The sequence below is a fragment of the Onychostoma macrolepis genome, chromosome 21 (genome assembly GCF_012432095.1).
Source record: "Onychostoma macrolepis isolate SWU-2019 chromosome 21, ASM1243209v1, whole genome shotgun sequence".
NCBI classification, from domain to species: Eukaryota; Metazoa; Chordata; class Actinopteri; order Cypriniformes; family Cyprinidae; genus Onychostoma; species Onychostoma macrolepis.
In genome coordinates this window covers 3,076,741-3,189,180 of record NC_081175.1, presented here as the reverse complement: position 1 = coordinate 3,189,180, position 112,440 = coordinate 3,076,741, and the positions used below count along the sequence as shown (strand labels likewise).

General features: G+C 35.6%; 3 protein-coding genes, 1 long non-coding RNA gene and 5 other non-coding genes across 9 annotated transcripts; 1 reads left to right on the top strand and 8 right to left on the bottom strand.

Annotated features, from left to right (window-relative positions):
* Window positions 1-29,197: 29,197 nt before the first annotated feature.
* Window positions 29,198-66,347, top strand: pdlim4 (PDZ and LIM domain 4). The gene is made up of 7 exons (XM_058758176.1): window positions 29,198-29,376; window positions 35,754-35,905; window positions 45,741-45,822; window positions 55,491-55,690; window positions 57,003-57,166; window positions 61,444-61,597; window positions 63,351-66,347. The coding sequence occupies exons 1-7, from the start codon at window positions 29,284-29,286 to the stop codon at window positions 63,553-63,555; spliced, it is 1,050 nt and encodes a 349-aa protein (XP_058614159.1). The 5' UTR covers window positions 29,198-29,283; the 3' UTR covers window positions 63,556-66,347.
* A 3,226-nt stretch (window positions 66,348-69,573) lies between these two features.
* Window positions 69,574-71,080, bottom strand: LOC131528194 (uncharacterized). Its single transcript, XR_009267814.1, has 3 exons — window positions 70,750-71,080; window positions 70,579-70,625; window positions 69,574-69,981 (listed from the first exon to the last, which is right to left on the bottom strand). It is a non-coding gene; the product is annotated as an uncharacterized LOC131528194 (long non-coding RNA).
* A 4,450-nt stretch (window positions 71,081-75,530) lies between these two features.
* Window positions 75,531-87,522, bottom strand: dkc1 (dyskeratosis congenita 1, dyskerin). Its single transcript, XM_058758871.1, has 15 exons — window positions 87,427-87,522; window positions 86,604-86,665; window positions 84,899-84,985; window positions 84,480-84,571; window positions 83,466-83,650; window positions 83,303-83,367; window positions 81,779-81,905; window positions 80,542-80,672; window positions 78,734-78,877; window positions 78,525-78,645; window positions 78,203-78,321; window positions 78,022-78,125; window positions 76,525-76,573; window positions 76,284-76,442; window positions 75,531-75,933 (listed from the first exon to the last, which is right to left on the bottom strand). The coding sequence occupies exons 1-15, from the start codon at window positions 87,440-87,442 to the stop codon at window positions 75,865-75,867; spliced, it is 1,530 nt and encodes a 509-aa protein (XP_058614854.1). The 5' UTR covers window positions 87,443-87,522; the 3' UTR covers window positions 75,531-75,864.
* On the bottom strand, window positions 78,405-78,480 carry LOC131529559 (small nucleolar RNA SNORD83). Its single transcript, XR_009268128.1, has one exon. It is a non-coding gene; the product is annotated as a small nucleolar RNA SNORD83 (small nucleolar RNA).
* LOC131529566 (small nucleolar RNA SNORA36 family) lies at window positions 80,372-80,508 on the bottom strand. Its single transcript, XR_009268135.1, has one exon. It is a non-coding gene; the product is annotated as a small nucleolar RNA SNORA36 family (small nucleolar RNA).
* On the bottom strand, window positions 80,748-80,824 carry LOC131529556 (small nucleolar RNA SNORD83). Its single transcript, XR_009268126.1, has one exon. It is a non-coding gene; the product is annotated as a small nucleolar RNA SNORD83 (small nucleolar RNA).
* Window positions 83,734-83,810, bottom strand: LOC131529558 (small nucleolar RNA SNORD83). The gene has a single exon (XR_009268127.1). It is a non-coding gene; the product is annotated as a small nucleolar RNA SNORD83 (small nucleolar RNA).
* LOC131529569 (small nucleolar RNA SNORD17) lies at window positions 84,647-84,855 on the bottom strand. Its single transcript, XR_009268138.1, has one exon. It is a non-coding gene; the product is annotated as a small nucleolar RNA SNORD17 (small nucleolar RNA).
* A 1,449-nt stretch (window positions 87,523-88,971) lies between the features above and the next one.
* tmlhe (trimethyllysine hydroxylase, epsilon) lies at window positions 88,972-103,011 on the bottom strand. The gene is made up of 8 exons (XM_058758683.1): window positions 102,794-103,011; window positions 102,484-102,649; window positions 101,448-101,624; window positions 98,202-98,481; window positions 95,219-95,338; window positions 93,030-93,266; window positions 92,314-92,452; window positions 88,972-90,149 (listed from the first exon to the last, which is right to left on the bottom strand). The coding sequence occupies exons 1-8, from the start codon at window positions 102,812-102,814 to the stop codon at window positions 90,018-90,020; spliced, it is 1,272 nt and encodes a 423-aa protein (XP_058614666.1). The 5' UTR covers window positions 102,815-103,011; the 3' UTR covers window positions 88,972-90,017.
* Window positions 103,012-112,440: the final 9,429 nt, after the last annotated feature.

The window sequence follows — 112,440 nt, the reverse complement described above, 5'->3', positions numbered from 1 at the left end:
ACTATTCCTTTAAACTGAGAGACTAAATTGAACGTGCATGCATTTACATATTTACACTGCAGGACAATTTAAATAATCCAGTGAAGACAAAAAGATGGTTAAAATAATGCAAAATAAATACTGACCAAGTTCTAAACTCCAAAAAATATGTAGACATATGTTACACAATTTTGCTTCTCAAGTGCATTTATCTTTAAAAGGATAGCTTTTTTTCTGGAAAACATAACACAAATAATGATTAAAGGTATAGTTCACCTGATAATGAAAATTTGGTCATTATTTACTCACCCCCATGTTGTTCCAAACCTGTCTGAGTTCCTTTCCTCAGAAAAGGAGCGGCTGCACTTTCATTCTGCTTAACATAGCTCATTTTCTGCTCCACAAAAGGAGGAACGTCCTACGGTTTTGGAATAACACGATGATGACAGGATTTTCATATTTTGGTGACCTGTCTCTTTTAGAAGATGTCAGGGACTAAGATGCATGCCCTCCCTTACATGCATACACATTTTATTAGAGTCTTGACGTTCATGGATAATATGCATCTACAGCATAATAATAGTGTGGACATCACTAAACGTGTAATTTATGGATGTGGTTTGTGCGAAATTTAAGGCTGTTTCCAGCATGAAGTGTGAAATAGCGGATATTGCGAGAGTTTGGATCACTGTTTTTGCAACAACACAGGGTCTTGTCACTTTTTTGAAGAAGGGGCCCAAACATTATTTTTAACTTTAGAAAGGGGAAACGAGAGAAAGCCATGAAATGGCTTTATATGAAGGGTAGAAATGTCTGAAACATTGTAGAAGCAGCCCCTTCGATTGGGTCCCTCAGGAAACACATTGCACCGGTGGCCCATTGCACAGCCACATCCCAGGGGTCTGTTTCCCATTCCCACTTTCACTTCTGCTTTGTGTCGGACAGGACACACCAAAGCTAGACAGGACTGTTACAAACCACAAATATAACACACCTGTCTTAAAAAACATTTGATTTCCCATGCACACAGTTGGGTTCGTGGTGCAACAATTAGTTGATGCACTGGATTATTGTTGCTGAATGCACATTTGAAGACTAGGACTGAAAAGAATATACCTACTGACAAGAAACAGACAGCATAAAAATGTTGGGTTACACTTTATTTTGATTGTCCACTTTCGTAACTTTACAACGTCATGTTAAAGTTAGAGTATTAGTAGACTGTAAAAAAATAAAATAAAATTTGACATGTAGTTGCAAAGTTACTTATAGTCTGTTGAATGTGTGTTAGGGAACCATCAAACTAAAGTTTGAGCAGATATTAAGCAGACAGTCTAATAATACTCTAATGACTGCTAGTTGGCATGGAGTGGCAAAGTTAATTACAATCAACAGAATGTCGAAAGGAGACTATCAAAATAAAGTGTTACCAAATTATGTGTTATATTGCTATGAGAAGGAGGATTTTAAATTAGAATCAAAATTTAAATTTGATTTTAAATTTAAATTTGAAAATCTTTATATTGACCTTTGAAATGAAAATATTCAATTTAAACTACAAATTTAAAACTTTTGATCTCTTTGCAAAAACAAATAATAAAAACTGAAGTGCTTGGAATCATTGAAACAATAATAAAATTATATATAGAATTACCAGATATATATATATATAGAATTATTTTTGTCAGTTGCATATATAGGAAGAGATATTTGACTTGAGTCGAGAGTTGATTTGAAAATAAATAAATAATGGTACAAGGCACATCTTAAAAATCTAAAAGTTAAAAATCCTTGATTTCTTTTTGCCTTTCACAACTGGACATTAAAAATCTATTCCCTGCAGTCTAATGCCTTTTGGCGATTAAGTGTGTCAAGGTGATTCCTCGGCTATGATTTGTTTTCTTGCTGAAGATGTAATGCGCAATCAGGAACAGGAGGTCTAATTGTACACATCTATCCAAAAACGTTAGTATAGAGGTAAGAATTGACTTACCTTTGGCCGTACAGGGCAGTACGGCAATGAGGAGAGCGATACAGAGCATCCTTCTGTTCGTCTTTGTGACTTTTGGCTGGTAAAAACTGTGGTCTGCTAGTCTGAAACACTACAGGAAAACTGTCTTAGGTGTGATGACACTGTTTACTAAAACCTCATGCATTTTAACTTCCTCTCCAGACTTTTGAACCTTGTGCCCACTAAGAAAGCAACGTTGCTTTTGTCTCAAATCATTTCTTTCTACACATCGGATGTAAGATGGATTTCAATAAAGCATTATTTTGCATTTGTTTAAATTAGCATTCACATTTTATGTAATTAAATAAATACCCCAAATAATTAATGTTTGTTGTCATTAAAAAATATATTGTAACTGTTTTCGAAGCATGGCAGAAGAAATAAGGATAAAAGAGTAAAGAGAATAGATTCTGGGTCTATATATTGCATTTAGCCAAAAACAAACTGAAGGTCTTTTTCAGGTTTTTCAAGCAGGTTCAAGTGGTTACACAGGCAAGTTTAAAGTCAAATTATAATTAAAGATTTAAATTGAAATGAATTTCTTGTAACTCAAAATTTATTAAGTTAATTTGATGAGCTAAAGTAATGAAAAAACATTCGTATCTCAAAGGTTCCACTGATGATTATCTATTATTGTACAATTGTATAATTATATTGTATTTTAATTGCCAGAAAAAAAAATTTGGGGTGTGGGCAATTAAATATTGGTGGGGTGATTTCAAAACACACATTTACATTAATGAACAATAAACATTAATGATCAGAATGAAAACACAAAAGAATGATTTTAAGAGCTACAAAACGGGATGAATCTCAAAGGCATTATTCTGTAATTGTTCAATGTTTTGGAAGACAATGGTTAGTTATAGTGATCATTTCCCCATTAGCTGTAAAATAGAAAAATGTATAGAAAAATTGGCTTATAGAATATTTTTTTAATTGGCTTAATTAAGAAAGTTTTTATATTTTTGTATTACATTCACCTGAATTTATATAACATATTTTAGCTATTCCTAAAATATAGTGAAAATGTACTTTTATTGTATGTTGACAGTATTTTCTGATTTTGGATAGATGAATAGAAATGTATGCAAATTAGCACGTATTTAATTAGATTAGTGCATTTCGCCTGAAATTTAAACATTTCAGAAAACTTTTGCAGTGGGATCTATATCAAATGGGGAAGTTTTATATATAGATTGAAATAAAACTGAAAGAAAGAAAGACAAGCCAAATATAGCCCAAAATCTGCTAGAATGTTAAGGAGTTTAATAATTAGGGCTGGGTATTGACACAAATTTCACTATTCAATTCAATTTCGATTCATCTATTTTAGTACAGTACATGGCAGATTTTCTCAATGAAGAAAAATCTCTCATATTTCTACTCCAATTCGTGTTTTTTGTTTTTTGTTTTATAATCATTTAAATGGTGTCTGTCATAAAAACTTGATGGATTTATTCAAACATAAATTAAATATTGAAGAACAGTAAAAATTGTAATGAATGTTATATGGTGCATAATATATTTCGGAAAATGCTCCTCTCTAGAGTTCATTTTTCTAGCTGACTAACAAGTTTATGATCACCAAATATATTTTTCTAAGGTAAATGTGACGTTATGAGACCTATTGTTTACGAGCTGCTAATTTGATGTCTTTCTGTGGTTGAAACACAGGTTGAGCGATTACATGAGACAGGATACAGATTTCCATCAGTTGTTTTGGTAACACTTTACAATACGGGTGCACAAATATGCATTAAATAATGCTTAACTAATGCACAGATAATCATGAGTTAAAATATAACTCATGATGAACTAAACCATTTATTAATGATTACTGCATCAGCAACTAATGAACATTCGATATGATTCAAAGATTAAGTAATCAATAAATTGTTGTCAGTTAAATGCGTCAAAATAAGTTAAAATAAGTTATTACTACCTAATAACTTATTTTATTAACTAATGAAGTAAATTCATGTGTTAATTACCACATTGGGTCAAATTGAGTGGAGTGCCTCAACAAGTAAAGTCATAACATAATGATACACATGCAAATCATTAGCTGATGATTAATTAAAGCAGACAACTGGAAGTTTAAAGGCATGGCTTTGACCCAATGTGGTAATTAACACATGAATTTACTTCATTAGTTAATAAAATAAGTTATTAGGTAGTTAATATATTATGACGCATTTAACTGATAACAATTTATTGATTACTTACTCTATGAATCATATCGAATGTTCATTTGTTGCTGATGCAGTAATTGTTAATAAATGGTTTAGTTCTTCATGAGTTACACATTAACTCATGATTATCTGTGCATTTGTTAAGCATGAATTAATGCATACTAGTGTCACCGTATTGTAAAGTGCACTGTAAAAAATGTACTGTAGAATTTACAGGATGTTACTGGCAAAAAAGTTGCCAATAAAATCTTGTAAAAATGATGTTAATTGCTGTAAAATGGATTACAGTATAATACTGCAAAGCAAATCACAGTTAATTGCTGTATGTGAAATACAGTAATATGTAGTATTTTTTACAGTAACATTGAATTAAACTTGTAGTTTATATTACAGCAATATTTTGTAATCTCACGAAAGTACAATATTTACCTGGCAACAAAAGTTGCCAATAAAATCCTGTAAATACCCCTAAATCCAAGATGATGTTGTAATAATTTAACAATGAAAATTAAAATTTTAACAGTAAACTGTAAAATACTGATTTAAATGAATTATCATGAGAACTATCTTAATACATTTACAAATGAATAAAAACCAAGTCAAAGATGTTGCAAATTAATATTTATTAAAACTGGCAGAAAGACATTGCAAGGCTTTTACTGGTAAAAATAAAAATGTCAGTCTTTCAACAGTTAAAATCTTATCATAAAAATAACATAGCATCACAAAATAACTACAAATAACTGTTATATCACAAAAAATAAGGTCAATCAACAGAATTTGTATAATTTTGGTTAAAGGATCAAAATAAAATGCTGGAATCAACATTATACCACAAATTCTGTTGTTTGAGCTTATGTTATATTAAATTTAGAATATTCCTGCAAAAGACAATTTAATAAAAACATACTGAAAGTCCATCAACTTTCTGAGATGAGCACACACACATGAGGGTTGTTCCTTTCCACTTGTTTTGCCTCTGTGTATCCTTCTTATGTGTGCTGTTAAGGTTATTTGTTTTGATGTTGAATGTAACATTAGTAAAATCAGAATCAGTCTTGCATTTCGATGCTTCCCTAGTTATTTTTTTTCACTCAAGTTTTAATCAGGCTAACTTGTCTAATCAGGAATGTAAAGATGTATTTCACAAAAATAATTGCCCCGTACAAGCTTTAATGTCGAGTACAGCTACAGTGGCAATAGACACAAATTCTCATTTACATGTTGTTTCTAATTATAGTAAGATGTCATGTCAGTATGGGACAGTTGAACACATAAACAAATGAAATTTCACATATTTTGCTGTTCATCAGTTATTTCGACAGATAGAAGTTAAGGTTACTATGACAATCGTTCACACTGGGCATTACGTTAAAAGTTGGGTAAACACTACTTTAAATGCTCTCAATGAGAAAATTAAACTGCCAAAATGAGAAAAATGCAGCATTTAGCCTAACTATGCTATGATAGCAATTTCCATCTTACTGCACATGCCAAGGCCGCTTGTCTAAATGTGTGATAGCAGGCTATTGTGACATGATATCACTTATACATTAACTTAAATAAATATAAAAGGATGTATTTCTTAAGTAAAATTAAGTGAATTTACCAGGAATTATGAATAAAGCCTCTAATCTTCAATCGTTCTGGCACTGCTCCAGTCGCTGGATTTCAGATTTGAATGATGCGCGCGCAATCCCATAATGCCACACTACAGTAAAGTAGTGTAAAAAGCAGGAGCTACAGTGATAACACCTGCTTCTTGTAAATTAATTACAGTTGACATGGAAATATACAGTTAACAACTGTAAAACCTTATTTGACCCATAATGCATTGCGAATTACAGCTACATCTTGTAAAATCTTTAAACAGTAAAATTCTGTAAAATTTTGCTGTAGAAACTACAGCAATTTTTTACAGTGTGGTACTCTTTCTTTTAACACACCTTTGGATGTTCATTCATGTTTATTTCATGCTGTCACTGGTATTAAAGCGGAGGAGATGATCAGTTCACGTGCGCTTCAGGCTGCTTCTCTTGAACTGAGGAGGTACAGCGATCTGTCACTCCACATTAAACAGCACCAAAATGGTATTTATTGTTTGAATATTGTAATAATTTGACATCTGAGACTTTTAGTTTCATATCAAAAGTAACAAAGCTTATTGTGATTTATTGGATGGGAGATGCGCTTCCGGTCTGTTCATTAAGGGATAGTTCACTCAAAAATTACTCACCCTTGTGTCGTTCCAAACCCTTAAGACCTTCATTCATCTTCAGAGCACAAATTAAGATATTTTTGATGAAATCTGAGAGCTCTCTGCCCCTCAATAGACAGCAAGGGTCGACTACCACGGTCAAGACACAGAAACGTAGTAAGGACATTGTTTAAATAGTCCATGTGACATCAGTGGTCCAATTTTATTAAGCTATATGAGAATACTATTTGTGTGCAAACACAACAGTAATGGTACATCCCTTGCTGTCTATAGAGGGTCAGAGAGCTCTCGGATTTCATCAAAAATATCTTAATTTGTGTTCAGAAGATGAACAAAGGTCTTATGGGTTTGGAACGACATGAGGGTGAGTAATTAATGACAGAATTTTCATTTTTGGGTGAACTATCCCTTTAACTGAAAACAGGCTAGACTACTTGATTCTTGGGATTTAAGAATCGATATCGTTTCATAAATATGACAATCGATTAAAATAGAGAAATGTGTACTTTTACAGAGCCCTATTAATAATAATAAGTGTAATTTATTAAAAGAGAGTTATAGCTGCTATAATATGGACTCCTAAAAGTACTCATTGCAGGCATTTTTGTGATATTTGAGAGCAATTAGATATCAGCAATATGGTCTGGGATATGATTAGGAAGATGACAAAGATCAAGAGCTGCAGTACCTGTTTTATTAGTGGCAATTGGTGGAAAACAGCATGAGAGAGTATTTACATTTATTAATTTGGCAGACACCATGCAATTTTCCAGAGCTAAAAATATTAATAAAACACAAACAAAGATTAGCATACAAGCAAAAGCAGAAGTGAAATGAAGGAAATTAAACAGGAGTTATGCCTTTGTTTATGGTTGTGCATCAGTGGAAGTGCTGGCAGAAGAGATGGATCTTCAGCTGGGTCATGAAGGTTGTGATGGTCTCAGCAGATCGGGTGGAGGTTGGGAGCTTGTTCCACCAAAGAAGAACAGAGAGGGGGGAAGTTTTGGAACTTTGTGCCTCAGGGCCAGTCCTGACCAATTTGGGCCCTATAGGCAAGATTTAAACTGGTGCTCCTTGCATGGCAGCCAATTGACCTATCGGTAAGCCCCGCCCCCCTTAGTTACCGCTGCTTCCCCGGACAAACAAACGGTGAAAACCTTGTCCCACGATGTTGTTGCACAATTTTGGACACAGAAGGCCACCAAATGGGAATTAAATATTCCATGGAGGGATCGATAAAATATTTAAAAATAAATACGGTGGGTAACTCGAATCGAGTGTTTACAGATCACAATACAAGTGGGAGAAGTTTCATATTACGGTCGGTCATCACGATCGCGGATGACAACATGCAGGATCAACACTGTTCATGTATCGCAGGGTACGATTAAATTAATGTACATTTAACCAGTTTAATATGGAGAGGCACTGAAATGTCGACCTTCATTTATGTGTTTTTGACCAACACTGTATAAGACGTGAGAACAGTCCGCTATTTAGGTTGTACGTTAGCATGGACTCACTAACTTTAACGTTAGCTAGTTTTAGCCAGAGATACCTTGCTAAAGCACAAGATAACATTAACGTTCTGCTTGAGCAGATGAAAACTGTGACTTAATGAGTGTATGACAACCAGAAAATGAACGTTTTTGTCTTCATTTGTATTGGGGTTGAATATTTAGGGACATTTTGCTCTGTTTTGTTTGGATTCAGGAAATGTAATAAAATAAATGATATTGCCCATCCTCTCAGGACACCTGGAATCAGTGTTACGAGTACCCCAGGCACATCATTTTTCCATTTTTGAAGCATAAAACCGATGCGAGCTTCGGATCTTCCAGTGTTTCTCTATGGCGCTGAAACCTAAAGATGTCCAAGTTCCGCTCCCAGTGCAACTGATACTCGACTGCCATTGGCTAGTCTGCGTTCAAGGGGAGGGGCTTACCGATAGGTCAATTCCATGAATTCCATGATACCTGAACCAGCTAATCAAGCTCTTCAGAATCACTAGAAACTTCCAGACAGGTGTGTTAGAGCGGGAAGGAGGCCCATCACCCTGGATATGTGCAATACAACTAACCATTGTAACCCAACACCATTGTACTCTCTCTCTTGCTCTCTCTTATGCCAAGTGCTGCGTTTTTCTGGCTGCAAATTCTTGGAAATCAAGCTTCCTTGCTGTTCAGACAGCAGAGCCAGAACATTTTGTCTTTCTTTAGACATTGTTGATTGTAGTAGTTCTTTACTGCAGTAGATTACGCTTACTGAAGTCCTCTCTCTTCACTCACAATGGTCACAAGCAAAGTGCAACATTCTGTGCGAGCTGAAAAACCTGTTTATTTTGGATGTATCAATGTATTTAAGCTAAACTCTGCAGCAGAGTGGACCTCCTTGATTACTGCATCGTTCTTGATGTACCGCAGAAGTAGCACATTCTTCTCTGTGTGGAAAATGTCTGGAGTTGCATCACAGGGAAGTATGAAATATCTTGCGACTTCCCCTTCCTTCAGGATTGTTTCAGAAACTTCCCACATACATCAGTTAAATTCATTCCAATTGGTTTTATTTTTTCCATGGTTTCAATGAATAATGAGTGGCTGTAATTTTTACTTTTGCTGTTATTTTGCTCCACAATGTACATTTAAATGCTTTTGATTTGTTTATATGAGGTTCTCAACCAGTTTCAGTGTGGTGGTTAATTGTCATTGGATTTTAACATTGACAGTCAAATTGCTGAATGACTTGCGTCTTCAGAAAGACTATCTTTGGTCAGGTAGCAGTGTTTCATCTTTTTGGGGGGTTAGGTTTGGAATCTTATATAATACTTTGGTGTCCCTGTGTGTTTTTTTATTTTTTGGTGCTGGTTTCCTCCCTCTTAGGTCAGTTATCAATATTGTTCACAAATCTTACGCTCTTTGTCTCATCCATGGCCGTAACCAGGAAATGAGTGAGATCTGGGTTGGGCTGTTAAGAATTGTGCCAAAATAACAAATAACACCTACAAATGCAACACATTATATACACTACATATAAACTTTAAAAGAGACAGACATGTAGAAGTTTGTGAAAGATGTTTTCTCTGTTTTGGAGGAATGGACATACATTTTTGAACACTTTACAATAGGATCATTTTATTTTTGTTTATTATTCATGCAACAACAGGCTACTTATTATAGTACTTTTCATTAGTAAGCACTGCTATATGATAAGGACACTTTGTCTAGAGCCCTTATGAATGTTTTAGCATGACTTTGTGAAAGGTTAACTACTAAAACTGAATGAAACCGTACAGCCCTCTTCATGGCCAGCGTCTGCATATTTACCATATTTCATTCTGTAACCTGTTTGTTCTACTAGTGTTATTATGCTACTGGTTTTGATAGCGCTGAAACAGTTTCCTTACAGATAATATAATGATAATCATTGCATTTGTGTCCTGTCAGCACAGAGAGCCTATATTCTCTATGGTGTTTTTTTGGATTATTGTCAGTTAAAGTGCCAGCGATGCAGTGTTGCCAAGTATTGCTACGGACCACTAAATACCCAAATGGACACTAAATAACCAAACATTCTAAACTGAATTACACAGCAGACACTCATAGGAGGAGTTCTAAAGTGCTAATTAGTTATTCAGGGAACTTCTGAAATTGACCCAGGTCTGGACCTCACAGCTGGCTACGGCCATGGGCTCATTGTCCTCAGAAGGAGATTTTCTAAAAGACTGTGGTTCATTATACACTGATCAGCCACAACATTAAAACCACTGACAGGTGACATGAATAATGTTGATTATATAGCCGCAATAGCTATGTTTCCATCCAAAATTGCGAATTTAACTTATGCACAATTTGGAATATTGCATAAAACATTTGCAAAAAACAACATTTGAAATGCAAAGCCACATTTTATGATGCGCATGGAGGAATTTATTTGGGAAATGTGTTTCCATCTTCCATTATTCACATGAACTCTTTTTTTTCTGATGCAATGGAAACTTCCAGTAGTAGATATTTCACTTTCTTCATCTATCTTTGTTTTAAGCATCAATTTCACCTATTTTAGATCTCCTTGTAGTGGCTGGAATATGGAGATCTGCCCACAATAGTCTTTGCTGACCCCTTCATTTCTTCATCCTCCATTATATCAGTGTCTCCATCTGCACTCTCTTCCATCATCACTGATGATAGCTTTAAGAAAACAAAGGCTGATTTAAACTCTTCCACTGAGATGATTAGCCAGAAAAACAGCACAAATGTGGCTGAAAATTGCACAGGCGGCATGTGTTAACTGTGTTCTGGAAATGTGGAGAACTCTTTGAGTCTTATGACATCAGTCTTCTTTCCGATAGATAGTGTCACTGAACAGCCTTGATAATAATGTTGGCATAAATATAAATCAGTAATTAAACCAGCATAGGTCTTCTTTCTGTATGAATGCATGCGTTCTCTGTTAAAGGCAGGAACTCCTTGCTGCATCAAGGCCCTGCTGTTAGTTTCCACTTCCTGTATTTTGACGCTGCTGTACTTTGGCAGTTTCAACTGAAACTGCATCAGCCAAAATGGAAGAGGTAGAAAACTGTGTCCATTACTGAGCATTTCGCAAACAGGAAGAGGTGGAGCATCTCTGCCTCCTCCAGACAAGGTGAGCACATAATACAGCACAGCAACACAGTGATACCTCTGACTGCATAGAAATACAAATACACGGGTGCTTTCCTCATGCAACAAAATGCTAATACATAAGGCAAATATTGTCTTTGAGATACTGATTTTGTTTTTTTAAAAAGAATATATTTTAAATATATGCCAAATATTTGTTGTAAACAGTGAAGCTCAATGAAATATATTTTAGAAACAGAAATATATATTTAGTTTCAACCCTCATATACCAAAATATATTTCAAAATGTATTTCAGTGGCAACAATATACATTTTAAATCTCACAGTTGGCTACAATTAGGCTAAATGCAAATGTGGATGGAATAGCTAAGAGATTAATAATGATTTAAGAATGCTTATTTTATAAGATTTATAAGATTATGTATATTGTTTTATTATTATTTATATTATTATATAAACATATTTTATAATTGAATTTGGTGTTATATGCTCATGCGTGTTCTAGATGACAAATAAAGTTTTTCTTCAAATGTGACATACATGAATGTATATTCTTAGATTGAAATATATAATGCAAAATAGATTTTATAGTTATATAGAAATATAGCTATATAGAAATTATATAGAAAGTTATAGAAATAGTTATATTTTTACAATATATTAAAAAATATATGTTATAGAAAGTTATATAGAAATATAGTTATATTTTTACAATATATAGTTTTTTTTTAAAATGCAAAAATATATTGGCTGAAAATATATGTACGCATATATATATTTTTGAAGATATATATATATAATTTAAAAAAAATAATTAATCCAGTCAGTAATCAATACAACTGAGAAATAATAGATCATCAACAATAGCCCCTTTCGCACAGCTTTAGTTCCAGAACTAAAAGTACAGTACTAAAGTACTGGGACGATTTTGCGTGAACTATTCCCCAGTACCATTTAAAGGGTTGCATTCGCACCAACAGTGGGTACTAAGAAGTGACGTAAGCCGGTCGACAGCGACATCATTTGTGCACGGCGTTCAACAACGAAAACAAAGAAGAACAATGTTAACAACAGGAGGATGGAGGACGTTGTGATCGGAGCTGTGTTTTTGTTGTGTCTCACGGGTTTCACAATAATGGACATGGAATGTCGACGTAACTTATATGTCAAGCGATTGAAAGATCGGAAAGGAGTTCAAAAGTGCCTGCACTTCAGCGTCCATCCATCTATCGCTGTTCTCTATTCTTGCGAAATATAAGTTGATGCGATGTTTACACAGTATGTGTTTACACAGTGTTTTAAATCATGGCGGGTGAGGGCGTTTTCGTACGCATTTAGCCAATAGGCGTACACTTTCCTATGGAACTCTTTTAGACCCTACTCTGAAGTAGGAGCTAATTAGTTCCTCCAAACGGAGTTCCGGGAACTGAAACAGTTCCTAGTTCCCGCGGTGCGAACACGCCAAAAAGTGGGTAGTTCCACAATTAGTTTGGGTACTATGAAAAGGTTCCTGCGGTGCGAAAGGGCCTAATAAAATGATTTCTCTTTCTCATAACCCAGAAACAATTATTAATAAACATCAAAACTCAACTCATGAAAAACTGAAGAAACCCAAGTGTCTTCGTGGAGAAGAAGAATTGTTGAATAAAGTTATTTTAGTTTTAATAGTATTAAATAGTATTCTCTTAGCTTCATAAAATTGCAGTTGAACCCCTAATGTCACATGGACTATTTTATTGATGTCCTTACTACATTTCTGTGCCTTGACCGTGGTAGTTCTCTTGCTGTCTATGGGACGGTCAGAGAGCTCTCGGATGTCATCAAAAATACAACCCGAATTCCGTAAATGTTGGGACGTTTTTTAAATTTGAATAAAATGAAAACTAAAAGACTTTCAAATCACATGAGCCAATATTTTATTCACAATAGAACATAGAGAACATAACAAATGTTTAGAAGAAGAAATTTTACACTTTTATGCACTAAATGAGCTCATTTCAAATTTGATGCCTGCTACAGGTCTCAAAAAAGTTGGCACGGGGGCAACAAAGGGCTAAAATATTGGCTCATGTGATTTGAAAGTCTTTTAGTTTTCATTTTATTCAAATTTAAAAAAACGTCCCAACATTTCTGGAATTCGGGTTGTGTCTTAATTTGTGTTCCAAAGATGAACGAAGGTCTTACGGGTTTAGAACGACATGAGGGTGAGTAATTAATGAAAGAATTTTTGGAATCAACATTTTTGGGTGAACTAACCCCTTAATTATATCAGCATATTTCCCTCGCTGCTAATACAATAACAAAAAATCACAAAACAAATTTGAGAATTAAGGTGAAGTGATATAAAGAAATATTTTCTTGCCAGACTAACAGCAGATGTTTAAGTACACAGATATTGCAAAAAGGTATTTCTTTAGCCAATAATTGTCATGTTTAACAAGCATATCAACAAACTTGCTAATGTGCCTATAATTTTCTTCACGTGGAATTCCAAATTACACAAATCGCTCAGATTTCTGCAGTATGCCAATATGAAGTCATGAACGATACTTTAAAATAATAGTTTATCATCTTCCCTTAATTGACCATGGTTTTATTATAGTAAAAGTGTAGTAACCATGTTTTTTTGCCTATTGACTACTATTTGAATAACCACAGTTTCACTACAAATAGCATGGTTAAACTATGGTCAGTGTAGTAAAACCATGGTTAATTTGTGGTTACCATGGTTTAACTATAGTAACCATGGTTATTTGGTTTTATTTGTAGTAAAACAAATATGTTTTCAGCCCAACAATCTTTTAAAATAAAAAAGCCACAGCTATCAGACAGATACAGCATCTTTTTGTTATTGAAGAACTTTTGTTCCATTGCACAACATTTTTGCATTTTCATCAATGCCAGCAGCTCTTGGCCGCTTGCCCATTGAAACTAAGCAGGGTTGAGTCTGGCCAGTACCTGGATGGGAGACCTCCTGAGAAAACCATGTTGCCAGCAGCTCACCATGTGGTCTTTTTTGGGTCCTATAGCCACAGTTTCACACTTTCCCAAAGGGTTTTGTCCGTCATCATGGCCTCTACTGGTTGATGTCACTGGTGCTGGTTGAGGAGATTTACACTTTCAATGTAAAGTGCTTTGAGCGTTGAGAGAAGTGTCATATAAATGTAATGAATTGTAGCTCCATGTTTGTAAAGGTGACATCTATGGGCCTTCCTCGTAATTATTTGTATTAAGGCATGAAGAAATGAATTATTGTTGGCCTGGCAGATTCTTTGGAACAAGTTTCTGAAACTGAGAACAACACAGAGTTTTACAATTGGAGAGGAACAATGAATACTGAAGTGGAAGTTAAGCTCTGCTCCAAAAATGGGAATTTGCTGTGAACTTCATCTGTTCTTCATCAGTTCATTCAGCAAAATTCTTGACATTTTTATTCAGTAAGTTATTGAGTTTTGATGTTTAAAAAATGGTTTGTAATATAACACATTCATTGTGTTTTCATTGTAACAAGCATAATTGCTTATATATATATATATATATATATATATATATATACATATATTTGGGTCATTCCACGAAATCGGTGCCTTTTCCACTTGGAAAAAGTAAAAAATTAAATAAATTTAAATCAACATTTTTTTTAAATATCCATGAAATGAAGACACCTTAAAATGAAAAGAAATTGTTTGTGCCATCTCAGGCTATGTCATTTATTATTTTATGACAATTTTTTTACCTCATGTTTTGGTATTTTTGTCAACCCTGTTACCGACACAAGTGTTACTAGATACTATAGTTTCATTAGAACTGTGTGATAGTTTTCACATATATGAGCAGCATTTTAGTCCCTCTTTTCACTGGGATTGTTTCAAATTTTGTATTTTTAAAAATATTTTTATATATGTCATTCAGATGACCAAAAACATCCTAATTTTATAGGGTGACCACATGTCAATTAAGAAAATATATATATTTTATAAGAGAGATATTAAAAAAAGGGCTTTGTCCAAAATAAAATATAGTTAAAGTTACAATGGAAAAACCTGGAAGGCTGTATCAAATATAATTTTTACAATTTTTATTAAATTAATGACAGTAACAGGATTGACGTCATAGTCACAGGACTGACCAGAGTAACAGGGATGACAGGACACACATTCTTCAGCACACTGCACATATTTGTTTACATAATGCTCTAAAATTTTACCATTTTAAATTGCATTATATTGTTTTGCACTTACTTGGAATAGTTGTATGACAATATTAAACATTAAATTTTTCAGTTAAAGTCAGTTCATTGTTGATTTAGCACATTACATTTCTAAGAGATCTAATGTTTTAAGGGTATTGTAATTAGAGAACGTGTTCCATCTGTTCAAATCTGATTTCATGTGATTGTGTATTTAAATTATGCTTGAATATTCCCAAACACTATGACAGTGCGATCTCTGTGTGAGATATGTGATTGTTGTCATATTTCTATAAAAATCTAAAATACATGTTTGTATTAAAGTAGAATGGATGATAAATACGCCTTTCGTATGGGATTAAATAGGAAGCACTTTGAGTGTCCTGTATTTATATTCATATAAAAGCAACAGAACTGAAATTATATCACATTTATTAGCAGAACAGCACATGAGTGAGAATAACGCGATATCCGCCTTTGATCTCGTATGTATCTGTTCCACTTCGAGAGGTCAGAACTGTCCGTCTTGACTGCGCTTATTTCACTCCTTCCCTCACTGCAGCCGCCTACATTTCAGGCGAGGCGCATCTCAAACAAGCCTAACAGCTGTCATTGTGTTAGTGCACTACTGAGCCACATAATGTGTTTTCTTTAACCGATTTCTGAGGGAAACAGCATGAAACATTGCGCGTTCGTTCATATTCTACATCTGCTTAACTGTCCATTTAGTTCGCATAATCATCAATCAAGTGTATTCTGAGATCTGAGGTCTTATATCACTGTATTAGTTCACTGCTACGCATCGTTGGGGAATCCTGGAGTGTGACGTATGCGGGGAACCCCATTACATTATATTACAGCACAGCGTCACACAAGCCATGATACAGAGTTACAGAAACTAAACAACCGAAAGCAATATATGTCTTCCTCAGATGTAATGTTAGTTCTGTACTTCAGCCTTGGGTAAAAGAGCATTATAATCTCCTTTGTGGTAGAGAAAGCTGCTTATATGTAGGCTACGGGAAACAGTGAAGATGTTGAATTAAACATACACACAATCAGCGTTTCCACATGTTTATACTGGCCCCGATAATCAAAACTTCTAGCGCTAGCTCCATTTCTGCAAATCAGTTTTTGTAAACGAGTGACTTGATCCACATATGGCCTTCATCAACAGCCGCTTGCGCCACCAGCTGGTGAGCGGCTGACAGCAGCTGGAGATCATGCATTGGTGCTCTACTGCTATTCCTGAGGTTCCCGGATGTACAACGTTGAATTTTCTGCTGAATTTTAACCACTAAATTTGTGGCAGCAAATTTGGAAAGTGAAATAAAATGACTGAAATTTGCCTGTCGAATATTATACATCGTATTTTTAAACAGATTGAATATTTTGGAAGTGAATTCTGGAAGGTGAATATGAATTATTGAATTTTTAATTATGAAAATGTGTGTGAAATATTTTGGATTGAAATATTCACAGCTTAAATAAACAACTATGTTAAATTTCAGGACCTAAAAATGCAAGCCCTGGAAATACAAGGCATTAAAATGCAAGCACTGTTAATTTCAATGCATCTTTTTTTTCGATTTGTGGAATTCAGCATGCTTTATGTTTCAAAAACTATTGTCATTATTCTGCTTCCATAGTCTTACCTTAGACCCGCCCTGAGTGAGCTGAGAGCTGTCCACCATCGTGTCGACTCCGGTGCAGCGGAAGACAAGATGTCTCCGATTAAGCGATTGAGGTGTTTTGTTGTTGGATGCAATAATGAACATAGCAGTCGTCATTTACTCCCGACATCTGAGCCGCTGAAGACACAGAGGATTAAAGTTACTTTCGTTTTTGAAGGGAATGCGCCGATCCCCGATCTGCCTAAATGCGTTTATGTTCACACGAATCATTCATGATCCAGCTTCATCTACAGAAGTAGTGAGTGTAAGGGTTTTTTATGAATCTTTGCAAATCGCCTTTCTTAATAATGTGCTACTTCAGCCTGTGTTATACTTTTGTATGAGCAATCCGGACACGTACACGGACAGCGCGGACGCGGACTGCTTGTATTTATACTACTGAAAGTGTACCCTGCATGCGCAATTGGTGCTTTTGTAGCCTGCTGACCGCACATACTTGTCCGGGAGGCACGCGGATATCCACGCAGAGCCTCCGCGCACACCCTCCGATGAGATTTTTACGTCACGCATACCCTAGCACCCTCGCGCACACGGAAAGCATAACACAGGCTTTAGCAAGACTTTTACAGACTGAAGTTTACAGTCTGCTCGTCACCCCACGGAAGAGAGGGGCGGGGTCAGCAGAGCTCATTAGCATTTAAAGCATCATGGACTAGAATGGCTTGCTAAAAACAGAGCTGATTTTGACAGGGTAAAAAGGGTGTTTTTACACTACCATTGAGAAATTTTAACCAAAGTATGTTATAGACTTTTCATTAAGACCCTAAAGAATCATATCAACTTGTGGAAAATAGGCATCCGATGACCCCTTTAAACATGTTTGCATTTTACACAGACACTCTTTACAAACAGGGTAAAAACCTAATCTATGTCATCCCTGTTACCCAAATGACAATTTCAAACTAATTTGCTAATTTCTAGCTAATAGTCAAGTTCACAAAAGCACGTTGTACACTTTGAAATGATTTTACTTGTAGATATTAATTATATTAAATGTAATAAATAATTGTTTAAATTTACATTTTAAAAATGGTAACAGTATTGACAATGCATGATACAGATGCACACTTAAAATGCACACTTACGCCAAAAACATTGCTTAACAATGAGACTATATTTTAAACAATATGCAAATGTGATTTTTATATCATTTTGCAAATTAAAAGTTCTGCTGAAAAAGAAAAATCATAATGAGGGACAGGCCAAAAACCTTACCCTTATCGTCATAAATGCTATTTGAATTTTCTAAAGTAATATTTAACTGCCTTTATGTAATATTGGTGAAAGAATACATAGTATTATTATGTTTTTAAATTGCAAATTTATTTTTTGTTATATTAAATCTATGTTTGATTATTTCTTGTGGACGCAAAAGGCACCGATTTCATGGAATGACCCATTTATAGGGTTTTAAAAAGTCTTAATTCGCCTTCCACAATTAAGGCCTTAAAAGGTCTTGAATCATTGCTAATACAAGATGTTTAAGGACCATATTGATGAATTATGTTCCATTCTGTTTATTCCTTAAATTTTCATTTCTTAGTCTTAAAAATGCCTTACAAAAAAATCTTACATTTACCTTTGTCAAACCGCAGAGAAAAGGGCTACACTTTGACAGATAATACTGTATATCCATCTGTTTGTGTCTATTAAAATCATAATGTCTAGAGATGAAGTTTGTTTAAAAAAAAAAAATTAGGTGTTGCTATAGCATAGCATAAATAACATTGATGTATTAGAACCATAAATTTACATGTTGTGATGTCTAGGACTGAAGTTGGTTGAAAGGTGTGACAAAGAAAAGTCGCAATATACTGTATGTGCTTCTTATATTTTAAGTAAAAGTTGCACAGTGTTGGCAGTCAGTTTTGAACAAACAAACAATGAATTAATAAACAAATAAATAAAAATAAGAGTGAAACAATACATAAAATGCATATAGTGATCAAGGCATATTATGTTAGGCTATTTGGACACTTTCTGGTCATTCAATCTGTCCAGGAATATGTCCATAGTAACTAAAATGAGTAACACCTGCGGTTAATCTGGGTAACAATCCAAGACCAAAATGTAAAGTCCAGGTTCTGTGGACAGGAGAACTAACCTCAGATGTTGCTGAGGATCTTGTTGATTTGAGCTCATCCCTTACTGCTGTTTGAAAATAAGAGCGATAAGATTAATAAGGGTCTGTTTATTTTTGTTTAGTTCACATAAATAGATGTCCACTAGATGTCACACTGCACTCAGACAACACTGAGTCCATCCACAAGTTCCAAAGTGATAACCCAAAAATGATAGTGCCATAAACTGAATCCTACAGTTCCTGTGGCAAAACTGATTATAAGTTTTCTTCTAAAACAGGTGTTTTTTCAGTGTGAAATTCAAAACAAACGCTTAGGTCGCAGTTACTGTATGTTGAAGATAGGCTGTTCAATTCATTTACTGATAAGCTGTTTTCTGACTGAAGCAGTTATTTATTTGTTTATTTATTTATTATTTATTTTATTTGTTTATTAATTCATTTATTTTTGACAAGAGCATTTGAAAGTTAAAAATCCCATCAAAACATATCCACTAACAGAGAGCTTACATTAAAGAATATCCCATTATTCAGTAGCAGTCTTCTGCTCATAAGTTGCAGAATATGCAAAATATTAATCATTTTAATAAAATAAGAGGGATCATAAACATTTAATGTTATTTTTAGTACTGTCCTGAATAAGCTTTTTCACAAAACAGATGTTTACCCACACTCCACAAGACAAAATGACTGAATTTATAAAAAATTTCCCAAAAACCCTTGAATCGTTACCTGGCTGATGTTTTCATGTTTTGTGATAGTTGTTCATGAGTCCCTTGTTTGACCTAAGCAGTTAAACCGCATATTTCACACCTTTCCAACAATGACTGTATGAGTTTGAGATTCATCTTTTCACATTAAGGACGATTGAGGGACTCATACTCGACTATTACAAAAAGTGAAAACATTTACTGATGCTCAAGAAGGAAACGGGGGTGTAAACTTTTGAACAAGATGACGTGTACATTTTTCTTAATTTGTTTAAAGATTTTTTATTTTTTTTTTTTTTTAGTACTGCCCCTCAGAAAATTGTCTGCATTTTTCCTTCAAGAATATTATGGAAAAGTGTGGTTGTTAAAAATAAAATGAAGAGGAAAACCAAGTCCTATGTTTGGTGGATGGAGGAGTTTGTGTTACATTCCTTATTAGTACTCCAAAGAATTCTAAAGTATTTAAATTAAGTTACAAAACTTCTGTAATCTAATGAAATACGTTACAAATGACTTTTTAAAGCATGTATTTTGAAATCTGTACATGCATTTTTATGATCTCTATGAAAGTTCCATATAGGTATAAATGTTTATTATTGTCACCATTTTTTTTATCTTGATGTTTTTATTGGATATTTTTAGAACATGAGAAGTCATAGAATCAAATACCAAAAGTTTTTGAACATTGAGAGATGACACACTTCGGTATTACATATTCAAATTTAGATTTAAAATGATTTTCAAAATGTTGGGTTTGGGTTATCACAATAATGGACAGTAGAATATGTTGTGTCTGAGTTTCTGTGAGAGCCACACACTGCGGTGAACTGCTGGACAATCACCATCTTGTCTGCGCGTTCATTTGTCCAGAGTAAAGTTTTTCCAGATGTATAAATGCTTCCAGACGAATGCGATACTCTGGGGTTTATGACTTGTTAGTCGTGCACAAGCAAGGGGCCGTAAGGTCACAGACTGTTGAACAGACAAAACGACTGATAAAGGACTCGGAGGACTGTTTCTTTGTTTCCTTCAGTCTGGCCACAGTCAGCCAAACACAGAGATCTCAAAGTGCAAGATTTCTAGAGACATTAGAAACATTATTTGGATCCTAATTTATTTAATAGAGCACTTTTATCTATTTGAATCCATTTCGTTAGTCTAACAAATCATATACATGCATCACAGGGGAAATCTGTTATTGCTGACATTATTTTCAGAGCCTACATCATTTCCATGATCTTAATGAAACAGTTCACCCAAAAATTAAAGTTCTGTTATCATTTACTCAACCTCATGTTGTTCCAAACCTGTACGATTGCCTTTCTTCTGTTGAACACAAATAAAAGATACTGAAGAATGTTGGTAACCACTGAATTGCTGGTAGCCATTGACTTTCATAGTACGAAAAAATACTATGGAGGTCAATGGCTACCGTCATCTGTTTGGTTACCATCATTCTTCAGAATATCTTCTTTTCTGTTGACGGTAGCCATTGAATTCCATAGTATAGTGTTTTTTTTCCCCATAATATGGAAGTCAGTGGCTACTGTCAACATTTTTTTTAAATATCTTCTTTTGTGTTTAGCAGAAGAAAGAAACTCTTACCGGTTTGGTACAACATGAGGGTGAGTAGATGTCAGAATTTTCATTTTTGTTTGAACTATGCCTTTACGTGATGAACTCTGTGTGGAGGAAATGTCAGACTCCTTCGTTTTGCTAAGGCTAATTGCAGGACTACTGTAGCATCGAAGTCGAATTATATTTTCACAATGATAATTAAACATGCTTCCTTAGTGTTTAATAAGAAATCAGAAGATGAATTCGCTAATTCAAGTCACTGTGCAGCCTTTTATGTCTATTTACATCAAAATATTTTGATTAACGCTGTTGTTCGTCACTATGTTTTGGCCTAATTATGCATTTTTTTGTGCTGTCAACATAAGAAAAGAATGCTATCTAGGTTCAGAGGGAAACGTGACTCGTGACCTGCTCCATGTGAAAAAAGACTTCCTGCATGTGTTCAAGTCATCAGGAGTCAGTGTGCAGATGTTGAAGTTCTTCAGAGGGCAGCTAGAATGAAACGCACAGCAGAGCCCTCATCCTCTGTGCATTCATTCTTACAAAGTTGGTCATTTAAGCCCAAACACCCTGTGCTGTATATGTCTATACAGATCTATCCAGTTCTAGCATGCTATAAACAATAAACATTATTAGTCCTGTCTGAATAATAATAAGTAAGTAGAGCAGAACATCTAATCCGGTTTGCATGGAACAGCGCAAACATTTATCTCATTTTTGGTTAGCAATGAAATGACTGCCTGAAAAGTCCAAATTTGAAGTGTAAAAGTTCAGTATTCTCAGGTGTAATGAGCACAAAGGCAACTCAAGTGATTATAATGGCGCATCTGAAATGACAAAAAAGTTTAACTCAGGACATGTGAGCTGCAAAAGTGTGAGGAAAAGCAATACAGACATCACCTAGAAGACATTATAAAGGGAAAGAACCATGACATTCGGTTATTTTTAATGCTACAAAAAGTTTTTTTTTTTTTTTTATTAGGAATTGCTCAGTGTTATATTCATAGAGTTCAATGCAATGAAAAAATGCCAATGTTTGACCATTTGGCATTCGGTTATTTCTTTTGCTGCAAAAATCTGTGGTTTTGTTTGATTTAAATTTAGGAATTGCTCATTGTTGTATTCAAAAACTCACATGGAATTAAACAATGGCAATGTTTGAACAACCTAAAATTGATCCTAAAATATATTTGGAAACAATATCCAAAAGTTAAAATCTGAAAGCAAAAACTTAAAAACATGTTTCGTAATGATGTATAAGTCTATGTTCATATTTGTGACATGTTTGGTTAAAAGTACTGTTGTATGCAAAATATGTTTTGTTCCCAATAACAATAATAATAATAATAATAACTTCTTAGCTTCTGCAGCAGCCCCTGTAGATTTCCCAGAAAAATCCAATGTCTTAGAGTAGCAAAATACTAGAGTATTAACCAAATAAGAAGAAACCTTTTCAATTCTGACTATATGGCCCATATTGACCTTGAATGTTAGTGTTAGTTTCACGTTGCCAGATTTCAGCATTAAGTCAGATCTGGTTTGCAACTTATCCTGGCCAAAAAAATTAAAAATAAATGCCCACTTGGACAGGAAATATCTCTGAAAAAAACCAATGACAATTTCTTTAGGTGTGGGTTTAGTTAGATTTCCCTGTACAATATTACATTGGATGGTCAGTGCAGGACTGAGGGCATTCGTGTGGTACTACGTTAGTAAAACCTTAACTTAAAACAAGACGTGATGTTTGCATTTCTGTTCACTCTTAAAGTAGCACAGGGGATTGTTCTAACAAGATGCCTCAAGCTTATCCTGGCCAAACAAACCAAAGAATAGGCCAATGAAAACAACACAAATGCCAGAAAACAAACAAACCCCCTGATTTGGGCCACACAATGGCCTTGGTAAAGAAGATGGATCACTTTATAGTCTGTGTACAGCAGTATACAAATCTAAGGGTTCTTTTGTCATACATTTTATGACCTTCATCTGTTGACTTGTTGAGATGTTGCAATAGCACCACAAAACAAACCTCAAGAGGGTGATTGGGATGGAGTTTATGTGTCCTGCTTATTATACGGCTACTTGGCAAATGAGTAAACGTGAAACAGACATGAAACATTCATTTGATACTGTATAATTATGTATGTGACCCTGGACCACAAAACCAGTCGATAAGTGTCAATTTTTCGAAATTGAGATTTATACATCGTCTGAAAGCTGAATAAATAAGCTTTCCAATTGTTATGATTGGACAATATTTGGCTGAGACACAACTATTTGAAAATCTGGAATCTGAGGGTGCAAAAAAATCTAAATATTGAGAAAATCGCCTTTAAAGTTGTCCAAATGAAGTTCTTAGCAATGCATATTACTAATCAAAAATGAAGTTTTGATATGTTTATGGTAGGAAATTTACAAAATATGTTCATGGAACATGATCTTTACTTAATATCCTAATGATTTTTTGCATAAAAGAAAAAACAATAATTTTGACCCATACAATGTATTTTTGGCTATTGCTACAAATATACCCCAGAGACTTAAGACTGGTTTTGTGCTCCAGGGTCATATATCAGTTATACGGCTAAGCCATTGTAGGGCTGTGCGATTCGGTAACACTTTAGTTTAGAGACCAATTCTCACTATTAGCTAGTTGCTTATTAGCATGCCTATTAATAACATATTAGCTGTTTATTAGTACTTATAAAGCACATATAACATAAACTTACTAACAACTACCTTACTAACTATTAATAAGCAGCAAATTAGGAGTTTGTTGAGGCAGAAGTCGTAGTTAATGGTTTCTTAATAGCAACAACTGGACTTTAAAATAAAGTGTGACCTGTGATTCATTGTATTTTAGCTTCAGCTATTTTGGCTTCCAACAATTATGCAAGCACTATAATCAAGATAAAACGATTCATGCACCAAACTGCATCCAAATCAGTCAAATTATGTAATGTGACTGCCACAAAAAATGCAATCTAGTGTGTGATGTGCTTGATATTAAAAAGAGTTAAAGAGATTAAATATATTTAGATTAAATTATATTAAATATATTTATTCAGTTTTAAAGTGACAGCAGCCTAATATACTTGCTGCAAAAGAACAAGAAAAAATCACTCACTGCTCTTGACTGAATAACTTTAGTAGCTTTAATAAGACTAAATGTGTATTTAATTCATACAATGAAAACTATGGAGTGTTTTATTTTTACATTTAGTAGGCTTTTAACGGAATACTGTACTGTTAGATTGACTCACATGAAATAAAATTTAAAGCATTGTTTATTTTATTTGTATTTTGTCTATTGTATTTGCTCTATTCTTTGTCATTTTATAAATTTTTATTTTATTAATGACTTTTTACTTGTCTTAAGTAATTGTTCCTTGTTTTACATTACACTTACATTAGTTAGCCTAGCATTAATCTCCGCTATGGCAACTGGCGTGTGTGTGTGTGTATAAGATACACATAACTGGTGAGCATGCGTGACCAAAATTAAAAAAAAAATGATGGGTTCATACCACTCATTTGCATACTGACATGGTTAACAGCTGTTCATACACAATCACCGGTATAGATCGACTAACTGTAATACTGTATAAGATTTCAATTCAAACTGAAAGCATAAATCTAGGCTACTGTATGCGCTGCCGTTTTGCAAAACTGTGACATTTCATTTCATTCACTGACATGCAACCAGCCAGAATAAAAGCTTGAAAACATAAAAATACAATCCAAATTCCAGAAATGAAAACTAAAAGACTTTCAGATCACATGAGCCAATATTTTATTCACACCAGAACATAGAGAACATAACAAATGTTTAAACTGAGAAATCTTACACTTTTATCCACTAAATGAGCTCATTACAAATTTGATGCCTGCAACAGGTCTCAAAAAAGTTGGCACGGGGGCAACAAAGGGCTGAAAAAGCAAGAAATCTTGCAGAGATTCAGCTGGGAGAACATCTAGCAACTAATTAAGTTAATTGACATCAGGTCTGTGACATGATTAGCTATAAAAGGGATGTCTTAGAGAGGCAGAGTCTCTCAGAAGTGAAGATGGGCAGAGGCTCTCCAATCTGTGAAAGAGTGCGTAAAAAGATTGTGGAATACTTTAAAAACAACGTTCCTCAACATTTCCGGAATTCGGGTTGTAATAAATAATCAAATATATTATGAAAAAAAAAATCGTAAAAACATATGAACATAAGCATTGTTTTTATTTCGAGTTGTGTGTGAAAAAGCTATTGTTAATTTGAAAGAACTGTTGTTAATTTTGTTGCAACACAGAATTTACTAAGTACTGTATGTATTAACAAGCTTGGTCTTGTGTTGACTCGACTTTGCCCTCGGCTAGAACACTTATAAGCTCTCTATTGTGAAGCTGAATGTCAGTGTAAAGTCACATCCATTTAACAGGGAGTGGAATAATAATGGGCATGACATCATTTGTGCGGTAATGATTAATACAGTGCCTATGATTTCAGCAATGTTTAGGTAAGAAGCTACAAAGTTTCTCTGTATTTTTAATGTTCTTAATAAACTTTAATGTATCTAATGTTGACCTTTTTTTAAAGCACAGTCATAAATGGTCAATGATAAAAGTTAATGTTATTTCAAAGGTGAGGGTGCAGAATTATATACTCTCATTGGTAGCTGAAAACCAAATCAAACTGGCCAAAACATGACTTCAGCAGAAATCTGCAGAAGCGTCCTGCAGATTCAGACCTTGACCTGACAAAGAAGTCATGGTTTGTAAGCATTTATGACTGTTCTGGTTAATCTTAAACCTTTGATCCAATACCCTCTTTTCCCATGCCAGGTTCTTCTCTTTTCCATATGTTTGTATGCGTTTGTCTATGATTCTGATGCAGACCATCATCTCCACAAGTTTTTTTTTTGTTTTTACGCCTGTATATTTTCATAAGCCAATGAAATAAAGTAAATAAAATAAGAAGCTGCAGTGGACAGTTCAGCAGTTCAGTTCAGTCTATTTTACAGATTATTATTTATTTTAAATGTTCTAAATTGCAACTTCATCATTACAAATGTGTAATTATAAATATATTTAAAACAATAAAATTACATTAAAGCATATTTTAATTTACTATAAATGCTTGTCAGTATATTTGGCATTACACTTTACACAACAGATGTAATTATGAAAAAATTAGATATTTGACTTCTGCCTACACTCTTAGAAATAAAGGTTCTTTATTGAAATGTATGGTTCCATGAAGATCCTTTAAACAGAACTTGAACCTTTCTATTCCACAGAAGGTCCTGTAGTGGAAAAAAAATGTTCTTTAGTTCTTCAGACTAAGGAAAACCTGCTTTGTAACCTTTATTTTTAAGAGTGTAAAGGTCATTGCACACCGAGTCAGAAATTTTTGCGTGCGTTTTTCAGTTTTTTCGTATTCCTCATCCTTTCCTATCAAATGCATGCTACAGATGCGAAAACGCAGAAAATCGAACCTGATCCGAATTTTGTTATGACGGACGAAAGTTTCGGAGGCAGTGTGTAAACGTGAGCATTGAGGTCGTATTTATTTTTTAACGTGCGGAAATTTCAGACTAAAATCAGTGTGCAATGACCTTAAGTGGGTCAAAAAGCATCTATTTGCATTACGAATTTAAACTGTAATACATTTTCATTTAATTGTAAATAACATGCAATGAAGTGTCCGAAAACAATCTGTTCACACTCCAGAATCGTCACACTTTAGTTTAGGGACCAATTCTCACTATAACTAACTATTATGATTTTTTTCCCCCCACAATAAAATCCTAATTTGCTGCTTATTTATGGTTACGGTAGTTGTTAAGTTTATGTAGGATTAAGGGATCTATAATATGATCAGGCAAGGCATTAATATGTGCTTTATGAGTAGGCCTACTAATAAACAGCCAATATGCTAGTAATATGAATGCTAATAAACAACCAGTTAATAGTAAGAATGGCTCCCTAAACTAAAGTGTTACCATATTTTTCAAGTTTATTAAGTATTCGTTTTAATAGTATGCTAAAGTATACTTCTGCTTCACAAGGGTTCCCATGCCAGAAGGCACTTTCAACTTTCTTCCATTCTGAAGGCTAATGTAAGTCAAAACGGAGACAAGATTCAGTCTAAAGTCAAAGAAAGTTTCACATGCAGTGAGCATGAGGTCGGAAGAATCAACCAATGAAAAGCCCAAGGCTGTTTGTCATAGAGTATTATTCACGTGCTCTGCGTATGTGACACACATCAACTCCTTTTTTAACTCACAACACTATTAAGTATTAAACAGGACCATCTGTCAAACACACGTTTGTTATTCATGAAAAGTCAAAATGCTTTACTTCAATTTCGAAGAATAGATACATATTATATTGTTTTTCTATGTAAAGCCTTTGAATAGCCCCTACATTTGATATTTCCCTATTCCACGCGGCTCTCCCTACATGTGATAAAGCACATATACTCCTACTGTACTCAGAAGTTGGACATGATCGCACATCACGTCATCTACAAATACATCTGCTACTAATATTCCATATAGCATTTTGCTAACAACATGAATAAAACAGTCTAATTTTCTCCAATATGTTCATTGCCTTGAGGAATTGGTTAGGAAATCTATATTACAAAATCTCATACCGTAAAGCAAATTATTAATTTGGACTTTCTGCCAATTAGATGGTTGTTTGGAAAAACAATTTGCTGAAGAGTTGAGGTCAAGGAAAAGTGTCGACTTTAGCTTTATGTTTGCAATGTTGAAACTGGTGAAAAAGGTGAGGATTATGCATGTGGGGTTTGGCTGCTTTACCAAACTAATGAGACTTTTTTTTTTTTCTCAAGTTAGATTGCTCATGTTGGTTAAATGTGCTGTGATTCATTCATATGAGCACTGCTGACCATTTAGTTTGTCTGATTTACAAATATGGAGTACAAGTCAAAGTGTGGCCTATGCCACACAAAATGGGAAAAAAGGAAAAAAAAGGTACATAATGTGTTTTCCTCCTATAAACCTTATGCATCAGAGAAACCAGTGTGAAGCCATCTTTAGAATTTTGACTTCCTTGTTTGTGGTAGCTCATAGCAGATGTCATAACAATGTCATTCATAAATTCATACGAGCTTACCTTCAGGCTGTGAAAACACAAACGGAAGACAGAAGACAACATGCGCAGCGCTGAAAGGGGCGGAGCTACACTTATAAACAATTCAATTCATTTTTTTTTTTATGTGAAGATCATTTAAAAAATCTAATAAAAACATTTTGTGGAATCTTCATGGAACCACAGATGCCATTTTAAGAGTGCCACTAAAAAGCAATTGAGCTGTTTCGTTGTGAGATAAATAAACCCAATTGGGTTTTAAATCAGTCTTTCTCGCTCTAAAAAGTTTTCATGTTGTGTTAATTTGCATATGCACTGAATGAATTGTGTGTTCTGTAGAGCCTATAGAGAAGAAAATTTGATTTGTTCTTAATTTATTTGTTATGTTTGGGAAATATCACATGCATAAATGGGCAAAAAGTACACCTGGCTTGGTGCAATTTAAGTTTGAGCTTTGTCAAGTATTTTAAAGCATTGGAGGGTGTAAGGAATGCAAAGGCCAAAAAGACTAGGATTGCTGTTAAGCCTTGAAATTTTATCCTTTTTTAGGATTCTTATATTTATTTTGTAATTAGAGATGCAATACCCTTCTTCATTTTTGTGTTGTTTATTTAGCATTTTTTGTTTTGTTTATTACTATATTTGTAATATTTTTATTGATGTCTTGCTGTTATTATTTTTTACACATGTTGTATTACTAGATAACGTTTTTTTTTTTTTTTAGGTTTTTTTCCAGTGTTCTGTAGCAGTGGGCGGGTTGTGAAGTCGTGTGGTTGTCATAGCGGCGCTGTTCCTCCTCTGAAGCGCTGTTGTTGCTCCTCCTCGCTCGTCGGCGCTAGTTTTATTTAAAGAGTGAATGAGGAGAGCGCAGTTTTTCTGCTGTGGATACTGTTTGAATCAAATATGTCTCACACTGTGACTCTCACCGGTCCCTCGCCGTGGGGTTTTCGTCTGGTGGGCGGACGGGACTTCAGCACACCGCTCACTATTTCAAGAGTACGTCTTTTCTTATTCTTCTCTTTTTTAATGATGAACTTTTTTCACAGTGCAACGGAGGCGAGGGCCTCTTTACACCCGGCGTGCTGTTTCACTGTAAAGATGTTACATGGAATTTTTGGTTTACGTTTTCTTAAGATAGAACTCTTTTTTCGTTTTGCGTTGTATGTTGTGTCTGTTACAGTAGCAAGATAGTGACAGTCTTTGCATTTGCGTTCCACTTTGTAACGAAAATATTTAAATTTCACATGATTTCGCTGTGTCAAGCAAACATATTGGTCAGAAGTTGCTCTTTTATGCTCGTTAAACTTAATGGAGTTCTCTTACAATTTGGGCTCAGTCGAGAGATTGAGGAGTTGAGAGATTTAGGAGAAAAATGACTTAAAGGGAAAGTTCACCCAAAAGTGAAAATGATGACTGCATCCTTTACTCACTGTAAATCTGTTCCAAACCTGTACCTTCTGCTGAGCACTTCAGAAGATATTGTGAAGAAAGATAATAACCAAACAGCTGACGGTAGCCATTGACTTCCATAGTATAATATTGCATCAACTTTTTAGTTACCCACTTTCTTCAAGATATCATCTTTTGTGTTCAAAAAACAGGTTTGGAACAACATGAAGATGAGTAAATTTTAGGGCAGATTGTCACTTTATGACGATGTCTATTAGAAACATTTAAGATATTTCAGAGATCTCCTCTGTGATTTTCACATTTCTTTGGGCACTGACTTCGATGCTTCTCAAATGAATGAAAAGCTGAATCATGCTCGACAAACCCTATCATTTACTGCACATTTGCGGTCAGTAAATGCTTGTGCCAGAAGAAATCTTATTCAGCTGCCTTCCACTTACATTGCCTTGGAAAAGCGGCAGCTGGTTTTCACCAATTAATATTTACAGCCAGCCAGGGCTTTATCTGTGGTATGAAGTGGTCGAGGATGTTTAGTCTACTCCATCCATCTATCAATCCAGTGGATGAATGGATGGAGTGGATGCAGGTACAGTTTTCTAGCTGTTTATTAGAGCTGATAAAAATCCAGATCCAGATCCTATACAAATAAAATAACCCCTAGCCAGAATAAGAACCTTGCGTTGAATGCTTTTGATGTTGTGCAGGCCAAAGAAATATCTGTAACTTGTAAAGATAGCAGCTTGATCGCACTGAAAGCTGGTGAAAGGCTCATCAGCACCACAGGCTTGAGCATGAAACTGGTAGAGGCTCGGCTTCGGATATTTCGCATTCACGTCCTATGAAGGTTTCCATCTGGCACTGGGGATAGATTTCCCAGTAAATGCTGAGATTAATAGGTCAGCCACAGGTTTTGTTTGGGAAAGTGTCTGTTAGGGTTGCAGATGTTAAGTTGTCCGTTGGCAAAATAGCCATTTTTCCAGAATCAGAATGGAAAACCTCCAAATGGAAAAGAGGTAACGGTTTAAACACAACCCAAGATGCAATTTTAGTAAAAAGAGTGTCTGATTCGGATAAAGTGGCAGATGCATTGGTGATATGGAGACGCTGTGTTGAAATCTTCAGTTACACTAGCCATAGGGTCTCTCCACAACCTTGTTGTCAAATGCTTTCGCTTCTGGGCTAATGGGTTGAACATTTGGTGTTTTCCTGGTGAATGTGAGAGTGGTGAGGTAAAAGCTGACTGAATCACTGCCAAGCGCAATACATAACAAATTGTCAGCACTTGTCCAGACTGACAAACGTGGCCATCCATTCACAGCCCCGTGTCACACAGAAGGCAGAATGCTTTCACTACATAATTACTGAAAAGATCTGAATCTCGTTTTCATTCCGGTGATCAATTTACATTTGTCCGAACCGGTTAAGCATGCACCGTTTTATAAACATATTTACTCTGTTAATCTTCAGTGTCTGGCTGGCTCCCTTGGGGATTTCACAAGGCTAATTTATTGCATCCAGGGCCTTCCTCTTGTTATTGCTCTGTAAGGGCATGCAGTAATGCTGGCACGCTGCAGCTCATTGTCCACAGGCGTTCAGCTCTGCATTCATAGCACAGCCACATTCCAGGAAGCCATGTGACATTATTCAAAATGAGATTAAGTAGCAAATAGGAGATTTTCAAGCGCAGGACTCATCAAAGTTCACAATTGTTCAGCCTCATGGGCGTCTTGCCAAGCTGTTAAAGTTGAGTGTCTGTTCAAATGCTCTATACAATTGAAAAAGAAAATGGGTCGTTGCTCTATTCTGACAGGGTCATGGACGGTAGGGAAAAACACAATGCTTAAATTCCAAGGATTGCCTAATCAAATGATGCTTGCCCAAAAAAACAGTATGTGAATTCATCTGATGCTAGGTAGAAGCTAGGCAGATGCCAGCACTGACAGGTTGCGTGACATGCCCCCATCCTTAAAAAACAATGCAAAATAACAAACATTCAAGAAAATATGTTCCAGTTTACAATGAACACGGGTTCAGTTGCAACAAAGGTAAACATGATTTGTGCTGACCACAGTGAAAGCATAATTCACTGTTGCACGGTAAGCATATTTCGGGAATTTGTTGGGACTAAAGATCTGGATCCTGAAGCTAAACCGGTTTAGAACAGTGGCTCTATACTAAATTGTTTTTTTGGAATTTTGTGTCATAAGAATTTGTGAGTAATAACTGATTTTTCTCTATTGAGTTTATCACAAATGTAAAGCGTTTGGTCTGGAAGGATACAAAAATAAGCAGTTATACAGTTGTAAACCGCTTATGACATTGTGGCACTGGGTACATTGAAACCAACATTTTTGACTCTTTATATCCAATTTTCAGTGAGTGTTCAGTGAACAATTTTAAGGGATATAAAGCACATATTTTTATTTTGACAACTAACCCAGCCTTTCTCTTCATCATTCTCTCTACATTGTCAAGTTCTGATAATGTAGGCCTATTTCCAATGTTTTTCTCTGTAAAGCTTAGCTTTATTTTTGGCCAAAACACACTTAAGTTTTCTTAGATCAGTGTGAAAAATTTGTCTTCACACTCTCAGAAAAAAAGGTACAAAAACTGTAACTCTGTGGTGGTGCTTTTTCAATAGATACACTTTTGTACCTTAGATATGATCCTTTAGGTCTGAATTTGTACCTTTTGAAAAGGTCCCGCCCTAGTGACAGCTTTTTTTTTTCTGAGAGTGCACAAACTCTCCAGTGAGTTCACATCACATAAATTGCCCTCTGTAACTAGTCATTTTCTGAGCAGGCTAAACCAAGATGTTTCAAGATGAAACACCATGTATGACTCGGGACAGTCACACACATGGCAATGAAGCTTGTTAAATGGGATGAATTAGCCTTATTAGTAGGTCAGGAGCTTCTGTTTACAAAATATTTAGGGTTGTGCATATGTGCTTGGCTTATTATAGGCAGTTTGCTGATATAGTCATGTAGTTAATGACTTTTAGTTAGACTAAATCCCACTGTAATAACAACAGCCCTCAGTGCTTAAGTCAAGTGTTCTGTACTTAGGAACAATTTCAGGCAACTTCCTGGCTTTTCATCAAAAGTGGTCTTTTGTACGACATTTAGAGGTCTCTGAGTACTTCAACTTCATTGTATCTACAGTGTGTTGTTATAGTGGATCTTTAACAATAGTGACTGTATCTCTCTATCAAAGATTTTTAGATTAATTGTAATTATTTTTACTAGGGCTGGGCGATATGGCCAAAATATTATCAATTGTTTTTGGTTTTTTTTCATTTCATGCAATATCAATACCTTTAATGGGAAAAGAAATGTTTTCCACGTGTTTGGTAGACCTTGAGAATGAATGTGAAGATAATTAGTTATCTAAGAGCTCCCTTTTAATTTAGGGCCCCATAAAATCTTTTTTTTCCACTAAATTCTGTCTTCCATTTTATTTTAGTTTCCTGGATACAATGGTGCCTAATTAAAAAAAAAAAAAAAAAAAAAAAACTTTAACAATTTAACCAATCTTTTAAAATGTAATGAAATTAAAATACAATTTACAACAAATTATTGCATTTTTATTTTTTGTCAAATAAAATGTACTGTGTAGCTATATAAAATAATGAAAAAATACCTTGGTTGTATGATATTCCTTAAATTATTATTATTATTTGAAAATTACTTTTAGTATAGAATAGTAATATATTTCTGTCATAAATTCCTCAAGTTAAACCAGACTTTTATTTTGACAGTTTGTCATGAAGGTCTTTCAGTTTTACTTTGTTTCAGTGTGGCAGTTTTTCTCAGATGAAACGGTTAGCCTATTAGTTACAAGCACTGACTGTTGTTGCATTTATTTCTGCTGTTAGATTAATCCGTGTCAAGTAAAAATGTCATCGTTATCAACATAAATTACAGAAGCAATTAACCCTTTACTGTACATTAGAATGTTTTTGATACCTGATGTCTACATCCATCCATTTTTCAAACCACTTGTCATTGTGGTTGGTGATTTCTAAAGCTCTATATAGGAGTTTTATTGTGAAACACTTCTTTCAACATAGTAGAGTGTAGATTTATAATATAGTCCCATATAACAGTTCCTTACTAACATAAACAGGCTATCTAATGGCTATTTGCATTTCATCACTAATATTAAGTATATTTTGATCCAGAGGTCAATGGTGGCTGCTGTAAAATCACATGACCAGTTTAATCCCTTGAACTGAACAGATAACTGATTTTAGTTTGTGAGATCTCCAAGCCAGGCAGGATGTGTGATCAGGGTGAGTTAGACGATATAATTACTGAAAATTGTTGTCATGTGTAGAGAACACAATTTTTTTTCACAAAAAGGGTGTAGAGAACCCTTTTTTTTTTTTTTTGAAGGAATTCAGCCATTGTTTACTGTAATTGTTTGAAGTACTTTTAAAAAGGGATATTATGGTTCTTGCTTCTCATGAAAACTTTGCCATTAAACCATGTCTAGATAAATATTTCTCCATAAAATCAAAAGAAAAAAACGTAGTTTCAATTAGCTAATATTTTTATAGCAAAGATCTTTGGCTTTATGATGTTCCTTTTATGACTTCATTATTTCCTTTTCTATTGTCAGAAAAAGAAAAAAATATCTCATTACTGTAAAAGAAAAAAATCCAACATAGGCTGATTAGGCTCATTGGAAAAACTTACCTCTACTTACAATTCACCGCAGGTTTCAGCTGAAATGACCACTAGTGGCAGTAAAACATCAACAACTTTTAATCCTTTCCACACGAAATTATGATTGAAGGGGCAGATTATTGCTTAATGAAGACTTTTTCCTTACACGGTACTCTTATAACCTCAGAACACTTTTAGTGTAAAATATAGTGCAGGGGACCCACATTTTTTTGTCAGCAGATCTCCTTATACATAAAATATTTACTTGATATATCCCCTGGGATTTTAGGTTAATATTTTAATAATTTAATGACACATTGAGGTCTCTGATAACAGTTAATGGGCACATGCCATGCAAGTTAACAGATACAATATTTAATATTTTTTAGCAAGTTTTGTTATTATTTTATAAAATATTTAAATAAAATTAGTAGTAGTAGTAATTTAAAAAAAGGCAGAAATGTTACTGTTGTAAACTACAGTTGTACTGCAAAATAAAAATTAAATATTTGATAATAATTACAACTATTTTATTTTACACTACAATACTAATGTTTATGTCTAAAATTTCAAATGTTCAATCCCTCAAGCTTATAACATTTCAAATCCTTGAGCTTTTATTTTGGCACTGTCCATAAAAATATTGAAAATTATGCATGAATCATGTAAATAAAAAGCCAAGGTCATTGGTTTCATTCCCAGGTAATGCATAATAAGTTTACACAGTACTTACAGTAATTGTACTGATCGTTGTATTAAATTTAATTAATGCTAGTTTTAATAATAAATAATGTTTTGACAAGATGTTTTTAATTGCTTTATTAAGTCGTAGTGATAAATTAGTTTTCTTTTCACATTGCAATAACAATATTGTGATCTATTTATTTAGGCTATTTATGTATTTATTTGTTAGCATAATAATGAGAATTTATGGGGAAATTACGCAAAAAAATTATTAGATTTTTGGGAAATGAATCAGACGTTTCTATAAGATTTACACTGTGTAATGAACTGAATTTTGACGTGCAAGGTCTTGCTCATAGGGTCAAAAAAGCAAACTAATTAGAGCTACAGTGACTATGGAGCTGCCTCATAAACATAGATTCATCACATTGAATAGTCATTACATTTCACATTAGTCAAGTGAGTGACTGATCATCTGTCATTGGTCTAGTTGTCGGCTTTGTCTCACTGATGATTTCCAGTCAGTCGGTAATAGTATCTTGCAGGCGCTGTAGTGTTTGTCTTGGGTGTGGTGCTTCTTTAACTTTTCTTTTGTTTGTCTTTTGTTAGATAACACCTGCGAGTAAAGCAGCGCTGGGCGATTTGTGCCCTGGAGACACCATCCTAGCCATCAATGGAGAAAGCACAGACACCATGACACACATGGAGGCTCAGAACCGCATTAAAGCCTGCACAGATCAGCTCGTGTTGGCCATCAGCAGGTAAATTTGCCTTACTGTCCATACATTCACATGGAGGTACTGTACAAGAGCTGTCACTGGGGCGGTACCAATTTAAAGGACTTTTGTGCTTTATTAACCCCCGTGTATATTAGTACCTGAAGTGTACATCTTAGTACCTTTTGAAAAGGTACCTCCATAGTGACAGCTTTTGTATTACTCACCCTCATGTTGGTCCAAACCTGTAAGACAACTTCAGAACACAAATCCGAGAGTTTTCTGACTCTCCATAGACGGCAAGGGAACTACTAATCTTAGGTGGCTAAGATTGACCCGGAAGAGAAGAAATTGTTGAATAAAGTCGTTATTTTTGAATGAGACTACTGATATAAACATCTAGTTTTTTATATGTACAATAAGGAAATTAATTGCAACATAAAGGGGAAGACGGCAGATGAAAGTAAACGGTAAATAAATGACTTTTGAGTGATTCGTTACTAAAGTGTGCAGCAAATACGCTAAACATGGAAGCTTGAACATATGGTATATGATAAAAGACAATCCTTTTCACACTAACAGAATTTTTGTGTGCGAGTGTGAGATTCACCCAGAGGCATCATATGCTACATCTTGCCATATTTGGTGTGTGTTCTCAGAGCGAGCTGCTCTTGTTATTTGGAAAAGCCCTGAACTCTTGGTAGACCTGCTCATATATCATCTTTCGACATTAAGTGGTACATTCACATAGGAGTAGTAAATTTATTTAAGGATTCTCTGGGTTTTTTATGCTCTGCATTCGACTGGGAACTTTAGAGACTCCTTTAGTTTTCCTCCACAGCTGATCACGTTTCAAAACCTTCAGCCTAGCTTTTTTTCACACCAGTAAATCTACATGACTAGAGTAACAACAGAATTCCACATTTTGTCAACATCTGATCTCTGCTGTCTTTGTAGGTGTTTTTTATGGCCTGCGTCGATGGCCCTGTGAAGGTCACGTGACAGCATTGTAAATGTAAAAACAAGGCCCCCTGTATCTATTGGTATGTGACCTTTAGCATATGCCAATGAGTCATTTGTATTAGTCTGTGCTTTTGAAATGAGTTGTGCTCTGGCACGATAAGCACTGTTTCATTCCAGTGTGCATGGATGTACTGGAGCAGGGCGGGGAGACTGATTACAGACTGCAGATTCTGGAAATACTTAAAATATGCCACCCAGAATCATATTGAATCATATTCTTCTTGAGACTTTGTATTGAACATATATATTAAAATAAAAAACAATAAAGAGACATATTATGCAAATTTGTGGAAACTGTTATAGAACTACAGATGGAAGAAATAAAGCAAATCATATGTTATTAGTTGCTGGTACAGTTGAGAGATGCATAGATGAAAAATTGAAAAAATGAGTGACACATTATAAATAAGCCAATTCAGGTGTAGCCAAAGAATGTGCTTCCTCTTCAAAAAACAAAGCTTCTGTAACTTCTAGCAGGTTCTTCCAGTTAAATCAAATGTGCATGTCAGTTTAGATTCAAGAATAAGATTTAAGATTTGGGAGAAATCATTCCTGGATTATTCTCAGTAAACTGTCATTTGTGCCAAAGGGAAGTTTTTATTTTTACTGTCAAGAAATCATATTTTCCCACCAGGGTTACAACTGCCATATACCACCGTACATGTGCCCCCCACATTTAGAGTACAGGTCAACAAATGTGAGTTGTTCAATGGTTGGTTGTTAAACTACTACCTATAATGCTAAAATGTGGTAAAGTATCAACAGTTCTTATAATAATTAGCCCTTGTGTTATTTTAGCCCTGTCACAGCAAGACTGGAATTTTAAATAACTGATTACACTGTGGTAGTATTTCAATCAGTGTTGGAGGTAACACATTAAAAGTAATGCGAGTTATGTAATCAGATTACTTTTTTCAAGTAACTAGTAAAGTAACACCTTACTTTTAAATTTACAAAGACATAATCTAAATTAGTTTTTCAAATAAGCAATGCAAGTTTGTTTTCCCATTTATTCCCTGTGTTGAGAGAAATTGTGAGTGAGGTGCAGAGGCAGAAACTCTTCCTTCACTTTTGGTGTGAAAGGGCCTTTACTGTTGCTAAAAATATAACTTTTGGGGTTTTTAAAAAAACAAAACAAATAAGCATGCCCAGCCCAGGTGCCAAAAAAGTAATGCAAAACTAAAGTAATGCATTGCTTTCCATAAAAAAGTATTGCGATTAGTTACTTTTATATGGAGTAATGCAATATTCTAATGCATTGCTTTTAAAAGTAACTTTCCCCAATATTGATTATAATATTACGTTTTGGTGTGCCTTGTAATAAATCACAGGTTATCATTCAAAATGTACATGGTTAAGCATCATGGTATGAACTTCTGCATAAAATAGCTGGCAACATTGTGAACTAGTAAATATCTTCCTATTAGCTACAGTCATGCAGTCTTGCTTTTTATTTGTGCTGGTGCTGATGAAATGGGGACATGTAAATAATATTCATATGAAAAAAATAAATCTTTGAAAAAGTTTAACAGCACATACTAAACAGTCACATATTTGAAATAATGTGATTAAATTTAATCAGTGTGACATGCACCACATACACACGGCTCTGTTTATAATAATTACCACTATAATAAGTTCAATTTTTTAAGTAATTGATTTATGCCACATGATGTTTGCTTTAGCGTATTTGTTCAGCCATAAATTCTGAAACAGATGAATTTGTTGTCCAAACATGTCAGTGTTTGAGGAATGAGGCTGGAAATAACACGCGTATGCTGACAGTGTAAAATTAGAGCATCGCATTACAGCCAAAATGACCAGGAAAGCATGGGATTCTGAAGTAGAAGAGCATCCAGTACTTACATAAACATATTTGGTCACTGACTAAAGCAAATCCAGAAACCATTGTCTGGATGAGGTCATATATTCAAGCTTTTTTTGTTTTCAAGTGTCATGGTATGATTGATCTCTCAGTGATGCAGGTTAGTAAAGGTCATGACACACCAAGCTTATGGCCTGCATCTGGGCCAAAAAGTTGCTCTTGAACACGTTGCAAAGACTACACCTTACGGCCAACTTACATGCGAGGACTCCATGTGTAAGATAACTCTCCAGACCTGCAGGTGGCAGTAGTCTGTATTCAGCATTCAAAAAACTAAAGCTAGAACTGCAGATATACCATTTTGAATATGAATCATAACCAAATAGTTGTTGGTCACTTCACTTTCTTCATTCCAGATTGTCATGTCATTATGAAAATATTTATTAAAATATGAATATATGAAATAATAATAGAAATAAAAATGTAACAAAAGTACATGTACTAAAAAAAAGTAATAAAATTGAATAAAGAAAATATCTAATTTAACTACTTGATTTTGATCAAAAGTGAATTGAGAGTACAAGTATGCACAATGTATGTACATAATCTATATTTGTAATATTTCAGGGTTGGGAAAAAATGTTGTTTCTATTCTCCTGTATCTTTATCCTTTTGTTATTATAAAAGTTCAATAAACAGATTAAGCAAAAAATAAAAATAAAGAAAAGAAAAGAAAATATCAAATTTAACTAAATAAAATGCAAAAATAAAATCTAATTCATAATATATAACCAGCTTGGTATTGTTACAATGTCAGTAGCAGTGTTGGGGAAAGATATTTTAAAAGTAATGCATTACAATGTTGCGTTACTTTAATTAATAAGCCTCGGCCTGAAGGAAGTGTCTCTGCCTCTGCACTTACTCCCAATTTCTCTCAACATGTGAACAGGAGAGCTGTCAGTCAATAAATGGGAAAACAAAATAACTTGTGTTACTTATTTGAAAAATATATTTGCAAATATAAAAGTAATGTTACTTTACTAGTTACTTGGAAAAAGTAATCTGATTACGTAACTGATTGTGTTACTTGTAACGCAATACCCTCTAATACTGATCAGTTGTATACAGTATGTAAATGAAAAATGTGTAAAAAAAAAAATTCTGTTAACATAACCCAGATATCCCTCAGCAAAAGGGCTTTGTGAAAACTACAGATCATACTTCCGGATTTTTGTCTCCCCATTCACGAACAGTCGGATCGAGCCCACACTGTAAAAAAAAAAAAGAAAAAAAAGTTAAGCGAACTTAAAAAAAAAAAATTTTTTTACCAGCTTCAGCAGATTTTTGAGTTTGCTCAACTTATTTTTGTGGGAAATTCTCAAATTTTTGTTGTATAAACTTAAAACAACAAGTTGAGAAAACTCAAAAATCTGCTGAAGCTGGTTGCCTTAAAATTTTAAGTTGGCTCAACTTTTCTTTTTTTTTTTTTGTACAGTGCAGTGTATTATGGGTGTTGAAGTTTTTTAAATTTTTAGTTAAACAGGAACAGCCTCTTTTCTCAGATTTCTCTAGTCATTATATTTTTTTAAATAATTTTTCTACTGTATAGACAGCCAATGTATTGTAAAAACCAGTGTTGCCAGTGATGAATTTCCCCTTTAACGCCCTTCATTCTTGTGTTTCTGACTGCAACGCTTACTGGTGCCATGTCTGGTTACTGGATGTACCGGATGTGTTCCCGCTTGACCTCTTGAGTCAGCGCTGGACAAAAAGGTCTAACGTTCATTCAAACGCACCCTGGCGTATCCTTGAGCCGCTGTGAAGGCAGAGAACAGCTGCTGGGAATCTCTCCGTATCTCCCTAGCCTTCTCCTTCCTCTTTAAGGAAAGAAAGTTGCAGTCTGGAAAAGGCGGAGAGTGTGGATGAGAAAGATTTGTTTCCACAAGTCATGAAGCTGTCGGAAAGAGCCTGCTGGGCCAGCAACTTAAAGCCGAGTGAGTCATAAGACCTGGGTCATGAAAGTGCAGGGGAGCGGAGAAAATAAAAAGAGGAATTAAGGCACAGAGAAAACAGGGCAGGACTTAGTGCTTCGTGGACAATGACGCACGAATGAAGAATTGTGTGTGGATTTGAAAGCTTAGAGGAGGAAACAAAGAGAAGGAAGAGCTACGTTTGCCGTTCCTTGACAGTTGAAAAGGGAAATGGATCGGGTGATGTCATTGACGAGAAGCACTCGTTAGTGTTTGAAATGAAAATATAGTTCAGAATTTTGTTTTGAAACTTGTTTTGCTGTTGGTTAAACAAACAGGACGTCCCGACCAAAGACACACTGGTGGTTGAGCCAAAAGTTGACATGTTAGGACATCCTGCATGGGGGAGGGGTGGGGGCATTTTCTTTTTTTTTAGCAGCCTTGTATTATGATACTTTTTTCCAAGAATCACAAATGTTTTATTAATATGATACTAGAGCAGGAATGGACTCTGTCCTCTAGGTTTGATCTCCATCCCTTAATAAACGTGGCCAGTCCCGTGAAGCCGGTTTAGTTGGGTTTTAGGGTTATATTATGAGTAAGAGATTGCAAAGTGAAACTGGAACAATCAGCTGTCAGCAATGTGACACATCTCTGATGCAATGAAGTTACTCCCCAGTTTCTCTCGCTCCAAATTAGCAGTTTACAACAAAAGAGCTTTCAAGATGAAGCAATGCTTATTTATTATACCCTCAGTCCATTACACATGAGCAATTATAGTTAAACAATTAATATTGGGCGTTTAGTTGAAATGCATTTAAATGAGATATTATGTAAGATAAATAACCTTTAGGCTCAATATGTAAATATTTGAAGAGTTTATTTGCAAAAACCGATAAAAAAAAATATATATTTTGTTATCATGTTTTTATTGTGTTAGCTGTATTTTTTTTTAAATATTTTTACTTAATCAAAATAACCCAACTGCAGTTTGATTGAGATTAATTGGAATGCACAATGAAAAAATAATTTCTAAAAATTGTTAAAAACGGAGTTCATTTTTAACTTCATTTATAGACTTCTTGTGAGAGATTCATTTTCTGCTGAAAATTACATGATTGTTATAAAAAAATATGAATTTGTACATTTACAAGGCAGGAAAAAACACCACGGCTGCCATAAAAATTGGAGAATGTTATATTGTATATTATCTGACTATTAATGCAGGAGAATGAACTGAATTTATTCACTTAATAATTTCTATAGGTTCACAAGAAGCTTAACTGTTCATGTGAGTTTAGCAGTTGTAAAAGCTTTTTTATATATTCTAGATAAATGTATTTATATTAATTTACATGCAAAGTTGAATATTAACTTTCAAAATATAATTGCTTATGTGTAATGCATTAAAGATGTAATGGTAACGCTTTACAATAATGTTATATTTGTTAACCATATTGAATGTATTAACTTGCAATAAGCAATACATTGTTTCAGTGTTTATTAATCTTTGTTAACATTAGTTACAGTAGTGGCCAAAATTATTAGAACACTTGGCATATTTAAGAGGTTTCAGTTGTTTTTGTTGAATTGTCCATTACAATACCCATAAAATGAACTATTGCCAGAACTTCCTGCGACAGAAGGAATCTGCTGAACATTGAAAATGATGGACTGGCTCCTCAAAGTCCAGACCTCAACCCCATCCAGCAAATTTGGGGAAATATATTGACACTATGCCAGAGAGATGTGCTGCTGTAATTGCTGAAAAAGGTGGACATATCAAATATTAAAATTAAAAAGTGGATAAAAACCGTACGACTCACTTCATCTGATAATTGTTGTGCTCAGAGCAACCATCTGCATGTTTCATGAACAGTATGAAATGAAGAATTTTTTGGAGGAAAAAATCCATTAAAGGTCCATTAAATATCATTACCAGATACAACTTTTGATTTTAATAATGTATATGTAAATGTTGGAATCAACATGAACTAAGTAAGATTAATAAATGCTTAAATGTTAATATAGTTAACTAATGTTAACAAATGAAACCTTTGTGAACTGCTTTCATTTGGGGTGAGACCTCTAAAGAATAAAATGGATTTATGGTATTCGCTGTCTCCTGCTTTTGACAGCACATCTTATCATTGTTGCTAGTGAAGAACAAAATGTCTCCAGTACTAAGTGAAAAGACGAGACAAATGAGAGTCGCTGTGTTTACACTCTTCAGAAAGTCATAGTTGACTGTGACGCATTTAACTGAGATCAGAGGAAACATTTTACCATGTAAAAAAAAAAAAGAAAGAAATAAAAAGAACAGACTCCTAAAATGCAACATAAGAATAATTCCGTTCCTGTTTCAATGAATGAGGCCCAAACAACTTGAAATAAATTAATAGTGCTCAGATACAAATGCATACACAATACAAATGTAAATAAGTGTCTGTTTTGTATTACTGGGGCATAGCAAAGTACCAAATGCTCACTGATCATACCGCAAGGGTCTTATGAAGAATGACATGACAAATTGGAAACTGTATTTGAACAGTTCATCGCTGTGTTTTCTGGAAACATCTGTGCATTAGTCACCTTCCTGAAAATGGAAATGAAACAAAGCAGCAAAGCCAAAGCAAACCCTCTACTATTGCAACTCAGTTACTCATTCAAGGAATCAAGGAATCAGAAGGAAAATATGATAAACAGGAACATTTTATTTTAACAACAGGGTTGAGACACCCACTTATAACATGAGCTAATGGGATGACCTGATTCTTTTTCTCTTTTTTTTTTTGTATTTCTACTGTATATAGTACTTTTGAGCTGCTAATCTCACTCTAAACCTAACCCTAACACTATTTCTTAGAAGTATATACTATATAAAGAAAAATGCAAACAAATCATGGTGATTACACCTATGTTTATTGCTAAAAAGCAGTGCCAAAGTAGTCCAAATAAACAATGTGAAAAGTAATGGTTAAAAAATTACATAAATGTTATTCATTTTAAGGTTTTGAAGTGTAGTCTGGTTTAACATTATGCAATTATTTTATGACATTTCATTCTGTTCTGCCAATTTGTAATAATTTCGAATTATTATGAAGTAAATGATTCATCAGTGTTAAACAAATGCGAATGAAAACAAATACAATAGAATCAAATGAATTCACACATAATGATTTATAAACATGTTTGTGTCTATAAAGTCAAGAATTTACGTGTTAGATGGCGTCAATCATTTTATTGTCTATGCAAACATAAGTAAATGTGCATGTGGTAGAACCACACTTTGAGTAAAATACATAAATACTCATGAAATCACGTTGCGAAAAATCTCATTTGTCCCCATGAGGAGGTCAGTGCGTGTCTCAGAGTCGTGCTGATAGAAGACAGATTTTGAACAGCCTCCCGATGCATAATTATGTGCCACATTCTGAATTCTAAATTACTTGATAGATTATAATGGAGAAAGAGTGGAAACAAAATGGTACATTGTGTGCGTCATTTCTGCCCACTGCAACTGCCTCTCTCATTTTCCTCTCATTCCCAAACACACAATACTTCACGTTGTTGATGTACTAAGAGTATGACACTTTATTTGCCACGTGTCTCGTGTGAATTTTCTAATGTTTCCAAATGTAGCAGGCCAGAAATTGCTAGTAAATTTCACTAATAATTGTGAAGAAATTGCAGTTTTCAATTTCAACAATTTTGGTAAGACATTAAATTAAATTTAAATTAAATTTCTTGTAAAACGTACTCCAATAATCTTGGAAATGTATTTTTATGGTGTAGTGTGACACATATACACTATATCATGATATTACATTTTTTTTTTTTTTTTTTTTAATCCAGTAAAATAAATACTTTTACAATGAAAAATACATGATTATATTTTCAGTGTTTTTTTTGTTGTTTTTTGTTGTTTTTTTTTATTTGATGAACACAAACCAAAAGGTATTCATCACAAGTAAATGATCTGTATCAGTACAAAAATCATAAAAAAAAATAAAAATAAAAAAAGACTCAAAACAGTAAAATTAACATTAAAAAACAGATGGTTCCAAGTTTGAAACTTGGAAAACATATGTTCAATGTTAAAAAATAAAATAGACGGTATACCCACACCTGTGACCGCTTTTCAGTTCAATTCCGTATTAATTTGGAAAGTTGAGACATTACTTGGCAACCCAAAATACTTAGTGTTCTTTTGCCGCACTCATTTCGGAGGTTGAGTCATCGAGGCAGACTCATTTAAGAAAAGCAACCGTTAGACTGCAAAGTAAGAAAGAAATAACAGTGTTTTACACCTCACAAGGAGTAACAGTCCATTTTATTATGGTTACTTTTCTTAAATAGGACATCCTTGATGATGTACACAGACCTCCGGAGGATGCAGCCTCCGCAGCTTTTGTCTTGAGTTTTCCTGCTCTGTTTACAGCACGGGTAAATGATTTGAAGCTTTCCTGCCCAATATATATATTTCCTGGTAAATAGAATACAACAATTTCTCTGCTGGTTTCTGTACTGTCATACCACCCAGCCCTAAATACAACAAAAAAGTGATCCATTTGAAAGCGTCTTTATTCGAGTGGCTTTCATATGGAAAACATCCTTTAATCAGTCACATCCAGATGACCCTAAGTCACTTTGACATTCATTTCTAAGCCATTGCCTCACCCTGCCACATCCAAGCCAACTCAGAAGGGGGTGCATTCATGCTCCAGTGATGAAGTTTCCATTATGGGAGGGATGGAGGGAGGGACCACAGAGGTTTCTTTGTTGCTCAGATCTGCGTATGGCTGTGTACATGTAGGTGTAAGTGGAGAGGGGGCAGAGGAAAACCGCCGTCTTTGTTCGTCCATTTGGTCTAAAGATGCTCAATATCCCTTTAGTTTTACCATTTAACTTGACCATCATGCTGTTTGAGATTTTCATGACAAGCAAGCACATTGATCATTTGATATCAGTCAGGAATGTTATCTGTTATAGATAAACAGGCAGACTGTTTTCACTCATGTATGTATATGGCTTCACTCTCCTCACTGCTTTTGTCTTTTAGATCTGGAAAGGTTTGGTCTCCAATTGGAATAGAAGAAAACAAGACGAGTCCGTACACCGGCACACTGGAGTCTGAGTCACAGGTATAAAGGCTGGTGGCATAATCTAATGTATAATGGGATGCTTTCAAAAATTACATTTTAATTCAAGGCGTTTAGCAGATGCTTCTCTGCAGTGAATGGTTGTGAGCATGTGTCTTGACCATTCGTAGGAATATAAACAACTTCACAATGCTGAATTGAGTCTTTAAATCTTAAAAAAAATAATAATAACATTACAAAAGCCGCCTTCAAAATTCTGAGGAACAGTTGATGTCAAATATATTTATGTTTCGCCTTCTGATCTGTTTTGTTTGGAAGCTTGTTTCAGAAAAACAGGCTTCCATACAATTCGGTCTCTAATAAACATGTTATAATGTCACTCACTTAATAAATAAATATGATAACAGAAAAATCAGGCTATTATTTTAACAATTCATTTTTAAAGGAGGTCAAATTCTGAGTTCCAAGTAAAAAAGTCTGAATTTTTAGTTAAAAAGTCACAATAACCTCTGACTAATAATGGTACCTTCATGCATGGTAAAAGCTTAAGGCATGATATTTACATTTTGGTATAATTTTTTGCTGATAGCCATTGACTTCCATAGTATTTTTTTCCATGCTATGGAAGTCAATGGCTACCAGAAACTGTTTGGTTACCAGCATTCTTTGAAATATCTTCTTTTGTGTTCAACAGAAGAAAGAAGCTCATACGGGTTTGGAACGGCATGAGTTTCATTTTTGGGTCAACTTATCCTACAATATTGCTTTTAAATTCATGATGCTAAAGCTTTCTTTCTACTCGGTCATGTCATGAAAAATAGCGAATGTCAGATATTTTGTGGTAAACGAGACAGATGGTCTGAAATGGTTTTTGGCCCTGTCATTGGAATCGGTTGGGCATTGCACAAATCTTCAGTAAAATCACATTCACATTTGGCGGCTGTATGTCATAACGTCTATAAAGTGTGTTTCAGTGATTTCCAGAGCAGATGTGTGCCTCATGCTGAGATGTAAGTCATTGTGGCGTTTGCCATGGCCACTGGAAAGTATGAATGTTGAAAATCTGTAAGAATAGTGATAGAACAAGTCACGTCATTTCCAATGGAAGTAGACGCAGCCAAGCATGTGGTAGAGCCAAAGAATTTTTCAGAGGCTGTATTTTAACCCAGACTGTGTATGTCAGAGCATAACTGAGGTATTGTTTCATTGCTCGGAATTCTTGTTACCTCAGAGTTGTAATATGAGACGGAATTTCTTTTATGAATGGAACAAAATTGCCCATTGCCCGTGATTCGCCGGGCTTTTAAGGCCCTCTTTTATAGCCCCCTTTTTTCTTTTTTTTTTTTTTAGTAAATACATAACATTATTATTATTATTTTGAGTCAGAATTGGGTTTAATTCTTAGTGCTTACCTTTTTTATTCAAACCAATATCAAATGTGACCCTGGAGCACACAACATAAAGTCATAAGTAGCACGGATATGTTAGTAGCAATAGCCAACAATACACTGTCAATTTTTTTTATGACAAAAATCATTAGGATGTTAAGTAAAGATCATGTTCCATGAAGATATTTTGTAAATTTCCTACCATAAATATATCAAAACTTAATTTTTGATTAGTAATATGCATAGCTAAGAACTTAATTTGGACAACTTTAAAGGAGATTTTCTCAATATTTAGATTTTTTTGCACCCTCAGATTCCAGATTTTCAAATAGTTGTATCTCAGCCAAATATTGTTCTATTCTAACAGACAATACATCAATGGAAAGATTATTGATTCATTCAAACAACTAATGACTGGTTTTGTGGTCCAGGGTCACAAATATTTATCACTCACTCAAGTTACACTTAGAGTCAGTTTGGAATTAATTAGATTTTTAATGTTATTTAAATAAAGTCTCTTATGATCATCAAGGATGCATTTATTTGATCAAAAATACAGTAAAAACAAAAATGTTGTGAAATATTATTACAGTTTGATCATTCTAATACTGTATATTAAGTTGGTGCTCACTTATTATCAGTTATCATTGGTGCTCAATTATTAATAATGGATTTTATTATCAATGATGGATACTTTTTAAAGAATCCATCATCATATAAATTTCAAAAGAACAGCATTTATTTGAAACGGAAATCATTTTGTAACATGTCTTTACTGTCAGTTTTGATTCATTTACTGCATCCTTGAATAAAAGTATTGATTTCTTTCTTCTTTTTTAAACTTACTTATCCTAAATCTTTAATTGGTAATGTGTCACAGTTTCCACAAAAATATTAAGCAGCAACATCTGTTTTCATCATTGATAATAATAAGAACCATAAATGACCACCAATGATCATTTGTAATAATTGATATTTGACAATAATATTAATATTAAAATTATGAATATGAACCAGCTCAGATATTTTCAACATTAATCACTGATAATAATCAGAAATGTTTCTTGAGCAGTAAATCGGTATATTAGAATGATTTCTGAAGGATCATGTGACACTGAAGACTGGAGTAATGATGCTGAAAATTCAGCTTTGATCACAGAAATCAATTACATTTTACAATATATTCACATAAAAAACTGTGCGTGTGTGTAAACTAAATATATCTCAAATATCTCGCAATGTTTGGTGCATTTTGTGTACTGTAATCTATTTTTTTAATCTTAAATTTTAATTTTTGAATGTATCTTTAATTGTTTGCTCTGTATTATGTGTTGGTGAGGTTATGTTATGCTGGGAGTGTTTTTTTAGTCTGTCAACAGAAGCCATATGGTTTCCATCAGGTCCTCCCTTCAACTTCTGTATCTCCCTTGCAGTGCTCAGGTCGATATCAACCTCCATAAATCAGGGGTCATTTCCCCACAGCAAGCCTTAATTAATAAAAGTAGGCTTGGGGTTCTTTTAGATTTATTCAGTTCATTACTAGCAGTTTGCGGCAGTAGCAGGGTGCTTTAGATGGTTCTGAATGTTCTGGCTCTGTGGGCAGTCACCCAGAACCAAAGGGCATGCTGGGATAGCATTGTAAAACAGGTCAGTGAAACCTGATGATGGTCAGGATTTATGAGCAGACACAAAAACTCCTCATAAATAATTCCCTGGTCTTTCTGTGTTTCTGCTGGGCCTTCACTGACAAGTATGAGAAAACTAGCTTTACCCTGCAAAGTTGACTTTAGGAAAGTCATTGCTGTCCGTTTAAATCTCACAAAAACATGTCCAGGTCATATTTTGTTCAAAAAGAAAAACAAGCAATTAAATTAGGCATTTTTTTGTTATAATACATATATTTCGCCCCTTGTTAGGACACAGTACCTCATTTTTGAGTTCAATATTTTCTGTAGATATGTGGTAGTTGCATTAATAAATTAAATGCAGTACCACAAATACTGCTAATGGTTAGTAACAGTTTACAAGAAGGTTTCATTTGTTAACAGTTAACTGCATTAGTTAAGACAAACTAACAATGAAAAATACTTCTAAAGCATTTATTAATCTCAGTTAATGTTTATTTCAATGTTTATTTAGTTCATTTCTTAATACATTATTCAAATCAAAAGTTGTACGGGCATTTTTATTAACAAGAGTAATAAATATTGTAGCAAATGTAATTCTCTAACTGTAAGGCTCTAATGAACTAATGGGACCTTGTGTTTTTTATTTATTTATTTTTTATTGCATTGCATTGTATTGCTTTGGAGTAATTTAAATTGTATTAAAGTAAAAGTAAATTGCATTAATAAAAAAATAAAATAAATAATAATAATAATATATATATATATATATATATATATATATATATATATATATATATATATATATATATATATATATATATATATAAATTCTTATTTCTTTAATAATACTTTTTTTTTTTTTTTTTACATTTTTTAATTTGTAAACCTTTTATGGGCCGATAACTCGGGTGAGGTTGGTTAGATCTGAAGAGCCACACTGTTTTTAAACTAGTTGTCTGAAAAGGTTGTCATGTAATATTTCCTCTCAAGTCGTGATAAACGTGGCCTGAGTTTGTTTCGATTGCTCCTATTTCAGTGCTCCTCTACATTCACTGTACTGCAGAATAGGTTAAATATATCAATTTAATGAGACAAACGTCTTATCCAGATTTATTAAATAACAAAAATGTAAGCTTATATAGTGGAATATTTATGGTTAAAAAGGTACAGAGGTACAAATGAATGGTTTTCAGTGTTAGACTACAAAACTGGCACTTTTATAAGCTATACACCAGATGTGTAGACTAGTAAATCTGCCATTTTTATTGCAGTTACACCCTTTTGTGGCAGACATGTGAAGTAAAGGAGTGTACATCAACACAGAGGTCCTTAACGGCTAGGTTTTAACAACAAAATTATTTCTGCCAAACTTTTTCTCTATAGAAATGCCTCTGGATGCTGCTTCCTCAACAGGGCTGTAAACATTATCTATAGCAGGACTAGCAGTCTGTTTGTTGGTCTTGTTCAATTTATGTTCCCAGAGGTTTTCAGTCTCAGTGTTTCCTTCCCAGTAAAAGTCAGAACAGTCTACATTGGTCTGAATTGTTATTGTTTTCAAATATTAACATATTTATATGCTTTAGATAACCATAATGTTTCTGTTCAGTTCAGTGTTAATCAGCTTGTGGCAGAATCATTGTCCAAATACTGTAAAACAAACAGCATTTATAATTATAAAATAGCAAATGTTTAAATATGATGATAAAGAATCTGCTGTTCAGGTCTAACCAGTCTTGCCTGTTTCAAAACCACAGTCTATAAATTTGTGGCGTCTGATCTAATTTGAACTACTTTGCGAAGTTTGATTTTTGTGAGGTTTTGTATCCATATTGCCTTCATGATTTTCCAAGATTTTCAAAGGTTCCATATATATGCTAAAATATATTTTCTACCAATATATTTTTGTTTTATAGTTTAAAAATGTAAATATATTTTTTAAACCATTTAAAAATGTATATTTTACCCTCATAAATATATTTAAAAGTATTTCCATATTTGTTAAAGTATATTTCAAAATACATTTATGCATATATTTTCTACCACTATACATTGTTTTAGTCTAGAAATATGAATTTTTAAAAGCATTTAAAATATATATTTTTCCCTCTATATATTTAAGTCCAAGTAAATGCATTCACTTATGTCATATTTGAAGAAAATCTTTATTTGTTGTCTGTAAGATGTGTGAACATATAACACTTAATCCAGCAGACTATTCCATCACACATTTGCATTTAGCCTAAATGTAGGTTATTGCAAGATTGGAAATGTATTTTCTTGCCCCTGAAATACATTTTGAAATATATTTTGGTATGTGATGGTTGGAACTAAATATTTTCAATTTCAAAAATAGATTTAATTTATAAATAAACTTTTTTTATGTGATGATATGAGTTCCATGATAAAATGGGTTGGATGCAGCCTTATCATATTTCTAGTTGAGCAGAATTTGATTTGAGGATTTCTGGCGTTCCACAAGTGTCAGGATCTTACCTCATCCTCGTGTTACTCATATCTGTATCACAAATATGTTTCTCTATGTTTTCTGAACCCAGTTTTTAATGGTCTTCTAAGATAAAAGAGCTTGATATACTATGACGACATCCTCCTCAATAAGAGCAAGACAACTTTCCACTTTGTGGATGAAACTAAAATTTATTAAGATGAACATGCAAAACAACTCATTCTGAACTTCTGGATCTTTCTGATGTTAACTTAACGAATGCATTAGCAAGTTTATTTTTATCCCTGATCATCTCAGTCTGATCTTATTAAAGCATTCATACTGTCACAATTGCCTACGGAGCTGAGCAAGGAACGAGGAGCAAATACAAGTCACAGTCTTTTAATCCTGCCAACGCAGGATACACAGGGCAGACAGGAACACATGTAGCACAATGGACGATAGAGACCTGTCAAACACTAACTGAAGGACTGGGGCTTTTAAACACAGGATAATTGGGGAAGAAGATGAGACACACCTGGAATCAAGTTAACAATCAACACGAGGGAGAAACTGGGTCACAGGGAACACATGGGGAGCAAAACACAACAAACAGACCACAATCCTGACACATACGCATAGAAATAGTCTCGTACATTGTTTTAAATGAGCAGCTGAGAACAGCTGGCTTCTGTCCACTCAAAATGAGAAATGCAATTTTCATACTGACTTATTGCCTTTGGAACATTTTGTACCGTAATACAGAGGGATGTGAGATCTTTTCATTGTCAACAGAAAGCAGAACCTCTTCCTGAAAGAGATGAAAATGTGGTTTGCAGACGAATCTTTCTGCCCCCTGCTGTGGAGCTGAAAGACGGAGCACTGCTTAGATGCCACAGTTTGACTCTTGTGAACGTTTATTCACCCAAAAATGAGAATTCTGTCATTATTTATTCATCTTCATGTTGTTCCAAACCCAGATACTGTTATTTTTTTGTAAAACACAGTAGGATAAGTCATGCATTTTGGAATAGACTCTAAAGAGTTCTTGTTTTATTATCGTCTGTTTGTTAATGATGGTCCAGAGATGGAGCCGCACCAATCACTAGAACAGCAGGCTACAAATACCTCATTTTTAAAAACGGTACACTACCAGTCAAATGCTTGGAATAATCAAGATTTTTTAATTTTATGAAAGAAGTCTTTTCTGCTCACCAAGGCTGCATTTATTTGACCAAAAATACAGTAAAGCAGTACTATTGTGATATATTGTTACAATATTGTTACATAATATTGTTACAATTTAAAATGACTGTTTTCTATGTACATATGCTATTAATATTTATAAGATGATTTTTTAATATGGTATTATATACAGCAAACATGTATGTCAACAATACATATTTTATGTATGCAATGGATAAAAGCGCCTGCTAAATGAATAGCTGTAAATGTAAATGTATACAAAAATCTGTATGTTTATGTTTTTGTAATATTTTAAATACATGTCCATCTTTCTGTCTAAGTGCTTTACGTGCACGATGTACATGTGCATGGTGTATACACATCATGTGCATGTCTTAAAATGTATTACAGATATCTTGAAAATACATATTTCTATAGGCTAGAGATATATGTAAAAAAAATATATATTTATTTCTATTTCTAATAGATTTCATATATGTTTAATTCATATGGCAATGTAGTTCATATATGGAAATTTAATATATGTAAATATTACAAAAAAAAATTAAAATGTAGACAAATTTGCTACCACTCCTTCAGACTTTTCACCAGAATTTATTATTGCTTGTTTGAATTTGACGTAGATTAACTGGCCTGGTATTTCTGGCATGCAGAGTTTTGAATTTGGCAGCCATTCATACTGAGAAAAAGTTTCTTCTTTTCTCAGAATTAGTCTTCAAATATGCTACTTCAGACAAACTGTTTACCAAAAAAAAGCATCTCTACTCCGTCTGCAAACAACAACACAAATATGAATGCTGATGTCATAAAATGTCTGCTATAGCTTGTACTCAAGCATTGCGTTGACCAGAGGTGAGTGTATGATGGGAATTTGTGTGCAACTGTCAATATTTACATATTTGTAAGTAAGCTGTTTATTGGGTGCAAGTCAGATCTGTAAACTTGTCAAAGGCTGTTTTACTGTTCCAGTCATGGATCGTGCTGGACTTGTACACAATTCGGTTTGGATGTAACGATTCACTCAACTCACAATGAGATACGATTCACAATACTGGTTTCACGTTATGAATTTATCATGATTTTTTTAACAAAATCAAAATTTAAGAAAAATTATAAATGAAAAAGTGTCGAAATGCTGCACGTTTCTTTGTGAAATTGAAATATATTTTGTCAAATAACAAAAATTTTAAATCAAATAAATTTATAAATGAATAGTACAAATAAAATAAATATTTTCATATAAACATAGGCTTTGCCTATGCTCTTTCCAAGCTTGGATTTATTTATTTAAGAAATTTCAGCATGTCCACATTTTCCATCAGAAAATGGACCTAGTATAGAAAATGCATTTAAAGCAACTTTAGCTTTGCGCAATTATGCTACATAAAAGCACACAGGCTGAATGAGATGCAAATTCACTTTCTGACAGCAGGTGGCACTTATGGAACAGCAGCGATATAGTGTTTCCTCGATTACCGCCGTAAACAAAGCAGCACTGCACTGAGAAACGCTATTTTAATATGCATTATACAGAGACAAAATGAAAGAAAATACCATCTAAACTCTTCTGAAGACAGTCAGTTCTCCTCAGAGACACATTCATATAAACCCCCACACCCAATCTGTTTAACATCTCAACCGGCTTGAATCATCACATTTTCATCGATTTTCAATCAACTCAGGGAGCATCGTCACCAGTGTTGGGTGTAACGCGTTGCTGTAATTAAATTATTTATCCACTGGAAAAAGTAAAGTAAGGGATTACTGTTCATTTTTAGGTAATTTAATTACAGTTACTTATAAAGTACTTGCATTACATACAGTAAATAATTAAACAGTTCTGAAATCAATATTGAATCTAAATTTACCGTCTAAAGATAAAATTGAATGCAGTGTCTTTAACCCTCTGCGCGCCGGTGCGTTCACTTTCAGTTTTTCCTGATTCACAGAGAAACCTTAAATACTCAGATACAGATAAGACTAAAATCAATCGAATCTAAAAACTACTTTTATTTGTGTACATTGACAATAATAACAAAACACTGTGCTTTTGTAAAATAAACAAAACAAACAGGGTGCGCTTTCTGCCGTCTAGGTCTCTGTGAGCAACTTTCTATGCATCACAAACTCAGTGAATACTTGACACAGAGACATGAGAAATATGTCTATAGAAAGCTTGAAGTGTCTACCTTTAAATTAACAAATTCAAATCGTAAACGAATATTCCTGATTATATAATCCGTATGAAAGCGAGGGTACAGTCTTTCCCGTATCTGAGCTCATTATATGCAGTCACCTGCACGCAAACGCCCTCACCTTGATACAAAAAAAATTGATAAAAAAAAAAAAAATCAAGATTAATCTAATTTTCATCGATTTTGAAAGAAGACCTGCTATGAGGAATAAGCCGGAATTTACCTCAGAAAACAGCGCGATCTGACACGGCTTTATTCAGAGGAGATCGTTTCTGTAACTTATTCTTACCTATATTAGTTAACATGTTATTTTTACATAAACCTGCACGGATTTTACTAGTTGGGCTTTTCCTGAACATCTTGCCAAATTGAAATGTATTGTTTAACTTTTATTAAGATTTTCTAGAGTATTCTAGAGTATAGAGTATTTCTATTTGTTAACCAAAGAAGGTTACATTTTATATATATATATATATATATATATATATATAAGTATTACAGTTATTTTAAAGCTAAAAGGCTAAACTATTCTATGTTTGACTCAAAATGAAAGAATAAAGAGTTTAATTTCTATTGTCTATGCTTTAAGGTTTATAAGGATTTTAAAATGTAGCCTAATTAGAGATTTGAATAATTAGTTACTCAATAAGTAACTTTCAGACAGAGTAATATTGATGTAATTAGTAATAGTAATTAATTACTTTTTGAAAGTAACTTACCCAACACTGATTGTCACATCCATACAATTCAGACAGGGTTTGCTTTTAGTAAAACAGTGAATAAGATCATTTGCTTTGGTATTTTGACATTTTTGGAATTCAAATCCCTTTTTTTTTTTTTTTTCCCACAGACCTTTCGACCAATCAGCAGCGGCTATAGCCCCACTCCCATGAGTCCATCCCCCAAGAGTCCCATCACAGGCTCTGTGCCCTACAATAACGGCAACTCCAGACCTACATACAACAATCCAGCAGGCCTGTATTCACACAATAACGGAAATGGTGCCCTACCGAAGCAGATGGCAGGCCTCAGCCTGGGCTCCCCTCACAGGTGTGCCATTTCACAGCTTTTCACACATGCACTGGAATAAAGCATTTTTATTTGGAATAACAATTAGACAAAGCACGCTAGGTAAATTAGGTCAGTTCTGATTTCACATGAACCGTACACCGCTAACTTCTAGCCAGCACAAACCACACTGCTCTTGCAACGGCCAGAAACTGATATTTATGATCCTCACAAGGCTGTGATTTATCAAGGAAGCAATTTTGAGCATCTTTCCCATGTTGGAAATCTACAGCGCAAGTCCTGTCTACACAACAATAAACACTTCAGACTGTAAGATATTACAGCTCTTCATGCCTATTGTTATGAAAAAACGAGTTCATGTTAGAACTGGATAGTGAGTGAAGAGTCTTCAGGGAACATCTGCTGCACTGATATTTGCAAAACATCCTTGAGTTTTCTGAAGCACTAGAGTATTTGTATGTTAGATAAGGGTGATAGAGAAGCATTTGGTTGCTTGTAAATCGCACTGTTTACTCTGAAGATGACAAATCCACTGTTTATGAATTCCTCCTGCACTTAAGGTAGAAGTTGTCATAACACTGATCACTCTCTTGGAAACTTCCAACAGGAAAATCCTGCTGTGTACTTGGAAAAAAAACCTCAGTACCTTCAAAGGTCTTAATGCATACTCATTCATCATTATTAGGGTGATTCTTGTTAAACTTGTAAAATGAATATTAGTTTCAGAAATATGCTGTGCTCAAGATCAAGCACTTGAAGTGTGTTAATTATAACTTTTAGCTATTGTTATTTATTGATTTCTGTAATTGTATCAGTTCATTAAGACAAACTAAAATTCATCAGATCTGTTGATAATAGATTAATTGATAATTGATTGTGCTGTTATTTTCAAATTATAAAGCGTGTCATTTCTGGGAGTAACATCAGGGAAATTACTTTTAAAGGAATATTTCAAAAGTCCTAACAGGTGGAACGTGATACCAGAAATATTTCTTCATGCCAGAAATAACTCCTTGAACCCAAAAGTAGTAAAACTATTTGTAAGTCACTTCTATTTTCACATAATTGTGATATTGTTATAAAAAAAAGTAATAAATATGATTTCCAACTTAAACAATTGCAAGTTTAGTACAGTATGCAGCTTTACTGTGTTTAAACGTTTGACTGGTAGATTTTTAACAAATGTGTTGAGAATTTTTAAACCAATTACATTGGCTTCCATTCCTTATAAATAGCTTGATGCACTGAGAAAGTCTTTAGCTCACTATGAAAACATATGGCAATAGCAGATGTTTCTGGAAGAGAAAGAGATCTGGATGTGTTTTCCTCTCAGTTTCAGTCCTGAACTGCCAGTGAATTCATCAGGCAACCCCAACGGTTTCGACACACAGTCAGACGTCTACAGGATGCTTCAGGACTATGAGGAACCTGTGTCAGCTCCCAAACAATCTGGCTCCTTCAAATACCTGCAGGGAATCCTGGAAGCTGAGGATGGGGGTCAGTTTTACTTTTTTTTTACTTCTCTCTCAAAACGTATATTGAAATTGTTATTTACTGGTAATATCCTATATTGTCTTTTTTCTGAGTATGCGATTTTAAAAATGGATATATCTTTTTTTTTTTTTCTGTAGTTTTATCAGTTGTACCTTTAAGTCTAAATAACTTGCATTTTTCTACTCATGTGAAATAAATTAATATTTGCACTTCCAAATATTCAAACATTAATAAACATTCTGCTAGAAAGAATGTCATACAGGTTTAGAACAACATGAGGGTAAATAGTAACAGAATTATTTAATTATAATTTAGTTCCTTTGAAGAATTTGGGTTTCTGATATTAGAATTACAAGGATTTTTTGTAGCTTCTTTGGATTTTTATTTTTTATTTTTATTTTTTGGACTGATCATAGTAAACTGAAAACTTTTAATTCAAAAGTCCAAACATCTCTCTAAAGTATGGGCCGTTCATGAGTGAAATCTCAAATTGACTGAATGGTGTTAAGCCCTGTATATCTGCATTTAATTGTAAATAGTCTTTGCAATTTGTCCATCTATATCAAAAGTGAAAATGTTGTCCAACGTGGCACTTAGTTGGAACATTTGGGTCCAGATTTACTAGCAGTTTGCACCAGCACAAGACCTTTTTGGGCGGTTAAAAACTGCTGTCGGGATTTACTAAAGACATTAGCGAAAAAGCATGGACTGAAGTTTTTTGCAGCTGACCTTGTTACATATGCATTGGTAGGGGTTTCCCTTTGAGGCACAACATTTATGGGAGGAGAGGATTTAAATGCATGCAATCTGATTTACAGTTGTCAGTTTACTGGTATTTGCACCATTATTTAACCCCCCCAAAAAAGCTTTTTCTTTACACATTTTGTGGCTGTGTTGTTAGTAGATTACCTGCACCTGATTGTCATTGGCTCTGCTTGTTTGTGTTGCTCTTGGTAGATTGCATTGGTTATTATGGAAATGACCTGGCTGCATCTGTGTTCATTTGAGCATTGTCAGTAAATCAACCGCAGAACTTTCCACTCCCATCTGTGTCTTAATGTGTCTTATGCTAATTTATTCTGTTTAGTAAATCTGGCTCTTAATATTTAATATACATTTATGTGGAGCAGGATTTTGAAACAGTGAGATTGAACAGTGGTCAGTGCTGCAGAAACAGAAATGATTCGGTGTCTTAAAAACCGCGCTCATGTGCAAGACGTTGCAGAAGACGTGAAACACGAGCGCAGTGGTCACACACCGCGTTTACATGGAAAAACAATGGAAAAGTAGCGCATTGGAATGGAATAATGCGTTCTGTGTGAACAGCCCCTACAGATTCCACTTAGGGTGAGAGCAGTAAATTAGGTAAAACAGATACTGTATTTATAACTAATGAAATTAGAGAAATGTATGTATAGAAAGGTTTATGCAGTGAATTCACATAAATCTACATGAACTTTTCACATCAGTATGAGCAAAGGGAATAATAGTAACTGTGATGCAGCATTTTATCACAATGCTTTGCTATTTGCTTGTTAAATGCTACACTATTTTGAAATTGTGATCTGGATTTTTTTGGGGCCAGATCACTCTGTAGTGTCTTGCAGGCTAAAAAGCCCCAAAAATGCTGTTCTTTATGTCATATAATCCCAGAAATGTGTTTTGTCTAAGCCTGATCCCGTAGGGAGGCTCTTAGACTGCGCTATACTTAAACATTGTGTTCTCTCGCACACTGAATTAAAGCCCCGTGGAGCCACAGGGCTCAGAGATCAAGTGTTTAAGTGTGTAATTAGTGGTATTCGTTGACAGGTTTGGAGTTGTAACCTGTCCCTGCAGTCATTGGGAATAACGCAGAGTTAATGATCTCACTTTGGCACAGCAACAGTCAGATGACGGAGGCGGGCACCGTTGTTAACGTTTATCCGTCAGATTTTTCTCTGATGTTTCCTCATCCAGCAGCAGGGTGGTTTTCTCCACTGAGCTCATGCTACGCCGGCCCTGGTTTTAGGCTTGGCTTGAAACGGAGAAGATAGGAGGAGGCCTTGGCAGCTGTGCTCCATACTTGGCCATATGGTTCGGCCCCAGCCGTGCCCTGAAGCTAACACACACCCGCGATTTTCAGCTACATCTGCACGGAGAATAGCATCTGACCTGGGACTGAAGTGTGAAGGACATTAATTTCCGGCCATCTCTTGTTCCAGGGACAGCTGCTGAGCGCACATTTTGAGTTACTTCTCACTTTTTAAAGCAATAGTTCACCCAGAAATGAGAATTGTTCAAAAATATTAGCTGAAGAGCGAATTTGTATGTGAATTAATGGAACAGCATATTTGGGGACAGTGTTGGGGAAAGTTCCTTTTAAAAGTAATGCCTTACAATATTGTGTTACTCTCTAAAAAAGTAACTAATTGCATTACTTAGTATCTTTTTATGGAAAGTAATGTGTTAGGGGTGTGAATCGGCACTGGTTTCACGATTCAATTCGATTACGACTATCATGTCAACGATTCGATTCAATTCGATATCACGATGCATCACGATGATTTCAAATTTATTTTGTGCATTTTTATTAAATTATATAAGCAGGCTACTTTTTAAAATAATTATGTTACCTAATTAATATATAACTAATTAATTATTGTTAAGAATTCAAAATAAATATAGCTTCAAAACATACAAGCAAATATAAAGTAATATAGGGGGAAAAGACAATTACAAGTGATAAAGAAAAAGCACTTTCAATATCTGGGAGGGCTTTAAGTATTGAAAGTTTACAGATAATCATAGTTATGCGTTTTTCTTTTTTAATCAGCATTATGCCATTTGATTATTACTGATGAGATTATAGACACTGGCAGCTTTAATAGACTGCATTCACACTAATGATCTATTTCCACATAGCCTATCAGATGTTTTGTCCTGTTCTGAAAACATAACTGTTTACATCAATTTCGTATCATAAAAGTAGATGCAAGTGCATTTCAAGAGACGAAGTTAGTGGAGAAAGGAAGAATAGGAACAATAAACTTCAGTAGTCCAGTAATGCACCTTATTTTGCAACGCGGAAGTATGTTTTTGTTTTTTATTGAATGTGTGAGACTAACAAATCTTCCGCTATAGATAAATAATCAGAAGAATAACAGAGAGCAGTAAATGTTTGCACTATGAACCAGTGCATTTATGATTATGATAATGAAATAAAATAATATGAACAGATATCATATCAAACAGCATAACAAACTGATTTTGTACAGATAAAGTAACAGAAAGTGAATCGCACCGGAATATTTTTACCGTTCATTTTATATGAATTGCACTGTATTTCTACATTCCTGCATCAAAATTTCTCACCGGCTTTTTAACAAATTGCACAACCTCCACTGCTCTGTTATTGAAGAAATATAACAGCCAACTTGTGACCTGATAACCGATTGCATTACAGCCTTGACAGTCAATCACTGTTTGCGGATGCCAAAGAAATGAGAAGTGTCATATGGTGAAACCAACCTGTTGCAAAATTGTCCATAACTTTTCATACAGTATGAAACTCAAAAATAGATTGTTTAATACCAAACATGTTGAAGATTAGTCAGCAGACTAAGAGTTGATTCATTAAGCTGGTTCCATCCGTTCAAAACAACCGTCAAAATACCCGCCCATAGCTGCTGATTGACATGCCTGCCATAGCGTGTCATTTGCATCTGCTCTGTTGTTTGTATCATCAGTGCTTCATCAGCTGAGTGTTTAGTTATATTAAATCATGACTATGAAAGTATCGACTACGAAAATGAAATACTAAACACAGTTCATATTTCCTTAAAGTTTATGCTGCCCCATTATGAGGAAATTGAATTTGAGTGTTTGAATTTTGAACTCATACATCTGTGACTTCTTTAAAGGGGTCCTATCATGCATTTAGTTTGTGATGTTGCTGTTTGAGAATAAATAAAGATCTGCAAGGTTACAAAGTCCACTCAAAACAGAAAACACTAAACCAGGGGTCACCAGACTCGGTCCTGGAGGGCCGGTGTCCTGCAGAGTTTAGCTCCACACCTGAACCAGCTAATCAAGGTCTTACTAGGTACACAGGCAGGTGTGTTGAGGCAAGTTGGAGCTAAACTCTGCAGGACACCGGACCTCCAGAATCAAGTTTGGTGAGCCAAGAACTACAACAAACGGCTTGTTCCATTCTCAGATCCTGTCTTAGTAGAATAGTTGATTACTTGCTGTATGAGCATATAATATTCTGTGCACTTGACTTGAGTTTATTTTCCTTGCAGGGGTCTCACCTGTGGACAGACATGGGGTCAGAGGCGTGCGTTCCCCTGTCAAATCCCCCGTGCCAAAGCTGGGCAGCCCCATTACGGCTCCTCTGGCGCCCATCTCCGGCTTACAGAAGCTGCCGCAGTGCACACGCTGCGCAAACGGCATTGTGTAAGTGTGACGTTGTTGAAATGCATAGCACTATTTGCCGAGAAAAGCCCCCAAATGAACATTTAGTAAGACATTAAATAGTATTGCATAGACCTAGCAAATGACTTTGGAAGCCAATGTGTTTGTTTCCATATCTTTGAACACAAGCCTGCAAGCTTTAACTTGCTATTAATGAAAGACTTTAACAATAGCGGCACGTTCATCGAGTGTGTAATTGCTAATGAAGCCGGACCTGCTGCAGCATGTGTTCTTCCCGCTGCACAGGTGATCCAGATATTACTGTAAGTCACTCTACCGCTGTTGGCACTTTCCCACAGTTCCCAATAAAAATGAGTTAACAGTGAGGTCATATGATAAGGAAGTTCCACAGAAGAGTAAAACAATGTGTCCATTGTAAATGCTGCTGACAGATATTATAGCTTTCAAATATAGAACTGTTCATTGAGATTAATGAGGAAGTGGATTTCAAAAAAATAAATAAAAAATGTTCTGAGAACATTTTTTCTTTAAGTTCTAACATGTTCTCTGGACATACAAAATGTCCAGGTTTGGAAATGTTTTAGAAACATTTAAGTGAACTTTAAGAGAATGTTACATTTTCAATTTTTGCAACATTATGGGAATGTTACTTTAGAATGAGCTCTAAACATTCTAAAACAAATAGTAACATTAAAAAAAAAAAAAAAAATTTTTAGAACATCATTAAAGACCAGATGCCTTTGAACGAACGTTGCATTAACGTTACTGCACAAACATTTGTTCACAACGTGCGGGAGAAGCTAGTGATATGGATTCAATCAGCCGTCAGGTTCACATAACAGACATTTGTCCAGGACAGTAGCGTTCTGTTTCTGTTTTATGTCTAAATTGTGTCAGATTAGCCAGGAATTTACTGTTTACTCTGTTACTGAACAAACGTTATCTGGCTATAATCCTGCTTTAGAAATTGTTGCCGTTTGCCATATTATCATACTAGCCTTTTTGAACGAGTCTATCCATAGAGGTCTGTAGTACTGGAATAGTTGTTAAAGAAAATATAGTCAAACATTTCTGCAGATGAACATACACTGAAAAACGTTAAGTACATTTTTATATTGGTCTAACTGAAAATCACGGTTTAAATCAATTTTGTTCAGTTCGTCTAAAAGCAAATAACACTTCCTCAGAAAAATGAAAAGAAACCAGTTTTGTTGCTGATGTATATTTTAAAAAGAAATCACAGTAAGCTTGTTTAAAGTTGTCTTTATTTATACTAGGTAAACTAAATTAAATAAAAAATAAATTATAATGAGCACTTTCATATTATAGCTATTTCTTGTGTCTAAAGCAAGTATAAGTATATTTTCTATAACTTTTTTTTACTTTGTATGGATGTTTTTGAAAAAGAAATATGTTTGATTCAATATTTTGAAATCAAAATGTATGGTTTAAACCAAAACAATTATAATTTGAGAAAAACTAGTACATTAGAATTTTTTTTATAAGTTGGCCCAAAGTATTAGTGTACAATACTACTTGAGAGGATGCACAGTATTTTTTAGTTCACTATAGCAATCAAATTGAACAATGTTCATTTTTTGTATTAATTTGTTTCTTAAAAAGAACCTTTTTACATTGAAAACATCATATTTGAAAACTTTGTAAGGAAAATATACTCGGAATGAAACATTTATAAAGCATAAACACTTAGAAGTGTTTATAAGATTAAAATCCCAGAGCATTAAGGTATAATAAGTGACGTGTCTTATCACAGGGGAACCATCGTGAAGGCCAGAGACAAGCTCTATCATCCCGACTGCTTCATGTGTGACGACTGCGGGCTGAATCTAAAGCAGAGAGGATACTTCTTCATCGATGAGAATCTGTATTGCGAGACGCACGCCAAGGCCCGTGTGCAGCCTCCTGAGGGCTACGACGTGGTGGCCGTGTATCCCAACTCCAAAGTGGAACTGGTCTAAGCACGCACACACTCGTTAACCCAAACACACTCACACACACAGGTTTTCCTTGAGGATTCAGCTTGGCGAAGTGGAAATGAGAATAACAAACTGAAATTTCTTTTTCAGTCCCTGCTCAACTTTAACCTGGACTCTGTAGTTTGTTAACCTGCAGTTCACCTCGTGCTGAAATCGAGCAGCACTTATTCCTAGGTTAGACAGCCTTCCTAACATTCGTACAGAGCAGTTTGGTGTTGCTTTAAAGAGGAAAGTTTGAAACGCAAGATAACAGAATAGACAAAACGACATGTTCCAGAAGAACATCTGTTCACCTAAATTCCAGTGGCACACCAGCGATTTATTTTTCTGAAAGCTGTGGTGAACTGAGGTGCTCGAAAAGACCACGAAGAATGTCTCGAGCCATGCGGAAAATGGAAATGGTATTCATTTATTCAGAATGTTTGGGACGGTGTGTTTATTCTTTGGCTAAGAAGCCAAGACGTGTGTTGTTTTTTTCCGATGATCTAGCTTCCATCACCAAACCCAACTTTATCTTTGCCGTAAACCGACGAAAATGAGACTGCATTAGGAAAACTGCATTTGATTGGCTCTGAGCAAATTTATGCTATATGCATGTTGTACGTGAATGTGATTTGACACCTAATGACAATTTTCTGTAAGTTTCTGTCGCAAATATGCATTGCATTCTCAGAAGAAACGTCTACGGGCTGTTTTCTCGTTCACATCAGCTATCATCATGATGAAGCAACCATTAGAAGAGAATATTGCTAAATCAGACCACACACACCAGCATCTTTTATCTATTTAGGATGTTTTCTGTCATAAAGCTAGCTAGCTGAAAACATTTCTAGATAACACCTCCTTGAGTACTGATGTTCGTTACTGCCCCCGTAACGCAAAAACACACGTTATGCACAATAGCGTCACATGGTCCAAATGTGTTGGCCGAGCAATTCTGACTGCGTTTGCATATTTGCGTACAGTATGTGATTTAAACTAGATTTATTTCGATGGCTTGGATGACTTCATGTAAAACGAAACCAGAATAGTAAAGTAGATATACTTTTTTTGGCTTTTCATTAAGTGGTGAGGCTTTTGTAAATTCTGTAAAAAATGAGAAATGTTTGTTTTTCTAGTTTCTTATGAATGATATATATGTGTGGGTTTTAAAAACATGTAACACATAACTCTACTTTGTTGTACTAAGGACCTTCTGTAAATAATTTGAATGCTAACAGATCATCTTTCAACAGAAAACAGTTACTTAGTCATTTTAGTGTAATAATGTGTCATTCCAACCCCTTCTGACTTTCTTCTGTGGAACACAAATGAATAATGCTCATAGTGTACAGATGCAGTTAAGCTACTAAAAAGCAGCATGAAAGTATTATAAAAATAGTCTGTATGACTTGTGTGCTGCAGTGCAAGTTCTCTGAAGCCATACGATAAAATTGTGTGCAAAAGACCAAAATTGAAGTCATTATTGTGTTGCAGGTCAGTTTGACTCATATTGCTTTTTCAAAACCGCTTGATAATCACACTGGTTTAACTATTTATTTCTTCTTAAAATTCTGCGACTGTTTCTCATTTACAGTCATGAATGTGTATGCAAAGTTTCAACGCACATATTTTTTTTTTTTTATAAAATTAGCCAAAAATCAACCATTTGGAAAACAGCAAATAGTTTCGTTTTTTCACAAGGCTTTGAGAATCTGACATAACAAAAGAGCAGATGCTATTTACAATAAGTACAAATAATATTAGATACAATTTATACTTAGTTGTCATGATTTGAATCTCGGTGTGCACATTTTTTGAGTCTATTCAGCTATTTTGTTTTTTTTAAATATGGGGTCAAATTGACCCCTAGCACGAGAGAAATAACAAAATAGAAATAAACGGAGATTAATACATTTATCATATTTTGCATTTTTCAGTCTCTGACAAGCTACAGTAGAGGTTTTCTGTTTTTACATGAATCATTGTTTTTCAGAGTGTCGATTTTTGTAAAATTGCATGAAAACCAGTGGTGCGGGGGGTCAAGTTGACTCCAACACAAATATAGTACCCAAAATGTGTCTTTGCGTCTAAAAACATTCACGAACGGTTTTTAAAAAAGTGCAGTACAGAATGCCTCCTTTGTGACATAAAACACTTGCCATGCCAGCTTGCTACTGCAACAAAAGCTGGCGACGCTTGCCCCGCCTCCAGTGTCTTCTCATTGGTCCACTGTTTTGGATTTTTATTTAATTTTTTTTTTTTTTTTTTTTTGACAATTTTTTTTATTCGTCTTAAAACTGCAGTGCTCATGTGCTAGACGCGAGCACAACGGTCATACGCGACCATGTAGCGACATGTTTACATTGTTCATTGAAAATGTTTCCTCCGCTATAGCTCTCAAATATCTTCCATGAAATCAAGACACATTGCTGGTTCTCACATGAAGACTTTGATTAGCTAATTCAGGTGTGTTTAATTAGGACAGGAGCCAAACTCTGCAGGTTTGGACACCCCTGTACTAAACAGCTCCACGGAGGAAAGCCATGCAAGTTTGGAATCACATTAAACCGAGCAACAGATTGTGTTACATTTGTTCACGTGTGAAAGAAAAAGAAATACGCAGGTTTGTTTTGAGCAGAATGCTGACTGAGTCTGTGTCTGCGCCTCCCAGAGCTCCTGTGGATGCGTTTCCATACTATTGCCAAATAACCATTTGTCACAACAAGCCTGTATACTTTTGCTTATCAGACACACTCTGCATAAGTGGCCAACATTAAAATCCTCCACTTTCACTGCAGTTGGCTTGTTTTTCAAAGCACTTCGTGCAGGCATAAGTTTCCGTGGTTTGAATGAGCATGTTTTCTTGAAGAAATTTCACCCAGCTGAGAGGTTTGCATGTAAAATGAGAGGGGTTTGTGTTTTCAGCTGTCAAGGTCAAACTGCACTTCTGATGCATGGCTCTCGTTCAGTGGCCTCTCCATAATCAGAAGCAGAACTAGTTGCTTTTCACATTCCATTACTACTTTTTCTCTATCCCTCACCATCTCCAACCACAACGAGGGCTGTTGCAGTTCCTACATGTGAAATAAAATGACTCAGTCTAAAATGCGCAGTGGTTAATATTGTGGCAAACCCTCAGACTCTCCGTCACTTTTGCCAAGCTTGACTCAGTGAATGCTTCAGGTCGGGTCATGCTAAAAAATATTGTGGAGCATGTTGGTACTTCATACTGAGGCGTTTTCTTCTCAAAACTTTGTGGTTAAGGGTGTAACAATAAGTGAAATGAACTGGGATTATAGATTATAGGTTTCTGCTAACGAATGAGATTTCTCCTGCTGTGTTGATGTAGGGCCCCGTATTTATAGCTTGTATACATTTTAACACTTTTATTACACTCACATTTGACAAATAATTTAAAACTGTTAAACAAATATAATCTTTAAAGCATTGACTCTTAATGCAATCTTCATTTGTGGGCCACATCTTGATATGGTCAAAAGTGACCGAAGCTTTGAAATATAACTTTTTTTCAGGAAAGTCAGTCTAACATATTTTTGTCAATAATATTTGTCATTATTATTTAGAATTTTGGGGAGATTTTATGATACTATGTCATATTTATAAAATTTTACCATTATTTTTTTCGTATTCTTTCGCATTTCCCATTCATTTCCTATGTTGGTCTTTTTTTTCTTTTCTTTTTTTTTACCAAGTTCATCACATTCCAATGAAGCAAAAATAACATTTTTAAATTCCATTTATTTCCCATGTCCGTCATTTTTGACCATGAACGTGTTACTTTTTATTTTTTGACCCTTTAACATGTCCAAATTATGCCCATGATTTTTTGGTGTATTCACATAGCTAATGCAACAAAAGTTACCAAGTATCATTTCATTCCGATGAAGCTAAATAAAAATAGTGTAATATGCAAAATGTTAAATTTTTCAGTCAAAAGTGACTGTAGAGGACCAGAGGATTTTAAGGCTAAAATATCCAACTGTGAGTCAATAGCCATGTCTTAAAACTCTGTAAATAGTCCTGTGGTTGCTTAGCTAGATAAACAAATAATATTTAAGAACATCTCTTTAGATAATTTCGTTCTTCTTCTTCAATATAATGTTCATGAACGCAGCCCCTGACTTCTTAAGCACCAGGAAGACAAAGTACGCTAGTGAACAGCATGATCAGCACCTTCCGTGAGACTAGCATCAAACCAGCATGGAAATTTATGGTCATTTCAGCGGGGTCACTAGTTTTGAAACGTCGGAAAGATCCGCTGGGAGATCCAGAGGCATGCATACAGAAGCAGATCTCTCTTGTGCTGAGTCAGAGCCTGCTGGCAGCACACTTCTCAAGACCAAGTTTGGACAAAACTGCAGAAGGCAGATGTGGAGGGCTGGGATGGAGTATGGTTTAGATTAAGAGCAGAAAAATGGAAGCAGATATCTGAAGCTCTTCCTTTGCAACATAGCTAAAAATAAACCAAAAGCCTTGTGTATTGTAAAAACCATCAGCAATCGTTATACAACCATCAGAAGGTGTCTCCAAAAACTCCTGAAGGCCATTCCACTTCCGTGCCAAGACTCTACAACAACTAGTCAGGAATTACGAGCGTATACCAGAACATTTCATAGGCCACAAATATGCTTAATAATGTGTTCTGGCAAGTAATATAATAGTAACTGCAATAGTCTTCAGTAGAATTGATCATACAAGACAAGAAGCAAACAGGATTTGATGAGAAAGTAAACCAGGATGTCGGTATAAAGAGTATTTCCTAGCTTGGAAAAGTTAACAGGGAAAAGCAAAAGCCATTTAACTGTTTCATTATTCATTTTAACAACTGGTACCTGACATATCTGTAAATCCAGCGCAGTGATCTCTATTTGATCATTTTTACAAAATCTTTTCCACAACGAATGACTGGAAATCACTGACATTTGAAAAGATTGGGAACCTCTTCTGAAACAGCCAAAGGCACAATGATTGAGTCTTTCTTTACTGTATTAGTGTGTTACAAAATGGCAAACATATAGCAGAACAAACCGCAGTGTAATTAGCGGTTTCACAGAATCCAATATACAGCGGCTTCTCAAAACAGTTCGTATGAAGTCATCGTCTTACTACACAAAGTTCCCAAAGTGTGCTAAATGAGGTCATTAGAGGCAATAGAAGGGAAACCCCTGCTCTCCCAAGCTATAATAAAAACAATAAATGTTCTCTCATGTATAGCCAGAATAACCACTTGGAAACCCGGGTTGCCAAATGCACGGTTTCCCTGCAGAACTTTTAAACTCGGTTTTTGTTTCACAGGCTGCATGAATTTTTTTTATCGAAATGTTTGCATGAACATGCACGCTTCACAGTGTATGGTTTTGCACATAGAGGGACTGTGTGTGTGTGCTTTGAGAAAGTGTAGGGTTTTGTTCTGTTCAAATAGTAAATGGAGGGCCACACAGTGAAGTCTCAGACGTCACGCCCACGAACCGCTGGCTGAATGTCTGACGCACAACACACAAAATGACAAACACTCAAGGAGTTTCAGCCATAATCTGATTTGGATGAATTCTAAAGGATTTCCGGGAGACGTGTGTCGTGTTCCACCTGGAAACACAGTTGTTGTGACTCCAAAACCACTTACGGAAGAAGAAAGTTGTCGTGTTTATAACTGTGACATAGATCATTTATCAGAATCAACTAAATGCTGGATTTTCAAAATATGTGAAATTCACAGCCCCATCGTTGCATGACATTCTTGAATAACTGATTAGTTGCACGTCGGTCTGTCATTGCAGGGATATCAACTTTACATTTTCATGCCCCTAAACACGGCGCTGAACCAAACAAACTGTGATTTGCGGCTTCACTTGTCTGTCAGATGGTCAGTGAAGGTTGCAAAGGAAAATGTTAAAAAAAGTGATTAATAAACTGATAAAACAAGAGGCTTATTTCTCTCTAGAACTGAAGTATGGTTAATGTTTCCAGGTCTTTTTAATGTGGCACACAGGTGTAATATGTTAATGGAGGAATCACCCCACTTCTCATTCATTCCTATGGGATCCGTAAACGGCGATTGAGTGTCGCACAACTGTGACTGAAACTCAATGACGTCGAGGCTGTAATGTGATTGGTTATTAAGACAGACGTGATCCAAGTTAACCGTTACACTTTCTCCAATACTAAGTAATACAGACCCTCTCATCTCCCAATAGTAAGATCATCTCTGTCTCTGGGAGCTGCTGCTGGTGGGATCTTTTAGCATGAACTTGACAGGGAGCTCTGGGTGACTCCATTATAAAAATATGACTGGATGATGCAATGTTTAACTAACTTAACTAATACTAAAAGTTTCCCAGAATGCAAAAACTACCACCTCAAGCCGGATGCAAGGCTAACGCTTTTCACCATGACCTACAGGGGAACCTGAAACACAATTACAAGTTGTAAAAATTAGACACATTATTCATAAACATGTTTTGTATTACAGGTACGGCTGCATTATTTAAAACATAATACATATACACCTAAAATAATATGTGACCCTGGACCACAAAACCAGTCATAAGTGTCAATTTTTTCGAAATTGAGAGTTATACATCATCTGAAAGCTGAATAAATAGCTTTCCGTTGATGTATGGTTTGTTAGGATCGGACAATATTTGTCTGAGATACAACTATTTGAAAATCTGGAATCTGAGGGTGCAAAAAAATCTAAATATTGAGAAAATCACCTTTAAAGTTGTCCAAATGAAGTTCTTAGCTATGCATATTACTAATCAAAAATTAAGTTTTGATATATTTACAGTAGTAAATTCACTAAATATCTTCACGGAACATGATCTTTACTTAATATCCTAATGATTTTTGTCATAAAAGAAAAATCTATAACTTTGACCCATACAGTGTATTTTTGGCTATTGCTACAAATATACCCCAGCGACTTAAGACGGGTTTTCTGGTCCAGGGTCACATATATGGTCGAACGTGTGTTATATTTTGGTGTTATGACAGTAAACTCACCCTCGATCCTTGAGATCTTCTCACGGTTCAGCTTTCTCAGCTGAAATCTTGAAATATTAAATGTCTGTTTTAGCTGTATAAAACATTTCTCACGTTGTGAAAAGGTCTACTTAGTTTTAAGTGATTATGAGTTTGGTTTTTATATTATGTGTAAATGATTAAGAGACGTACTTCTTGATGAGAAACAAGAGGAAAAAAAAGAGGCCAACCTCAAAAGCCTGCTCTTTTTCTGCCTCTTCTTCTTGGTTTTCTCTCCTCTGTCTCCTCAGGGTTGCCAGGTCTGGTAGCACAACTAGTCCATTGGCCAATCAAAAATAGCCCAGAGACCTTATTCCAAATACAAAAACTCAAAATATGCAATTGCCATAAGGCAGAGGCCCTCCTTCACAATACTGTTAAAGGGATAGTTCACCCAAAAATGAAAATTCTGTCATTAATTAATGGTATAGTATAATATAGTAGTAGTCATGCTATATTAGCCGAACCCTGTGTCTCCTTTCTCTCCTGCTCGCCTCCGTCAGTAACCACAGGCGTCTCTTCAGGACGAGGATGGAGCGCCGCCGTGTGGTCGATGGGTGTCAGTGTTGTACGAGAAATTACCCCGTTTACACACTCGCTTCTCTACGAGGTCGCTGTCCCATAATCAACTCGTTAAAACGCTATAAACAACTGTAAATATACACGATAAACACCGTTGACACACACACGCAATCATAGGGGCTCAAACAGCTGAGAGTAGGATTATTATTATTGTAATTATTATCATTACACACTAAGATAAGCTAATTTAGAGATTTATTTTAACAAACATTTAACAGCGTGCTTATAGGGATTGTTCTGTCAAACAGTTGCTGGTAGCCATTCCATAGTATATTTTTCCACATAGAGAAGCATACAGGTTTTGAATAACATCCCTGCAAACACACGACGTAACAGTTACGTAACGTATTGGTAATTTCATGATTTACCGATTGACAACGTAACTACGACGTCGTTAATTGCCATCAAATTACCAACTCACAACGTTGTCAGTACGTTTTTAGCTAACGTTACCTCAGCTGTGTCTGACAAAAGAATTCGTTTTTCTGAGGTGAGTCTTACAATTTATAACAAATAAATAGGTTTCTAAATGTTTAAAATAAAGTTCTTGAACTTTTGGAAAGACGCTAAAACCCCCTTTTTTATTATTATTATTATTGTTATGTATAGTACTGGTGGCGTTGAGAGTTACTATGGCAACCGCGGACACATCACCTGTTGGAAAAGAGAGGACGCGTCTCACATTTCTCTCCGTTTCTCGTCAGTTATACCAAAACAAGTATAACAACTGCGTCAGATTAGTTAAGTAACATTACCCACAGTCTTCTTTAAGTACTTTTGTTAATATTTATACCTCTGTGATTATGGTATCTTTCCTTAATTATCTGAAATGTCTGCTAGCAAATGTTACGCTAGCATAGCTAGCATATATCTGTTTATATTGATGCTGAGCACCGAACGTCCTGAATGCTTTCATTCATATTTAGCTGTATATCCTATGTTTTTATTAATAATTTGAGTGTATTTTACTGTTCATACTTGTGTGTTTTTCAAAACAAATGAACTGAATTCATTTCGAGTCTGTATTCATCATTCACAGCTGTTGGAACAGCCTTTACATTAGTTTAGGCATATGAGAACATAAATTAGGTTTAACTACTGCATGTCCGTCCATAGAAAATAAATAATTATAAAAAATTACCACTGATTACCAGCACACAACTATTGATCCACGACGTCCCAGTTACTTACTGGCACCGTCACAAAGTTACGTTGTGGCGACGTATTCGCACCTTTCACTTTGCCACGTAACTTTGGTCACCAGATTACGTAACAGTTACATAATGTTGTTAGCTGGGATAATAAGAGGGGGTAAATGATGACAGAATAGTGTTTTATGTGTGAATTATCCTTTTAACTGTTCATATATAAGTGCTGTCAAACGATTAATCGCATCCAAAATAACAGTTTTTGTTTACATGTTTTTGTTTTGTGTACTGTGTATATTATGTACATATAAATACAAACACATGCAGGTGTGTATTTTGAAAATATTTACATGTATATACATTTATACTCTTATATTTTATATTATAATTTAATATATAAACATAACATATTTCTTAAATATATACATGCATATTTGTATTTATACATACACAATTAATATACACAGTATACATATTATGTAAAGAAAAACATTTATTTTGAATGCGATTAATCGTTTGACAGCACGCATATATATAACACACACACTGAACAAAATTATAAACGCAACACTTTTGTTACACAAAAGGCCTATTTCTCTCAAATATTGTTCACAAATCTGTCTAAATCTGTGTTAGTGAGCACCTCTCCTTTGCCGAGATACTCCATCCACCTCACAGGTGTGGCATATCAAGATGCTGATTAGACAGCATGATTATTGCACAGGTGTACCTTAGGCTGGCCACAATAAAAGGCCACTCTAAAATGTGCAGTTTTATCACACAGCACAATGCCACAGATGTTGCAAGTTTTGAGGGAGCGTGCAATTGGCATGCTGACTGCAGGAATGTCCACCAGAGCTGTTGCCCGTGAACTGAATGTTCGTTTCTCTACCATAAGCCGTCTCCAAAGGCGTTTCAGAGAATTTGGCAGTACATCCAACCGGCCTCACGACCGCAGACCACGTGTAACCACACCAGCCCAGGACCTCCACATCCAGCATCTTCACCTCCAAGATCGTCTGAGACCAGCCACCCGGACAGCTGCTGCAACCATCGGTTTGCATAACCAAAGAATTTCTGCACAAACTGTCAAAAACTGTTTCAGGGAAGCTCATCTGCATGCTCATTGTCCTCATCGGGGTCTCGAGTCTCGACCTGACTGCAGTTCGACGTCGTAACCGACTCGAGTGGGCAAATGCTCACATTCGATGGCGTCTGGCACTTTAGAGAGGAGTTTTCTTCACGGATGAATCCTGGTTTTCACTGTACAGGGCAGATGGCAGACGTGTATGGCGTCGTGTGGGTGAGCTGTTTGCTGATGTCAACGTTGTGGATCGAGTGGCCCATGGTGGCGGTGGGGTAATGGTATGAGCAGGCGTATGTTATGGACAACGAACACAGGTGCATTTTATTGATGGCATTTTGAATGCACAGAGATACCGTGACGAGATCCTGAGGCCCATTGTTGTGCCATTCATCCACGACCATCACCTCATGTTGCATGATAATGCACGGCCCCATGTTGCAAGGATCTGTACACAATTCCTGGAAGCTGAAAACATCCCAGTTCTTGCGTGGCCAGCATACTCACTGGACATGTCACCCATTGAGCATGTTTGGCATGCTCTGGATCGGAATATACGACAGCGTGTTCCAGTTCCTGCCAATATCCAGCAACTTCGCACAGTCATTGAAGAGGAGTGGACCAACATTCCACAGGCCACAATCAACAACCTGATCAACTCTATGCAAAGGAGATGTGTTGCACTGCGTGAGGCAAATGGTGGTCACACCAGATACTGACTGGTTTTCGAACCCCCCCCCCCAATACAGTAAAGCTGCACATTTTAGAGTGGCCTTTTATTGTGGCCAGCCTAAGGCACACCTGTGCAAAAATAATGCCGTCTAATCAGAATCTTGATATGCCACACCTGTGAGGTGGATGGAGTATCTCGGCAAAGGAGAAGTGCTAAAAACACAAGATTTGTGAACAATATGTGAGAGAAATAGGCCTTTTGTGTACATAGAAAAAGTCTTAGATCTTTGAGTTCAGCTCATGAAAAATGGGGGCAAAAACAAGTGTTGCGTTTATAATTTTGTTCAGTGTGTATATATGTAAGACACTCAACAGAACACGTATGATCTTCACATTCACTAGGTGGTAAAAAAAGCAACTCCGAAAAGTGTTGTTACTTGTTAGAAAAGCTCTAGCATCATACACTTGCAGATGCCACATGGTTAAAATGATAAACAAAAACAGCTACAGCTCATTTCTTTGCGGATTATTTTAATTAAGATGAAAAGTAGGCATCTTAATGCTTGTTATATTAGATGGACCTTTGTCAGGACGTATAAATATCTGCAGAATACTGCTGTCGTTCATTCTCTTTTTCAACTGAACAATAATCATTCAAGAAAGTCTATTCATGCTAACAAAAGTCAAGTGGAAAGAAAAAGCAGGAAGCTGTTTCCAGTTCTATCGGTTTGAAGCAGAATTCTATGAGGTCCAACACACACAGGCCTACGACTATTTATGAAATGCTTTCAGTTCTCCTCAGTGAAGGCGATATCTAGTTCAGTACAACTCCTTTCAAACAATAAAGAAGAGTAAAGCCCTCAAATACTCAACAGAAATGACTACAAGAAGTAGAATACTTCTAACAGCTTCATCTGATTTGCTCCTTAAAAATCAGTAGTGATAGTGTTGCTTAAACTGCAGAGTGTGTGTGTGTGTAATATAACTTGCTTGGTTCAATGCAATAAATTATTTTCTGTGATGCAGATGACTATGTTGCAGACCTAAGGTTAGGAGAAAGAGCCCACTGATTATCAGTGACAACGGATATTTATACAGCAGACCGCATTAAATGCATAAAGACCTGATTGATTTACAAGCCATCAGAATTTTATCTTACTTCTCAGCCATATAAATATCAGAAACTCCACCAGATGGCAGGTTATTCCTCATTTTGGGCCTCTGAATAAAATTTAAGTTTTTTTTTCCCTTCCTCAAATATGATCTCCCTACTTTCCTGTATCTATCCTACTATATGAGAATATATTTATATTTTTGGGGGGGAAATAAAGCTATGAATTCTTTATTACTGAAATGGAAATGAAGAAACCGAAAACTAAACAGATTCAGTAAAACAAGACTGCAAACCCTGCAGCAACGTGTATAAATGAATGGGTCCCGGCAACCACTGAAGGAATTGAGGCTTTTTTTTTTTTTTTTGTAAAAAGTCAGTCATGTTTCATTTGATTACAGGATTACAATTTCTGTATTTACAATAATAATAAAAAAAAAAAAACTCCATTCAAATACATGAATAAACCCAGGCAACATGGGTTTCATTTGGACAATATAAAAAAAAAAAAAAAAATCTTAACCGCAACCATTTACAGGCAAACTCATGGCCTTTGACCGACCTGCCGTCCACTACGACACTGAACACTGACACGACTGACAGGTGGCTGAGGATGGAAGAAAGTTTCCATTGGACAAGTCTACTGGTGCAATAATATCATGAGTCTCTGTTCATTCTGAGCCATCCTCGGCATTCTTAGACTTTTTCTTCTTTTTCTTCTTCTTTGCGCTCTCCGTAACCTGTGTGTGAAAGAGTACATTCAGAATTAGTGCTATCAATCAAACAATTTAAAAAAAAACATTTCTGTAATAAATCACAATCAATTCCCTATTAATACATTTATAGTGTTATAATTTCAGTCAATCTCAAAGTGAACATAGAAACAACACGGTATATTTTAAATGTGTTAATTGACATCTTTTTACGAAGTAGCCTATTATTAATGAAGGCCAGTATCATTGATATCAATACTGCTACTGATGTCTCTTAAGTGCATTTTTCCCCTCAATTTATGTAAATTATAGCCATTAAACACTGCAGTATAACAGTCATTTTTAACATTTAACAGGCTTTGAAAAAAATGACTCGCCTCAGTTTCTTCCTCCGCTGGAGCCTCAGCCTCTTCTGCTAGCTTCAACTTCATTTCTTTCTTCTTTCTCTTCTTCTCCTTCTTGATTTCTTCTTCCGTCTTTGTGTCCTTAGCAGCAGCCGCCGCGTCACTTTCACTTCCGCTCTCATCTCGTTTCCTCTAGAATAACCCAGAGAAATTGTGTTAATTCAATACCAATATGAAAAAGTGCAAATGTATCCATGTGCTCCAGAAATCATACCTTTGATGGCGTCTGAGCAGCCTCAGCACTCTTTCTCACCTTGGGTGTGCTAGGAGAGGAAAAACGAAAAATGAGTTTAGTTCCAAACCCATGCAGCTCACGAGTCTGCAGGAAGCATGTGAGGGTCTGTCCACAGAGCTCAGTGGCGGTCAGGCACGCTGCAGACAGCACTGTCCTGGGCTCAGGGTTTCGCTTTAGCAGACAGACTCCCTCTAGGGTCACAGCAGACCAAAAAGGGATAACAGTCTGCAGAAACAGCAATATTTTTTTTCCCTGATATTTAGGCATTTTTCCTTAATGGGAGATTAGTTTTGGAATATTTGGTCCACTGATGATTAATGGTGTGTTCACATCAATTGCACTTAATTTAATAAGCGCTTTATCATACGTGTAATGCAATTGCTTGACATGTACGTTAAGCTTGATGCTAAGAAACAGGCAAACTCAGTCACTAGGGTTGCCAGGTCACTTTATAAGAAGCAACTTTGGGCTCATAGATTTAGGAAGTCATGGATTGCGTTTTTTTTGGGTTTATTTCTAGGGCTATCGATTTAACGCATTAATCTGATGCAATCAATTATGGGGAATAAAATGCATTCAAATTAATGCATCCACCTCAACCCAGACCTGTACGTCATCTTACAATCGACGCAGATGCTGATAAACATCAAGGACGATGAACGCAGTTATACGACCCCTTAAAATTCAAAATATGACAGCAAAAATGCTCCTATATGGGTTTGTCTTATATTAAGAACATATGATATAGTTTAGCAAGAGTGCTGTTGTTTTACTGAAATACCTACATGACTGCAAAAGTGGTTTTATACAATTCAAATGAACTCCGAGTTTTATTTTTGACAATATTGACATGAGTCAATGATTCAGTGACTTGTTCATAAAGACACTTGCTTGGTTTCTGAACGAATCAGTCTTTTCAACATTTACTGTGTTATATCGATATTAAAAAATAAATGCCACTTCAGATGCAGCTTCTGAAAATGTTATGGCCACAATGTAGCCATAAAAGTGTACTTTTAAAGCTACTTTTTGAAATATCTACTCAATGTTAAGACGATAATGACTTTAAAATGATTTTGTTTGGCAACCATAGGACTAACTGCATAACTGAGTTTACGTTATTTAGTGTGTGATGTTTCTCTGTGGAGTCAGAGGCAACAAATGCTCCGTTTTCCATCAAAATGGAGCTGTAATGTGTGTCATGCATGTATTTAAAGACTACATTACTGACCGTAACACATCCTACCAGTCTATTTTGACACCGGAAATAATTTGATCATGTCATTACAAGATTCTTTTGATGCAACAGGAAGAAATTCTTCAATTTCGTCAAAACAATGACATTTGCAAAGCTGATAAGACTTGATTTGAAAATGCACAATTTATGTGTCCTATTGTTTTTGTTGCTGCTGTTGTGTTGAAAATAAAGATTTGTGATCTTCATCAGTAAAACATTAAATATCGGCTCAGATGTACCTGTAGTCTACGTAGCTCTCTTTCCAGTCTGCAGGGGTGCTGCCATTCGGTTTGCCATGTTTGTCTAGAAGTCCTTTTTGTATCATCATTTTCTTCTGACTGGCCTGAAATGCACAAGTTTTTAAAATACAAACACAAAATTTCACCAATTAGCAGCGTGATTTCTCTGAACGTGTCCCACCTTCGGTCCAAGGCCCCATTTGCGCGGATACGTGTCTCGCTCCATAATGACCCTCTTGATTTTGGCCACAACACCGTGGTCACACGTGGATATGACGGCTGTGGTCATCAGGGCAACCGCTGAGGAAAAAAAAAAAAACAACTCAAATCTGCAAAGAGACACGTGGCGGCAGTTACTCGGAGCAGATGCCAGTATCTCACACAGCCATCAGTCTTGGGTGATAGATAGATGGTCATCTTTGCAGCAATGCTCATGCAATCTATATCACATCATGTGGCTTAAAACGGCGCATGCTGGGGCTGAAAGATATGTTAACATTTACCTGTACAAATGCCTTCTCCTTTCGCAGTTATAATGACTATGTCTTGATTCACTTCAATACCATCTTCATACCGCAGAACGCCTGGTAGCATGATCTTAGCGCCGTAACATATAGCGTTCACCTGTTACACAAAAAGCCTCATTAGACCGGCCGACTGATTTCAAAACTGGTCTGGAACGTTGGATTCCATGATGAACAAGTTTTCATACAGCGCTGTCCTTCATGACGATCCTTTTGTGGGAGATGAGGAGTTTTTCCAGAGGGTAGATCACTCTCCTCAGGTAAGTCTCATCTTTGTTGTGGTCAAACTGCCACTGGGCATCCAACACATCATGCATGGTCACCAGGTTATCCTTGGAGAAACAAACACTGTTATCAGCCAATGAAAACGCTTTTAATGTGGCCTTGATCCTTCAAACGTCTTGCAACAGATGAATTTAGAGTTTCTGATGCAAACATTTGAACTTTTGCATTTTATGCAAGTAAACATTGTATTGGTTCATGCAATGCATGTACTGTATTGACCCGAATATAAGACTAGGTTTTTTTCTTAGAAACGCATCTGAAAAAAAAAAAAAAAAAAAAGAAAACCCGCGGTCGTCTTATATTCGGTGTCTAGACTTTGACATGTCAGTAATACACCCACAACAATAGGTGGAGCCAAATACGCATAAAACAAGTGTGCCAAGAAATACGTAATGTATGCGTGTTTTGTAATGTTAGAACATCGTGAGTGAAAACACAAGAAAAAGAAAAGCTTACAGCGGCACGAGTCGTGACTGTCATGTTAGCCTGATGGGACCAAACTTCCTCTGTAAGTGATTTTCAAACATAAGACAGTGCCCAGATTTGAAGACTACAATAAAATTTCACTTCTACTGTTAATGACATTTTGGTAGGCTACTATGAGATGGATAGCCCAATTGTTGCATAATTCAGATGGGGTACCTGTTATTTTTATGGTTTATCAAAGAGTGTATATTTTAACCTTAAGTGGTGGGCCCACTTGCCAATACAGGTTTTAAACAGTAATATCTTAGTCTGAACCTAAAGCAATCCTGACAAACCATGTATCGTTTGAAATCTTAAAGACTCTATTTTTCATATTTGACTGATTTCTGAAGTATTTTACAGAGCAACTGTAATTTATTAGTTTGTAAGAAGAGTACTCCGAGTCAGAGAGCGAGTTCTGACCTTTACTTCGAAATAGTGATACATATATAAAATCATGAAAAAAAAAAAAAACAGTAAAAAAGATAAAATAAAATCAAAAGTGTTCAAAAGATAACATTCATTCTACTTTGAGGGGAAAAAAAAGGTCTAGAACTGTTTCGAATATGAAGAAAAAACAATAGGTTCTCAATTTGATGCAGCGTGACCTATAACGTACGTCCAGGGTTCTTGTTGCATGTCTTTTGTGTTTTTAGAAGTTGAATTGAAATCAAATACTGCCATTCTACCCTTAATACTTCTGAATGTGAAGTCTACGTCATAAATAATTGAGTAAAGTATGGAAAAACATGTTTCAGATCACTCAAACAATATATGGAAGTGAAGGCGCCCTTATATGGTTCCTAAGGGGCTTTGATGGTCATCTAGTGGAAAAGCCTGGTACTACGCCCCAACAAAATTTCACTGAAAGCTCATACCTCTACAATAATCTGCCAAGTGTCCTCTTTAAAAAGAGACCAACCTTAAGTCTCTGCTCCAAAGCATTCAAAATTTATAACCATTTAAGTTGGAAATGTCATTAAGGCCTATACTCAAAGTGGAACCGACAGTTAACAGGTTAAACTGTGATTGGTGGTACATTTTACCAATATTCACCATACTTTCAAAACAAAGTTTAATGTAGGCTGAAGTTTGATAGAGGTGGTCAAAGCATAACCACTTCATGTTTCTATTGTCATTCAGCCATTTTCTATACCAAAGATTAATTACCAGAACCAGGAGAAAGCCCAGAACTGAACTCAACACTTTGGTTCTGCAGACTTTGGCGAGAGAGTTAACGACGTACCTTTTCACCCATCACACCGGAGCGCACCCGCCGCAGCTCCTGCATCTGACCGCCGACTCCTAGCAGCAGACCCAGATGAACGCACAGAGTCCGGATGTATGTGCCCGCTTCACAGCTCACCCAGAAAATACCTGCACACCATACGCGAGCGTACAATTACTCTCAATCTTGCACTTTTCAAACAAACAGTCATTGCAGGGCAAGAAAGCCATCAGTCATGGGTGATAGATAACAGGTCATCTTTGCACAGAGTGCTAATGCAATCTACATCACATCATGTGGCTTCAAAATAAGAGTCACCATCTAAATGCATTCACAATAGGGCTGGGTGATACGACTAAAAACAATCACAATATTTTCCCGATATTTACTTATGAACAGTGTCCGGGAAAGTTACTTTTAAAAGTAATGCATTACAATTTTGCATTACTCCATAATTTTTTAAAAAGTAACCAATTGCGTTACTTACATTTTATGCATTAAATTACTTTTGCATTTGTCACCTAGGCTGGTCTTGCTTATTTGTTTTTTTAATGAACAAAACTAAAGATATTTTTGGTAACTGTAAAGACCTTTTACTTATTTGAGAATGTAAGTCAGGCACTTTGTTGTTCATTTAAAAGTAATGAGTTACTTCACTAGTTACTTGAAAAAAGTAATCGGATTACATAACTCGCAAAACTTGTAATGCATTACCCTTATACTTTTATTACGAGGAAGGGAATGTTTTCCACTTGTTTGTTAGACCTTGAGAATGAATGCAAGCTATTTTACAACAAGACACTGCATTTTTATTTTTTGCTGCACAACATAACCGTATAAGTTAAAATGGATGAAAAACTAGCTTGTATATTTATTTTTGCATATACTTATACCTTTCTGCAATTGTAACTTTCTGTAAAAATTTAAGCCGAACTTTTGGCGGTTTGAGGTGGAAAATTTGAGTTTTTGACCGCACTTTAGGTTTTTAATCAAACAAAACTGTATAAAGCTGGAGCAGCTCTGGAGATGAAGTTCACATATTCATGTTGTTATACATTTCAGTGACCCTGAAATCACCGAGCGTCATGCGTGTTTACTGCTCCATTTACTTTACTGTGGGATTAGCTGTTAGATGAAACCAAAGTAAAAATGTCCATAGATTAATCGACAAATTTTTATCACCCAGCCTTCATTTTGTAAAAAGTAAATAATAGAAATAAGGTCCAGATTTCATGTCGACTTCAATTAAACCTACCTAATCGTCTCTCTGCATCATATTCAAGAAGTTTGCTCTCATAGATGGTTCGCACTCGCAGCTGGCGCTTCACAGCGGCGATGAGCGGAGGCCTCTGGAACAGGGCTCCTGTCAAACACTCCAGAGCCTGCAGAGAGAAGCACAAACACTCAGAAGCTCTCTCTCAGACGCCCTGTAGCCGTTTACAGTCACACGGTGGTCCGTGTGTACGTGTTCAGGTGTGTCAGCTCTTCTTTGGTGAAACCAGGCCCTCCAAACCTGCATGATCCTCCAGACCAGCGGCTGCAGAAGAACACCGCAGCAGAGAGCAGGAGACCAGAGAGAGAGGAGGCCCGGAGACACTCAGAGAATGGATAAAACACGATCATCATCTCACGCACAACAGCGAACCGCCGCACTAACAACCTACACTATCTGCTGAATGACACATACAATCAAATATTGTGTTCAATACAAATTAAGACTCAAACGACAGCATTTGCAGCATATTGTTGATTACCACAAATAAGAACTCACTGGTTTATTTTTTTTTTTGCCATATTGGGTGTGATGAACTTTTTAATTTGACTGAATGATTGCTGATGCAGCTGTTTAAACTGATGGCATGCAAATGTTTGTGACAATGCAACAATTTTTTCTTCTTTTTTATAAAGTAAAATGTAACTTGGCCAAAAATTAATATGGTTTTCCTATTTTTGAAGTACAGGAAGTGCTCAAATCTTTCGTGTTTCTTCAATCTTATTTTAATATTCATCTGATTAACAAATGTCTTGCATGCATTTGTTTTAATGGTTGTGTTTGACTCGTTCCACCTATCCAGAACCATTATTTATCCTTTTCAAATCTAAGGAGAGAACCAGATTTGTTTTTAACCCAATAAAACCTAGTTTCAAACTTGTTTATTTGTTTATCTCGCAATCATCATTGGACTGCACTGTATTATGTTTTTAATCAAACTATGCACTTAATATTTTTGGCCATACAAATAACAGCACCTGCACTAAACTTGAGCCTCTGAATAAAACTGATTCCTCACGTATAGGATCCATATTCTCACTAAATCATACTATATGAGCCTTAAAAGCCTCATGTATCGAAAAAATGCATATGCAAATGTTTTAGATTTTGTCTAAAAGCTCAATAAACCTTTGATTTTCTGTCTATTTCATATTGCAGGCTTTACTTGGTTAAAGGGCCAGTCAAAATTAATTGTGGTACCCAACATCACGGGACAAGCGCTGTTGACTGAGCGAAGAACATCCCTTTGTCACAATTCTGCACATTTACATCAGCTTGCTATAACATTTTTATTACATAATAAAAGCTCATGCAAATGGATTCTTTAAGGACTCTGGCAATTAATAAATGAATGTTTTTTGGTCCAATTTCTTAACATACAAAAGTACCTTTCTTTAGAAACAAAGAAAATTTAGAAAAAAAAAAAGATTTCTAACATCACAGAGTACATAAAGTCACTCCGCCAAACTCGACTACTTGTTTAAAGCAGAACACAATCCTACTTACCCTCGCTAGCTGGTGTTCGTTCTCTAGTGCATTGTGCAGCCGTACTATGCCCACATACTCTTTGCCTAAAAGCAATGGCACAAGAGTAGTAAGGAGAGGCCACTAATTTTACTGTGTGTGAACATATCAAACTCTTGATCTGGCAGCGTTACGGCGGACCCACCTGCGCTCTGCTGAGATTTGACCAGTCGTGTAGCTCGCTCCACACACACGATCAAGCAGCCCGTGACTTTGGGGTCAAGAGTGCCACTGTGGCCTGTTTTCTCCACACGAAGAATTCTCTTGATCCAAGCGACGACTTCATGGGAAGAGGGGTTTGCAGGTTTGTCCAGATTAATGAAACCAGTCCTGGGCGGATGGATTAAAAAAAAATAAAATTTAAAACATTTGTAGGAACTCATGGTGCAAATCATAAGCTTGCATTTTTGAGAAACCATCAGTCATGGGTGATAGATAGCAGGTCATCTTTGCACAGAGTGCTAATGCAATCTACATCACATCATGTGGCTTTGTGTCATGACTAATACTTTAGGGATGTAACAATTCACTCAACTCGCGATACTTCTCACGATATGATCTTCTCACGATTTTAACAATTACATTTAAGCCAAATTATAAATGAAAAGGTGTCCTTTTATTTCTCAGATAAAATGCTGCACATATCTTTGAGAAAATGAAACAAACAAAACTCAGAATGGTCTGACTTTAGCTTAGTGAAACTATACTACATAAAACATCCGAACAAAAAACCAGCAGGTGGACTGAATGAGATGCAAATTCACTCTCTGACAGCAGGTGGCGCTTATGAAACAGCAAAGATATAGTGTTTCCTTGATTACCGCTGTAAGCAGCACTGCACTTAAAAACACTGCTTTAACATGCATCATACAGAGAAAAGATGAAAGAAAATCTAAACCAGGCGTCTCAAACTCGATGATCAATGATCAAGACCTTGATTAGCTGGATCAGGTGTTTGATTAAGGTTGGAGCCAAACTGTGGCCCTCCAGGAACTGAGACCAGTGATCTAAACTCTCCTGAAGACGGTCTGTTCTCCTCACAGATACACTCATATAAACCCCCATCACGAATCGTTTAACAGCTCAACCGACTTGAATCAGCGCATTATCGATTTTCAATCGTTACATCCCTATAACTCATCAATCCAGGATTTCCTACCTGACATAATCATGTATGTTCCTCTTGAGTGGATTCGAGCCGTGTGGCAGGGGAGTGTAATGAGCCGTCCTGATGTTGAGCTTATCGAAGTTCTGTAGAGGAGCAGGTTTATAGGTCACAACAAGAACAAAGCAGTAACAACTATATCAAAACCAAAGTTTGCATGTGTGATCAGACACGTCTATTCGTCTTTGTCAGAACCGGTCTGACCCTCGCACCAGCGCATCGGATCCTGCCACGGTCGACCCAATAGAACATTGGAGCAGCCGAGCAGAACCAGACTGCTGTAACCCTGCGGCCCAGAACGAACCGCAAGGCCGCTGAGGGACAGAACCAGCAGCGCTCAGCGAATGGATAAACACGTTCATCACGCCACACGTGAGCTCGGCAAGAGGAACTGTGGGTAAACAGACACCGACCTTCAGCAGTAACGGCCATTGAGACGTGTCCAAGCTTGCGACCTTAGATTCAGGTTTGATGAGGAAGTCTCCGCTTTCTTGAATGTCCTGATGGCAACAATTTTAAAAAGTGTGTTAGGAAGCTAAAATGACCAACATCTAGATTGAAATCAGGTGGTGTTGTCATAATACCAATATTCAGTACTACAATATTATGTACAAGTCATCAATTCTTGACACCAAAACAAAAATGAATTGTTGAAACACGCAACAGATTGGTCTATTCAGTGGTCAAATACAGGGTTTCTGCAGGTTTAGGATGATACAATTTTACAAAAATGTGTCTCACTGCAAAATTGGATGTTCTCCCTCAGTATTTGTCTTGTTGACCAGTGAAAATGTCTCAAGGTTCTCAAACCAAGATACATTTATTTTAAAATAACACAAAATGATGTAAATCTCGTTTTCTGTGAAACTAATCTGAATTAAGTGAATTTATGATTTTTATTTTTTTTTTTTAAATCTGCCAACGGACTCAGAAAAATCAACTAAATTTAAAAGGGAAAGTTTTAGCGACCGATATTTGTTCATGTTTTAAGTATAAATTCACATTTTGTTCTCTCTCTCAAAACAAGATTTCATATCTTCATTTTGCATTAAGGAAATCAAGTACATTAAGACAAGGTATTAAAATCAAAACAAAAATAATGAGGAAAATTTTTTGCAACATGCAACAATGCATGACTTTACAAATTTATGACTGCATTTGTAACCTTCAATCCGTTGAGCACCATTTAAGTCCACTATATGGAGAGAAATATTCAACCCTCTACATTGCGAGTAAATCACTCGTATATGCGGACTAAATGACGACTAATATTAGCCACTGGCTATTAATAAATTCTCAGATTTTACTCGCCAGTGTGCGAGTTGGAGGCTAAATATAGCACATGAAGAATTGAAGCGCTACATGTAGACGATATTCTTTGTTGTATTTTCCCGTCAAAACAGCAGCGTTCCTTTTGGAATTCTTCAGCTTTTAAGAACTGTCGGGTTCTCCGGTAGTGGGCGGAGCTAAAGCACAAATGACAATCTCATTGGCTGGCGCTCACCTATCATCTTCCCTGTTTTGATTTCAGCGAATAAATTCGAGCGAACGCAGACAACCTGATTAATATTCATGAATCCAGCAGCTCATTAATCCTTAGTGCATTTTATATTGTTCTTTTTAATAGAATTCTTATCATCATTGTTAGTTTTTTCCTTTTTTTACAGAAACACTGAATGACCAAAAAAGCACCACCACCAGTCCTAAGTTCAGTTAAAATGACTAATATGCATTCATACATGGTTAACAAGATTTAATTCTAATTACTAAAGTTGTATCATTAAATAATAGGCCTGCTTGATTATATTATAATGCTTGACTGACTGATGTTAAGAGTATACTTTCAGAGAGAGAGAGAGAGACATATATACACACATACTATATCAGTCTGGCGGATAAGCTAAAAAGTTCACTAGCCAATGGCGATTCAATTGCCAAGGTGTCTGTAGAAGGTTAAATATTGTAATATTTTCCTCAAAAAAGTTAATTTCTTTGCAACTGAAGACATGAATATCTTGGATGACATGGGGGAGAGTAAATTATCAGGTAACTTATTCTAGAAGTGGAGGACAAGTTTCATAAACGTGCATGCATAATTTTTTTTTTTAAAAGCATTACCCCAATTTCTCCTTCTGAGAACGTCTTCTTCGTCTTTTTCTTCTCTTTCTTAGCTGATCCAACTGAGGACAAAATAAATCACCGTTACAAATCATTTTATCATGAATATTAATTTATGAGAAGCTCAGCTGAGTTTAACTGCACACATGTCTGGCTGTAGTTAGCAGTAGCTGCGGAACCACGTGGCGCGTGCGGCCAGCACGTGGAGTCTGACTGATCCACCAAAAGAGTTTAACCTCGCTTTATTAACGTTAAATTGCATTAAACCACCGTCACTACAGATCACGTTCAGCTACGTTACAGTTACGAGAAGCAAAGTAAAACAGGATCACTTATAACGTACGTGTTAAGTGACAATGATTTTCAGAAACTGATCATTTAAACCAGCTGCTAAGTTCTGATCCCTTATTGCATTATGTATTACGACTATTTTTTAACATTTTAATATGGCATGATATCAGGCGTCCACGCAAGCAGCGAGATATATTTCCTTAATACTAGCCAACTAATAACAGGTTATTCGTGTTGAGAAAATAAGCTTAGATTTCCTACTACTGCTAATAATACTAATATCAGTAAGACACATTACTTAAATTAGATCCATAAGCACAAATCTAGCATTTCTAAATGCACAAGGGAATCTCTTAACACTACCATTTGCATGGTGTAAGTTGAGAACTCATCTTTTGATCGATTTACTTTTACACTTCTGAAGCGCATCATACTTGTGAATAAAACGAAGCAAAACATTTTGAGTTAAATTTTAAGCAACGTTACAGAAATCGTAACAAAAATAACGCAAACGTGTAAAACATGATCTTACTTTCTGTGTCCGCCATCTTCACTGCTGCGCGCTTCAAAGGACGGCAGCACGTGTGACTGAGCGCGCATGCGCATTTCTCTGCAGAGCTCAGATCTCGGGATGTGAAGTATCGCGATATCACAGCACGTTATCCCACGGGACGAGAAAATCTCCCTTTGCTCTGCCTTTTCAAAATAAAAACATTTTTACTCCACAAATCTAAAACATAAACGTGTCCACAACTCCCTCATTAACAGATGCGCACAAAACGTTCATATTCAACATAATACAATGTCACAGATCACTATTGTCGTCTTGTTTATCAACTTCAAAACTGTTTAAATCTCACAAATGTTAATCTTCAGATTAAATGAGTTCAGAAAGCAAGAAAAGCATAGCCATTAAACGTGTCGAGAGATGGTCAAATGAAATAAATAAATAAGATTCAGTGCTGGGTAGATTACTTACAAATTATAGTCTTTTACTGATTCCAAATTAAATTAGGTCTACAGAAATTTTAGTAATGTAATCCATTACACATTTTAGGTAATATAATCAGACTACTTTTTTAAATAACTTTTAGATTACTAGTTTTAGACTGGTTTTTCACATTGATATAAATAGGATAATTTTGTACCATTGATATAAAAATACAAAGAGAAAGAAAATATATTCCATTCTTTATTAACAACGTGAAGTGCATTAAACGTTGTCAAGATTTCTTAAACAGGGGTTCATGAAGAAACGGCGAGAGGTTTGTGTTAAATAAAAGCCAATAATTAATTAAATCATAAAAATGAATCATTTTATAAGAGACACAAATAACAACCAAAATAAAACATGCATGTGTTACTTCATTTTTAACATTACTTTAAATTCTCAGGAGTACCTCAAATAGCACTTTGGCTAACAAAAACAAAACAAAAAACAGTTTGTGAATCCCTGCGTTATGTAAATAAAAAAATAACTTGAATTTGTGCATTTTAATGTTTATAGGACTAAAGCCTTCCAAAGACAAAGACTTTGTTGTCAATAAAAAATGAACTGTAGTCTGATTACGAGTATTTTAAAATGTAATATACTCCAATGACAAGTAATCTTTGGAATCTGATTACATTATCCAGATTACATGCAATCAGTTACTACCCAGCACTGGTTATGATACATATGTCTATGAAATGCGTCAATGCGTTCCAAAATTACGTTTACATTTACATTGATTCACGCAGTATTCATTTAGCAGAAGATTTTATCCAAAACAACTTAAAAATGACGAAATTCACATGCAATTTTTTGTTCAAGTAACCTAGAGTAGAACACAAGCTAGAAAAGATGTTCTGGGAAATAATATGATTAAAAATCAATAACTAAATGAAAACAGATCTTAAAATGTGAATTGCATTGACTGTTCCACTACCTCCTGCACTCATGTATACTTTGTATTTATTGTGTGCATTTTTATTTATTATATACATTGTGTAGTGTTCACAAACAGTAAGTTATTCATCTGAACCAAAATGAATATAAATCAAAAAGTGTTAAGACTAAAATCAACAAGACGAAAAATGCAAGGTGATGAATTTATTTTCTAGAGGTAACATTGGTATTTTTGTGCATACATTCATTTGAGAATTTTATAGAGGATACAAGATGTTAAAATGCTACAGATTCAAAAAAATAAACCTCGCAAAGATTAATGCAATACAGCGAATACATTTAAACTTTGTGAGATCTTTTCCATCATCTCAACAGTGATATGGGAATGCATGGTTAAGGCACAAACCCATTGAAATACCCAGCATTGACAACCAATTTAAAGGAATGGTTCACCGTATCACTTTAATTTGAGAATTGTTATTGTGAACTATAAACGGACACAAAAACAACAACTTCTTGCCTGTGTCACACATGATCTTCACAACATGCATGTCACACAAGCTCGACCAATGCCAACATTTGTAGTTCAAAAGTATATAATGCTTTATTTTTTTCTGAAACTGACTGATCATTTCACTGGAGAGGACTTTTGTTTGTCAGCTAGGGTCATGTGGATCACTTTGAATCTGCCTAGATATGGATTTCAGTCCATTGAAAATGGTCTACAATGAGCGCCATTCAAAATCCTGTCGTGTTTAACTCTAGAACTTTCATTTCTCTTCAGCTGAAGTAAGAAAGACCGATACACCATGGATTGCCTGGGGGTGAGTGAATAATCAGGACATTATTGTTTTTGTGTGAACTACTTCCTTTGCGAAACAAAGGATCTTCTGATTTAATCTTTTAGTCGGTCTCTGAACAAAAACCTTAAAATCAGACATTATACCATAAACCCTTTTGAAATAAGTGCCTTTTCACCCCATATTCTCTTGAGTTAATGCATGTCCTGACCATATCATTTCAATTAAACTATTACTACCATCTGGTTTTCTGTGGAAACAAATCGTTATGGATCAAAAGATGCATCCTCTACAACAAACTCATTAAGATCATCAAATCTTTCAAACAAAGAGCTGAGTTGATAAGTAATACTGTTGTGATCCTGTGCGGTGCTAGAACTTGAGAAATCAAGGTGTTTTTGGTAAATGATGGCTGGATAGTGTAGCATTAGGCGCTCAGACCTGGAGACCCAGAGAGCGAGCTGTGTTCAGCACATCGTCACGCGTCAGATAACATCCACACAGCTGCCGCAGGCCGGTGAACGACTCTCTGCCATGCAGAACGCGCCAGTTATCGATGAACAGGACCTTGGAGAAAACAACAGCAGGTATGTTTACATGCACTGATTTTCAGCAACATGACTAAATCCAGTCTGATTCTGACAGTTCTGTTTAGATGCAGCATAAACTATCCGATTCATATGCATTACATCTATTCTGAACAAAATTTCAGTCACTGCATTCAGAAATGCGGAAAGCCATTGAGAAACACACAGGAGCCACCATTTTTGCTTTGATGACATATCATGAAACAACATTGAGGCTTTTTTTTTTTTTTTTTTTAGAAAACATGTGACCCAGGACCACAAAACCAGTCATAAGGGTCAATTTTTTTTAAATTAAGATCTATATATCATCTGAAACCTGAATAAATCAGCTTTCCATTGATGTATGGTTTGTTAGGATCAGACTTGTTATCTGGTAGAGATACAACTATTTGAAAATCTGGAATCTGAGGGTGCAGAAAAAAAAATCTAAATATTGAGAAAATCACCTTTAAAGTGGTCCAAATTAATTCTTAGCAATGCATATTACTAATCAAATTAAGTTGTGATATTTATGGTAGGGAATTTACAAAATATGTTCATGGGACATGATCTTTACTTAATATCCTAATGATTTAGGACCCATACAATGTATTGTTGGCTATAGCTACAAATAAACCCGTGCTACTCATGACTGGTTTTGTGCTCCAGGGTCACATGTGGAGGTAATATTCACTCTTCTCCACACATATAAAAATATACTGTATGCTTCAGGGCACTGAATTGATTGAGAAGGATTCATCTGATTGAGAAAGTAGTCAAATTTAAAGGTTTATATGGCAAAAAAAATCTGATACACTAATCATGATGTACACCACCCCAAAATTGAATTTTCATTTTCCGGTCCAACTGAATCAAACTTGATTTTTAGGTTGCATATAAATGTAGGTAGTCTGAATTAATACATGATAACTTTTTCCACATCAGATGAGATAAGTCTCGTGAAGAAATGTCTGGAAAATCATACTGCACCCATTAAAAGTTTTTTTTGTGGATTTTTTTGACAAGATCTTTAAAAAGTTTTAATGTGTTTGAGTATAATATTTAATTTGTATTAGTGCTGTCAAACGATTAATCGCATCCAAAATAAAAGTTTGTTTACATAATATATGAGTGCGTATATTTGTGTACTTATCAATAAATATAATAAATAAAGTACAATAAAAAAAATTACATGTATATTTATATTCATATAATATATAAAACATTTTTCTTAAATCTATACGTGCATGTATATATACACAGTACACATACATATATTATGTAAACAAACTTATTTTGGATGCGATTAAATCGCGATTAATCATTTGACAGCACTCATTTTTATACGTCAGGCTTTTGAGGCTCATATAGTATAATATCATGAGAATACAGAGCTAATAGTCAAAAAGGGGGGAAAAATCATGTCAATTTTATTCTGAGACCCAAACTGACCACAAATATGCAATTTAGTGCAGATGCTTTATATGGACAAAAAGTGATGAAATTCTGATGCTCGTCATTTAAACCAATTACCTCACTCTAGATCTCCAATAACATGTCTTAGTAAGATGAGATTTAAATGCTTAGTTTGATGATCAAAACATATAATGCAATGCAATACAATGATGATTGAGAGATGAACAAATAACAGTTCCTCAAAAGCCTGACGATCAGATTTGAGACTCACTGATTTTTCTAATAAATGTCTGGATAATCAAGTAAAGCCAAGCTGCTTCAGTAAGCGTTCATCTTGAAATATTACTAGCAATATCAAAGTTATTCTAATGTTTAAGATTTCACAGCAAAAAAGACACGTGAAGCTCGAGCTGAAGGTGGACGTTTGTACAGTTATACTAAAAGATCTATTACTTGTTAAAAAAAGTATAAACTACCAATCAGACGACAGAAGGCATGGAGTATGTTCAGGTTGATAATTTAAAGGCCTTAGAAATTTGTGTATCAAATGTGACAGTTCAGTCTCCATTTAAATTTTCAAAACTGGAATACAAAAAAGACATTACCATTCTACTTCAGGCATGCACTTTGCAATGTGTTTATCTCTCAATGTCAAATGCAAAAAAAAAAAAAAAGGCTTTGTTTTCCCAGGCATGCTTTCAGACCCATTTCTTGGGTTTCACAAACATCAGTGGAGATGTACCACATACCTTGCCTGGTTTGAGTTTGACCCAGAGCTTGTTGTCTGGTCTCCTGAGTTCAGTGGTGAGCTGCCTGTGAGCCGTGTACCAGCGCCGCACCACATCATGAGGGACCGTGTTAATAACAGAACGGTCATAGTTGTTATACCTGCAAAACAAGAACACACAACTCAAACAAAACGCAGTTTATTAATATCATTAGGAAATTCATTTCCTTTAATAACTTAGCCCTCATTGCATTCAGTTCAGTTCTGACCTTTCAAGTACAGGAAAAAATGCAATCAAAATGCACTTTTCTTTTCAGATTTCTATTTTTTTTAAAAAGGCGATTTAACCATTTAAACTAAATTGTTACACCTTTCGTATTTGGGTCAGTTTTGATCTGGAAGTAAAAATGTAGCTTTATACATGAAATACAGATTTTGTGTGTGTGTGTGTCTGTGTTACACCCATTAGTTCGATTTGTCTAAAATTACTAATATAAAATGCATTTTTCTCGTATCTCTCACACTTTTAGGAATGAATTTTGTTGGTAAATGTAAATATGCACCCACAGAGACACTATAAACTGATTATATATGTAACTGCCATACACTACATCTAATGAACTACAGCTGAAAAGGGTGTCTGGCAGAAGTTCCAAAAAAATGAAAACAGGACCGTTTTGGTGCAAAAAACATGTTGTAAGGGAAAATGAATGACGTGTGCAGGAAAAGGTCCCTTACCGAATCATGTACACCTCGTTGTTCCACGGATAGACGTTGAGCACGGGGCCGATGCCGATCATGTGGTTGCGGTACTCACTCAGTTTCTCCACATACTCGTGTTTGATCGGCACATGGGAAAGCAGCTCAAAGTTGTCGGGCGTTTGCTGGAGCACTGTGTCAGCGGCGTGGAAACCGTCCACCAGCAGGGTTCTGCCCCCCGTTCCTTCATGTCTCAGACAGTGAAACACCTGGATGCTTATGGAGCAAAACAAGATATTAAAACCATATTCACCATTATACATGAACGTTGTGTTACTCATTTCAGTTCACCAGTGCTGGGTAGTAACTGATTACATAATCAGATGCCAAAAAACAGTACTTGTGAGTATATTACATTCTAAAATGCGATTAAAGTTACGTTTTATGGATTACATGATTACCTGGAAGACTTTGGGCATGAAATATCATTGTTTTCACCTTTCTTAATGTTTGTCAAACGTTTTTGCCAGCCAAACCAGTTAAAAATAAATTTACTTAATTTCTCTGAGGAAGTTAATGTGACCCTGGAGCACAAAACCAGTCTTAAGTCGCTGAGGTATATTTGTAGCAATAGCCAAAAATACATTGTATGGGTCAAAATTATACATTTTTCTTTTATGCCAAAAATCATTAGGATATTAAGTAAAGATCATGTTCCATGAAGATATTTTGTAAATTTCTTACCTTAAATATCAAAACTTAATTTTTGATTAGTAATATGCATTGCTAAGAATTCATTTGGACAACTTTAAAGGTGATTTTCTCAATATTTTGATTTTTTGGCACCCTCAGATTCCAGATTTTCAAATAGTTAAGACAAATATTGTCCGATCCTAACAAACCATACATCAATGGAAAGCTCATTTATTCAGCTTTCAGATGATGTATAAATCGCAATTTCGAAAAGTTGACACTTAAGACTGGTTTTGTGGTCCAGGGTCACATATTTCAAATAATTTTACATCCTATTCACGTTTAGTTCTCTGATGTTGGTTAAAGGTCACAATGACATGCAGGTAAACAAATAAAATATTTATATTTTCAGTGTTTAATTTGACATTTTTATGATTTTAATTAATTGTTAGCTTTTTAACAACTCAAACCCATTGCAGTTCTTACATTAAGCCCAGTCTGGGAAATCCTGTTGTAATGTAATATTTAATGCATTTTATGATGTTTATATAAACTTTTTTTTTTTATTTCTCTTTGCTTTTTTTAATACCAATATGGTACATTTAATGGTACTTTAAAAACAATCAGTAATGGACTACAATCTACCCAGCTCTGCAGTTCACTCAGAGGAATAAATGAACCTAGCTATGCTTGTCTGTAATAAAACACGTCGCCTTATTTGAAAAAAATGAAAATCCTGATGTCAAAAGTTACCACCGCTCATCTTGCAAAAGCATTTCATGTGGAAGTTTGATCAAAAAATACATATTTACATAGAGCTGGCAAATTAAAGTCGGCACGAAATGCAAATGTGTATAATTGTGAAATCTTATTGTTGCGAGATCTTATTGTGATAAATGCTCAGTAGCATAAATTTGCGGCCATATTTGCAATTATGTTCGATGTTGCTAATGGCGCAGAAATTACATGCTTTTTTATTCAACAGAATAATGCATCCCTAATGTCATACTATACAAAGATCAATACAAAGCTTTTTGTTAAGTGTCTTCTAACCATTTTGCAAATGACATTAAGCTTGTTTTTATTTCTACTTCTTGACATAACTAAATCAGATATCAGAAATAAATAATTGTGTCTTTTACTATCACAATACTTATGTGCTGCAAGTCTAACATTTCACTGAGTAGCTGTTACAAGATGAACAATTTGTGGAAAACAAAACATTAAGATAAACATTAAGCTGATAATAAGTACTGTAGTGTTGCTGGGTTTTCATCTTTAGAGACTGGTATTGACTTATGAGTAGGAAAAAAAAATTCAATAAATAAATACAGATCTGTCAAATCTCCTCTAACTTGTTTTCTAAGGTTATTCCAGTGGTCATTAGATGATTTAAGCTCTTATAACAGAACAGAGAGGATGTGGATTTGACTCCCTGCCGACTGACCGAGCATGCACTACGGAAACCTGATCTGACAGACAGACATTTGGCCTTTCGTGGCTAATTGAAGCCTAACTTTGATTTTCCCGTTTACCCGCAGGGTTCTTGAAAGTATGACGTGTCGGTGTGGCAGTCCAGCGCCAGCTTTGTGTAGGCTGTATCTCCACGAGAAAAATCTGAAGTGAAGTTCCACATTCGCCCATACATGGTCTCCCTGGAAACAAAGAATTGCTTAATCTTAATTAGGATGAACTATTATTGCGACCATTTTCAAAATCAATCATCAAAATCTCCGGAAAAAAGGAATGACATGGTTCTCAAGGGTAGCATGACATGCATGTCACAAGGATTTAGGATAGCTCAATGAATTTAATACTTATAAAAGTTTATGGTGACGCAGATAGCAGACAATAAACTGGGTGCAAGGCATATGTGTGTGCGCAAAAGTCTGAAAGCTGTCTCAAGAGTGCATTAACTAACATGTTTGTTTAGTTGCTTAAATAAAGTCTATGCTTTATACACTGTAAAAAGTGATAAGTTGACTTGACTTAAAAATTGAGGAAACCCATTGCCGTAAAATTAAATAATTTTTTTTTTTTTTTTTAAAGTTAAGTGAACTTAATTCAGGATTAACGGGTTTCCTCAATTTTTTTAAGTTAAGTAAACATCACTTTTTAAAGTGTACAGAGAAATATCATATATTATAGACTTCACTTACCATTTCTCCTGTATTCATTCATTCTTTAAGCAAACATTTGCCTGTATGGTGATTTGACTGTCTGGTGTGCAACCTGTTTTAGTCTTGTTTGGAGTATCTGTAGTATTATAAAACTGTCAGTTTTTATAAATGCTTTAATTTTAATGTCATTTATCAGATCACATTCATTTTTCTTGACTATCAAGCAGCAACAATCTTCTCTTTGTCTAAATGCAACACTAAAAATGGAAGACGAACTTTATTTTGTCAGACCAGTAGCAGAGAGAACCTAAAGTGCCCATATTATGCCAATTCAAGTTCATAATTTTATTTCGGGGTTCTGTTAGAGTAAATTTACATGATTTGAGGTTCAAAGAGGCACTATTTTTCTCATATTGTACATTGCTAGAGCACCTCTTTTCACTCACTGTCTTAAAACACTTAGTTCCAGTCTCATCTTGAAAAGCCCAGTCTGCTGTGATTGGTCAACTGCTTAGCGCATATATATATATATATATATATATATATATATATATATAGCCTCTTGACATTACTGAGGCTTCATAAGCAGCTGTAAACAGTATTATATGTTTGGTAACTTTGGCATCGCTATTATAAATCCATTCATGTTTCTTTTTTTCCCCCCCTCAAAAAAAAAAAAAAAAAAAGGGAAACTTGTTGCTTTAAAATTAAGTAAATAATTTTTTTAAAAAGTTAAGTGAACTTATCACTTATTACAGTGTAGAGGTTCACTTCAATCTACAGTAGACAGTTTATTATAACGCGAGTTTTCACTCAGTCACTGATTATAAAGGAAGTGCTCTTTGCTCACTTTCAGTTTTATTTATTTATTTATTTTCACACTGCAAAGTTTCTATACTGAAATGCAGGACTGAATCTGAAGTTGAGATGTTTGATAACTGTAAAAACAGATGGGATGAAAAAAAAAATCTGTGGATTAAGTTTTGCAATTTAATGCATTTCTTTGTTTTTAATTTTATTACAAATTTTTAATTAGATTTTTAATGCTTAGTTTAACATTATTTGAAGGCTACATGTTAATGTGTGATTTACTTACTAATTAACAGCATTATTAATAAAGCAAATTACACTTAATGTTTTATTTTCAAATAAATTTTTAAAAAAATACGTTTTTGCTATGGCACTGAAATTGGTGGTATTGGTACGGATTGCTGAAACTTTGGTAACGTGACAACACCAACGGGCATTAAGCAAATGTACAGTGACGTGGCTTTCATCTGGACAAATGGCATGGACTTTATGCTTTGTATCTTTGCACATCAGTAACATATTACACTAAAATTTAGTGACTAAAGGAAAGGTAAAAAAAAAAAAGCATAATAGGTGCCCCTTATAAGGAAAGAAGAGAATGGACACCGCTGGATAAATTAGCTCATTAGTCACTAGCAGTGCAAAAATAATTCCTGTGTCTGAGTTCTTGACCTGGCACAAACCCTGATTTGAGGAACAATGAATTTTTCCTTGTCGTACATTTAAGTAGCAGTGGCACTAAAGCAGCAGATTTTTGAAAAGCAATAGTGAAGTCACTGCTGTAATTTACTCAACCTCAGGTCACGCCAAAACCTGTATATTTCTTCTGTGGACTGCAGCACTACAGAAGTTGTTTTTCTACATGTCCCAGATGTGTCACAATTAGGTCCTGCACATTGTGTTCTGATTAGGTTAGGTCTGGTTTTGTTCCCGTGCCATGTGTTCCCTGACCTAGTTTCCTAGTGTGTGACAGTTTGTTCCCTTAATTACCGATGTTGTTCACCTGTTGTTTTATTAGCTTACTCCGTTCTCACGGTTACTGAAGCCCTGTTTCCCCTCAATTCCTTTGAACTTTTTCTTCAACATGGAAGTAAGCCTATGGGCAAGACTTCCGGTTCATTAGCCGCTGTAGGGAAATAACGAGAATAACAACGTGCAGTAAACTGTTTGCACCAGTGTTCATAATTAAGATAATACACTAAAATAATATGGCAAGACACACCAATTTTCAATATCAAGCAGCAAAATGAGCCGTTTTGTACAGCTAAAAATATCTGGGCGTGGATGAGACCGGAAGCCTGACTCATAGCCATGCCGCTCTTACAGGGAAGAAAAGGTGGATTGTCATTCATCACGTGCTTCTGTACAAACTCCGAAACGTTTCTGCCATAACGCAATTAAATTGCATTATAAAACCAGCATATGTGACTTGTATACAATATTCCTAGTTATTTGTGGTTTTTACAAAAGCAAGCATTGGATGACATGAAGTTGAGTAAATGACAAAAAATCTATAATATTAAACTATCAAAGCAAGTTTGAATGATTTAATTGACTTATTTCAGAGGCATTAGACACTAGCCCTGACCTGATGAGGCTCACTCTTTGGGCTGCTATTTCAGTAGCTTCTTGGGTTGGTGGGACGTCTTCGACGAAGGCAATTCCGTAAAGCAGCAAGTTGTTGAGGAAGTTCTTCAGCTCCTCGTCGCAGCTCATGAACTTGTCCCAACTGGCAGAGGGCACCTTAGCGCTGGAGTAGATGTCTGCGCTCCACAGGATACGAGATTGCATGGCACTCCGCTTCTGGCCCTCGTAGCTGTTCTGGGCCAGCCATGTTAGGTTGTACCGTGTGATGTGACCATCTGGCCCTGGAGGGGATCACAAACACCGTGGAAATGACTTCATTAGGAGATCACTGTGATCAGTGAGTAAACATGTATTCGGTAATGTGATATATCATGATAATGCATGATGTTGTTATCTTGGGCACTTCAAAATACCGTGAATAGTTAACTATTACAAATTATTCACATTGTTTGAATGCATTTTAAGAATACTTTTCCCATCAACTGGTTCAAATGCACAACTACGGAGCCCCGCACATGACATGCAGGGGAAAAAATAAAATAGGCTAAATCGTGTGCACGATTCATTATTTTTTCTTGCATGTCATGTGCGAGGTTCTGCTGTACGCTGTATCAAAGATGCATGCACACTCTGATGTAAACAAGCCCAACATGGATGAGAAGCGCATGGCAGAACGCGTGAAAGAAAATACACATTCACTGTCTGACAGCAGGTGGCGCTGATAGAACAGCAGAATTTTTTTTGCAACTTCTCTCAATATCATGATAAAAGCTTTAACAATTATCGCAACATGAAATTTTGATACCGTCACACGCCTATCAATGAGTCAAGATTTCATCTGTGGATATCTGCAGTACAAGCTCAATCAACTAAAATTAATGGAATACAGTGAGGCACAAATGGGGACAATATGTAATTAGTTTCAATAGTATACCCAACACCATAAATGTGAGAAAACAATTCTGTGTAAAGTTACATCCAATTTTACAACTTCATTGCCACTGCATCAACAAGACTATAAACCCTGAAACCCTAAAGTAGTTAAAAATGCTGATTTAAAAAGCTTTATAGCACCAAAAATACACATTTTCACAGTAATTTTTACAGAGGTTAGGTGAGAAAAAACACAGACTTGACTGGATTAAAGTACACAAGAAAACTAGTCCTGTCCAAATAGGGCTTTAAAGGGTGATTTTCTGAAAAGCTGCTTTAAAACAATTTGTGAAAAGTGCTACACAAGTAAAAATGGTAAGGGAGCAATTCTCACTATTGCTTATTAGCATGCATATCACTAGCATACTGTCTGTTTATTAGTACTTAAAGAACATTAATGTTTTATTCTGCACAATCATATTTTATATCTCTTAATCCACCCCATACCTAAACTAACAACTACCTCACTAACTAATAATAAACTGCAAATTAAGAGTTTGAGGCAAAAGTCATAGTAATACTTAGTTAATAGTGAGAATTGCTCCCTAAACTAAAGTGTGACCACAAAAATGATTTGACAAGAAATTAAATGTTTAATGCAACAGCTATTGTACAAGTTTTTCTTTGGTATAATGTTAGATGAATTGTACACAGTAATATTAAGATTATACAAGTGTTTTAAGAAAGTAAACTGGGCCCAGCTTAAAAAAGGGAAATTGCAATACTGATAAAAAGCTAATGTCAGGGCAGTTACACCAAATATTTCACCAGTCGACTGACAATCAATCGTGGGCCAAAGAAACAGACACAAAAGTCCTGAGAAAGTGTGGAATGCTGTTACTATGTAACCGACTGTTATAATGTAATGCTGCCTGTAAAGTGAATCTCACAGTAAGAGTCAAAGGTTTGTCTGTCTTTCTCACAGAGTTTTATATTTACTTAGGAAAGAGATATCCATCTTTGTTTGGGAAGAGCGTTAAACTTATCTTAGCACACTAGGACCACAATCTCTGAGGAGAGGACTGAAACATGAAGACACAATTAAAAGTCGGCTTATCTTCCAATCCCAACATTAAGCAATCTTGCAGAAAAGTGTGAACGTTATGTAAAGGTGACAAGCGTTCAGTGATTTCAATCAATTCTGAAAGGATGTTTACCAGGAAATGAGGAACTGGGAATAAATAAACATGTGCCAACCCATCACACAAGTCAGACAAGAAAATTATATAAAAAAAAAAAAAACTAATGTAAATCTCAACTAAAAAAAAAAAAAAAAAAAAAGACTAAAATGAACGGCGCATCTAATTTCAAAGGCTGCACATCTGTAGTAAACATTGCATTTCAAAGAAAGTATGAGATTACAGTCATTGATGCCTCACAAGGAATGACAGTCCATTTAATAATGGCTACTTTATTAAAGTGATGACATATGCAGCCGACAAACAAGGAGGGTGCGGCCTTCGAACAATTATTATTTTGAAAGGCCTTCCTTACTGTTAACATCACCTCATAATTATCATGCCCATCAAGCTGCAAAAACAACAACAAAAATGGAACTAATCCATATTTGTCAGTAAAGACATACAGTGGTGTGAAAAAGTGTTGGCCCCCCTTCCTGATTTTTAAATGTTTTGCATATTTGTCACACTTAAAAGATTCAGATCAAACTAATTTTAATATTACACAAAGATAATGCAAGTAAATACAAAATGCAGTTTTTAAATGATTTCATTTATTAAAGGAAAAAAGCTGTCTAAGCCTTCCTGGCCCTACATGAAAAATTAATTGCCCCTCCCCCCTCCCCCCTCCCCTTGGATTTTGTTTTCCCTTCATAAAAAAAAAAAAAAAAACTTCATTTAAAAACTGCATGTTGTGTTTACTTGTGTTATCTTGGATTAATATTTAAATTTGTTTGATGATCTGAAACATTAAAGTGTGACAAACATGTTAAAAAATAAAAAAATCAGAAAGGAGGCCAACACTTTTTCACACCACTGTACATGGCATCATATCAGACCTGGAGAAAATTAATCAGAATTTTGGCATACGATTAGGATTATCAGTGCATATGAACAAAATTTTGACCTGTTCCCTATGCATATGAGCTACTGTTATGAAAATAGTCGCAGAAAAATAGACAAAATAACTAAAGAATGACTACAGGCTACTTTTATGGTGGTTTTCAGTTGGTTTTTGAGCTTGGGGGTGAGGAAATAACAGCAGAATGTTTCCCTGGCACATTTTTAGTGGTACTACTGAATTGAAGTGATTCTGATTTTCAGTGAAACTGGATCAAGCCTTGTTCTGCACTTACATGTGAGGTAGAGATTGTTCTCATCCGATCTGCTCTTCGAAGGCCTGGTGTTCAGTTCAATGCTGGCAGTGTCCAGGTTACGCTGGTTTGTTTTTGAGTTGTAGCATGAAGCGGATCGGCAGTGGTCTCTCAGCCAAACGTAGTCAAAGTGCATTACAAGACCACCATAGCTGAGCTCTGCAGAAACACATGAATTCAGTAAACTTGATTAAAAGCATTCTTTTTTTTTTATGGCATGCAATTTAATATAATTCTGCAATGATGCACAGTGTAAATAATGTGGATATAGAAGTTTAGTGAATTGAATAAATGGAGCATAAAATAATCATGCCATCATGAAATTGTATTACATAAATCGACATATCTGTTCTCAAGATATCTTTATCAGCCATTAAATAAAAAAACATCATTTTTGATCTAAAACACCTTGTTTGATCCAGTGTTATTTTAGTGCCATCAATACTGTTACAAGCCATGGTCTAGGTCAGAGTGTAACATAAATAACACAACCACGTTATCTTGTTCGTTTTCAAAGCAATTGTATCCGTTTTTCTCTCTTGATGTATACAAAAGCAATGTATTCAAAACAAAAGAACTCAGAATCAAAATCTCAGGGGTGAGCGAATGCCAAAATAAACAAACAAACTAACTTCCCCACAAACGAGCTACCCTCCCTACGTATTATAGTTCCTGTTCATATTTTGAATTAGATTTTATTTGTATATTTTCTGCTTTTTTTTTTTTAATTTTAGTTAGCATTACGGTTGGCCGAGAGAGCTTAACGCGCTGCAACTTCACAAAACACATGCAAACAGAAAAAGCACCAGCCAATCAAGAAAACACCTTCATCAGTTCGACAGCAGGTGCTGCAAATGACCTGGTTTGATTGATCACTGTCTCTATTTATAATTATTCGTTTAAGAATGATACACAAAATGATCCTTGGCAGTTCCACACATTTCAAAACTCTGCCTATAATAACTTGTAAATATTCATTTATTTAGAATTCAGCTGTCTGGAAATGCAAGTCTCTCACCCAGGCAGTCAGGCAGCAGCTGATACTTGCATGCAGATGAATGGGCTACAGTGCGCTGTAACGTTAATCTCGTGCTCTGAGAACTGGCTCCCAAACACTCCAAACCTTGTTTCAAGTGCACATATCCACTCAGTCTGGTCAACAATCTTATCAAAGCCATGGTGACCTGCAAAGAGAGAAGCACCCGTGCACATAACGCATTGATCACCAACACATGCAAACATGCCAAATAGCCTCATACTGGATAAGACTACAGACGGTAACAACGTAATGAATATAGTTTATCGGTGCATGCATGCATGTTACTTACTGCGCACGAGCCGACTCTCATGCGAGACGGATCCGAAACTTCAAACTCGCGCGTGCGGTGGTGACAATCGTGAAACCGGTGATCTCCAACTCACGGCTGTTTCTTAACAAGCTGCCATATATACTCGTTAGCATTAATCATTAAACTTGAACTTCATCCCCGCCATGACCATGAGGTGTCCACGCAAGCGATCAAATCCTCCGAGCCTACTATGTTGAAGACTTGCTACTTAATATTCATGAGCCACAGCTGTGCCATTGGACGCTACCGAGCAACGTCAGCATCACGTAATTAATATTAAAGTCTTCACCAAAGCCTTCACCACATCGGCTTTATTCATATTAATAAATCAAGCCAAGCCTTTACCATAGTAGGATTAAGTTGTAGCGGTTTTTGTTCAATAAAAAAATATGTGTGTATATTCTTACATTTATTTTCCGGGTTAAAGGCTTATTGAACGCCATTTACTTTACACTATCGACATTACTTACAACAACTATATTTATTTTATAACATTAACATTTTATACATTTTCATAGCACTTCAAAAATAATTGTACAGTAATAATCATCTGTAAATAAATTTAAATAAAAGCCATTTTCACATTTCCTCTTGTTACTAGTTAGTTTATTTATATAATTATTTACTTAAGTATAGGCCTATTTGTTCATTAAATACTAGTACTTTTACATTTCTCGGTAGATAGTGGACTAGAAAGCACTAGGTCTTTTCTTAATGACAAATAAAATTTGTTAAATATTAAGAATAAAATATCCCGAACTCAACAGCTGGGTACTAGTAATATTTCCAGAAAACTTTAATACCATAATATACTATATAATAATAATAAAAAATAAATAAAAATAAATTACGCATAAGATTAACAACTCTCTCTCTCTCTCTCTCTCTCTCACTCACTCACTCACTCTTAAAGAGGAAGTATCAATTTTACAGCCAGCTACTGACACCTGGTGGTATAAATCTAATATTGCAGAATGAACAAGCAGCATAGAAAATGCTGTGAATGCTGTGTGCAAAGAAATAAAAAAAATAAATGAAATGGTGTTTGTTTTGATGTAAACTCTATTATTTGGTTCTTTTTTTATATTACTGTATATGGCAAAGTGAAATTTAAATGTATGTGTTTGCGCTTTAAATACCCTAATATATAAATGAATTATTTTGATAATAATTTATAATCAATTATTATAAATTGATTATTATTTTCTTATGCTATAGTACCTTTAAATGCATTATGATTAAAAGTTATGCTACACTATACAAAACACGCTGGTTTTGTTTTGTTTGTTTGTTTTTCTAAAAAGGAGAAGATAAGGTTATATATGTTATGAAAATGTTAGGTTAGATATGCTATGAAAAGTGCACTTTAACAAGATTTTCTTTTGTCTTGAAGCCCTATTAAAGTACAATTTACTTTAAATGTAATTATCACAAAAATAGTTATGTTTCCAAGAACATAGGCACGTAATTAACTGAAAAAAGGCTATATATAGTGTACTTCATTTGGGACACAACTATTGAGATGCACTCTAAAAAAAATAATTCAGGGGACCTGTTACCACAACTTGGATGTAAGTTAAAAAAAATAATAATTTACTCACATATTTATTGTGATTGTCTGAAGATTAAAAATATAAAAACATTCAAAATAAACAAATAATAGGTGTTGGGTTGACACTACACCTTTTGGATCGCTTATTCTGCTGATTCTTCAGTCTTCGGCAGCCGCCCTGTACATCCCTGATCAAGCCTTTTCTGTTGCTGCACCTTAATTATGGAATGCACTTTCTCTTATTAACTGTCACAGTTTCCTATCTTTGTAGAAATTGCCTACACACAGTGAGATGATTAGCATTTTATTGTATTGATTAATTGATTTGTTGTTGTTGTTTTATTGTATTAGAGAATTTTTCTTTGTATTTTATTTGTTCGGTCGTCACGGAATGGAACGCACAGGATTGTGGGACATCAAAGGCAGTGAAGGACACATCTATGCTGCCTTCAATATTCGATCAGAAGAGGAGACAGAAAGTGAAGCAGAGCGAAAAAACACAGGGCGGCAATCAATCGCTGTGAAAATGACATAAAAGTTATAATAGACAAATTAAATGTGAATTTTATTTTTTTTACATTATTCCTAATTATTTCCATTATTTCAAGCTTTAGTATTTGTATAGGCTTTATATTTTAGGCTGTTTCAATACTGTAATTAACATTTCATTTAATTTTACCTGCGAAGCAGTTTTGTTATTTAAATTATATATTTTAATATTAAAATATTTGTATTTGTTAATTAACGTTTCCTAAGAGTAAAGAACATTTTCCAAGCATTTTCAAGACTGGCTCTGTGTCTATTATTAGGCCCTGGACCAAAAAACAGTCTTAAGTCGCTGGGGTATATTTGTAGCAATAGCCAAACTGTATGGGTCAAAATTATAGATTTTTCTTTTATGCCAAAAATCATTAGGATATTAAGTAAAGATCATATTCCACGAAGATATTTGGTAAATTTACTACTGTAAATATATCAAAACGTCGTTTTTGATTAGTAATATGCATTGCTAAGAATTCATTTGGACAACTTTAAAGGCGATTTTCTCAATATTTAGATTTTTTTGCACCCTCAGATTCCAGATTTTCAATAGTTGTATCTCAGACAAATATTGTCCTACCCTAACAATTACATACATCAATGGAAAGCTTATTTATTCAGCTTTCAGATGATGTATAAATCTCAATTTCGAAAAATGTACACTTAAGACTGGTTTTGTGGTCCAGGGTCACAATTGTAAGGATGAAAGAACCTCAGATACTTTGATCTCCTGAGAAACAGACAATACAAACATGCACGGGCGTCTTCGAGACACCCCACAGAGTCCCTTCTGTCCATTTGTTTCTTCTTAAAGCCCTAAATCCTTCCTTCTACTCAGTCTGCTCAGAATGGTCAATAGTAGATTGTAATGTTCTACATGAATGCAAGTGATATTCACAGTCATGTTTGGTATCATTTGAATTGTCTCAGGACAATGGTCTCATTCTTATAAGAAGTAAACTAAAAGGTAATACAGATCCTAAGAGTTTAGAGATATTTTGCACACTGTAGAGGTGTAGTCAGTTCCCAGTGCCTTTCATGCAAATTACCTTCTATCCCAAAAGGTGATAACTCTACTTGATCAAATTCCAATTGTTAGTTCCTGTCTCCATTTCGGGGGGTGTTTATCTTGGTCAGAGTACTTAAGGAAAACTTGCAAGAAGATCAGGGCCTTCTGTAGCCGGAATGAGCCCATAGGATCAAGTGTTTACACACTTCATACTATGTATTTTTCTCAAGTCAGGTATGCTTACTCTTAGATTCATCTTTGAGATTTTGATGTTTTGTATTGATTTCGCTTAATACATATTTACCTGACTGATAATAAATTGTTACATTTGAATTTATTCATACTTACTCTGAAATTATTTTCTCAAGTAGATTAAGTGAAGGCGTATGTTACCGCAAATCTGTGTCCAGGGTTATTACATACTAAATCTCGGGTTAGATGGAGCATGGGGCACATCAAGTGAGATTATAGATTTCTGACTAACTGCTTGACTTTAGTTAAGTTGTTATACAGTTGCATTAACTATGGGGGGCATACTTCATAGTACTAGCCATAACCTCTGGTTATTGTTTCAGCTTTAATTAAGTTGTACGTAGTTATATTAACTGTCAGGGGCTAGGTATATGGTACTAGCATAACCTCTGATTATTGTTTGAGCTTTATTCAAGTTGTACTTAGTTATTTCTAACTACTGGGGGCTAGATAAAATACTATTGAAATACTAACATATTTCATAGTACTAGCATAACCTCTGATTATTGTTTGAGCTTTAACTAAGTTGTTGCATGGGTGACTGTAGGGGGCCAAACAGAACCACTATTTAAATAATGGTAAGCATGGGCGACCTATTAAATAGTTAGTCATAACCTCTGACTAATGATCAGACTGGAGAGTTTGTGATCGTGGGGTACACATACATCGGCCGGCGTGATACACCCTGAGCAACATAGATTTCTAATGAACGAGTAAATATAAAGTAAAGAATTAACTACACTTTATAAAAAAAATAAAATAAAAAAGTTGAGCGAACTTAAAAAAAAAAAAAACATTTTTACCAGCTTCAGCAGATTTTTGAGTTTGCTCAACTTATTTTTGTGGGAGATTCTCAAATTTTTGTTGTATAAACTTAAAACGACAAGTTGAGAAAACTCAAAAATCTGCTGAAGCTGGTTGCCTTAAAATTTTAAGTTGGCTCAACTTTTTTTTTTTTACAGAGTAGAATAATCAAATGTCAGAAGAATAATAGGAATAATTAGGGACAGACAAATGACCAATTTACCTTTCAACCTAAGTTCAAGGTCATAATAAAATGGAGTCAGATTTGAATTTAACCTGAATTTAATAACTTTGTGCGCTGAAAAGACCGAGCACGCAGGAAACCTTCCCCCCCGATTGGATACCATCCTTGGACCAAATTCGTGGACCTTACATGATACTATTTTTTTTAAATAACTTTTAAATTGTTCATTTAAATTATTATTGTCCCTGCCTGGTAGTATTGTAAAAAGTAGCAGTGGCTCAGACAGATTTTATTATCATCTCTGTTTAAAAAGATGTAATCTAATCCTGTTTACGTGAAATAAACTTGCTCCTGCTTATAAGCTTTAAAGAATCTAACAATCCTGGATCACGACTGACATATCATCAACAGTAAAATCTAGATAACTGAGTAGTATCCCCGTGGTGAACGTGATCAACATCCATGTTGATCTTGGAACAACATTCCAATCAACCAATCAGAATTGAGGAATAAGTTTACAGGAAATGTCATTTTTAGCCTTTCAACTACAGTTGGGTGCTTCTACACCCTTGTTATTCAACCTTTTCCCTCTGATTTTAGGGATAAATTATGGATAGAGTTAGGTTTAGGGGTAGGCATAGGGTTAGGTCTATATTTTTGGACAATAATGTTGATCCAGGAACATGTCTTACTTGGCAAAATCACAGTGACCTGAAGAACGTGACCCAGGAAAGACGCAGCCTCTGTAGAGCCCAGGATAGGCCTAGAGTTCAGCCTTCAAATTGAAAAACACCTGATTAAACTGTGGTCACACTAACTGTAGAGACGGTCTAAAATCACTAATATCATGCTGGAAGCAAAATCTAATAGGTAGCATTTTTCGCTGTCAAATTATGCTATCTGTTTTAATGGGAGGTTGCAAAATCTGACAGGGGTGCGTTACCCGTACAAAAACAAAACTCGCTGATTAAGGCTGGCCGCACACTAGACCATCATTGAGCCTGTCCTGTGCTCTTCAATAACTGTCTGGTTTGACTCAGCTACAAAATCAGACATCAGAACACTACAGAGGACGATTCAGACTGCTGAAAGGATTATTGGTGCTCCCCTGCCCACCCCTCAAGAACTGAATACATCCAGAGTGAGGAAAAGGGCTGAGTAAATCACTTTGGATCCCTCACATCCAAGCCATCTCCTTTTTGAACCTTTGCCTTCTGGTCGGCACTACGAGGCACTGAACACCAGGACAGCCAGGCACAAGAAAAGTTTCTTCCCCCAGGGAATCATGAACAATTAGATGCTCTCCCCATTGGGCAATAAAGATATGTGAAATACCACTTATATTTATTTGAGATATTTATTACTCCCTCCTTCAAGGACTACGTGGAGTGGGTGCAGGTATCCTGTGGATCGCCCCTGACCATCTGTTCCGCTGACACGAATGACATCAGCCCCACTCCTGACCCAGAGCCCAGCCAAGAATCACCCCGATGCGCAAAGCATCAGCCAGAGCCCATCGTGATTGAAAAGAGGAGCGACAGAGCTGAGGATCGCCCCGGAGCCAGAGCCTCAACCGACATCTGACCAGGTGCATGAGCCGGCTACTAAGCCACAGTGCGGAGGATGCCACAGTGGCGTGCGAGGGCACGGAGAAAAGCCACTGCAACACTGCTGAGGTTGGACTTTAATTAATTATATTTGGACATGCCCATTCTTCTCCTGCCTTCTTCTGAACTGTCAGTCTGCCCTGAACTGTCTGTCCTGTCACGACCACGAAGGTCATTCCTCTATCCGCTGCGCTCCCTGTGATGGGAGTTGCTATATTTGGTCCAAGAAAACCCTGCCTGTCATGATTTCCCACTCAGCTTCCCTCTCCTGCCTCCTCTACTGTGTCCTCTGCCATCTCCTGTCGCACTGCAGCTGCATCTTACTAGTCCCTCAGCTCATCCTCAGCCTTCCATCTGTGGAGCAGATTTGCTGCGGGCCTGTCAGTCTCCAGCTCCATCGAGGTTGGAGGATCCCAGTCTCCGCCGCCAACCTCCGAGACCCAGACTCTGCCTCGGCCCGTACACCCAGCAGCTCCACCTTGGCTCCTAGCTCCCTCGTCTCCACTGTGGTCCGTCAGTCCACCAGCTCCACTGGGCTCCCTTGTCCCTCTGGCTCCACCTTCGTCGGCCATCAACTTGCACTCGCCTCAGGACTACACTCCTCTGACTTCGCCTCAGCCCTCTGTCCCTCTGGTTCCATTGGGCTCCTCCCTCCGGCTCTACTTTGGCCTTCCTGAGCCATCAGCTCTGCCCTGGCCCTCTGGATCCTCCCCATCTCCCTGGCCTGCGGCTCTCCGTGTCCTGCTGTCGGTCACCCCCTGGTGTCATCAGCCCTTCCTCCACCATGGATCCTCCCTCCATACACTCCACCATGGGCTGCCTTCATGGCTTTGGTCTGGGTCCTGCCTGCCTGCTCCTGGCTCCTTCCACCGTCTGCGCCTCCCTGGTCTCTTCTGTCTCATCCCTGGCTCATTCCACCGTCATCTCCACCCTGGTCTCTGTTAGTTGCCCTCATGCCGGTTGTCTGTCCTCCTCCTGAACCTCCACCAGTTTTCTCTGCTGGCTGTCTGCCCTTCGCCATCCCTCCGCTATCTCTTGTCCCTTCTTTCTCTGTGGCGCGAGGTCGCGCCTTCTGGGAGGGGGGCGAATTGTCACAGTATGGAGCTTGTTGTTGTGTTTCCCTGACCTAGTTTCCTGTCTGTGTCTGATTGTGTTATTCTATTCAGGTGTGTCTCGTCATTATCCTAGTTTGGTCTGTGTATTTTATGCTGCCTTCACGTGCTATCGGAAATTAACTATTTCCCACTTATGAAGTCGTGATTACGAGCTTGTCGTATTCAAGTGCTTTAATGTCGGAAAGAATAAATGGTAGCATCCCATTGGTTGACACTCATAAACATTCACCGCGCTATACATGCAGTTCGCTGACAATTCTGGAATTTCGGTCAAATACATGCTTATTTCACTGCTTATAAAACATACAATATGCTTTGCATGATCATTCATATCTAGCCTATAAATACACTACTTTAGCGACAAGACAAAGGGATGTAGTTGTTGTGAGAACAGCATTGACAGCAGCAATGGTTGTCCCCTCCACCATGTTTAAAGTTTATGACCCGCCAACTTGGAAGCTCGGGTATCAAAATTATTTCCGAATTTCCCAGTAGTAAATACGACTTGAGAGGCCGTTCACGTCCAATTTCCGATTAGGAAACTCGTATTTACGATAATTCCGATAGTACGTGAAGGCAGCATAAGATGCTCCCTTTCTGTTGATGTTTTCTCAGGTCTCGTCAATGTTACGTGTGTCTCCAGCCTTCCCTTGTGTGGATTACCTTTCCGCGGATTAAAGACTAACTTCTTCGTATTTTTGCATGTTCTTCTACACAGCACCCTGAGAAGTATATGTTGTCTTTTTTTTCTTCATTTACTTACAGCGGAATACAAAAGAAACATGAAAATAAATCAGGAGGAAAATAATGCAGTGGGCTGAAAAGAGCTGTTCTATAGGATTAACTGTAGCACAGTTTTATGATTTAAAATGATTTGTTGCAGTCCTTTTGAGTGGAACTTCCCCAAACCAGAAGAGCCTCCCATAATTTAAAACCCAGGCTTGTTAGGAAAAGTAAAATAATGCATGTAAACATAGTGAGTGGAGCCGCCATGGCACTGAAGTGAACTACATTCTGAGATTACCTCAGCTTGAAGGAAACAGGTATAGCATATATAATTACATACATAATATATTTAATTACTTTCAAAACAGCCTTCACTCTGGATGTGTACCCTATGATGCCTTAAAATCCCTTCTTACATAACCTGCTTACTGCAGTTTGAAATAGTGTGTAATTGCACCCCCTCTGTGTGAGGGAATAATTTTAGCTAACCCATGCTTTACTTGGCAGTGCACTCCCTGTCTGTGACTGTTGTTATGAGGAAGTCCCTGCAGCTCATTGGCTCTGCCATCGAACTCATCACTGCCAAGTTGAGATGCAAAATATTTTGCATTCTAAATGTCATCAGGGAGTTCTAGTAAAACAAGTGGTGAGCATTTGTTTTTCCAATATACCATCACTTAATATTTTTAATCATTTAAATCATGCATCTTTGTAGATACTGTAATGGTGATTTTAAAAGGATAGTCCACCAAAAAACGAAAATCTGCCATCATTTACTCACCCTCATTTTTGTTTCAAATTATGACTATTCTGTTGAGCATAAAAGAAGATAATTTTGGTAACCAAACAGTTTCAGTTGACACTGACTTCCATTGTAAGGACAAAAATACACTGGAAGTAAAAGGGGACTGAAACTCTTTGGTTACCAACATTCTTCAACATTCTTCTTCTTTGTGTTCCGCAGAAGAAGTCATACAGGTTTTTAATAAGGTGATTGTCGATCACCTTACAGGTTTATTACGTTTCACGTTTCTTAATCTTAAAGGAACAGTTCACCTCAAAATAAAAATTCTCTCATTATTTGCTCATTCTCATGTCATTCTGAACCTATATTATTTTGTTGTGAACCACAAAAAATGTTTTGAAGCATCTTTTAGATCAGTCATTATCACACTGATACACAGAGCCCTTACAAAAAAAAAAAAAAAAATGAAACTTCAAGTTAATTTTATTAGGTAAAGTATATTAGGGTAAGATAAATAATTTGAACACATGCTTCAATTTTTTTCAATGCATAAAAAAGTAAATGATATTGTGTTTGCTTAAAGAAAACTTACAGCTTGCAGTATAAAAAAAAATCTTAAACTCATAGTTAACAGACTACTTAAAAGCGTACTTTCACAAACATAAAAGAATTATAATTAGTAAAATAAAAATAGCAATAATAAAAAAGTTAGATGTTGAGCTAGTTGAGTACTGCTACACTTTAAAGTAAAAGATTCTGAGAAAATCAGTGTGTAAACTGCAATAAGCCTAACTGTAAAATCCACACACACCAAAAAAAAAAAAAAAAAAAAAAAAGGGGGTTTTGGGTAAATAGCGTACATGTCATTTTTCAGCAATTTTTTAGTTTAGTCCAAAAGAAGCAAACAAACACACCTGGACCTGAATGATGCACTTGAAAAAACAAAGTGTGGAATGTTGGACGCTTCATGCACTCAACTATTGCAGCTTTAATTACATAGAAGAGGGGGAGTGGCTATCAGACTCCGGTTATGAATGACAAAATATCCTTATATAATTCATACACTTGAGTGCATAGTGCATGTTTACTGCA

Excerpts from the sequence above, each read along its gene's own strand:
- tmlhe (XM_058758683.1), bottom strand. The coding sequence starts at position 102,814 with ATGAGAGTCGGCTCGTGCGCA. Across the intron at positions 95,339-98,201 it reads CAAAGAGTGAGCCTCATCAG|GGAGACCATGTATGGGCGAA; the intron begins GTCAGGGCTAGT and ends CTTTGTTTCCAG. Across the intron at positions 90,150-92,313 it reads TCAAACTCAAACCAGGCAAG|GTCCTGTTCATCGATAACTG; the intron begins GTATGTGGTACA and ends GTTTTCTCCAAG.
- dkc1 (XM_058758871.1), bottom strand. Across the intron at positions 80,673-81,778 it reads TGATGCAGAGAGACGATTAG|GTATTTTCTGGGTGAGCTGT; the intron begins GTAGGTTTAATT and ends TATGGTGTGCAG. Across the intron at positions 76,574-78,021 it reads GAGAGCTACGTAGACTACAG|CACACCCAAGGTGAGAAAGA; the intron begins GTACATCTGAGC and ends TTCCTCTCCTAG.
- pdlim4 (XM_058758176.1), top strand. The coding sequence starts at position 29,284 with ATGTCTCACACTGTGACTCTCACCGGTCCCTCGCCGTGGGGTTTTCGT. Across the intron at positions 45,823-55,490 it reads CACTGGAGTCTGAGTCACAG|ACCTTTCGACCAATCAGCAG; the intron begins GTATAAAGGCTG and ends TTTTTCCCACAG. Across the intron at positions 55,691-57,002 it reads AGCCTGGGCTCCCCTCACAG|TTTCAGTCCTGAACTGCCAG; the intron begins GTGTGCCATTTC and ends TTTTCCTCTCAG.